Here is a 144,179-nt window from a genome sequence, read left to right on the forward strand (position 1 = left end):
ATCATGTCTTCGAAAGTATAAGCACCATGTTAAAATTTTGTAACTATACAGTAAAATAAAACTTGTTTTCACTTTTTTAGAAATGTCACTTGTACCTCTTTGCTTCTCATCCCCTCATATGGTAGATGAAGAAATTGAGAATATTGGTGGAATGACAGAGGGAACGGAAGTGTCCAGAGAAAAACATTCTCACGTCTGTTCTATCCACCACAAATTCCACCCAGACCAGACTGGGAATCGAACACGAGCCGCCTGGATGGAAGACCACTGTGTTAGCACTCAGCCACATATGCGGCATATACTATATTCATTTGATGTATCAATGCAGACGAACGTCGTTGGAACTACAGTACTCCACAGCTCTGCACGACAACATTGGCCGTCAATAAACACAATGCCCTCGTAAATCGAAATGATTAAAGCGCGATTCACATTATACGTCACATCAACGTCATGTCACGGACCAGCAGCGTTATATCATAATCTACTATATACAGTCACGAAGCTTGAGTTTTGAGGGTGCTAGAAACAATAGACTGTGACGTACTATTTTGCATTGCCTGTAATGAGGCGATATTAGCGATCCTAGTGGTGAGCAACTACCTAATGTTTGCATATTTACTACGTATTGAGCTTCGCGACTGTATATACAGACGTGGACAAATTATTAACAAAATTGATGATTTTTATGGCAATTCTGTTTACAAAATTGGCTTTTCAATTTAGACTACATTAGACAATTTTGCATATTTCCATCATTACAGTAGACAGAAATATGCAAAAATGTCAACTGTAGTTTAAATTGAAGAGTCAAGCTTTGTAAAAATATATAATAAAAGTCTTCAATTTTGCTAATAATTTGTAGATTAGCAAAAATGTCAACCGCATTGAAGAGACAAATTTTGTAAAAATATAAAACAAAAATCTTCAGTTTTGTTAATAATTTGGAAATATCCTAAATGTCAACTGTAGTCCAAATTGAAGTATCTAATTTTGTAAAAATATAGAATAAAAACCTTCAGTTTTGCTAATAATTTGTAAATATGCAAAAATATGAAATGTAGTCCAAGTTGAAGAGTTAAATTTTGAAAAATACACAATACAAATCTTAAATTTGGCTAATTATTTGGAAATACACAAAAATGTCAACTGTAGCCTAAATTGAAGAATCATATTTTGTAAAAATATATAATAAAAATCTTCAATTTTGCTAATAATTTGTCCACGTCTGTACTAGACTGTGGTTATATCAAAACATTGTACAACGCGTTTTGTATGGTAGCGTTCACATACACAACGTCACGGACCGTCAACGGCACGGACCATCTGGGATTCTCGAGGAGAATGTTTTGACGTGACGGAACCTGTACGTGGACGGTTTTTTCTACTAGACAGCTAGACTCTACCAGCACCGTTTAACATGTCGTAGCTCCTATGAGAGACAATCAATTGCACTGTAATTTTTAGGATTCATTTATAAATGTCTACGAAAACCATAGAAAAAATTTGTAATCAAAATATTTTTTGGACAATGAGAAAAAAAATTACAAACTTCGAAGTCATCCGTTCAAAATAAACATTGACACTCTAAAAAGTGATGCGGGGTCAAAGCGAGAGAAATGTTTAGAAAGAATGGAAATTACTTTTAAAAGTGGCTGATATTCAAAACCTGTACCGGTTTGCGAGTTACGGCGAGTTTAATGCGGGGGTTAGCGTGGCGGACTTTCTTATGCAGAGTGACAACTTTTATCTGTTAGAACTGCGGATTCTCATAGAAATCATCGCTCGGATTCGAAATTTGTGTTCCAAATATTTCCATTGCTTAAGGTTTCGAGTTAATTGTGAGTTTTGAAATGTAATTGAAATATTCCTAGTACAGTATATAAATAACAGCTATGTTGATTAAACACTAGTATGGCATAATTTGAAATTGAGAAAAAGGAAAAGAAAGAGATTATTATTGTATTACTCTCATTATTATTATTATTATTATTATTATTATTATTATTATTAGTGTAGGTCAGCCGTGGCGAAAATGTGGCTCACGAGCACATTGTGGCTCGCAATGATGTGCATTTCTCTTAATTCCTACCTTCCCCAACTCCCACTCTCTAACTCAAAAGGAATCAAACTCCGTTCCACTTGTATTTTTCTCTAACCTGCGAGTGGCGTATCGTCCAATGTCTCTCTCGAAACCATGTACCTCTACAAAACCGAAAGTTTCAAGTAGGATGGGAAAACGCATCTTTTTGCTGGCAATATGATGAGAATATTAAATGTATGATTTGTTCGCAAGTATTACGAGGAAAACGGTTGTACAACATAAAACGGCATTATACTACATGCCACTCATGAAACATTAAAAGGTGAAGTATTATTATTATTATTATTATTATTATTATTATTATCTCTGTACGTCGATCCTTTTTCAGCAGATGTACGAATAATGCAGTTAGATCTTCAATTTAAACTCACAGATTTACAATGTGATGTTAAATGAAAGCGAAATGTAAGGAATTGACAAATGTTGAACTTTTCAATCTTTGCCAAAAAATAAATATCCGAAGCTTCGTTATTTCGCTTGCTCCGTTGAAGCCATGTTCGCTACAACTTACGTTTGTGAACAATTATTTTCAACAATGAAAATAGTAAAAACCAAATTTAGATCACGACTGACAGACAAATACCTTCGTGATCAACTACGACTGGCAGTAAGTGACATAAGTCCTGATTTTGAAACTCTGTCGCAGAGACATTCTGAAGACAGTTAGTAGGTTGTGATAATGTCATATGTTTTCTTGTTCAATTCTTTCTTCGTTACACGTACTAAACATTGTAACCTTATACTACATAAAATTATATTTAAGTGCTTGACATAAGGAAAATGAAGTCCGTTAATACGTCAGACAGTTCCTTCACTTCCCCTTCGGGTGTCCGCCTTCCTCCATAGGTGCTATGCACGTTGCAGGTTACACAGTGGCTCGGCGCACAATGACGTTTTCGCCACGGCTGGTGTAGGTGGAAGAGAAGGCAAAAGCACCTAATTTATTTGAATTGATCTGGTATTATTATTATTATTATTATTATTATTATTATTAGCATATAGAGAGTTAGTTGGGAGACCGGAGGGAAAAAGACCTTTGGGGAGGCTGAGACGTAGATGGGAGGATAATATTAAATGGATTTGAGGCAGGTGGAATATGATAGAGACTGGATTAATCTTGCACAGGATAGGGACCGAAGGCAGGCTTATGTGAGGGAGGCAATGATCCTACGGGTTCCTTAAAAGCCATTTGTTGTTGTATTATTATTAGTGTTGTATTATTATTGTATTATTATCAGTATTTGAAAACAAATTTGAAATCAGAGCGATGATTTCTATGAGAAACCGCAGTTCTAACAGATAAAAGTTGTTGTTTTGCATTAGAAAGTCCGCCACGCAAACCCCCTCATTCAACTCGCCGTAACTCGCAAACCGGTACAGGTTTTGAATATCAACCACTTTTAAAAGTAATTTCCATTCTTTCTAAACATTCCTCTCGCTTTGACTCCCCATGTAACGTGAAAAATACAAAAGTTTGTTGCTTATTAACTTTTTATATGTCAATGTCTATTTTGAACGGGTGACTTCGAAGTTAGTAATTTTTTTCTCACTGTCCAAAAAAGATTTTGATTGCAAATTTTTTCTACGCTTTCCTTAGACATTTATATAATGAATCCTAAAAAAATTACAGTGCAATTGATTGTTTCAGATCATTTCAAACACGTTACAAAGAACACATCACAGCCATAACAAAATTACAAAACACCTCCACATTATGCAGAACACATCACAAGGTCGAAACATGTAAACAAGGTACGGTACGTTAGAATTTAACACAAGAAAGTCTTATCATACATATTCCGAAGTGATACAGTGTTAAAAGTTGTGTAATCAAGATGTATTATAAAATTTATATTGCTTCTTTAAATATGTAAGTACAACACTTCACATTAATATTAGCGATAATGTAAATATCATCATCATATCCTTCACGTATTAGACCCCATAGGCTCTGTTACGGTCTCATGCCAGCGCTTGCGTGGTCTTCCCTCTTGGTACATAAGTAAGAATCTGTTTAGGCCATCTAGTGCGATCCATCCTTTCGACATGTTTTTTCCACTGAAGTCGATATTGTTGAACAAAATTAACTATAGGATCCATTTTTAGTTCCTGCAATATGTCCACATTTTTACGGTGTTCCAGCAAAGAGCATCCCGCTGTTCGTCGCATGAACCTCATTTCAGCTGTCGTCAGCCTTTGCTCATCAGCTTTTCTGATTGTCCATGCCTCGCTACCGTAAGTGAGGACCGGTCGAGCTAGTGTTTTATATTATACCGTAATTTCCCATAACTATGGTCCAGGCACCCAACTATGGTCCAAAACGCGTTATGTACTATTTATTCCTCCAAGAGTTCGGTGTTTGCCATTTAAGACGCCACTGTGATGGAATTATGTTCCCCATAGATGCTTCTATCTACCATTACACGTGACAATGATATGGATACTTAACAAGGTCAGTGTGCATCATTCTATTGAATGTGTGAAGACACGAAATCATTCAGTTTGTGTTTGTCTGTTTTATTAAGTTCTCCTCTGTAGAACTGGTAAATTATAGATATGATTGTTTGTACAATTAAACCTGGCTATATAGTGTTTACTTCCACGTAATAATTAGACTGGCAGAGGTTAAGGACTCTGCGTGAAAAATGTTTAACCTCAAGGCTAGAAGTCAGTCCTCAACTATGTACCACAATTTTTCGTGGACCATAATTGTATTTCATTTTGAAATATTTGTTTTAATGAAATGTGAACAATTTGATTATTTACTTCTGCAAATACGGTATCTCAGTATATTCTAAAACACCATTTAACATTATAGTCCAGTAAATAAAGAAACAGGCTGTTCCAGCATCAATGGTACTAGCACGAATAATGGTCCGGTAAAACGAAAACTTCAGGGTAGAAGGATCACAACCGTCCCTGTAAGTGACTATGAGAGCGATGAAATTGAATTGGATACAGATTATGATGTTTCCGGTGTACTCTCCATATTTACAGACAGTGAGTCAGATGTGGAAAAAAAGACGAAATCTGTTAAAATAACGCTAAAGGCACATAGTTATACGGTAGTTACTTATGAGGAGGAATTCTGGCCAGGGAAAGTTTTGGAAGTGAAGAGCAATGGAGCTGTTGTTTCATGTATAGTCAGAAGCGGCAATTACTGAGGGGAGGCAATATCCGCTATTAGTAACATCTGGGTGGCCACAAAATCAGTTGAACAATTGGAAGAAAATTGAAACAATTTGTAAGTTTTTACACCTTTTAATTATATCCATTGTTTGGCGTTGAAAATAATAGCGCAAATGATAATGAATAAGTTTTTTTTCTGGGAAGCAATGTTTTCTTCATTTCATAATGGGTTTTCTGATTCTCACCTCATAAAAAAATTGAGAAACTTTAGGTAGTCCGGTATTTTTGCCGGTGAGTGTAGTTGTTCATTATTGCAGGAAAATGACTTTCAGATTTCACTTGTTTATTGTGTATTTATGCAATGTGTACTAATAAAAAGAATCCATGTACTTTTCATTTATTTTTAATATTTCTGTGCTAGATTATGTTTCTACCCTTAAATTAGAAACTCAATTTATTGATTTACGAATAATTACAGCTCCAGCTATAGTCCATTCATGCTTTCAAGCATGAATATATGAGTGGACCATAGTTGGGCAACTCAGAATACAACTATGTACCAATGCTTATTATTTTTTCAACACTTGTAATTAAATAATTTCAAACACACATGTCAATATTTATTTAATATACACTTACAAGAGTCCGAAGCCAAAATTTCACTTAATCTGGATAAATAGTATTGAATATACAAAGAAAAAGAAAAGTCCTACAGCTGAGACTGCAAGACAGGATAAGGAACACCGACATCCGAATAAGAAGCGGTATGCAGGATGCAGTGATGCTGGCGCTACGTCTCAAATGGAAATGGGGCGGACACGTGAGTAGGATGGACTGCAGCAGGTGGACGTATGCCTCGACCATGTGGGACCCACGCATTGGGAAAAGAAGCAGAAGACGTCCAAGGAGAAGGTGGTCGGACGCTTTCCGGAGAGAGACTGGAGCGCAGTGGACGAGAACAGCGAGGGACAGGCAGGCATGGAAAAGACTGGAAGAAATTATGAACACTATGTAAACTGTGTATAGTTGTGTATTGTTTATATAGTTATGTTTGTGTGTGTCAGTTGATTAGTTTGATTCCGTGTATAGTTGGTATAGTTCATGTATTTAGTTAGTATAATTTTTGTGTTCAGTAGTATGGTTTTGTGTGTTTTAGTTTGGATAGTTTGACTCCGTGTGTAGTTGGTATAGTTCATGTATTTAGTTAGTATAATCTTTTGTGCTCAGTTGTATGGTTTTGTGTGTTTTAGTTTGCATAGTTTGACTCTGTGTGTAGTTGGTATAGTCCAGGTATTTATTCAGTATAATTTTTGTGTTCAATTGTATGGTTTTGTGTGTTTTAGTTTGGATAGTTCGACTCCGCGTGTAGTTGGTATAGTTCATGTATTTAGTTAGTATAATTTTTGTGTTCAATTGTATGGTTTTGTGTGTTTTAGTTTGGATAGTTCGACTCCGTGGGTAGTTGGTATAGTTCATGTATTTAGTTAGTATAATTTTTGTGCTCAATTGTATAGTTTTGTGTGTTTTAGTTTGGATAGTTTGACTCCGTGTGTAGTTGATATAGTTTATGTATTTAGTTAGTAAAATTTTTGTGTTCAATTGTATGGTTTTGTGTGTTTTAGTTTGGATAGTTTGACCCGTGTGTAGTTGGTATAGTTCATGTATTTAGTTAGTATAATTTTTGTGTTCAATTGTATCGTTTTGTGCGTTTAGTTTAGATAGTATGGGTGTTTAGACTGTACAATTTATGTGTGCAATTGGTATAGGTTTTTGTGTATTTAGTTTGTGTGTGAGTTAAGACTATGTATGTGTTCAGTTTGTGCAAAATTTTTTCTTTTTCTTTTTGTTGTGTGTTCAGTGTGGACAGTTGTGTTCAGATTATAATTTATGTGTTCAGTCTGCATATTTTTGTGTGGATGTTTAGTTTGCATAATTTATGTGTTTAGTCTGTATTGTTTTTCGTGTTAAGTTAGTATAATTTGTTTATGTGTTTAGTTTGTAAGTGCATAGTGTAAGCTCTCTTGGACTGGCTCCCCAAGTGTAGTAGACCTTCAGCTCACCCTACACTCTCCTGTAGGAGGCCGTTGCCCTTATGGGATTTAAGGCTTTTCGTATTTCGTATTTCGTATACAAAGAAAAATGTGACATTTGTGGACCATAGTTAGGGGAAACTACGGTACCTTTAGCCTTGTATGTTTCTGAACATGGGATGATTTGAAGACGGTGTTAATTACGCCAGTGATTTTTATAAATTTAGATATTTTGTTAGACATATCTTCATCAGTGATGTAAGAGAGGTTATAACCTAAATAGTTAAATGAATTAACACGTTCAATTAAAGTATTATTTATCATGATCTTACTTGGAAGTGGGTTCTCTCCCGAAAATGCCATGACTTTCGTTTTCTCTTTTGAGATTTCCATATTGAAATCTGAGGCGATTATTTGCAAATTATAAATGGCTCTTTGTAAAGCTTCCTCTGTTTGAGCGATAATAACCTGATCGTCGGCAAACATTAGTGTATCGAGAACTGTGTTTCGATTAATTTGAATTCCAGCATGATGACTTTGCCTCCAAATGTATAAAATATGGTTCATATATATAATAAACAACAGAGGGGAAAGACCGCACCCTTGTCTAACACCTTGGTTAATGGAAGTCCAGCTAGTAGTTCCGCGTTCAGTTCCTATGGGAATTTCATTTTGTTGATATAAATTATAAATGGAGAGAATTATTTGGTTTGGCACATTATCATAGCGTAAAATCTCTAAAAGTTTATTTCTATCAACTCTATCAGAAGCTTTTATGAAATCAATAAAAGCTAGGTGGGTTGGAATATTAAATTCTCTGTGGTTTTCAATTAAAATCTTCATGGTGAAATAGCTGTCACAACATGACCTTCCTTTTCGGAATCCATTCTGTTCTTCAGTGATTTTGTCTTCGTAAAGATGTGATAGTTTATTTTTGATTATGGCTGTATAGATCTTATATCCAGAATTGAGAAGACTTATACCCCTGTAATTTTCACATAATTTTTTGTTTCCTTTCTTATAAATGGGTACTACAATGGCTTTTTGCCAACTTTCTGGGGGTTGTGATCCTGCCCATATATTGTTTAAGACATATAAAAATCTATAGGTAAATTCTTCTCCAGCGTATTTAAAAAGCTCGAAATTTAAATTATCTTCGCCTGGGGCTTTCCCGTTTTTTAAGCGTTTATATACTTCAATGAGTTCATCATAAGTAATGATATCTGTTGTGTTGTTGTTGGAAGTCTTTAATGTAAGAGAGATGTTTTTGTGAAACCATATATTTTTTAAGTAAACAAGTAGAGATTCGTTAGGAATAGGGTTTATAACAACATTTTCTTTTATCTCCGAATTTATTTTCTTTAAAATTTTGAAAGTTTTGGGTCTTGGTAATGTTAAATCTCTTTCTAATCTTGAGACGAAATCACACCATTTCTCTCTTTGTCGCTTTCTTGTTTCCCGTTTTGCAATTGCTCTCTTTCTTTTATAATCAATTTCATCTTCAAGTTTTTGTGTTTGTAAAAATCGGAGATATGCTTCTCGCTTATCATTTATCACCTTCTTGATATCCTCATCCCATTTCAGTATGCCTCTTTTTCTCTTCTGCTTAATACTTTTCACGCCAATACTTTCAAATGCAGCCTTTTTTAAAATATCTGTCAAGTTGTTCCATTCTTCCTCTATATTATCCGAGATTTTAATTTTTTGAAGATATTCCTTTATTCTACATTCATATAGCCATTTAATACTATCATCTCTCAATAAGTCTACTTTAAAAATAAGCCTATTACTTTCTTACTTGGAATTTTTAATATTTCTTTTATGCCATGGTGCTGGTATTCTAATAGGGGATACAATTAAATAATGATCTGTCTCTAATTCAGGACCTTTACAAGCTTTGACATCTAAAACGAAGCTAAACAATTTTTGATTACAAATGACATAGTCAATAATAGATTGTGATCCTCTTGCTTGCCATGTATATGTGTGTATATTTTTGTGTTTAAAGAAAGAATTCATTACTTTTAGATCATTGTAAATCACAAAATCTCGTAGTCGTTGTCCATTATTATTACAGGGTGTTTCGCCGTGTTTTCCAATGTGCCCTGTAACTTCATTATTACCAATTCTTGCATTGAAATCCCCTAATAAAAGTAACATGTCTGATTTATTAACTTTATTGATGATGATTTGTAATTGATTGTAAAACAACTTACTATTATCTTCATCTCCTTCCACAGGTGCATAGGTGCCTATTACTGTCATAAAACCTCTTCTAAATTTAATTCGAACTTCTATTAATCTTTCATTCCAAAATTTATAATAATCAATAGAGGAGCGTAGTGATTTATGAATCATTAAGATAATCCCAGCTCTTGCTCTTTCTTGTCTATTAACGCCACTGTATAATTGAATATAGTTATTTGTTTCTTTCGATCAGTTTTGTTTTCTTTTTGTTTCACTAATTGCTGCAATTTTGATACATTTTGTAAATAAATCCCAAGAAAAATATGAAAATGTCTGAAATAATTCAAATTACCCCCTTTACTCTATAAGAAAATGATTGCAACTTCCTTTAGTCATCATTCGAGTGATTCCCCTGAGCTTAATACTGTAAAAGTAAAAGAATCCTCCAATGTAAAAGTGACGTCGTGCTAGATTATGTAATGGGATACATACGTAGCGTGCATATTTTTTTACGGGTTAATAAGCACAAAAATATACGATAGTAAGAAGAAAACTTCACCACTGCAAACATGACAACGTGACAGAACCACAAGGTAACTGTTAATCTATCTTAATAAAGTGCTGTGGGTGGCTTAAAACAAAGATATGTATTATTTTCTACTTCCAACTTGATAATAAGATCTTCCAATACAAATTTGCATAATGCCAAGACAAGAACAGTATCGCATACCCGTTATGTTTGCCTGAATTATTCAACTTACTTTTGAGAGTACCCCCACAAACTGTTCACATAAAAGGCATAGAAGTAACTAAGTCTCTATTGTTAGTCTATTGAGACTGCTAGAGGACACAGGAAAGAAAATGGCTCTTAGGCATCTTCTCCTGTTTGCATTTGTGCTATTGTATACTTGTTCAGGTGAGTAGGTTCAAAGGAATCAAATATTCAGTTCTTCATTAACGTCGTAGGGTAAAGATTGGTAATATTGTGATACTAATAATATTATGATAGTTCTTTTTGAGAATTATTTTACAATTTTACTGAGCGAGAGGAAGATCGGTTTTTTGCGTCAACGTATTAAGGGGATGTTCGTGAGCAAGTTTCTGGACAAAACCGGTCCTTCTCTCGCTCAGTAAAATTGTAAAAAAATTCTCAGAAAGTATTATTAGTATCACAATATTACCAACGTTTAGCCTACATAAATATATTATTTAAGGACGATTTAATTCCAGATGTTATTTAGATAATAAAATTATGATTAATATTAAAGGAGAAAAATTCGCTCCGGTGCCGGGGATCGAACCCGGGTTCTTGGTTCTGCGTACCAAGCGCTCTGACCACTGAGCTACGCCGAATTCAATCCACAGCACCGGATCGAATTCCTCTCCAATGTTTCCCTTTGTGGCCTGACTCCAAGTTACGCATATATGTTGACGTTTATGTCCGATGTCAATTCCCATTATACTAGGAGCGCACTCAGCTGAGTGACTTGTTTGGCCGGGATTCCGCAGTTATATGCACTGCTAGCTGTAAGAATATTATGGATTTATTAATTTGTCCTACAGAATAATATCTGTAATATTGACAATTAATATTAGAGGAGAAAAATTCGCTCCGGCGCGGGGGATCGAACCCGGTTCCTTGGTCCTACGTACCAAGCGCTCTGACCACTGAGCTACGCCGAATTAAATCCACAGCACCGGATCGAATTCCTCTCCTTCAATGTTTCCCTTTGTGGCCTGACTCCAAGTTAGGCATATATGTTGACACTTATGTCCAATGTCAACTGCCGTTATACTAGGGGCGCACTCAGCTGAGTGACTTGTTTGGCCGGGATTCCGCAGTTATATGCGCCCCTAGTATAATGGTAGTTGACATCGGACATAAATGTCAACATATATTATAGATTTATTAATTTGTCCTACAGAATAATATCTGTAATATTGACAATTAATATTTGTGAATTCGGCGTAGCTCAGTGGTCAGAGCGCTTGGTACGTCGAACCAAGAACCCGGGTTCGATCCCCGGCGCCGGAGCGAATTTCTCTCCTCTAATATTAATTGTCAATATTATAGATATTATTCTGTAGGACAAATTAATAAATCCATCAAATTATTATGGTCCAGGGATTAAGAAGAGCAATCGTTCTGATAAATAACGTTTCACTGTTTGTAAATATCTCTTTAGAAAACGCATTTTGAGATCAGAAATTTTAAGAAAATGTTTTGGAACATATCTCCAAAGTTTCGAAACAATTTACTAGTTCTTTCATCAGGAATAATTAATCTTATTAGTTCGTATGGTAAGTCGCCATAGACCTGACAAAAATACTACATTTATATTCTGCCGAACACAAGTGGGCAAAATGTGTGTTACAACACAAAACAAATTCTGTAGGCGTCGTTAAGTAAGGCTGCTCCCCGAGCGAGAAACAAGACCAACCGTAGACATCAGTGCTGTATTTCTTATATTGGGTTATTTTACGACGCTGTATCAACATCTAGGTTATTTAGCGTCTGAATGAAATGAAGGTGATAATGTCGGTGAAATGAGTCCGGGGTCCAGCACCGAAAGTTACCCAGCATTTGCTCGTATTGGGTTGAGGGAAACCAGGTAACTTGCCCCGACCGGGATTCGAACCCGGGCCACCTGGTTTCGCGGCCAGACGCGCTGACCGTTACTCCACAGATGTGGACTTGTATTTCTTGTTCTCCCCACCTTGTCATTTTGTTGTCCTGCAGGCTGCATCAATTGTTCCTTACATTTTGCCCGCCACTGACTAAAAATAAATAATCAATTTCATGAAGATTATATACCATCTCATGAGTTTTATGCGTTCCGCAAAATTTAGTTTTTTTTTTATAATGTTGTGAATTATATTACTGTCTATAGTTCATTTTCATGGTCTATCATTTAACATGGGGAGGGAATTTTCTCATGGATGTTCGTCCAGTGTATCGAGATGGATTTGGGAAGCTATGATACGTAGCAAAATCTGGTTACGAAAACCAGCTATAGGGTAAAGATTTCGAATATGAGATCCGTTTGAAAAAATGGTAAAAAAACCTAGAGTTTAAAAAAATAAAATTGTATTCATTTATTATTCAATGACTATTTTAGTAAAAAAAAAAATCATACTTTCATAACCGTAATGTTGAAACATTTTTTAAACTAGAGATTATAAAAATATTAGCAAATCTTGTGTTTTGAAAATTGGTTCATCATGAGACCCTTCAATTATTTGTTCAAACAATATTTTCTGTGCTCCAAACGATACATTATGACGCAAAAACACATACGTATTTTTTAAAATGCGTTAAAAAATTATACAATTAATGACAAAAAGAGATATGCACAGAAATTCAACAGTCTTACATTAATGCACATAATACAAATTTCAATTATAACACTATTCAAATCTGTTGTGTAAACGAACTAATTTGTATTAAAATGGGACCTTGTCTCATATTAGAATACAGCTAGTGTCTCGTATTACATTACAAAAAAGTTATCTTCAGCGCCCAATAAATTTAGTACCAACTATTATGTACTTTGTATATTCTAGTAGTCACAAGTATAATGTAAAAATGCTTTTTCTTTACCTTTATAACTCTATATCCAAATGAAAAGATCAAATCAGAAAACTATAATAATGCAAATTTAATTAAACTGCCACAAAACATGTCGTGTAAGTTGTGCGAGACTTCGGTTTCTTAAAATGGCAGCTGTTTCATGTTACAGTTCAATAGATTTCAACACCCGCTTAAAAAAAATATACAGGGGTCTCAAATTAGGAAAGGACCTCATATTGAAACGGCGGGGGGAAATCATCGTGCTAAACACACGATACTTGCTTTCTGATTGGACGAACGTTCACTTCTGTTGAGACATCTGGACGTGAGAACAGCAGCCGGCTGGTCGGCCTCAGCCCTTCATGGGCTATCGCGCCATGGATTTAATTTAATTTAATTTAATTTAATCATTCAAAATATGTACATCCTTTGACACAGAAATTAGTCGCTGTTCAGAGACTAAGTCCCACCTCGAATTAGCTCGGGAATCATAGTGTGCGATGTTTACACGCGTGCATTTTACATAGAGAGATTCGAAGCCCGGTTTTTGTAACGACAACCAGTGTTCAGTACTTCTTACTCATCTTGCAATATAATAAGTTCTAATATTATTTACTATAACTGAATAAATAAATAAATAAATAAATAAATAAATAAATAAATAAATAAATAAATCTATATTAATAATAAATCTGTAGCCAAAATTTTTCTGGTAATTTTCGATTTTCCAAAAATAATTGGTGTTAACATGTATAATTAACCATCCTGAAACCGAAAATCGCTTTTTTGAAATTTTTGTTTGTAATGTCTGTCTGTCTGGATGTTTGTTACCTTTTCACGCGATAATGGCTGAACCGATTTATATGAACATTTGAATATAAATTAAGTTCGTTGTAACTTAGATTTTAGGCTATATGGCATTCAAAATACTACATTTAAAAGGGGGGTTATAAGGGGGCCTCAATTAAATAAATCGAAATATCTCGCTTATTATTGATTTTTGTGAAAAATGTTACATAACAAAAGTTTCTTTAAGAAAATTTCCGATAAGTTTTATTCTGTACAAAATTTTGATAGGACTGATATTTAATGAGATAAATGAGTTTTAAAATTACAATAAAAACGCCATCTAAGGCGCTGTACTGAAATAAAAACAAATGACTTCGTCTATAAGGGGCCTTGGACAACAACAATCGAAAGCTATTAAACATAGCCTAAGAGAATGTTTCTGTGTTTGTACGAAGTAATATCGGAAGCTGCTTAATTGTTTAATTATTATTTGACCATTGGAAAGTGTAGCTTCTCTAGATGGACATAATTCTACAATGTTATTACAGTAACTTCTGAAACATATAGCAAGTAATATAAAGTATACAAATTAAAACTAAATGATATGCCAATCTTCCTTAAACTATGGTTGCATGTAATAACAATTAAGAAACATGTTAAAGGAATTGTCATTGCACCAAATGAGTGCTCTCTGGACCAAAATGACCGCATTTTAATTATTTAAATACAATTTAAATTAAGTAACATATTAAACGATTTATCCTCCTATCAACACGAATGTTCCCTGGATCAAACGTCCTATTTTAATTATGTAATTACTTTATATTTATTTCTAACGGGTGCAGCGGAGCGCACGGGAACGGCTAGTAGATAAATAAATAAATAAACAAATAAATAAACAAATAAACTGCTTTCAAAATTGGTGTAGATCTTAATACTTTTTAGTGTTTTATAATACGGTTATAACAAGTTTTACAATATCTAAAAAGTCACATTCGAAACCAAACTATGTACCAATAAATATTAGGCACATGCAATCAAATTTTGAAACCCAATCAGATTGAAACCAGAGCAAGTCTTGAAGTATACAACACCTGAGTAGTTCTAACTTTAGTCTATGGTAGCGAAATTTCGATACTCCGAAAAGAAGATTAAATGAAGGGTTTTTTGAAAAAAAAAAACAACCGTAGTCCAAAAACATAAATTTTCAGGAAAAACAAAAAAAGACACTTCAAATATGAAACTCATCATGCCATTTCTTAAGGTATTGTAGAAACTTAGAAAAACTGAAGTACATTTATAATTTAAATTGCCTCATATAAATACATGTGTAAATGTAGGTAACTGTGGAGAATAGAATAGAATGTTTTATTTTCGCTGGCAGAGTTACGGTCATAAGTCCTTCTATTCCACTCAATCAAACTTAATCAATACAATAGCGACATAGGCCTACATTTTAAATTATGAATATTTAAAATACACTAAAGATTCTCCAGCAACATTCTTCAATAAATTTTAACAACTAGTATACATGTTTATTTAATTTGAAATAAAGCCTATACGAAAAAACAGTAACTTAATTTATGAGCTACTGTAATTCAATTCAATCTATACGCAATATGTAAAGAATTATAATTAATTTGAGATAGCTATAGTGGTTTTATGAACAAATACTCTGTTGTAGCTGAAGTGTGCCTCTCCTTCAAGATTATTTTTCTTTATTATATACTGTTTCTTCTACTGCCGTTGCCTACGTTTCTTCTATGTGGTTACTTCTGCACCTAAAGCTGACTCCATAACTAATACAACAGTTCGCGTGCAAATTATTTTTCTCAGAGTTGGTTTTTTGCCGCGTACGTAAGAAGCACTAGGCTACTACCAGTCTACTACAGTTCAAAATTATATGGATAAATGTTTGAAGATGATATGAATTGGATATTTGTAAATGCTACCATCGTCCTGGCTGGACATTAACTGTTTTCACAAAAGAAGTCTTTGGACTATGGTTGTTTTAAGAAAACCATTGAAAATTTCCACCCCTATAACATAATTATACGTATGGTGTTTTTTACAATAATCAATAATGTTTTTTTTTTTTTGGAAAGAATCAGACATTTACAAGCAAAACTTGTTACAATATATACTAAGAACGAATGCCGGAAAAAAATCTCTCTACAAATTTTGAATTACAGATCCGGAGGAAAGAGGACACTATGAAGACCTTTAAAACGTATTAAGTAACGATTTCTTTCATTTGTGTGCCGATACGGACCACCTGGTCGCAAACGTTCTGATGGGGGCAGATAAAGTTAAATTTTTTTCTTCCACCATGTTAATAATGTCAAAAGAAGTGCTTATACAAATTTTGGCCACTCGACCGCAATTACGAGGCCGTCCAGAAAGTGATTTTCCCTGGGGCTGTTTATAGAAAAAAAGCACAATTGATTAGAAATATTTATTGAAACAGATACAGCAATTGTTGCGCTATTTGTCAACATATCCCCCACTGAAATTGAGATATTTGTCATACCATGGGATCAATTTTTGTGTCGTAGAAGTCAACCGCCTCAGATCGCAACCAGCGTTTGACTGCGTCTGCACCTCTCTCTGTCGATCCAATGATATGGGAAATGCCTCAGTTCCGATGGAAAATATGTTGAAAAATAGCTCAACAATTGCTGTGTCCGTTCCAATAAATTTGTCCAATGAAATTGTGTTTTTTTTTCTGTTAGCGGCTCCTGGCGAACTTATTTTTTTACGGCTCTCGTAATTGCGGTCGAGTGGCCAAAATTTGTATAAGTACTTCTTTTGACATTATTAACATGGCGGAAGAAAAAAATTTAAGTTTTTTATCTGCCCCCATCAGAACGTTTGCTTGTATGATCTTGAATAATCACGATGATGATGATGATGATGACGATGATGATTACATGTAAATTCCTTTCTTGTCAACTAGTCAGCAATAGAGTAAAATCAGCCATCTGAAGAGATTGTAAATCTAGCTGCCTCTGTGAATATTCATCTAGACCTACGTATGACAAAGTTTATAACTGCAGAATGACCCATAATTTTATTACCTATCTCTTCCCTATCTAAAATCTTACACTGAAGTCGTAACGAAAGGCTAAAAGTAATTCTATTGATTATTAATTTTTCCGAGGAAATAATTTCTCCTTCCATACAAAATGTACAGTTCTTCTTCATGGACTATTTGAATCTTCATTGTATAGGGTAAATTAGGGTCTGTTGGACAGTCGGGCATGTTGGACACTTTGTACTTTAACGTGTTACCTCGCCACTTGTTGGCACAACTTTCTGCTGGAAGTCAATGACGGAAGTAGCCACGAGTGGGGCTACTTTCGTCATTGACTTCTAGCAGAATGTGGTGCCCACAAGTGGCGAGGTAACACGTTAAAGTACAAAGTGTCCAACATGCCCGACTGTCCAACAGACCCTAATTGCTTTTGTTTGTGTACCACTTCTAGAAATTTCTGAGAAATCTCTTTTTCGGCGAAGCACCTCTCGTCACCGGTCTGTAAATAAACAACCCGTCTCGTCCCCGGCTGAAATATGTTTCGTTAATCCAGGAACCCGTCTCGTCCCCGGCTTAAATATATTTCCAATTCTCGTGCATCGACTACTCGTATACACGACTGAGTGAAATGTTCACGGTGTAAACCAATTCGCATGTACCGACTATTGGCCACACTGCGAAAGATGGCGATGTGTGGGTGTTAGTGTTACAGGAAATACAGAAACACAGAATTGCCATATCAGTACCTACTCAACACAACATGTCGCAAATGAGTGAAATCTTGAGTCAGCGGAATAAAGAGTATTTGACGAACAATTGTTTCCGTTTTCTTTATTCCCACCGACAATATGGGCTGATTTTTCTGCACTGACCAAAACTACATACTTGTGAACCCTTTCACTCACACCTTGCCAATGCTTTCTACTTTCCATGCCCTTCTACAGACACTTTTATAAAAACTCTACTTGACTTTCAATCAGATACCCATGTTAAGTGTAAAAGCATAAATTATCCTTTTAAACATTCTCTTCATATCCGCAAAAAGTTGGATTTATCAGAAAAGTACATGGTCAAGTATGACGGATACTCACGCCTGTAATTTGTAAGGATAATGTCACACAGTTACAGTTAAAATGAGACCTTGTTTACTTTTAAGTATGTGACTTATTTATTTTTAAGTAATTTCATTATTTGATGGCATTTTTTATAAAACTGACACCATTTTACTCATGAAAGACAAACTTTTTAACCACACCAACCTGCAAAATGTTTGCGCAGTCCCAAGTCTGCACAAAGTGGAAGGAAATATTTTGTCTTTACCTGGTTTCACCTCTTCTTACACGGGCAGAGCATAGTTGCGCCCCACGGTCAGATAAAATGCAGCAGATAAAAAAAGGGTCCCTGTTTTGTGGGCACAGTTGCGCCCCGTTCCCATCAGGTAGAGAAAAGTGGATGGCATAGTTGCGCCCCGATGAAATAGGTAGAGAAAAAGACACTACGGAAACTCGAGCCTCGTAATCAACCAACCTTATTGATTTCTTATGCGATTTAATATTCATTATCGATACCGTTAAAATGAACTCCATGAAGTTGGCAGTATTTTATTAACTGTTTTTCTACTGTTTATGCAGTGATTATCGGTAGCCTACCGTTAAAATGAACACCATGAAGTTGGCAGTATTTTATTAACTGTTTTTCTACTGTTTATGCAGTGATTATCGGTAGCCTACCGTTAAAATGAACACCATGAAGTTGGCAGTATTTTATTAACTGTTTTTCTACTGTTTATGCAGTGATTATCGGTAGCCTACCGTTAAAATGAACACCATGAAGTTGGCAGTATTTTATTAACTGTTTTTCTACTGTTTATGCAGTGATTATCGATAGCCTACCGTTAAAATGAACACCATGAAGTTGGCAGTACTTTATTAACTGTTTTTCTACTGTTTATGCAGTGATTATCAATAGCCTACCGTTAAATGAACACCATGAAGTTGGCAGTACTTTATTAACTGTTTTTCTACTATTTATGCAGTGATTATCAATAGCCTACCGTTAAAATGAACACCATGAAGTTGGAGGTACTTTATTAACAGACATATTCAAATGAGTGAGCAGTTGGAATATGGGGCTTAGCAGTCTTTGACATTTTATTAATGATTTTCACACCGTCTGCGGCGTATAGTGAGGTTAATTTAAAATGAATGTTAAGTTTAGTGAAAAGGGTGAAGAGTTAATAATAATTCACAATGGTTCTAAGTTTCAATTTTCGAAATCCTGTACCGTAGGGTTAAGATATCAATGTACAAACAAAAAATGCAGTTCATTTATTGTGTGTGATCGATAAAAAAGTGTTATTTTAAATAGTAAAATTGATCATATGCTAGGCCTACCTGATTTCAATGCAGCTATCACTGTAATATTTGTAAGTAATTTGTTTATATTATGACAATCACTTTCGTGTGTACTATGCCCATCGAGGCGAAACTATGCCATGTCCCTTCTGCTACCTGATTTCTTCGGGGCGCAACTATGCCATGTCCCTTCTACTACCTGATTTCTTCGGGGCGCAATTATGCCATGCCTAGGCCTCCCAATTGACCGCGGGGCGCAACTATGCCATACCGTCTTACACACCCAATACGAGTTGGGCTATAGGATTAACGCGCCGAAAATTAGGTCGGGACGAGTTGGACTACTGCATTAACGCACCGAAAATTACGTCGGGACGAGTCGGTCAATTCTGGGGCGAGACGGGCTATGCCCTGTTTTTTTCCTCGCCTCCTAAATCCGGGCAGTGAAAATAGAGTTTTTTTTTTTTTTACTTTTGTAGAACTTAGTAATTACTGAAGGTGTGAAGGTATAAACACTATAGCCTATCAGTAGCGTAGGTGTTCTTATTATTCTGAAACATACATACGAAAATAAGTAGATAAGTGTATGTGACCTAGCTTGAATTATCACGTATGTAAATTAAATAGTCTAACCGTTATCGGTGCGCTTAAATAATAGGCTACATTTATTTATATTTGAATTAATACACTTTCTTTGAAAATGTAAATCACCCAAGTCCAAAGGAGAAAAATAACAAAAACTAACACGTAGGTCTACTATTATATTAGATAAACTAGCCGTACTCGTGCGCTCCGCTGCACCTGTTAGAAATAAATATAAAGTAATTACATAATTAAAATAGGACGTTTGATCCAGGGAACAACTTTTACAACAGCGCAAGATAATCTGCTTCGCTCATTACCCAATTTTTTTTGCATTGCATTTATTGCATATATATTTTATGTATTTTAACACGATTCAATTGAGCATAGTTAAAATATGAATTATAAAATAATGGATTGCCAAGCTAGCGTACTATTACTGCACAATAAATCAATACACTCTCGTTGTTCGTTAATTCTCTGAGATTAAAATGAGTGTACATAAATATTATTTTAATCAAATTTTCTGTGCATAAGAAGCTATTTTAATCTTACCTGTCCTCGATTTACTCAGACGTTACTGTAATAACATTATAACATTATGTCCATCTAGAGAAACTACACTTTCGAATGGTGAAATAATAATTAATTATGCAAATCGGTTAATTTAGCTTCTGATATTACTTCATACAAACACAGAAACATTCTCTGTAGGCTATGTTTAATAGCTTTCGATTGTTGATGTCCAAGGCCTCTTATAGACGAAGTCATTTGTTCTTAATTCATTGCACCGTCTTAGATGGCGTTATTTTAATTTTTAAAACTCATTTATCTCATTAAATATCAGTCCTATCAAAATTTTGTAAAGAATAAAACTTATCGGAAATCATTTTTAAAGAAACTTTTGTCATGTAACATTTTTCGCAAAAATCAATAATAAGCGAGATATTTCGATTTATTTAATTCAGGCACCCTTATAACCCCTCTTTTAAATAAAGTATTTTGAATGCCATATAGCCTAAAATCTAAGTTACAACGAATTTAATTTATATTCAAATTTTCATATAAATCGGTTCAGCCATTATCGCGTGAAAAGGTGACAAATATCCAGACAGACAGACAAAAATTTCAAAAAAGCGATTTTCGGTTTCAGGATGGTTAATTATACATGTTAACACCAATTATTTTTGGAAAATCGAAAATTACCAGAAAAATTTCGGCTACAGATTTATTATTAGTATAGATTAGGGCTTACTCCGTGGTTAAATATAATAAGGCGAATAATAACAGTTATGCCAGTTGGGGAAAATTCTTCAAAAGTATGGTAGATTTGGAGTAACTTCGGCATTTTTGGAGACTATCACACTTTTACTACGTCATACTACCTTTGACCAATAAAACGGTACGAAAGGACGTATTTCAACCAATCATGGCTGCTTATCGCACAATTTTATCGCGTTCCTAGCATTTGTTTAATTTTATCGCGTCCTTAGCATTTGTTTAATTTTTATCGCGTCCCTAGCATTTCTTTAATTTTATCGCGTCCCTAGCATTTCTTTAATTTTATCGCGTCCCTAACATTTGTTTAATTTTATCGCGTCCCTAGCATTTGTTTAATTTTATCGCGTCCCTAGCATTTGTTTAATTTTATCGCGTTCCTAGCATTTGTTTAATTTTATCGCGTCCCTAGCATTTGTTTAATTTTATCGCGTCCCTAGCATTTGTTTCTTTGTTTGCCAACATTTCAAACTGTGCTGGTCTGGACGTAAAAAAAAAAAAAAAAAAACAGAAAATTACAAACCACTCTAGTCGATGCACAGCAGTTTCAAATATGACTCGTATTGGCATTCAAGAACAAGAATTAATAAAGATCACTGGTCATACCTATGCATCTTCCCTGAAATCCTATTTACAAATAAATGAAGAGCACCATTCGTAAATCCTGAATAAGTTGAGGAATACACCATGTAGGCCTACATCAACGAGCTCCACTTCTTTTACGCACACGTCCAATATAACATCAACTGAACCACCAACCACTAAAACATTCAAACTTGAAAATTGTACATTCAATGATTATTCCTTTTAAAATTAATGTTCATTTTTTATGTCATCCTCGTTAATTAAAACTTTTCTAACACTCGTATATATTATTTAGGTTATGTTATAGCTTCTGCTATATGATATTATGGATAGTCACGTATCGGAGATTAATATTAAGATTTATTGAAAATCATCTGTCAAGTGACGTTGATTACTGGGATCCGGATAATTGAAGTGGAATGCAACTGTTTTAATAAAAATGAAACTGAATCAACAAAGCCTTCTTGACCAGTAACACTGCCATCGTGATCTAGATCGAGAAGGCATTGCTAGTAATCGTCTACAGAGTTCAATGAAGATTCCATAGTTGGCACAACTGATAGCAAGATAATAGCTAATCATAACACACTACTGCCATCTAGCATGCATCTAGCGTAATATTTGTAATGCTGAGATGGTACAATAATACATTTGAAGACAGTTGTATTTTCGTAAGTCAATTAATATTTTATGCTCGACCATGCCGAAATGTAGTAATTATACACCTGGTAGCAGTCCTTTAATGCATGTCATTAAAGTACACCTACTCATTAAAGTACAGGTGTTCAGCCAATGACAAGTCAGCTTTGTACCGTTATAAAACCTCAGCCAATGACAAGTCAGCTTTGTACAGTTATAAAACCGCAAGTATCGATTATTCTCGGATATGCAATCGAAAGAGAATTAGCGAAAAGTCACGGAGGCTGGAAATCCAATACTGTCGCAGAAGGTTATGTTCTGTTATTATAATAATTAGCGTTAATTGTAAATAATATTCAAATAAATTCAATTTGTCATCTCGTTTTTCAATGTCTAATTTAATTTCAATGTTATATCGAAGTTAATATTTAGTTTACTCTGTAGGTTCTTATAGGCTATCAAGGTCAATGTGGACATCTGTTCCTCGGAAAAAATCAATACTTTCGCGTCTGCGCACATCTCACAATTTACGAGGTATTGCTCAAGGTCAGTTAGATACAAATAAAATGAATAATTTCAAGTTAGAAATATGGTCGAGCATAAAAAGTCGTATGAAACTCGCCTATAATGGTAATTAAGAAGCTCGTATGAAAATTATGAAACTCGCTTGCGCTCGTTTCATAAACATCCATACTCGCTTCTTAATTGCTATCATTATAGGCTCGTTGCATAATATAATATTATTGTAGTGGAGTACTCCGTTACTTTTAATCTTTATATACTTCTTTCTAATCGTGTAATAGTCAATTAAATCCCACTCGAGTTTTGATTTTCTCTAGATAAATCAAAACCTCTAGTGAGATTACTGTTGACCATTTCGTTTATATGAACGTCATTCCATTTTCGACCAATGAAGTGTAATGAAATTTTGAATTCCAACCAATCACAGTCAGACTTTGCGATAATTTCTGCAGCTAAATTTATCGCTATCAATTTATCGCATGGTCGTTCTTTTGTTTAGTCGTTGTCGCCAACTGTTTCCCCGTAAATTGATGATCATGAATACATTGAGATGCAACTACACGGTTAAACTTTTCTTTCTACTTTAAAGCAATGAATGCAAGATTGATATTTAATATTAATTAATATATTTACGCAGTGAAGACCACGTTCAAAACGGCGCACCATGTAGACACAAAATATTTATACATCTTAATTGAACGTACCTTTTAAACTTGATTATATTCTTCCCAGATTGTACGCATACGCGATTGGAATACTGAACTGTGTAGATGCAGCTTTAGTTCCGTTACACACTACAGCGAGAATGCGTTTGTCTAGCTATAAAAAATGCTTTCGTGTAGCACTCATTGTAAGTAACGGTCGAAACAAGGCACAGCTGACATTGGTCCTGTTTCCACAGGTAGGCCTAACGTAACCTATAAAATTGTAGCCTATAACATTTGTATTGAAATTAAACAATTAATAGACGTTCAAATTTATGTAACATCATCGCATATCAAACTCAAAGACCTTGCATAGCAATAATGTCTTTGATCAAACTGCCTTTCGTATGGCGTAATAAAATTCGTGTTTTAATTAGGCCTATCTATACAGAGATGGCTTCACTGTGTAGCAACATGTCTCACTGTGAATACATAAGCATTGGTATATAGCTGTCCCCACTGTTACTGTTAAATTAAATTATGATTTCAGCAGATAATGAAAATGTATTTGTTATAATAGGCCTAATAAGAGAAATGTGCAGTACATGTAATTAACAATGTTAAACCTGTATTTCGCTTTTCGCAATTGGCATTACTGAATAATAACATCGAATTTCTTTATTGCAATAATCGATATTCATCTACGAGTATTTCAACTTCACAATGACTGAATAGGTCACGTATTCGTTAATATACAATTATTAACATTTTGTGATCGAATTTTAGGGATATATTATTTAAATTTTTATTTTATTCACGAAATAGTCCTAATAAATGTCACTCGAGGTCTGAGATTTCCCAGATAAATCCACTCGCTTCGCTCGTGGATTTATCGGTAGATCTCAGACCTCTCGTGATATTACTACAGATAATTTCATATTTTCACCTATAACCATGTCACAACGAAACAAGTTTGCCTACAGGCTTGAAGCTAGCACAGATTTTTCACCAGTCCTGGGACTCCTCGCAGAATTTCTAGATAAGGCAATATTCTCCTTTTCAAATTCCCTCTCTCGCCGGTGTTACTGTCAAAATATAATAGAATGGAATAAGTAGATACAATTTACAATCACGATTTTGAATTTATTTCCTTCACAGGTCCGGGCTATCTTGCGCCGCTTGGAGCAGAGCGGGAGGACGAGGTAAGTTCTGTTTACTAATAAATTGGAACATCTCCATTGAAAAGCTTTAAAATATAAAGTGAGATTCAGTAATGTCTTTTAGATAGAAATGGGCCAGGATGCTACGGTAGGCCTATTTAAACCTTTGGAACAGATGCATTATAGGACCCACCCTAAATATAAAAACATGTTAAGCCACAAAAAAAAAAAAGGTCAACGGAAGTTGCGTTCTATCAATTAAATGATCGATTTATATTGTTTTCATTATGTTGCTAACCAATCAATATTGTTGTAAGTTAGTTTGATCATAATCATGGCGGCAATATCGAATGCTATAGTTACCGGTAAATAAAAAAAAGAAGTGGATCAAATTCTCCCTCTTGATTTAAAATGTAGGCCTCGAAATGGAAATCATGCAATTATAAATAAGTTGTAAACTTTTGAGTTGCTTGTTCCATGAATAAAGACATGTAGGCTATGTTTATGGTTTTTTATGAGAATGTGGTTTACTTAGAAGTGAAATGTTTTGCGAAACATGCAATCCTGGGATGAGACTGAAGAAATTTAAAAGTAAACGAGATGAACTCCTGTGGAGATGTCATTGGAAATTACCTACAAGGTATTGAATGATAGACACAGGAACGCCGTATCATAGCACTTTGTGAAATCACTCGGATAACGGAGAAGATGAAACGGAACATCTCCAGTGAAGTCCATGGTAAAATGCTAATTTTACACCAATTTTGTTTTTAATTCTTTGGTTCAGGAAAAATACTAGTAAAAATGTGTTTTTGTAAAAGACTAGTATTTTCCCTGGACCAAAAATGCAGTATAAATGACTAGAATTAATATTTTATAATATATTATAAAGATGACTAATATGAACTTAATTTTATTGTTATATTAATATCAATGTTGTATTGTTTGAAAGTTTAATGTTACTGTGTTTAAAGTTTAGTTTTGGTTTGTTTCTTTAACTTTATTTTGAATAAAATTTAATATATTGTATAACAAAGGTGACTAATATGAGCTTAATATAATTATTGTTGGTTTTATTAAATTATACATGTTTATAGTACTATGTATTTAATATTGTTAAGATGGCATACTTGATATAATAATCGAAAATATACAATATATAATCGATACTATGGAATACTCGGGGTGGGTCCTATAATGCATCTGTTTCAAACCTTTTTGTAATTCACACCGATACCCTCAAGCACCTACTTACCCGAGTTAAGGCTGGTTCACAATAAACCGGGAAGGGAAACGACAACGAGAACGAGAACGGAAATAATGTTAAAATAAATGTATTTAAATGTGAGCATTCACAATAGTTAATTGTGAATGCTCATATATAAATACATTTATTTTAACAATATTTCCGTTCTCATTCTCGTTTCCGTTCCCGGTTTATTGTGAACCAGCCTTTACAACACATACAACAAAGAACAAAGTGACCAACATGTGACAAGAGATACCTTTACACCTGAGAGTGTTTACTATGTCGAGTCCAGACGGGCTTATCAACAAAACTGCAATTTTACAGTACAGCCACAAAAAGATGGAATGGTTTTTCCTTTTATTGTTTTCACAACAAGGTAGGCTATTTTGATTCTTTCTCATGTCCATTGTAATTCTCAAATGATTGTTTTCGAACATAAAAGATTTCCATTACAAATATCGCAAAATTTGTTGTTACGTCCTTATGATTATGATGGAAGTAGAAAGTGGAATGTGAAGAATCGATTTAGTGTTGCGTTATCTACACCAAAACCCAGTTGATTTAGCAATTTTTTCATTACACCTAGCAGGTGTACCCTCAATTCTAGGAGCTGTTAATTTCATTTCTACAACAATTAATATAAAACCAATTAATATAAAACCGGAACGATTCCCCTATTCGTGTGGTCATGGTATATCTAATATGCCTTTATTTTTGGGTTACAAATCATACAAGGTGTTTGACTCTGGTTGGAGAGAATACTTTGGTGGTCAGGGTATATATTTATTGTTTGTATATATGGGTAAAATTAATCAGTGGTGACTGGATACTCTTTTACTAGCCGAGTCCAGCATCAAGTCAAATTCCGGATCTAGTAATTCAAACTTCAGCTCTGAGGGTGCTATTCATAGACATTTCGCAGCACGCGCTACGAGCGTACTAAGCTAGCCCCGGCTATCCACGGGTTACTAGTACAGAATTCAAATCATATCCTATCGCTAACACTGGTTTATGAATACGAAAAACGCTGATAATCCACCGAAAGCCCGCGCTAAAAATGTCTATGAATACTGAAGTCCTATATCAAATATATCTGCATGGAAATATCATATGTACTTCGGTACATTAAAATAATATATATGATATGCGTAAATCACTTCGTGATTTAAGACGGCGCTTATTCTGTCGGATCCCGGCCAACTAGTCACTCATAACAAGTGCACCTCAGCACATGTGTGGACTTCAATCCTACGTTCATAGACATCTATGACGTAGTGCAGAGGGCGGCCACTAGAGGGAATCCAAGAGTTGGAACTTAAACCGACACGATTCTGTCCGACACCAAGATGGGTATCCGGTGTGGCTTAGTGGATAAAGCATCAGCACGTAGAGCTGAAAACCTGGGTTCAAATCCTGGCGCCGGAGAGAATTTTTCTCCGTTCTATTACTCTTTCATCGCTTATTATTAGCTCATTTAATATACAATATTTGATATAAAATTATTAAATTTACGGTTATGAACGATGAGAACCGGTTGTTAAAAAATTAGAACGCCACCACTGCATAAATCTTCATATTTGCGTTTTTCTTCGGTGGTGATTGCCTCTCCACTCTTACAGTCTTCCTGTTTTCTAAGGCTTTACTAAGCTGATTCCTGGATGAAATCCGCGTCGCTTTGCATTCAGGACCCTGGAAATAATTAAATATATAATCGGAATTTTTTTCTTTTAGTTTTCGTTGAGAGTTACTGAGATACTGTAATATATAAATTAATATCAAATTTTAAGCCACAGGCGTAGCTCAGTCAGCTAGGGCGCTTGTCTGCCGATCGGGAGTTGCGCTCAGGTGGGATTCAATTCCCGTTTGGGCTGGTTATCTGGTTGGGTTTATTTCCGAAGTTTTTCCCAACCGTAAGGCAAATGTCAGGCAATCTATGGTGAATCCTCGGTCTCATCTCGCCAAATATCATCTCGTTATCACCAACCCTATCGACGCTAAATAACCTTGTAATTAATATAGCATCATTAAATAACCAAGTAGAGAATATCAAATGTCAAACTTTTCCCTCCAAATAATACGTGTCATGACACATAAAGTAGTATGTGTGACTCATTGGAATATGCAGGTGCGCTGTTGTCTCTAGTAGAACAAACCGTCCAGTACAGGTTCCGTCACGCATACCTAGTCGTACGCATACGACTATTTTGACTAATTGTACGACCGAACTCTACTGTTCTCCAACCAGGAGATAAACCGTGAAAGGAATGTGCTTACTATTGCGTCATCTATTGGAGCGAAGTAGATAGATAATTTTAGAGTTATAACGTCAGTTTAAAAATCATGCGCTCTCCTCCATATGTTATTTCCTGTATGGAGGGATTAAAAGACCAAGAGGTTAACAGTGATCTAATTTTGTAACTAGGGTAGTATAAAAATGTGTTATGGTTTGTGCTTTGAGAGATAGCCAATAGAAATATGAGTACCCACGTGTGTGACCTTATGACATCTTATGACATCAACATTCATTCACAGCATCACCCCGCTTCCCTTCATTCCCTGGAGACTTTCTCGTGGTTGGGGTACGGTATGTCGTACGCTATTTTGTACGACTATTTTAATGAAGGAACAAAATTATTTTGGAACTTCTATACGTAAAATAAAATTAAAGGTTAATTCGTCTCTTTTCAGACAAGTTTCCTTCATTCAATATGTCGTTGAAAAAAAACATGCTTTAAGGGTATGAAAGATGTTTTTAAAATCGATATGGTGGCTACGCTAGCCATGCAAGTCATTATTGGTCATCTTCAGCTCTAGGTTTCATTGCACAGCGCGGTTATGTCAAAGCAATACGAGTTCAGAGATCTGCTATCTTCCTTATACAGGGACATTATTTTATTTTTACTTCAATTTTTATTGTACCTGAGTTTTTGAATGTACTTCACTCCCACCCCTTCCACTAGTAAACTCCAACACAACCAAGGCCGCGTACATGCAGTCAAGGAGTACTGAGTATAGTACGTTCCAGAAATATGTTCGCGTTTTCTAGTGACGAAACAGCTTTCAATATTGAATCATATTTTCGCACAGGTGCTGTCGTCCGTTTGCCTACGTCGCATCCCGATTTTCCCCACCTGCTTCTGCTCACGCCGCTGAAAAGGCTAGTGGCTGGGCTGTCTTAGTCTTTTCTGAAAACATTAATTTCTGTTAGGAATTGGACGTCTACGTAATATTATGCAACTGTTTAAAATAACTTAAATAAAAGGGCCTCGTTAAATAATTAACTGTCACGTGATTTCCCACCTTTCTACGATCCTCCGACATAACTACTTGGACGGGCAGTAGATAGCATGTCTGAGTAATTTTATTTCTTCGGATCGGACAGAAATGAAGATTGAATTTACAGTACGTAAGGTACGTTTTTACAGAGTAGGTACAGAATTATTTCAACATGAGTTATTAGTACGAAGGACGAAACTGGTAATTGGAATTAGGTACAATAGTCTATAGTGCGATAATATGCACAAAAGGACTGAACCCTGTATCGAAATGAACGGTAACCATTTTCAAAAATGTGTTTAAATATCCATATTATGATTATTTTACAATTTAACTTCATTCTCTATATTGTACGCTAATGTGCTGTAGACAGTATAATATACACTGCAGAATGAATACGTTCGCATGGATAACTCAGTTCGTGAGTAAAAACACTTATTGTTAATACTGCACTGTATTTTGATTACACAAAAACTTAATGAAAATTATCAAACTCGAGATTGCGATATTTCCTAGTTTACGTAAATGGATTAACTACTTTTCTTCCCTCCTATACCTAGTAAAGTGATTTGTTTTTATTTTACGCAGTATCATCGAACTCCAGTCGTGGGAAGGGGTAGCAAAAGGTATAGCCAGGTTAATATTAAAAATGTTAGTAAAAATAAAATGATGTCCCTGTATATTCGGCAATGGAAGTCTTTTATCAATGAAACAGTACCGCAGTAGGATTAAGAAGTCTAAACGCGTTGTCGGATTTGAGTGGACTGCAGGTGTATTAATTTGATGCAATTATCAGCTGAGCATTGATTAATTCTTCTTCTTAATTCAGCGGTTGCTTCTAATTCCTGTCCACCATAAGGATCTATCATTCGACTGTCCATCTTCTAAGTCGAATTTAGTCATAACTTTTTTCACACTACCACACCAACTTAAACGAGTCCTTCCTCTTTTCCTTCTTCCTGTGGGGGACCAATGAATTATCCGTCTGGGCCACCTATTCTCCTCCATTTTTGTACATGTCCGTACCACTGCAGTATCCGTTCCTCAACCCTGTTTACTACAGTTTCTTCTGCTTCCATCTCTGCTCTAATAAAATCATTTCTTACATGCTGCAACCGAGACACACTCATACTTCGACGTAACCCATCCTTCTCAGTGCTCTCCAACTTTTTATTCCATCTATCATTCAAAGTCCAACACTCCGACCCATACAAAAGGACACTCTCTACCATTGTTTTAATATATGTTTTTCTAGTTGCTTTTGTCATTTCTCTGTTCCAAAGGATAGCATTCAAGGATCTAGTTATTTTTCTCGCTTGGCTGATTCTATTATCTATGTCCTTTTCACAAGTACCAGAACTATCTATAATTGATCCTAAATATTTAAACTGGCTGACATTCTTAATTATTACACCATTTACAACCAAGTCCTCTCCCTTCCCTCCAACAACCATATATTCTGTCTTCATAAAATTTACTTTCAATCCGTGTAGACTATAGTCACTTACAAGCTTGCGGAACATATACTCAGTATCTCCCTGATCTTGTCCTACTATTACCTGGTCGTCTGCGAATAGCAAGATATGAAACATATGATCATTAATATTTATGCCCATACCTCTGCATGAGTCATTCCATTTTTTCAAGGCATTTTAAATAAATAATACAATATAATATTGTGTTGTTTATTAAGTCATATGACAAATCAAATTTACAAAAACTAATGACACTTATTCATATATGTAGTCATTATGTTCTATACAATGAAAATTACGAACGTTTTCGTCCTTCGGGCATCATCAGGCTCTTTGTATAATATCTCATATGTAGTCTCTGTAGTAAAATACAATGATACAATTAAGTTGAGTATGCTAGTATTTTGTTTATGAGAATATTAGTTTGTATTATTTTTTAGTAGCGATATTAATTCTATACTTTTTTATTTTAAGCTTTCTCTTATTTCTTTTATATTTATTTGGATTTGTTTAGTTTTACTTTGCAAACGTAAGAGAAAAAAATAAAGTTGTTGCTACTCAAATTTTTATTTACAGAACGCAAACAAACATTTTATTTTTATTCAAAAACTATTTCCTTTTTTTTAATGCGAACATAACTTTGTTAAGTATATTCTAAAGAACATTCAGTAAAAATTTCAGCGTCCTAGCATAAAATGTGTGGATTTCTTAGAAACATGAATGCAGAGAAATGGGCAAAAAAGTACGGGGATATGTGTTTTAAAATTTGTATGCATTTTAAACTTAATGACCGCTGTTTTTTTAAGATGATGTAATTAAGAACACAACCGCCGTAGGGTTCTAAAATTTCGTCACAGTGTAAAGTAGGCATCATAGCTTCATTTTCTATATAAAAAAACTAAAAATCTTATATTTTACCAAATATTATCAATTTTTCACCCGTCCCCTTCCTAGTGGTTATGAAGTTTAGGAGACAAAAAACGAAAAGGAAACTTCAAATCCTGGCCCTTCGTTTCAGAAGACAGCCACAAAGAAACAGGACCTTGTTTGGAAAAGATGCGAAATTGCTGACACAGACTGTGAAGATGGTGAAAAAATTACACAATTTCTGGGTTCAGTAGTTATGACGGGGGCATCTTAATAAATAAGGATTTAAATCAGTTAACAGCAGATGCGACAGACAGATGTAGGAATTACCACGGTAAAACAAATCATCCATCAAGCTCGACAACTATCAGACTCGCACTAAACAACACAAGAATCGAGTCGACTACTTTAGTCGTGAACTATTGCTCAGAGACCGCCTCATTGTCCAAGGATTACCATTCTTTGTAACACATGTTACGCGTGAATTAATTAATTACATTCCCATAATTTCTTCTTCTTCTTTCTCTTAGTTTAACCTCTCCCTTTTAGCCTTAATTATTCAATTTATTTATTTGTATTTTATTATAAAAATTTATATATTGTTAAAGGAGTCCGATCTATTATAATCAATCTATTCTTTAACAGACTCCATGCATCTTCTACCCTCAAAATTGTATAATATGTTTTGTACATTTTATTATCCTTGAGTCTTATTGCGTAAAATATTGTTCATATATCTCATTCATGTACAATTAATATCCAAAGGCAGTATTAATTAGCCTAGATCATATATGTAACAGATAACTCATCACTATGTTAAAATCGGCAGCACTTTGAAGAGAAGAACCGCCAGGATCGCCACCCGTCCGCCTAAACGAACACGAGATGGCAGTAGAGTCGCTAATGCAATTCAAATGGGAATTATGACGTGACTCCTTATGTAATAACTAGATGGCAGCGTAGTAAACCTGACAAAAGTTGTTACGTCAAAGCCTATAAGGGCGACCTATCTGTTACATATATGATCTAGGCTTTCAGGTGCAATTACACGACCCACGCCACCCGGGCCTTACAGGGCCGCGACCTGTCGGGAGAGGTATTAATGTATCGGATCACATACATACTTTTTTGACCACACAAGGACATGGAGGGCCTCCCCGGATGAGGGATCAGCTCAATGCCAGGGTCACCTCCGATACAACACAACATTTAAGACATTACACAGCATTCACTCACACATATGAAAGGATTAAGGGAAGGATCGCCGTCCATGGCCGGACTTTCAAGAGGTACAATCTCGGCATTTGCCTGGAAATAACTGAGGAAACCATGGAAAACCTCAGTTAGGATTGCCGGCCCCTGGGATCGAACCCCGGACCTCCCGAATGCAAGGCCAGCCCTCTACCACGCCGCTAGCCCGCTCGGTTTCCCATAAGTTGTTCATATATTTTCATTAATCCTTTTGGAACATGAGGTTTCTGGCCTGGTGTATCGAGTGATCTTATTTATGGGTCTTTTTCGGTTTAATATTCTTGAAATCAGACGTATCGAAGATTCCTGTTACTTCCGCAACTCGTTCTTGTACTTTCTGAGTGTTTGTTATGAATGTTTGGGCACACAATTCGACACAATTCATACCTATTTTTCGCACTCGCTGCATTAAGTCATTTAATATTAGCATAATTTTTTGGTTCCGGCTATGCAATGTCCTTAATATTTTATTTTAAAAATTGTAGGAGACGTACCGTAAAATCATTGCGAACGAAAGTTGCTTGCGGCACGCTACAAATTATCCACTCGGACTGTACTGTAGTCCATTTATTTTTCATAACAATGATACTAGCGGAGGAAAACGTTATCGCCAACTCATTCAGGAAATACAACAAATAGCTCGTGAACTGGCAATGTCAGCAATGTCATTCGCCAGAATAGGTGGTTCCAAATGTACCATACAAAACGCGTTTGTCAATATTTTGACGTAACGTTACCGGTCCGTAACGTAACGCTCACGTTCCGTATAATGCGAATCGATCTATTTCCTCGATACGGCCAAACGCTTAGTCGTACAGTAGAAAGCATTCGATTTCGGACAATCTCATCTATCATTACTGCGCTGCTGCCAAATTGCTAGAGGGAGAAAGAAAAAGACTAAGAGAATTCGCTACGTGTCGAGGGATGATTAATGCATATCCATTTCGCACTCTTGTCATACGCCACTAGGTCATTATAAGCTCCACCTCTTCCCGCCCGATGAACTTTCTAAAAGCGTATGAATATAAAAGACCACAATAAAATATAGGGGTGAACCATAAGTAATGACTAGTGACATTAATTTCAGGGGATTATTCTTTGAGATATTAAAAAAAAAGAGTTTAATACAATTTTTCTCGTATTTGCTTCCTTTTCGAGATAACAGTTTTATATGAAACATTTCATAGTCTGTGCAAATCTAGTCTTTCAGTTAGAGCTTCCTGTAGATTTGCATAATATATACGTCACTGTGTACGTTAACAGAAAACCACAATTCCAAGTCACACACAGATAGTGTGCACTCGATGTGGGTCTCTGGCGTTTCGTCAGCCCACGCGAGTTGTGTGGATATAAAGGGAAAAGTTGAGACGGTGTCGGGTGGAGTTCCCGGGTAGCTCAGTTGGCAGAGCGCTGGTACGTTCAACCAGAGGTCCCGGGATCGATACCCGGTCCCGGGACAATTTTTCCCTTGAAATTATTTCATAGTCTGTTTTAGGAAAGCTATTGATTGCATTCCCAATCAGATAAGTCAATTTAAGAAAGCAGTGTATTAGGATAATATAAGATTGAAAGAATTTTAGTATTATCCCTTAAAATATGCAGAAATTTGGTCTGGACAAATGTAACTTTCATTCTAAGAAAGAATTTTTCAAAGTTACACTTGCTAGGATAAAAATTTCTCTCCATTTAAAGGACAAAACTAAAATTCTTTCAATCATTTATTACCATAACACAATGCTCTCTTAAATTGACTGAGCATATCGGATATTCAATGGATAACCTAAAAGACGATATGAAATGTTTCATATATCACAACTTTTATATCGAAAACGAAGCAAAAACGAGCAAAATTACATTAAACACATTTTTACTTGATACATTTCAAAGAATAACCCCCAGAAATTAATGTCATTACTTACGGCTCACACTGTATATATGAAATTATTCTTGTCACACACTTGCAAATTCTGGTTATCTTGCTATAATTCGAAATATACAAAGTGATACAAATGTCATTGTAATCACATTTTATACAAATCGAAATTTGTAAGCATGCTCTAGAAATTTCCCTACCTATTACTGGCACATTACAACGCAATGCAATGTTAGGTTTAACAAGTATAGCCCTTTACCTAAAATCGACAGAAACACAAAACTCTTCTGTACCATACACACAACACGCACGCACAAAATTAACATTGGCAACATTAATATTCTTACAGATACCTGACACACCACAACAAAACGAAGAGTATCCTGAAAACGCAGACGACAAACAAGCAAGCCCGAATGACGACTACATTGATTCAGGCCAGGAAAAAGATTTAAAAGAGGATGAAGAGAAAGAAAAAGAAAGTACAAACAAAGAAAATGATGAAAAACAAGACAAAGAACAAAACACTGATCAACACGATATACTTAAAGAGCAATCCACCAATAAGAGAGAAGTCAATAAGGACAACGCAAAAGAAGAGGACAACGATGAAGAAGAACAAGAAGAACAAGAAGAAGAAGAAATAGAAGAAGAAGAAGAAACTGGAAGTCAAGGCCGAGAAGAAAAGGACGAAGACGACAAACACGGTGACAAAAGTAATGAAGACAAAGAGACACAACACCAGGACGAAAACGAAAAAAAAAGGACTGAACAAAACGAAGAACAAGAACGAAATCACGATAAGCATGCCGAAGAATTGGAAAAGAAAGAGAGGGAAAACGAGGGCAAAGAGGAAAGTGCTGCAGAAGAGGAAAGTGCTGCAGAAGAGGAAGGTGGAGAAGAAAAGGACGGTGAAGAACCGATAAACGATGAAGATGAGAAAGATGAGGGTGATGAAGACGAAAGTGCTGCAGATGGAGAACACGGAGAAGAAAAGGACGGCGAAGAACCGGTAAAAGATGAAGATGAGAAAGATGAAGGCGAAGAAGAAGAAAGTGCTGCAGATGAAGAAGACGGAGAAGAAAAGGACGGCGAAGAAAAGGACGGCGAAGAAAAGGACGGCGAAGAAAAGGTACGTGATGAAGATGAGAAAGATGAGGGCGAAGAAGACGAAAGTGCTGCATATGAAGAAGAAGGAGAAGAAAAGGACAGCGAACAACCGGTAAACGATGAAGATGAGAAAGATGAGGGCGAAGAAGACGAAAGTGCTGCAGATGGAGAAGACGAGGAAGAAAAGGACGGCGAAGAACCGGTAAACGAGGAAGATGAGAAAGATGAGGGCGAAGAAGACGAAGGTGCTGCAGATGAAGAAGACGGAGAAGAAAAGGACGGCGAAGAACCGGTAAACGATGAAGATGAGAAAGTTGAGGGCGAAGAAGACGAAAGTGCTGCAGATGGAGAAAACGCAGAAGAAAAGGAAGGCGAAGAACCGGTAAACGATGAAGATGAGAAACATGAAGGCGAAGAAGACGAAAGTGCTGCAGATGAAGACGACGGAGAAGAAAAGAACGGCGAAGAACCGGTAAACGATGAAGATGAGAAAGAAGAAGGCGAAGAAGACGAAAGTGCTGCAGATGGAGCAGACGGAGAAGAAAAGGAAGTTGAAGAACCGGTAAACGATGAAGATGAGAAAGACGAAGGCAAAGAAGACGAAAGTGCTGTAGATGGAGAAGGAGAAGAAAAGAAAGGTGAAGAACCAGAAAACAATGATGACGAGAAAGAAGAAGGCAAAGATGACGAAAGTGGTGCAGATGAAGACAGAGAAGAAAAGGAAGGTGAAGAACCGGTAAACGATGACGATGAGAAAGATGAGGGCGAAGAAGACGAAGGTGCTGCAGATGAAGAAGACGGAGAAGAAAAGGAAGTTGAAGAACCGGTGAACGATGAAGATGAGAAAGATGAGGGCGAAGAAGACGAAGGTGCTGCAGATGAAGACGACGGAGAGGAAAAAGAAGGTGAAGAACCGGTAAACGATGAAGATGACAACGATGAGGGCGAAGAAGACGAAAGTGCTGCAAATGGAGAAGACGGAGAAGAAAAGGACGGCGAGGAACCAGTAAACGATGAAGATGAGAAAGATGAGGGCGAAAAACACGAGAGTGCTGCAGATGGAGAAGACGGAGAAGAAAAGGACAGCGAAGAACCGGTAAACGATAAAGACGAGAAATATGAAGGCGAAGAAAGAGAAAATGCTGCAGATGGAGAAGACGGAGAAGAAAAGGACGTCGAAGAACCGGTAAACGATGACGATGAGAAAGATGAAGACGAAGAAGACGAAAGTGCTGCAGATGGAGAAGACGGAGAAGAAAAGGACGGCGAAGAACCGGTAAACGATGAAGATGAGACACATGAGGGCGAAGAATACGAAGGTGCTGCAGATGAAGAAGACGGAGAAGAAAAGGAAGGTGAAGAACCGGTAGACGATGAAGATGAGAAAGATGAGGGCGAAGAAGAAGAAAGTGGTGCAGCTGAAGAAGAAGAAAAGGAAGGCAAAGGACCAGCAAACGATGAAGATGAGAAAGATGAGGGCCAACAAGACGAAAGTGGTGCAGATGAAGAAGGAGAAGAAAAGGAAGGTGAAGAACCAGTAAACGATGCAGATGGGAAAGATCAATCCGAAGAAGACGAAAGTGGTGCAGATGAAGAAGACGGAGAAGAAAAGGAAGGTGAAGAACCAGTCAACTATGAAGATGAGAAAGACGAAGGCGAAGAAGACGAAAGTGCTGCAGATGAAGACGACGGAGAAGAAAAGGACGGCGAAGAACCAGTAAACGATGGAGATGAGAAAGATGAAGGCGAAGAAGACGAAAGTGGTGCAGATGAAGGAGAAGAAAAGGAAGGTGAAGAACCAGAAAAGGATGAAGATGAGAAAGATGAAGGCGAAGAAGACGACAGTGCTGCAGATGGAGAAGGAGAAGAAAAGGAAGGTGAAGAACCAGTAAACGATGAAGATGAGAAAGATGAAGGCGAAGAAGACGAAGTTGGTGCAGATGAAGAAGGAGAAGAAAAGGAAGGTGAAGAACCAGTAAAGGATAAAGATGAGAAAGATGAAGGCGAAGAAGACGAAAGTGCTGCAGATGAAGGAGAAGAAAAGGAAGGTGAAGAAGCAGTGAACGATGAAGATGAGAAAGATGAAGGCGAAGAAGACGAAAGTGGTGCAGATAAAGACGACGGAGAAGAAAGGAAAGGTGAAGAACCAGTAAACGATGAAGATGAGAAAGATGAAGGCGAAGAAGACGAAAGTGGTGCACATGAAGGAGAAGAAAAGGAAGGAGAAGAACCAGTAAACGATGGAGATGAGAAAGATGAAGGCGAAGAAGACGAAAGCGCTGCAGATGAAGAAGACGGAGACGAAAAGGAAGGAGAAGAACCAGTAAACGATGGAGATGAGAAAGATGAAGGCGAAGAAGACGAAAGCGCTGCAGATGAAGAAGGAGAAGAAAAGGAAGGTGAAGAACCAGTAAACGATGAAGATGAGAAAGATGAAGGTGAAGAAGATGAAAGTGTTGCAGATGAAGACGAAGCAGATAATGAAGGTGAAAAAACAGTAAACGATAAAGATGAGAAAAATGAAGGCGAGGAAGACGAAAGTGCTGCAGATGGAGAAGACGGAGAAGAAATGGGAGGTGAAGAACAAGTAAACAATGAAGATGAGAAAGATCAGGGCGAAGAAGACGAAAGTGGTGCAGATGAAGAAGGAGAAGAAATAGAACGTGAAGAACCAGTAAACGATGAAGCTGAGAAAGATGAGGGCGAAGAAGACGAAGGTGCTGCAGATGAAGAAGACGGAGAAGAAAAGGAAGGTGAAGAAGCTGTAAACGATGAAGATGAGAAAGATGAAGGCGAAGAAGACGAAAGTGGTGCAGATGAAGAAGACGGAGAAGAAAGGGAAGGTGAAGAATCGGTAAACAATGAAGATGAGAAAGATGAGGGCGTACAAGACGAAAGCCGTGCAGCTGAAGGAGAAGAAAAGAAAGGTGAAGAATCGGTAAACGATGAAGAAGAGAAAGATGAAGGCGAAGAAGACGAAATAGGTGCAGATGAAGAAGCAGGAAAGGAAAGTGAAGAACCAGTAAACGATGAGGATGAGAAAGATGAAGGCGTAGAAGATGAAGGTGCTGCAGATGAAGAAGACGGAGAAGAAAAGGGAGGTGAAGAAAGGGTAAACGATGAAAATGAGAAAGATGAAGGCGAAGAGGGCGAAAGTGCTGCAGATGGAGACGGAGAAGAAAAGGACGGCAATGAACTGGTAAACGATGAAGATGAGAAAGATGAAGACAAAGAAGACGAAAGAGCTGCAGATGAAGAAGACGGAGAAGAAAAGGGCGAAGAAGACGAAAGTGGTGCAGTTGAAGAGGGAGAAGAAAAGGATGGCGAAGAACCAGTAAACGATGAAGATGAGAAAGATGGGGGCGAAGAAGACGAAAGTGGTGCAGATGAAGTAGCAGAAGAAAAGGAAGGTGAAGGACCAGTAAACAATGCAGATGAGAAAGGTGAAGGCGAAGAAGACGACAGTGGTGCAGAAGAAGGAGAAGAAAAGGAAGGTGAAGAACCAGTCAACGATGAAGATAAGAAAGATGAAGGCGAAGAAGACGAAAGTGCTGGAGATGAAGACGACGGAGAAGAAAAGGAAGGCGAAGAACCGGTAAACGATGAAGATGAGAAAGATGAGGGCGCAGAAGTCGAAAGTGCTGCAAATGGAGAAGACGGAGAAGAAAAGAACGGCGAAGAACCGGTAAACGATGAAGATGAGAAAGATGAGGGCGAAGAAGACGAAAGTGCTGCAGATGGAGAAGACGGAGAACAAAAGGACGGCGAAGAACCGGTAAACGATGAAGATGAGAAAGATGAGGGCGAAAAAGACGATAGTGCTGCAGATGAATTAGACGGAGAAGAAAAGGAAGGTGAAGAACCGGTAAACGATGAAGATGAGAAAGATGAAGGCGAAGCAGACGGAAGTGCTGCAGATGAAGAAGACGGAGAAGAAAAGAATGGCGAAGAAACAGTAAACGATGAAGATGAGAAAGGTGATGGCGAAGAAGACGAAAGTGCTGCAGATGAAAAAGACGAAGGAGAAAAGGAAGGTGAAAAACCGGTAAACGATGAAGATGAGAAAGATGAAGGCGAAAGAGACATAAGTGGAGCATATGAAGGAGAAGAAAAGGAAGGTGAAGAACCAGTAAACGATGAAGATGAGAAAGACGAAGGCGAAGAAGACGAAAGTGGTGCAGATGATGAAGACGGAGAAGAAAAGGAAGGTGAAGAACTGGTAAACGATAAAGATGAGAAAGATGAGGGCGTAGAAGACGAAAGTGGTGCAGATGAAGAAGGAGAAGAGGAGGAAGGTGAAGAACCGGTAAACTATGAAGATGAGAAAGATGAAGGCGAAGAAGACGAAAATGGTGGAGATGAAGAAGGAGAAGAAAAGGAAGGTGAAGAACCAGTAAAAGATGAAGATGAGAGAGATGAAGGCGAAGAAGACGAAAGTGCTGCAGATGAAGAAGACGGAGAAGAAAAGGACGGCGCAGAACTGGTAAACGATAAAGACGAGAAAGATGAGGGCGAAGAAGACGAAAGTGCTGGAGATGGAGGAGACGGAGAAGAAAAGGACGGCGAAGAACCGGCAACCGATGAAGATGAGAAAGATGATGGCGAAGAAGACGAAAGTGGTGCAGTTGAAGAGGGAGAAGAAAAGGATGGCGAAGAACCAGTAAACGATGAAGATGAGAAAGATGAGGGCGAAGGAAACAAAAGTGGTGCAGATGAAGTAGGAGAAGAAAAGGAAGGTGAAGAACCAGTAAACAATGCAGATGAGAAAGCTGAAGGCGAAGAAGACGAAAGTGGTGCAGATGAAGAAGGAGAAGAAAAGGAAGGTGAAGAACCAGTAAACAATGCAGATGAGAAAGGTGAAGGCGAAGAAGACGAAAGTGGTGCAGATGAAGAAGGAGAAGAAAAGGAAGGTGAAGAAGCAGTCAACGATGAAGATGAGAAAGATGTAGGCGAAGAAGACGAAAGTGCTGGAGATGAAGACGACGGAGAAGAAAAGAACGGCGAAGAACCGGTAAACGATGAAGATGAGAAAGATGAGGGCGAAGAAGGCGAGAGTGCTGCAGATGAAGGAGACGGAGAAGAAAAGGAAGGTGAAGAACCGGTAAACGATGAAGATGAGAAAGATGAAGGCGAAGGAGAGGAAAGTGCTGCAGATGAAGAAGACGGAGAAGAAAAGGATGGCGAAGAAACGGTAAACGATGAAGATGAGAAAGGTGATGGCAAAGAAGATGAAAGTGCTGCAGATGAAGAAGACGGAGAAGAAAAGGAAGGTGAAGAACCGGTGAACGATGAAGATGAGAAAGATGAAGGCGAAAGAGACGAAAGTGATGCAGATGAAGGAGAAGAAAAGGAAGGTGAAGAACCAGTAAAAGATGAAGATGAGAAAGATGAAGGCGAAGAAGACGAAAGTGGTGCAGATGAAGAAGACGGAGAAGAAAAGGACGGCGAAGAACCGGTAAACGGTGAAGATGAGAAAGATGAGGGCGTAGACGACGAAAGTGGTGCAGATGAAGGAGAAGAAAAGGAAGGTGAAGAACCAGTAAACGATGAAGAAGAGAAAGATGAGGACGAAGAAGACGAAAGTGGTGCAGATGAAGAAGCAGAAAAGGAAGGTCAAGAAGCAGTAAACGATGACGATGAGAAAGATGAAGGCGAAGAAAGCGATAGTGGTGCAGGTAAAGAAGCAGAAAAGGAAGGTGAAGAAGCAGTAAACGATGACGATGAGAGAGATGAAGGCGAAGAAGGCGAAAGTGCTGCAGATGTAGAAGGAGATGAAAAGGAAGGTGAAGAACCAGTAAACCATGAAGAAGAGAAAGATGAGGGCGAAGAAGACGGAAGTGATGCAGATGAAGACGACGGAGAAGAAAAGGACGGCGAAGAACCGGAAAACGATGAAGATGAGAGAGATGAGGGCGAAGAAGACGAAGGTGCTGCAGATGGAGAAGACGGAGAAGAAAAGGACGGCGAAGATCCGGTAAACAATGAAGATGGGAAAGATGAGGGCGAAGAAGAAGAAAGTGCTGCAGATCAAGAAGACGGAGAAGAAAAGGACGGCGAAGAACCGGCAAACGATGAAGATGAGAAAGATGAGGGCGAAGAAGACGAAAGTGCTGCAGATGAAGAAGACGGAGAAGAAAAGGAAGGTGAAGAACCGGTAAACGATGAAGCTGAGAAAGATGAGGGCGAAGAAGAGGAAAATGTTGCCGATGAAGAAGACGGCAAAGAACCGGTAAACGATGAAGATGACAAAGCTGAGACCGAAGAAGACGAAAGAGCTGCAGATGGGGAAGACGGAGAAGAAAATAACGGCGAAGAACCGGTTAAAGATGAAGATGAGAAAAATGACAGCGAAGAAGACGAAGGTGCTGCAGATGAAGAAGGCGGAGAAGAAAAGGAAGGTGAAGAAGCGGTAAACGATGAAGAAGAGAAAGATGATGGCGAAGAAGACGAAAGTCCTGCAGATGAAGAAGACGGAGAAGAAAAGGACGGCGAAGAACCTGTGTACGATGAAGATGAGAAAGATGAGGGGGAAGAAGTCGAAAGTGGTGCAGATGAAGAAGACGGAGAAGAAAAGGATGGCGAAGAACCAGTAAACGATGAAGATGAGGGCGAAGAAAACAAAAGTGGTGCAGATGAAGTAGGAGAAGAAAAGGAAGGTGAAGAACCAGAAAACAATGCACATGAGAAAGGTGTAGGCGAAGAAGACGAAAGTGGTGCAGATGAAGAAGGAGAAGAAAAGGAAGGTGAAGACCCAGTAAACAATGCAGATGAGAATGGTGAAGGCGAAGAAGACGAAAGTGGTGCAGATGAAGAAGCAGAAGAAAAGGAAGGTGAAGAACCAGTCAACGATGAAGATGAGAAAGATGTAGGCGAAGAAGACGAAAGTGTTGGAGATGAAGACGACGGAGAAGAAAAGAACGGCGAAGAACCGGTAAACGATGAAGATAAGAAAGATGAGGGCGAAGAAGGCGAGAGTGCTGCAGATGAAGGAGACGGAGAAGAAAACGAAGGTGAAGAACCGGTAAACGATGAAAATGAGAAAGATGAAGGCGAAGGAGAGGAAAGTGCTGCAGATGAAGAAGACGGAGAAGAAAAGGATGGCGAAGAAACGGTAAACGATGAAGATGAGAAAGGCGATGGCGAAGAAGATGAAAGTGCTGCAGATGAAGAAGACGGAGAAGAAAAGGAAGGTGAAGAATCGGTGAACGATGAAGATGAGAAAGATGAAGGCGAAAGAGACGAAAGTGGTGCAGATAAAGGAGAAGAAAAGGAAGGTGAAGAACCAGTAAAAGATGAAGATGAGAAAGATGAAGGCGAAGAAGACGAAAGTGGTGCAGATGAAGAAGACGGAGAAGAAAAGGACGGCGAAGAACCGGCAAACGATGAAGATGAGAAAGATGAGGGCGAAGAAGACGAAAGTGCTGCAGATGAAGAAGACGGAGAAGAAAAGGAAGGTGAAGAACCGGTAAACGATGAAGCTGAGAAAGATGAGGGCGAAGAAGACGAAAATGTTGCCGATGAAGAAGACGGCAAAGAACCGGTAAACGATGAAGATGAGAAAGATGACACCGAAGAAGACGAAAGTGCTGCAGATGGGGAAGATGGAGGAGAAAATAACGGCGAAGAACCGGTTAAAGATGAAGATGAGAAAAATGATGGCGAAGAAGACGAAGGTGCTGCAGATGAAGAAGGCGGAGAAGAAAAGGAAGGTGAAGAAGCGGTAAACGATGAAGATGAGAAAGATGATGGCGAAGAAGACGAAAGTGCTGCAGATGAAGAAGACGGAGAAGGAAAGAACGGCGAAGATCCGGTAAAAGATGAAGATGAGAAAGATGAGGGCGAAGAAGACGAAGGTGCTGCAGATGGAGGAGACGGAGAAGAAAAGGACGGCGAAGAATCGGTAAACGATGAAGATGAGACACATGAAGGCGAAGACGAAAGTGCTGCAGATGAAGGAGACGGAGAAGAAAAGGAAGGTGAAGAACCGGTAAACGATGGAGATGAGAAAGATGAAGGCGAAGGAGTCGAAAGGGCTGAGGATGAAGAAGACGGGGAAGAAAAGAACGGCGAAGAACCGGTAAACGATGAAGATGAGGAAGGTGAGGGCGAAGAAGACGAAAGTGCATCAGATGAAGAAGACGGAGAAGAAAAGGAAGGTGAAGAACAGATAAACAATGAAGATGAGAAAGAAGAAGGCGAAGAAGACGAAAGTGCTGCAGATGAAGAAGACGGAGAAGAAAAGGAAGGTGAAGAACCGTTAAACGATGAAGATGGGAACGATGAAGGCGAAAAAGACGAAAGTGCAGCAGATGATGAAGACGGAGAAGAAAAAGACGCCGAAGATCCGGTAAACGATGAAGATGAGAAAGATGAGGGCGAAGAAGACGAAAGTCCTGCAGATGAAGAAGACGGAGAAGAAAAGGACGGCGCAGAACCGGTAAACGATGAAGATGAGAAAGATGAGGGCGAAGAAGACGAAAGTGCTGGAGATGGAGGACACGGAGAAGAAACGGACGGCGAAGAACCGACAAACGATGAAGATGAGAAAGATGAGGGCGAAGAAGACGAAAGTGGTGCAGTTGAAGAGGGAGAAGAAAAGGATGGCGAAGAACCCGTAAAGGATCAAGATGAGAACGATGAGGGCGAAGAAGACAAAAGTGGTGCAGATGAAGTAGGAGAAGAAAGGTTAGGTGAAGAACAAGTCAACGATGAAGATGAGAAAGATGTAGGCGAAGAAGACGAAAGTGCTGGAGATGAAGACGACGGAGAAGAAAAGAACGGCGAAGAACCGGTAAACGATGAAGATGAGAAAGATGAGGGCGAAGAAGACGAGAGTGCTGCAGATGAAGGAGACGGAGAAGAAAAGGAAGGTGAAGAACCGGTAAACGATAAAGATGAGAAAGAAGAAGGCGAAGGAGAGGAAAGTGCTGCAGATGAAGAAGACGGAGAAGAAAAGGAAGGTGAAGAACCGGTGAACGATGAAGATGAGAAAGATGAGGGCGAAGAAGTCGAAAGTGGTGCAGATGAAGAAGACGGAGAAGAAAAGGAAGGTGAAGAATCGGTGAACGATGAAGATGAGGGCGAAGAAAACAAAAGTGGTGCAGATGAAGTAGGAGAAGAAAAGGAAGGTGAAGAACCAGTAAACAATGCAGATGAGAAAGGTGTAGGCGAAGAAGACGAAAGTGGTGCAGATGAAGAAGGAGAAGAAAAGGAAGGTGAAGAACCAGTAAACAATGCAGATGAGAATGGTGAAGGCGAAGAAGACGAAAGTGGTACAGATGAAGAAGGAGAAGAAAAGGAAGGTGAAGAACCAGTTAACGATGAAGATGAGAAAGATGTAGGCGAAGAAGACGAAAGTGCTGGAGATGAAGACGACGGAGAAGAAAAGAACGGCGAAGAACCGGTAAACGATGAAGATAAGAAAGATGAGGGCGAAGAAGGCGAGAGTGTTGCAGATGAAGGAGACGGAGAAGAAGAGGAAGGTGAAGAACCGGTAAACGATGAAGATGAGAAAGATGAAGGCGAAGGAGATGAAAGTGCTGCAGATGAAGAAGACGGAGAAGAAAAGGATGGCGAAGAAACGGTAAACGATGAAGATGGGAAAGGTGATGGCGAAGAAGATGAAAGTGCTGCAGATGAAGAAGACGGAGAAGAAAAGGAAGGTGAAGAATCGGTGAACGATGAAGATGAGAAAGATGAAGGCGAAAGAGACGAAAGTGGTGCAGATGAAGGAGAAGAAAAGGAAGGTGAAGAACCAGTAAAAGATGAAGATGAGAAAGATGAAGGCGAAGAAGACGAAAGTGGTGCAGATGAAGAAGACGGAGAAGAAAAGGACGGCGAAGAACCGGTAAACGGTGAAGATGAGAAAGATGAGGGCGTATACGACGAAAGTGGTGCAGATGAAGGAGAAGAAAAGGAAGGTGAAGAACCAGTAAACGATGAAGAAGAGAAAGATGAGGACGAAGAAGACGAAAGTGGTGCAGATGAAGAAGCAGAAAAGGAAGGTCAAGAAGCAGTAAACGATGACGATAAGAAAGATGAAGGCGAAGAAAGCGATAGTGGTGCAGATAAAGAAGCAGAAAAGGAAGGTGAAGAAGCAGTAAACGATGACGATGAGAGAGATGAAGGCGAAGAAGGCGAAAGTGCTGCAGATGTAGAAGGAGAAGCAAAGGAAGGTGAAGAACCAGTAAACCATGAAGAAGAGAAAGATGAGGGCGAAGAAGACGGAAGTGCTGCAGATGAAGACGACGGAGAAGAAAAGGACGGCGAAGAACCGGAAAACGATGAAGATGAGAGAGATGAGGGCGAAGAAGACGAAGGAGCAGCAGATGAAGAAGACGGAGAAGAAAAGGAAGGTGAAGAACCGGTAAACGATGAATCTGAGAAAGATGAGGGCGAAGAAGACGAAAATGTTGCCGATGAAGAAGACGGCAAAGAACCGGTAAACGATGAAGATTACAAAGATGAGATCGAAGAAGACGTAAGTGCTGCAGATGGGGAAGACGGAGAAGAAAAGGACGGCGAAGAACCGGTTAACGATGAAGATGAAGACGAAGGTGCTGCAGATGAAGAAGGCGGAGAAGAAATGGAAGGTGAAGAAGTGGTAAACGATGAAGATGAGAAAGATGATGGCGAAGAAGACGAAAATGCTGCAGATGAAGGAGACGGAGAAGAAAAGGACGGCGAAGAACCGGTAAACGATGATGATGAGAGAGATGAGGGCGAAGAAGTCGAAAGTGCTGCAGATGGAGAAGACCGAGAAGAAAAGAACGGCGAAGATCCGGTAAAAGATGAAGATGAGAAAGATGAGGGCGAAGAAGACGAAAGTGCTGCAGATGGAGGAGACGGAGAAGAAAAGGACGGCGAAGAATCGGTAAATGATGAAGATGAGACAGATGAAGGCGAACACAAAAGTGCTGCAGATGAAGGAGACGGAGAAGAAAAGGAAGGTGAAGAACCGGTAAACGATGGAGATGAGAAAGATGAAGGCGAAGGAGTCGAAAGTGCTGAAGATGAAGAAGACGGGGAAGAAAAGAACGGCGAAGAACCGGTAACCGATGAAGATGAGGAAGGTGAGGGCGTAGAAGACGAAAGTGCTGCAGATGAAGAAGACGGAGAAGTAAAGGAAGGTGAAGAACAGATAAACGATGAAGATGAGAAAGATGAAGGCGAAGAAGAAGAAAGTGCTGCAGATGAGGAAGACGGAGAAGAAAAGGAAGGTGAAGAACCGATAAACGATGAACATGGGAACGATGAAGGCGAAAAAGACGAAAGTGCTGCAGATGATGAAGACGGAGAAGAAAAGGACGGCGAAGATCCGGTAAACGATGAAGATGAGAAAGATGTGGGCGAAGTAGACGAAAGTCCTGGAGATAAAGAAGACGGAGAAGAAAAGGACGGCGCAGAACCGGTAAACGATGAAGATGAGAAAGATGAGGGCGAAGAAGACGAAAGTGCTGGAGATGGAGGACACGGAGAAGAAACGGACGGCGAAGAACCTACAAACGATGAAGATGAGAAAGATGAGGGCGAAGAAGACGAAAGTGGTGCAATTGAAGAGGGAGAAGAAAAGGATGGCGAAGAACAAGTGAACGATGAAAATGAGAAAGATGAGGGCGAAGAAGACAAAAGTGGTGCAGATGAAGTAGGAGAAGAAAAGGAAGCTGAAGAACCAGTAAACAATGCAGATGAGAAAGGTGAAGGCGAAGAAGACGAAAGTGGTGCAGATGAAGGAGAAGAAAAGGAAGGTGAAGTACAAGTCAACGATGAAGATGAGAAAGATGGAGGCGAAGAAGACGAAAGTGCTGCAGATGAAGAAGACGGAGAAGAAAAGGACGGCGAAAAACCGGTAAACGATGATGATGAGAGAGATGAGGGCGAAGAAGTTGAAAGTGCTGCAGATGGAGAAGACCGAGAAGAAAAGAACGGCGAAGATCCGGTAAAAGATGAAGATGAGAAAGATGAGGGCGAAGAAGACGAAAGTGCTGCAGATAGAGGAGACGGAGAAGAAAAGGACGGCGAAGAATCGGTAAACGATGAAGATGAGACAGATGAAGGCGAAGAAGAAAGTGCTGCAGATGAAGGAGACGGAGAAGAAAAGGAAGGTGAAGAACCGGTAAACGATGGAGATGAGAAAGATGAAGGCGAAGGAGTCGAAAGTGCTGAGGATGAAGAAGATGGGGAAGAAAAGAACGGCGAAGAACCGGCAAACGATGAAGATGAGGAAGGTGAGGGCGAAGAAGACGAAAGTGCTGCAGATGAAGAAGACGGAGAAGAAAAGGAAGGTGAAAAACAGATAAACGATGAAGATAGGAAAGATGAAGGCGAAGGTGACGAAAGTGCTGCAGATGAAGAAGACGGAGAAGAAAAGGAAGGTGAAGAACCGTTAAACGATGAAGATGGGAACGATGAAGGCGAAAAAGACGAAAGTACTGCAGATGATGAAGACGGAGAAGAAAAGGACGGCGCAGAACCGGTAAACGAAGAAGATGAGAAAGATGAGGGCGAAGAAGACGAAAGTGCTGGAGATGGAGGACACGGAGAAGAAACGGACGGCGAAGAACCGACAAACGATGAAGATGAGAAAGATGAGGGCGAAGAAGACGAAAATGGTGCAGTTGAAGAGGGAGAAGAAAAGGATGGCAAAGAACCAGTAAACGATCAAGATGAGAACGATGAGGGCGAAGAAGACAAAAGTGGTGCAGATGAAGTAGGAGAAGAAAAGTTAGTTGAAGAACCAGTAAACATTGCAGATGAGAAAGGTGAAGGCGAAGAGGACGAAAGTGGTGCAGATGAAGAAGGAGAAGAAAAGTTAGGTGAAGAACAAGTCAACGATGAAGATGAGAAAGATGTAGGTGAAGAAGACGAAAGTGCTGGAGATGAAGACGACGGAGAGGAAAAGAACGGCGAAGAACCGGTAAACGATGAAGATGAGAAAGATGAGGGCGAAGGAGAGGAAAGTGCTGCAGATGAAGAAGACGGAGAAGAAAAGGAAGGTGAAGAACCGGTGAACGATGAAGATGAGAAAGATGAGGGCGAAGAAGTCGAAAGTGGTGCAGATGAAGAAGACGGAGAAGAAAAGGAAGGTGAAGAACCGGTAAACGATAAAGATGAGAAAGATGAAGGCGAAGGAGAGGAAAGTGCTGCAGATGAAGAAGACGGAGAAGAAAAGGAAGGTGAAGAACCGGTGAACGATGAAGATGAGAAAGATGAGGGCGAAGAAGTCGAAAGTGGTGCAGATGAAGAAGACGGAGAAGAAAAGGAAGGTGAAGAATCGGTGAACGATGAAGATGAGGGCGAAGAAAACAAAAGTGGTGCAGATGAAGTAGGAGAAGAAAAGGAAGGTGAAGAACCAGTAAACAATGCAGATGAGAAAGGTGTAGGCGAAGAAGACGAAAGTGGTACAGATGAAGAAGGAGAAGAAAAGGAAGGTGAAGAACCAGTTAACGATGAAGATGAGAAAGATGTAGGCGAAGAAGACGAAAGTGCTGGAGATGAAGACGACGGAGAAGAAAAGAACGGCGAAGAACCGGTAAACGATGAAGATAAGAAAGATGAGGGCGAAGAAGGCGAGAGTGTTGCAGATGAAGGAGACGGAGAAGAAGAGGAAGGTGAAGAACCGGTAAACGATGAAGATGAGAAAGATGAAGGCGAAGGAGATGAAAGTGCTGCAGATGAAGAAGACGGAGAAGAAAAGGAAGGTGAAGAATCGGTGAACGATGAAGATGAGAAAGATGAAGGCGAAAGAGACGAAAGTGGTGCAGATGAAGGAGAAGAAAAGGAAGGTGAAGAACCAGTAAAAGATGAAGATGAGAAAGATGAAGGCGAAGAAGACGAAAGTGGTGCAGATGAAGAAGACGGAGAAGAAAAGGACGGCGAAGAACCGGTAAACGGTGAAGATGAGAAAGATGAGGGCGTAGACGACGAAAGTGGTGCAGATGAAGGAGAAGAAAAGGAAGGTGAAGAACCAGTAAACGATGAAGAAGAGAAAGATGAGGACGAAGAAGACGAAAGTGGTGCAGATGAAGAAGCAGAAAAGGAAGGTCAAGAAGCAGTAAACGATGACGATAAGAAAGATGAAGGCGAAGAAAGCGATAGTGGTGCAGATAAAGAAGCAGAAAAGGATGGTGAAGAAGCAGTAAACGATGACGATGAGAGAGATGAAGGCGAAGAAGGCGAAAGTGCTGCAGATGTAGAAGGAGAAGCAAAGGAAGGTGAAGAACCAGTAAACCATGAAGAAGAGAAAGATGAGGGCGAAGAAGACGGAAGTGCTGCAGATGAAGACGACGGAGAAGAAAAGGACGGCGAAGAACCGGAAAACGATGAAGATGAGAGAGATGAGGGCGAAGAAGACGAAGGAGCAGCAGATGAAGAAGACGGAGAAGAAAAGGAAGGTGAAGAACCGGTAAACGATGAATCTGAGAAAGATGAGGGCGAAGAAGACGAAAATGTTGCCGATGAAGAAGACGGCAAAGAACCGGTAAACGATGAAGATTACAAAGATGAGATCGAAGAAGACGTAAGTGCTGCAGATGGGGAAGACGGAGAAGAAAAGGACGGCGAAGAACCGGTTAACGATGAAGATGAAGACGAAGGTGCTGCAGATGAAGAAGGCGGAGAAGAAATGGAAGGTGAAGAAGTGGTAAACGATGAAGATGAGAAAGATGATGGCGAAGAAGACGAAAATGCTGCAGATGAAGGAGACGGAGAAGAAAAGGACGGCGAAGAACCGGTAAACGATGATGATGAGAGAGATGAGGGCGAAGAAGTCGAAAGTGCTGCAGATGGAGAAGACCGAGAAGAAAAGAACGGCGAAGATCCGGTAAAAGATGAAGATGAGAAAGATGAGGGCGAAGAAGACGAAAGTGCTGCAGATGGAGGAGACGGAGAAGAAAAGGACGGCGAAGAATCGGTAAATGATGAAGATGAGACAGATGAAGGCGAACACAAAAGTGCTGAAGATGAAGAAGACGGGGAAGAAAAGAACGGCGAAGAACCGGTAACCGATGAAGATGAGGAAGGTGAGGGCGTAGAAGACGAAAGTGCTGCAGATGAAGAAGACGGAGAAGTAAAGGAAGGTGAAGAACAGATAAACGATGAAGATGAGAAAGATGAAGGCGAAGAAGAAGAAAGTGCTGCAGATGAGGAAGACGGAGAAGAAAAGGAAGGTGAAGAACCGATAAACGATGAACATGGGAACGATGAAGGCGAAAAAGACGAAAGTGCTGCAGATGATGAAGACGGAGAAGAAAAGGACGGCGAAGATCCGGTAAACGATGAAGATGAGAAAGATGTGGGCGAAGTAGACGAAAGTCCTGGAGATAAAGAAGACGGAGAAGAAAAGGACGGCGCAGAACCGGTAAACGATGAAGATGAGAAAGATGAGGGCGAAGAAGACGAAAGTGCTGGAGATGGAGGACACGGAGAAGAAACGGACGGCGAAGAACCTACAAACGATGAAGATGAGAAAGATGAGGGCGAAGAAGACGAAAGTGGTGCAATTGAAGAGGGAGAAGAAAAGGATATCGAAGAACCAGTGAACGATGAAAATGAGAAAGATGAGGGCGAAGAAGACAAAAGTGGTGCAGATGAAGTAGGAGAAGAAAAGGAAGCTGAAGAACCAGTAAACAATGCAGATGAGAAAGGTGAAGGCGAAGAAGACGAAAGTGGTGCAGATGAAGGAGAAGAAAAGGAAGGTGAAGTACAAGTCAACGATGAAGATGAGAAAGATGGAGGCGAAGAAGACGAAAGTGCTGCAGATGAAGAAGACGGAGAAGAAAAGGACGGCGAAAAACCGGTAAACGATGATGATGAGAGAGATGAGGGCGAAGAAGTTGAAAGTGCTGCAGATGGAGAAGACCGAGAAGAAAAGAACGGCGAAGATCCGGTAAAAGATGAAGATGAGAAAGATGAGGGCGAAGAAGACGAAAGTGCTGCAGATAGAGGAGACGGAGAAGAAAAGGACGGCGAAGAATCGGTAAACGATGAAGATGAGACAGATGAAGGCGAAGACGAAAGTGCTGCAGATGAAGGAGACGGAGAAGAAAAGGAAGGTGAAGAACCGGTAAACGATGGAGATGAGAAAGATGAAGGCGAAGGAGTCGAAAGTGCTGAGGATGAAGAAGATGGGGAAGAAAAGAACGGCGAAGAACCGGCAAACGATGAAGATGAGGAAGGTGAGGGCGAAGAAGACGAAGGTGGTGCAGATGAAGGAGAAGAAAAGGAAGGTGAAGAACCAGTAAACGATGAAGAAGAGAAAGATGAGGACGAAGAAGACGAAAGTGGTGCAGATGAAGAAGCAGAAAAGGAAGGTGAAGAAGCAGTAAACGATGACGATGAGGGAGATGAAGGCGAAGAAGGCGAAAGTGCTGCATATGGAGAAGGAGAAGAAAAGGAAGGTGCAGAACCAGTAAACCATGAAGAAGAGAAAGAAGAGGGCGAAGAAGACGAAAGTGGTGGGGATGAAGAAGACGGAGAAGAAAAGGACGGCGAAGAACCGGTAAACGATGAAGATCAAAAAGATGAGGGCGAAGAAGACGAAAATGGTGCAGACGAAGAACGAGAAGGAAAGGAAGGCGAAGAACCAGTAAACGATGAAGATGAGAAAGATGAAGGCGAAGAAGACGATGCAGATGAAGTAGGAGAAGAAAAGTTAGTTGAAGAACCAGTAAACATTGCAGATGAGAAAGGTGAAGGCGAAGAGGACGAAAGTGGTGCAGATGAAGAAGGAGAAGAAAAGTTAGGTGAAGAACAAGTCAACGATGAAGATGAGAAAGATGTAGGTGAAGAAGACGAAAGTGCTGGAGATGAAGACGACGGAGAGGAAAAGAACGGCGAAGAACCGGTAAACGATGAAGATGAGAAAGATGAGGGCGAAGAAGGCGAGAGTGCTGCAGATGAAGGGGACGGAGAAGAAAAGGAAGGTGAAGAACCGGTAAACGATGAAGATGAGAAAGATGAAGGCGAAGGAGAGGAAAGTGCTGCAGATGAAGAAGACGGAGAAGAAAAGGATGGCGAAGAAACAGTAAACGATGAAGATGAGAAAGATGATGGCGAAGAAGATGAAAGTGCTGCAGATGAAGAAGACGGAGAAGAAAAGGAAGGTGAAGAACCGGTGAACGATGATGATGAGAAAGATGAAGGCGAAGAAGACGAAGGTGGTGCAGATGAAGGAGAAGAAAAGGAAGGTGAAGAACCAGTAAACGATGAAGAAGAGAAAGATGAGGACGAAGAAGACGAAAGTGGTGCAGATGAAGAAGCAGAAAAGGAAGGTGAAGAAGCAGTAAACGATGACGATGAGGGAGATGAAGGCGAAGAAGGCGAAAGTGCTGCATATGGAGAAGGAGAAGAAAAGGAAGGTGCAGAACCAGTAAACCATGAAGAAGAGAAAGAAGAGGGCGAAGAAGACGAAAGTGGTGGGGATGAAGAAGACGGAGAAGAAAAGGACGGCGAAGAACCGGTAAACGATGAAGATCAAAAAGATGAGGGCGAAGAAGACGAAAATGGTGCAGACGAAGAACGAGAAGGAAAGGAAGGCGAAGAACCAGTAAACGATGAAGATGAGAAAGATGAAGGCGAAGAAGACGAAAGTGGTGGGGATGAAGCCGGAGAAGAAAAGGACGGCGAAGAACCGGGAAACGCTGAAGATGAGAGAGATGAGGGCGAAGAAGACGAAAGTGCTGCAGATGAAGAAGACGGAGAAGAAAAGGACGGCGAAGAACCGGTAAACGATGAAGATCAAAAAGATGAGGGTGAAGAAGACGAAAATGGTGCAGATGAAGAACGAGAAGGAAAGGAAGGCGAAGAACCAGTAAACGATAAAGATGAGAAAGATGAAGGTGAAGAAGACGAAAGTGGTGGGGATGAAGCCGGAGAAGAAAAGGACGGCGAAGAACCGGCAAACGCTGAAGATGAGAAAGATGAGGGCGAAGAAGATGAAAGTGCTGCAGATGAAGAAGACGGAGAAGAAAAGGACGGCGAAGAACCGGAAAACGATGAAGATGAGAGAGATGAGGGCGAAGAAGACGAAAGTGCTGCAGATGAAGAAGACGGAGAAGAAAAGGACGGCGACGAACCGGTAAACGATGAAGATGAAAAAGATGAGGGCGAAGAAGACGAAAATGGTGCAGATGAAGAACGAGAAGGAAAGGAAGGCGAAGAACCAGTAAACGATGAAGATGAGAAAGATGAAGGCGAAGAAGACGAAAGTGGTGGGGATGAAGCCGGAGAAGAAAAGGACGGCGAAGAACCGCCAAACGCTGAAGATGAGAAAGATGAGGGCGAAGAAGATGAAAGTGCTGCAGATGAAGAAGTCGCAGAAGAAAAGGAAGGTGAAGAACCGGTAATCGATGAAGATGAGAAAGATGAGGGCGAAGAAGACGAAAATGTTGCCGATGAAGAAGACGGCAAAGAACCGGTAAACGATGAAGATTACAAAGATGAGATCGAAGAAGACGAAAGTGCTGCAGATGGGGAAGACGGAGAAAAAAAGGACGGCGAAGAACCGGTTAACAATGAAGATGAGAAAAATGACGGCGAAGAAGACGAAGGTGCTGCAGATGAAGAAGGCGGAGAAGAAATGGAAGGTGAAGAAGTGGTAAACGATGAAGTTGAGAAAGATGATGGCGAAGAAGACGAAAATGCTGCAGATGAAGAAGACGGAGAAGAAAAGGACGGCGAAGGACCGGTAAGCGATGATGATGAGAGAGATGAGGGCGAAGAAGTCGAAAGTGCTGCAGATGGAGAAGACCGAGAAGAAAAGAACGGCGAAGATCCGGTAAAAGATGAAGATGAGAAAGATGAGGGCGAAGAAGACGAAAGTGCTGCAGATGGAGGACACGGAGAAGAAAAGGACGGCGAAGAATCGGTAAACGATGAAGATGAGACAGATGAAGGCGAACACAAAAGTGCTGCAGATGAAGGAGACGGAGAAGAAAAGGAAGGTGAAGAACCGGTAAACGATGGAGATGAGAAAGATGAAGGCGAAGGAGTAGAAAGTGCTGAAGATGAAGAAGACGGGGAAGAAAAGAACGGCGAAGAACCGGTAAACGATGAAGATGAGGAAGGTGAAAGCGAAGAAGACGAAAGTGCTGCAGATGAAGAAGACGGAGAAGTAAAGGAAGGTGAAGAACAGATAAACGATGAAGATGAGAAAGATGAAGGCGAAGAAGACGAAAGTGCTGCAGATGAAGAAGACGGAGAAGAAAAGGAAGGTGAAGAAGCGAAAAACGATGAACATGGGAACGATGAAGGCGAAAAAGACGAAAGAGCTGCAGATGATGAAGACGGAGAAGAAAAGGACGGCGAAGATCCGGTAAACGATGAAGATGAGAAAGATGAGGGCGAAGAAGACGAAAGTGCTGGAGATGGAGGACACGGAGAAGAAACGGACGGCGAAGAACCTACAAACGATGAAGATGAGAAAGATGAGGGCGAAGAAGACGAAAGTGGTGCAATTGAAGAGGGAGAAGAAAAGGATGTCGAAGAACCAGTGAACGATGAAAATGAGAAAGATGAGGGCGAAGAAGACAAAAGTGGTGCAGATGAAGTAGGAGAAGAAAAGGAAGCTGAAGAACCAGTAAACAATGCAGATGAGAAAGGTGAAGGCGAAGAAGACGAAAGTGGTGCAGATGAAGGAGAAGAAAAGGAAGGTGAAGAACAAGTCAACGATGAAGATGAGAAAGATGTAGGCGAAGAAGATGAAAGTGTTGGAGATGAAGACGACGGAGAAGAAAAGGACGGCGAAGAACCGGTAAAAGATGAAGATGAGAAAGATGAGGGCGAAGAAGGCGAAAGTGCTGCAGATGGAGAAGACGGAGAAGAAAAGAACGGCGAAGAACCGGTAAACGATGAAGATGAGACAGATGAAGGCGAAGAAGACGAGAGTGCTGCAGATGAAGGAGACGGAGAAGAAAAGGAAGGTGAAGAACCGGGAAACGATGAAGATGAGAAAGATGAAGGCGAAGGATACGAAAGTGCTGCAGATGAAGACGGAGAAGAAAAGGATGGCGAAGAAACGGTAAACGATGAAGATGAGAAAGGTGATGGCGAAGAAGAGGAAAGTGCTGCAGATGAAGAGGACGGAGAAGAAAAGCAAGGTGAAGGACCGGAAAACGATGAAGATGAGAAAGATCAGGGCGAAGAAGACAAAAGTGCTGCAGATGGAGAAGAAGCAGAAAAGGAAGGAGAAGGACCAGTAAAAGATGAAGAAGACAAAGAAGAGGGCGAAGAAGACGGAAGTGCTGCAGATGAAGACGACGGAGAAGAAAAGGAAGGTGAAGAACCGGTAAACGACGAACAAGAGAAAGATGGGGGCGTAGGAGACGAAAGTGGTGCTGATGAAGAAGACGGAGAAGAAGAGGAAGGTGAAGAACCAGTAAACGATGAAGAAGAGAAAGATGAGGACGAAGAAGACGAAAGTGGCGCAGATGAAGAAGAAGCAGAAAAGGAACGTGAAGAACAAATAAACGATGAAGATGGGAAAGATGAAGGCGAAGAAGACGAAAGTGGTGGAGATGAAGGAGAAGAAAAGGAAGATGAAGAACCAGTAAACGATGAAGATGAGAAAGATGAAGGCGAAGAAGACGAAAGTGCTTCGGATGAAGAGGACAGAGATGAAAAGGAAGGTGAAGAACCGGAAAACGATGAAGATGAGGAAGATCAGGGCGAAGAAGACGAAAGTGATGCAGATGAAGAAGAAGAAAAGGACGGTGAAGAACAAGTAAACGATGAAGATGAGAAAGATGAAGGTGAAGAAGATGAAAGTGGTGCAGATGAAGGAGCAGAAACTGAAGGTGAAAAACCAGTAAACGATGAAGATGAGAAATATGAAGGCGAAGAAGACGAAGGTGCTGCAGATGAAGAAGACGGAGAAGAAAATGATGGTGAAGAACCGGTAAACGATGAAGGTGAGAAAGATGAAGGCGAAGAAGACGAAAGTGGTGGAGATGTAGAAGGAGAAGTAAAGGAAGGTGAAGAACCAGTAAACGATGAAGATGAGAAAGATGAAGTCGAAAAAGACGAAAGTGCTGCAGATGAAGACGGAGAAGATAAGGAAGGGGAAGAACCGGAATACAATGAAGATGAAAAAGATGAGGGCGAAAAAGACGAAAGTAGTGCAGATGAAGAAGAAGCAGAAAAGGAAGGTGAAGAACCAGTAAAAGATGAAGATGAGAAAGATGAGGGCGAAGAAGACGGAAGTGCTGCAGATGAAGACGACGGAGAAGAAAAGGACGGCGAAGAACCGGTAAACTATGAAGATGAGGGCGAAGAAGAAGGAGGTGCTGCAGATGGAGAAGACGGAGAAGAAAAGGACGGCGATGAACCGGTAAATGATGAAGATGAGAAAAATGAGGACGAACAAGACGAAGGTGCTGTAGATGAAGAAGGCGGAGAAGAAAAGGAAGGTGAAGAGCCGGTAAACGATGAAGATGAGAAAGATGATGGCGAAGAAGACGAAAATGCTGCAGATGAAGAAGACGGAGAAGAAAAGGACGGCGAACAACCGGTAAAAGATGATGATGAGAGAGATGAGGGCGAAGAAGTCGAAAGTGCTGCAGATGGAGAAGACGGAGAAGAAAAGAACGGCGAAGAACCGGTAAACGATGAAGATCAGAAAGATGAGGGAGAAGAAGACGAAGGTGCTGCAGATGGAGAAGACGGAGAAGAAAAGGACGGCGAAGAATCGGTAAACGATGAAGATGAGACAGATGAAGGCGAAGACGAAAGTGCTGCAAATGAAGGAGGCGGAGAACAAAAGGAAGGTGAAGAACCGGTAAACGATGAAGATGAGAAAGATGAAGGCGAAGGAGTCGAAAGTGCTGAGGATGAAGAAGACGGAGAAGAAAAGGACGGCGAAGAACCGGTAAACAATGAAGATAAGGAAGGTGAAGGCGAAGAAGACGAAAGTGCTGCAGATGAAGAAGCCGGAGAAGAAAAGGAAGGTGAAGAAAAGGTAAACGATGGAGATGAGAAAGATGAAGGCGAAGAAGACGAAAGTGCTGCAGATGAAGACGACGGAGAAGAAAAGGAAGGTGAAGAACTGGTAAACGATGAAGATGAGAAAGATGAAGGCGAAGAAGACGAAAGTGCTGCAGATGAAGAAGACGGAGAAGGAAAGGACGGCGAAGAACCGGCAAACGCTGAAGATGAGAAAGATGAGGGCGAAGAAGGCGAAAGTCGTGCAGATGAAGAAGACGGAGAAGAAAAGGACGGCGCAGAACCGGTAAACTATGAAGATGAGAAAGATGAGGGCGAAGAAGACGAAGATGCTGGAGATGGAGGAGACGGAGATGAACAGGACGGCGAAGAACTGGCAAACGATGAAGATGAGAATGAAGAGGGGGAAGAAGACGAAAGTGGTGCAGTTGAAGAGGGAGAAGAAAAGGATGGCGAAGAACCAGTAAACGATGAAGATGAGAAAGATGAGGGCGAAGAAGACGAAAGTGGTGGAGATGAATTAGGAGAAGAAATGGAAGGTGAAGAACCAGTAAACAATGCAGATGAGAAAGGTGAAGGCGAAGAAGACGAAAGTGGTGCAGTTGTAGAAGGAGAAGAAACGGAAGGTGAAGAAACAGTCAACGTTGAAGATGAGAAAGATGAAGGCGAAGAAGACGAAAGTGCTGGATATGAAGACGACGGAGAAGAAAAGGACGGCGAAGAACCGGTAAACGATGAAGATGACAAAGATGAGGGCGATGAAGTCGAAAGTGCTGCAGATGCAGAAGACGGAGAAGTAAAGAACGGCGAAGAACCGGTAAACGATGAAGATGAGAAACATGAGGGCGAAGAAGACGAAAGTGCTGCAGATGGAGAAGACGGAGAACAAAAGGACGGCGAACAACCGGAAAACGATGAAGATGAGACAGATGAAGGCGAAGAAGACGAAGGTGCCTCAGATGAAGAAGGCGGAGAAGAAAAGGAAGGTGAAGAAGCGGTAAACAATGAAAATGAGAATGATGATGGCGAAGAAGACGAAAGTGCTGCAGATGAAGAAGCCGGAGAAGAAAAGGACGGCGAAGAACCGGTAAACGATGATGATGATGAGAGAGATGAGGGCGAAGAAGTCTAAAGTGCTGCAGATGGAGAAGACGGAGAAGAAAAGGACGGCGAAGAATCGGTAAACGATGAAGATGAGACAGATGAAGGCGAAGACGAAAGTGCTGCAGATGAAGGAGACGGAGAAGAAAAGGAAGGAGAAGAACCGGTAAACCATGAAGATGAGGAACATGAAGGCGAAGAAGACGAAAGTGCTAGAGATGAAGACGGCGGAGAAGAAAAGGACGGCGAAGAACCGGTAAACAATGAAGATGAGAAAGAAGAGGCCGAAAAAGACGAAAGTGGTGCAGATGAAGAAGGAGAAGAAAAGGAAAGTGAAGAACAAGTAAACGATGAAGATGAGAAAGATGAAGGCGAAGAAGAGGAAAGTGGTGCAGATGAAGAAGCAGAGAAGGAAGATGAAGAAGCAGTAAACGATGAAGATGAGAAAGATGAAGGCGAAGAAGACGAAAGTGCTAGAGATGAAGACGGCGGAGAAGAAAAGGACGGCGAAGAACCGGTAAACAATGAAGATGAGAAAGAAGAGGGCGAAAAAGACGAAAGTGGTGCAGATGAAGAAGGAGAAGAAAAGGAAAGTGAAGATCAAGTAAACGATGAAGATGAGAAAGATGAAGGCGAAGAAGAGGAAAGTGGTGCAGATGAAGAAGCAGAAAAGGAAGATGAAGAACCAGTAAGCGATGAAGATGAGAAAGATGAAGGCGAAAAAGACGGAAGTGTTGCAGATGAAGACGACGGAGAAGAAAAGGACGGCGAAGAACCGGTAAACGATGAAGATGAACCGGTAAACGATGAAGATCAGAAAGCTGAGGGCGCAGAAGACGAAAGTGGTGCAGATGAAGAACGAGAAGGAAAGGAAGGCGAAGAACCAGTAAACGATGAAGATGAGAAAGATGAAGGCGAAGAAGACGAGAGTGGTGTAGATGAAGACGGAGAAGATAAGGACGGCGAAGAGCCGGTAAACGATGAAGACGAGAAGGATGACGGCGAAGAAAACGAAAGTGCTGCAGATGAAGAAGACGGAGAAGAAAAGGAAGGTGAAGAACCGGTAAACGATGAAGATGAGAAAGATGAGGGCGAAAAATACGAAAATGTTGAAGATGGAGAAGACGCCAAAGATCCGGTAGGCAATGAAGATGAGGAAGATGAGATCGAAGAAAACGAAAGTGCTGCAGATGGGGAAGGCGGAGAAGAAAAGGAAGGTGAAGAACCGGTAAACGATGAAGATGAGAAAAATGAGGGCGAAGAAGACGAAGGTGCTGCAGATGAAGAAGGCGGAGAAGAAAAGGAAGGTGAAGAACCGGTAAACGATGAAGATGAGAAAGATGAAGGCGAAGAAGACGAAAGTGCTAGAGATGAAGACGGCGGAGAAGAAAAGGACGGCGAAGAACCGGTAAACGATGAAGATGAGAAAGACGACGGCGAAGAAGTCGAAAGTGCTGCAGATGGAGAAGACGGAGAAGAAAAGAACGGCGAAGAACCGGTAAACGATGAAGATGAGAATGATGAGGGCGAAGAAGACAAAAGTGGTGCAGATGGAGAAGACGGAGAAAAGGACGGCGAAGAACCGGTAAACGATGAAGATGAGACAGATGAAGGCGAAGAAGAGGAAAGTGCTGCAGATGAAGGAGACGGAGAAGAAAAGGAAGGTGAAGAACCGGTAAACGATGAAGATGAGATAGATGAAGGCGAAGGAGACGAAAGTGCTGCAGATGAAGAAGACGGAGAAGAAAAGGAAGATGAAGAACCAGTAAACGATGAAGATGAGAAAGATGAAGGCGAAGAAGACGAAAGTGGTGCAGATGAAGAAGACGGAGAAGAAAAGGAAGGTGAAGAACCGGTAAACGATGAAGATGAGAAAGATGAGGGCGTAGAAGACGAAAGTGGTGCAGATGAAGAAGGAGAAGAAAAGGAAGGTGAAGAACCAGTAAACGATGAAGAAGAGAAAGATGAGGACGAAGAAGACGAAAATGGTGCAGATGAAGAAGAAGCAGAAAAGGAAGGTGAAGGACCAGTAAACGATGAAGATGAGAAAGATGAAGGCGAAGAAGACGAAAGTGCTGCAGATGGAGAAGGAGCAGAAAAGGAAGGTGAAGAACCAGTAAACGATGAAGATGAGAATGATGAAGGCGAAGAAGACGAAAGTGGTGGAGATGAAGGAGAAGAAAAGGAAGATGAAGAACCAGTAAACGATGAAGATGAGAAACATGAAGGCGAAGAAGACGAAAGTGCTGCAGATGAAGAGGACGGAGAAGAAAAGGAAGGTGAAGAACCGGAAAACGATGAAGATGAGAAAGATCATGGCGAAGAAGACGAAAGTGTTGCAGATGAAGAAGAAGAAAAGGAAGGTGAAGAACCAGTAAACGATGAAGATAAGAAAGGTGAAGGTGAAGAAGATGAAAGTGGTGCAGATGAAGAAGGAGCAGAAAAGGAAGGTGAAGAACCTGTAAACGATGAAGATGAGAATGATGAAGGCGAAGAAGACGAAAGTGTTGGAGATGAAGAAGGAGAAGAAAAGGAAGGTGAAGAACCAGTAAACGGTGAAGATGAGAAAGATGAAGGCGAAGAAGACGAAAGTGGTGCAGATGAAGAAGATGGAGAAGAAAAGGAAGGGGAAGAACCGGTAAACAATGAAGATGAGAAAGATGAGGGCGAAAAAGACGAAAGTGGTGCAGATGAAGAAGAAGAAGAGGAAAGTGAAGAACAAGTAAACGATGAAGATGAGAAAGATGAAGGCGAAGAAGACGAAAGTGGTGCAGATGAAGAAGAAACAGAAAAGGAAGGTGAAGAACCAGTAAACGGTGAAGATGAGAAAGATGATGGTGTAGAGGACGGAAGCGCTGCAGATGAAGACGACGGTAAAGAAAAGGACGACGAAGAACCGGTAAAAGATGAAGATGAGAGAGATGAGGGCGAAGAAGACGAAAGTGCTGCAGATGAAGAAGACGGAGAAGAAAAGGACGGCGCAGAACCGGTAAACGATGAAGATGAGAAAGATGAGGGCGAAGAAGACGAAGGTGCTGCAGATGAAGAAGACGGAGAAGAAAAGGAAGGTGAAGAACCGGTAAACGATGAAGATAAGAAAGATAATGGCGAAGAAGACGAAAGTGCTGCAGATGAAAGAGACGGAGTAGAAAAGGACCGTGAAGAACCGGTAAACGATGAAGATGAGAAAGATGAGGGCGAAGATGACGAAATTGCTGCAGATGAAGAAGACGGAGAGGAAGAGAAAGGTGAAGAACCAGTAAACGATGAAGGTGAGAAAGATGAGGGCGAAGAAGACGAAAGTGCTGCAGATGAAGAAGGCGGAGAAGAAACGGACGGTGACGAACCGATAAAGAATGAAGAAGAGAAAGATGAGGGTGAGGAAGTCGAAAGTCCTGCAGTTGAGGAAGAAGGAGAAGAAAAGGAAGGTGAAGAACCGGTAAACGATGAAGATGAAGAAGAGGGCGAAGAAGACGAAAGTGCTGAAGATGAGGAAGGCGAGGAAGAAAAGGACGGTGAAGAACCGATAAACGATGAAGATGAGAAAGAAGAGGGCGAAGAAGACGGAAGTGCTGTAGATGAAGAGGGCGAGGAAGTAAAGAACGGTGAAGAACTAGTAAACGATGAAGATGAGAAAGAAGAGGTCGAAGAAGACGAAAGTGCTGCATATGAGGAAGGTGGAGAAGAAAAGGGCGGTGAGGATCTGGTAAACGATGAAGATGAGAAAGAAGAGGGCGAAGAAGACGAAAGTGCTGAAGATGAGGAAGGTGGTGAAGAGAAGGCCGGTGAGGATCCGGTAAACGATGAAGATGATAAAGAAGAGGGCGGAGAAGACGAAAGTGCTGTAGATGAGGAAGGCGGAGAACAGGAGAATGAACAAGAAGACGTTGATAAATTAGAAAAGAATAAGGATGAGGAAGGAGAGAGTGAAAACGAGACTGCAGATGAGGATGGTTATGGAGGAAATGACGATCAAAGGAGTGACGAATCGGCGAATTCTAAAGATAGAAGAGTACAGGAGGGAGGTGACGAAACTGGCGATGGGAATGAAGAAAGAAATGGCAATCAGGTGGATAATGAAAGTGAACGTGAAATTGAGGAGGGGATTGAGTCAGGTAAGAAAGAGGGCGATGAAGACCACAATGAAAGAGACGAGAAAGAAAAGAGCGGTGATAATGGTAATGAATCAGTAGAAGATGATGCGGATGTAGTCGATGACAGTAAAAGTAAAAACGGCAGAAGTTACAGAGAAACCATGCCCGAAAATGAAGATCACAATAACGGGCACTAAGGGAAGAGTTAGTAAGCAAAAGGAATGGGATTAAGGTGTCTTAATTGTATACAAAATGCATTGTCCCTCTTTCATATAGTGGAAGTTGATAATCGCAATTACAAAATGTATAATGAAGTGGTAATCTTATTTAGAAATTACTGTTATGTTCAGGTAGGCCTGCTTCCTTTTTGTGGGTTTCTGAGGAATTAGAGGTGACGGTGCTGCTAAAAAATTATATATTTTTGTTTGAGAGGGATAATAGTTTTCCATTTTGGTATTACTTATTTGACAGAGATGAAATATGGTTGTTATTAAAGTATAACAAAATTGATTCTCAATTCTAGTGATATTTGGTTAAAAGTACGAGGATCATTTCATAAATAATGCACAGGTTGGCAGAACTGTGACGTGGATGATGCAACACCTATGAAAATTACATCAGTTGCAGCTGAAGATTTGAGAAAGAAGTACGTGAGTTCGTTCCGTCATAGCATATTGTATATGTTTAGGCAACGAGAGCTAGAAATGGAATCTACTATGTTTCGGGTACTGTGACGATTGAACATCAAAAATCGAATCTTTATGCGGCAATATCTCACAGAAATCCACAGCGGAGCGGAGTTCGTGGTGAGCTTTCAACGGACCGTAGTACAGTTTCTCGTTGAACTACTCGTTTTCGTATCAGCTTTGACGATGATGCAAGATTAGGAAGGCCGAAAACATCAACAAAGTGTGAAACTTGTGGCGGAAGGTCTTCAAGAAGATCGTCGAGCGAAATATGAGGCATTTTGAGAAGCTACGGGGATTTCACAAACTTCATTATTCCGTATTTTGACAAATGATTTGAAGAAGAAAACAATTTCTGCACGATGGGTCCCTCACTGCTTGACAGCTGTTCAAGCAGCAGAAACGCCTGGACATTGCAAACTTGCTGACACTGCCATCACGAAAACGATTAGTCCAACGGGAAACTGTAGTAGGCCCACCACAAACTCCACCTAAAGCACTATGGGAAGTGTGGATTTCTGTGGGAGGTTTGCCACGCCAAGATTCAATTTTTGAACTTCAATTTTCACAGTACCCGAGACACTTTTAGCCTCCATTTCTAGCTCTGATTACATAAATACAGAGTCGGCTACGGACGAAACGAACACATGTGCTCCTTCCTCAAGCCTTCAACTGCAACTGACGTAATTTCTATTGGTGTTGTATAATCCACTTTACAGTTCTGCCAACCCGTGCATTATTTATGAAATGATCCTCGTAATTAAAAGTTTTTGTAACCATAGCGATAACATATTTTACCATTTGAAGAGAAACAATGAAAGACTTATCCTTTAGTAAAGAGAAAATTTTTTAATATTCGCTTTAATTGTTATTTAAATATTTTCTTCAATCGTAGCCTATATACATATATTATATAGATATAGATTATCCGTAAGCCGTCGTATGTGTCTGAGGCAGCTTACGTATCAATCATTTAGATATATGGTTACATTTAAACAGACCTTCGGACTGAAATACAGCAGAAAAATGTGATGTTCAGCACTATCACCTCTGTTATCACGTACCACAACTATATGCGACCCGATCCATGTGTAAATTCACATTCATACATTCTGCAATAATTGCAACTTTATTTTTTTTCTGATGAGCATCTTGTAACTGAAATACAGGCAGGATAGAATATCTCCCAAAGTATCTATGATTCCCTTGCTTTTAAAATCTGTTTGGTTGTAATATATTTTTTTAATTTTTTTCGTTTAAGTTACTAATATTCCCTAATACCTTGTTATCTGCACAGTGGAGAACGGCAGAGGAAGGTCAATTTTAAATTATCGTTATTACTTTAAGAATAGCTCTTTACAAAATTTTAAAACGTTGATCTTAAACTACATAGTATGCTATTCATTTCTTGAAAATTAAATCTTTCAAGCAATCACCATTCATATGTAGACACTCTACACACTTCCGTCGTACGTCGTGCACAGATCAAATACAACAATCATAACTAATCAAATAAAAACAATAAATAAACTAAAAATCTCTTTAAACGTAAATACTATTTATAGAAATTTTATACATAAACGGCCTTACTAATAAACCGTGTATAATTTTTATACGATACTCATGCAGAGTTGACATAGAAAACGATACTAATAAACCATGCATAAGCGGTGGATGTATAAACAATCTGTAACTATACATGGAAATTGCTTTGCAGTAATTATATACACGAAACCTTGTTTAAGCGTTGTATATAGAGACAAAAATGGCGCTCCTCTAACAGCTTTTCGTATCGATTGTTGACTTGTAACCATAGAAGAACAAACCAAAGAGCACAGAATAATTAGAATTATATTGCTGTAGCTGTACCCTCTGACCAAAATATGCGTGGTAATCGATCAGGCCCTTCTTTACTATCGATACTTAGCGCGGCACACTAGCGCGCACTATCGGATGCAATAAAGAACCTCGGATATCTTATTAGCTTTCGCAATGAAGTAATGACAAAAGTATTACGTAGCTGTGTAACAGTTGTACTGTTTTACACGACGCATGTAGTGATTATTAGTAAGGAATTTATACACGACTTAAAAACGAGCTATTCATTGTGTAAGTATAAGACAGTTAAACGTCTATATAAAACTTTTTATTAGTAAGACTGAAAGATTCTATATCAACTGCGATTTAGAGCTGCGCAACAAATCTACTGAAATATTTGTGATTTTATGACGTAGGTTTGCCTTCAATCTTTCATTATTTTGTGGTCGATCTTGAAACAGTGCCATTCAAGTATCCCCGCAGGGATCTTCCTGGCGAGGATGAGTGATCTGATTTGAAAAAAAAAAAAAGCCATTTTACTTTATTCTTGGAGGCCCCGGCGGTGTGGAAAGTTGCTCCAACGTATTGAAACCAGGTTGCACGACAAAATCATGTAATTTCATTAATAAAAATGTTTCATTAATATTCACATTCCTGGCTGATGTCACCATGTAGCATTTCTCGCATCATCCCAAAAAAGAAAGGACCAATTATCCCAGAAGACGATATTACACACCACATGGTTAATTTCCCACTGTGTGGTGACTACTCGTGTAAGTGAAGAGGATTGTTTCAAGACTAATACCTAAAATTCTGTTTATTCACAACACCACACAAATGTAAAAATATGCTTCGTCAGATATCCGCAATTTTTCTAAAAAAATCTTCCTTTTCATTCATGCGATTTAAAATCTCTTCATAAAATGTTCTTCGGGAGAGATCATTAGGCTTTAACTGGTCCACTGCCAGGATCTTGTAGGGATGGCAATGAAGATTATAATTCAATATTCTTCTTACACTCCGGTCGGATAAGTTCATTGCAACAGCATCCCTCATCACCGAGAGCAATTATTGCAAATAGCACGCTTCATGGCCCAGCGCATTTATTACAACAGCATGCTTCATCGCCATGGGTGGGCAACTCGTGCTCTCGAAGTGTGAACACAACCTCAGTGCAGGTAGAACGGACTCTGTACTAGCTATAGTGTCTGTATACAAGTTTGCTCGCGTCTGCAGTCAGTGACGGCTCGTTTTAAGTGAAAAATAATATAATCCCCAGATCGTTTCCCTTTAATGATGAGTCGAAAGAGAAATATTTTTTTATTAAAAAGGGAGGTAAATCTTGTATTATATTCTATTACACTTTCTTACGCATGACATTTTTGTAGTGCTCGGGAAAAGTGGCACAAGTCAAAAATGTTAATTTTACAGGAGAAGGAAAAAAACTGTCTTCACATTGGTTTATGTTGATTTGATTTTCTTCTGTATGAATTATTGTAATGGGAGAAATACTTATGTCTCTTTTTCCAAGCGAGCAGATGTTCCGTAAGTTGTTAATAAATTAATAAAAAATGTTTGTGAAAACTGACTTATGCCACTTTTCCCAAACACTGCAGAGTTTATGTTACAAATAAACACAGTGAAGGTTTTAGTAAAGATCGAACCGTTCGTTATGCTGCCTAAGTCAGAATTTCCAAACATACTCCTTGGTTCCATTTATAATGTATATGCTTGAGTCAGAGTTTAATACAGGAAAGAAGTGTAAAAGGTCTCAATGTACAGAAAGAGCTTTGAAGTAAGTTTATTTCATCTACCGTGACATATGAAAAATACTTCCTTGAATTTGTGATTATTTGCGAATACAACTATTACCTTTCTGAGAACAGAGGAATACTCTTGAAATTATGACTTGAAAATTTTCGCGTTCTATGTTTCAAATAAGACTTATAATAAGAAATATTAACAAATAGTGTAATAATAAATGTCGCAGTTACGTTTGTTGAATCTTGAAAAGGTTATAATATAATTTTCTTATTTGTGCTTAGGTACAGTCTGTCTAAAATTACTATAATTATTATGCCATGCGTCAATCTGAAATTCAAATCATGGAGAGTAGAATCACGACCACCTGCATGAGCCGCCGGAGCACACCGTGGCAATGAACTGCTTTTGCAGCGAAACTACGAACAACTTGTAACTGCTGCGGCTGGCTCCGTCTGTCTTTCTGTATTTCAAGGTTTTTAGCACTTTGTGAGCACGATTTGCGCATCCATGTTCATGGCCGAAAGGAATAATTGCAATAGCATGCTTCATGGCCGAGCGCATTGGACTCCAGTTGACAGTAACTCTCACTGCAGGAATAGTTTCTGGTGCACACTTGGTCTTCTCCTCCCTTGAGGCTTCTTCTTCTGTGCCGAAACAGTTTGCTTTTATGACATCAGCAGATGGAACGGAATCATGGGGCCCTAAATTATAATGGCGAAATTAGTGCCTCATAACTGTCGTTATTTTTATAAAAGCTTTTCACAGCAAAAGCACGCTGTTGACCTAACCACTGATCCATGTTCACTGAATAGCATTGTCATGGCAACAAATTGCGCACGCAGTTTGTTTCCTCTTCATTCGGTTCTTACAGAAACCCCTAAACTTAAAATCGTTAGTTCCTCTGCCGGACACTGTAGCCTATATTTTAAATTATATACAGTATACTCATTATTAAGTTATATTATTCCAGCATTATATTTTACGCGTATATCCAATTATACTGGGAAAGAAACTTGGAGTAACTAAACGTTTCTAATCTACAAGTACTCGTAGTTACTATTGAAAAATACTGAGACACTACAACCCCCAGGGACTTGCAAGGTGAAGAAGGATAATATTATAGCATCAAAATGAAAAATAAGTTACTAAATCCTTGCGAATTAGTGGCTATAATAAGTTACTTTCATAGACTTTCTTTTATACACGAAACTGCAAAGTGATGTATTAACTTCTACAAAACATTCTCAGTTTTACATTGACGTATATGTAGTCAAATTCTCAGAATACACGACAATACAAATTGATACATAATGGTAATTTGAGTTTTAGTATTTAACCTTTATTAGATCTAAAACTCAGCAATTGTAGTATTATGATCTCTAGTCGAGAACATCCAACCAAATAAATGGAAATACCTTATGTATAATATATAGTGAATTTTGAGGACCAAAATTCTTACTGCGTCACAAGTTTGCAACGAAGGATGCATATATCCATTCTGAGTTTTTTTACATAGCTCTTGAATACGCATGCGCGTGGAATTGTGTCTTTAAATTCAATTGTTGAGATATGTATCTCTCTTGCCTTATATATTAAACACATAAACTTTGTTTTGCTTATAAATCATAGAATCACAATTGTCACTGTGTAACTTTATTATGAGTGAAAAAGAACAAATACGAATGATTTTGTGTAACGATTTTGTCAACTGTACAATAGGCTATAGTACCTACTGTATGTGATATTTATAGCTCATATTAATAAGCAAGTCTCATTTATATAGGTATTAATCTACTCCATAGAGTAGATAAGTTACATCCGACCTGTTATTTCATGCATATAATATACTCATTAAAACGCATTGTATTTCATTCTATTTCATTTAATGTAAAATTTGTCGTTCCTACAACGGATTTATCCTAAATAAAGTACTAAATCCAATTTTCTATGTTATTATAGACCAATATATCCAATGGCGGCTCGTGATAAAATATTATCTGTGTTCACAATTTTGTGTTCCAAAATCGAAGAGAATTTCAAATCGTACGTTTTTAGCCTAATATGAAATGCCATGATTCCAATGTTTCACTGTCGAAAAAACCGTATATAAATTCAAAACAATATATAATAATAATAATAATAATAATAATAATAATAATAATAATAATAATAATGAAACCTAGTCTTTTTATTTCCAATTTTTCCTGGAAAGCCAGTTTACCCAGTTCTTTACTCTTCAAAATTAATTGAACAGAGTTCATTGTTTACGTTTGTTAAAAATTAATACATAAAACAATTTACAAAAGCGTGTGTTCAGTAATATACTGTATTTTGATTCACAACACACTGATACACTATAGCCTATACCAGTACTGTAATCCCATTCGCATAGATTGATTACTATAAATACATGCCAGTAAACATTATTCTTAAATAATATACACCACCATACAGATATTTAAATTCATACCACCATCACATTCAGCCAGCACGTCTTTGAAAGCCAAACTATGCTATATGCCGACACTGAAGTATAGTAATTCACAAACTACACTCTCGTAGCAGCACTGTACACACATCCACATTTGGAACAACAGTGAGGTGCTGACACCTGCAGGCTAAAATACAGACTTATTAAATTTTTTCTCGAGATATAGCACGTAAACGATAGGCATCGATGCATCTGACATCTGTAGGACAGATTCACTGTTCACTTAACGCTTTGTGCTCTTGACGAGTCATAAGCGGCCAGCGAAAGACAATTTTCTCCCGCGCATGCGTGAAATTCCTGTAACCTTCTTGAAAAGAGCACGGCTTGTACGTGAACGGATGTTGCCAAATTTACATAAGAAGTTTAAGCAAGATGCGGGAAGTTTAAATTACTCGATCCTGATATTATACATTCCCACTACGCCAATACGGTATTAAATAATAAAACTAGTCGTGTATTAATGGAAACAAGGTGTTCACGTGCTCTTGTGCTCTTATTAACGCACCGCCACTGAATATATCTATGCTTATGTGCAGAATATGTTTACCATACATGGCATGGAATAAGAGCAGTGTATAAGCCATTCGATAATATCTCGTGAAACCTACCTGCGCGTAAGAAGGAAAAAGTGGATCGAGAGGCTTCCCTCTCTCGCTATGCTTCGACTTGCAAACTAGCCAGCTCACTTACCCCCCCCCCCCACCATAAGGTTGTTACTACGCTATGAGCTACGGCGCACAAAGCATTCTGTTTCACGAGATAACGAATGACCTATACGTGTGTCCATCCGTCCTTTCCATAGCCCAGGGATGCAGAACTGAGAGAGAGAGAGAGAGAGAGCGAGGGAGAGGGAGAGAGGTAGAAAAATGGAGAAAGCATTGGTTCCCCTTCCACAGTACGCCGACGTTGAATGACGTCTCCGTGACTCGTCTGCAACCATGTAGCATAAAGGTACGGTTACACATCGCTACTTTTGCAGCGCAACTTTTGTACTGCAGCTGCAAAAGTTGCATGTCGTGTTCACACGTAACCAAAAGTAGCGCGCTGCACGCTACTTTTCGAGCTGAGCAACCCGAGTGCTGCAAAAGTTTCAATTGGAGGTTGCGAGTCTGTTCACACACAAGGCGCTACTTTTGCAGCCGCAGTCATGCTGCAGGTTTCCATCTCCGTGTTGACTTCTCAATATACATTTTGTGGTTATGTTCGCATTATTAAGAAACTCATGCGAAAGCTTCCTTATCTATTATTTGCTTTTCTGTCGTATCTAGTATTCAGAAATTGACATTATTTTTACTATAAAGCTTTTAAAAACGCCTATATACTTAAATGATAACCAATAGTATATTCACGTAATCAATGTTGGCAACCCTCCTGTTTGGAACTACGCTACGGAAAATTTAAAAAATGAATTATATCGTCAGCAATTATACTCAGACTGTGTTGTGTATGTAATAACTGTTACAAATAATTTATTTCCATAACATTTAACATTAAAATATATCCAAACAATAAAAGTATCATTGGCACATTTGGGTGGTGGCAGCAAAAGTTTCAACAAAACCGATATCAAAAATGCTGCGGCTGCAACCCTGAGAACCCTGTTCACACGTCGCTACTTTTAAGCTGCGCGCAGCATGGAAAAGTAGCGGGCAGCAGGTTCGGCAGCCGCTACTTTTCGGGTTGCACCGTTGTTCACACGTCGCAGTACAAGAGTTGCGCAGTTTTTTGTATTGCATCGCTGCAAACGTAGCGACGTGTGACCGTACCTTTAGACACTGAATACAAATCCTCTCTACCCTACCAAGTCAATGACGTGTGGGGTTAAAGGAAGGGATGAGTGACGTATTCCGGCTTGTGACGTCTGCCACAACTGTCGCCCAGTTCTTCATGCCTGCTATAGCTGATAAATTGGATTTAAGTCAAGCTCACGTAGTGGAGAATTTCTCCTATAAATGCATATACAATACCCAAAAGTCACTACCTATTAAAATAAAAAAAAAACACAGATCTAATGGTAAAATGATACTTTATTGATAGCTAATTAATTGAATGATTGATTTATTATATAGCAATGCACTCTAGTGTTTACATAAGTAATAGTAACTACAGTCTATACAAAACTAGAAAGGTATGGGCAGTTCTCTCTCTTGAGCGGGACGGGAGCGATGTTGCGAAGTTGTACGGTGCAAGGTCTCTAGATGTCGCTGTCGAACAGCTATTATCGAAGGACTTTGGTATGGTGCGGCTGATTGCGCCGCCTACCAGTCGTGTCGGAACCAGTGAGCTGAACAGCTGACGCGAACGCGTAAATTTATATCATACGGACTCTTTGAATAGACAAATATAATAATAATAATAATAATAATAATAATAATAATAATAATAATAATAATAATAATAATCTCCAGGTTCCTTAAAACCCATAAGTATTATTATTATTATTATTATTATTATTATTATTATTATAACGGTGACAAAAAGTAACTGGATGTGAATATGGTACAGTGTGCAAAAAAATAAGTAGTTTATACGTAATCAAGATTTCATAGTATAAATATGAAGTCATAAAGGAAAGATACAGTTTTTAGCTCCATAGCCTACCTTACATCAGCCAATAACGTCTCGTGGAGATGTATCTGGCCTTCATAAATCTGAGTGTCTTAATATGGCAAACAATACAGAAAATAGTGGGGCGTGTGGTTTATCTGTGCCAGGCATTTCAGATATTTGTATCAGTAATAATGACGCAGAATCAATTTTATCCCGATTACTTATATAGGGCGAAAGATGATACTAATCCTATTTCTGACAATCCTACAAGGTGGATAACAAATTAATCCTTTCGCAAATGAAATTACGGTACTCAAAATATGGACAGTGACTTTAAAAATTCACGCATGCAATATATTGACTTTCCAAGTATACTTAAGTAAAACTTTGTTCTACAAAACCATGAGGAATGATGAGAAACGATAAGGATAGTGTCAGTTCTCTCCATTAACATCTCGCAGCCATTGGTATTTTTATATTTAAAACCTAAATTATTTATGATAGCGTTTAGAGAAGAAACATTGCCTTGGAAGATTCCCTATCTCGTAGCAAAATTATATATATATTCCTCATTAAAGATGACAATATGATTAAAAGCGCAGTAAAGGAAATATTACAATTACCAGGTGACACCCCTAATAGCATGATATATACAAGTAACAAATACAAAGGACTGTCGGTGATGCACGCTACATGGGAAGCCTATCTGCAGCAACTCAACATCAATACCAAGCTAGAAAACCTAAATGACCAGCACGTTAATGCTTTACGAGACTACGAAACTATAAGAACCCGTTGCTTGTCGGAACTGCAAGTGAGCAGAGATGAGGCTACAGGATCCGTGAAGCAATTAAGGCAACATCTTCGGTACCGTGAATTTACAACCTGGTGTGCATACCCTCAGAAAGGAAAAGGAGTTGTATTGTTTGAAGAAGTACCTGCAGCCAACTCGTGGATCATCAAGCATGACGGATTATCAAGTTCTGAATGGAGAGAAATGCTAAAAATGACTGCGATGGTGGCACCAGTACGTTCTCTCCCTGGTCGCTCTACAGGCACAACCCACCGTAGGCACTGCAGTGAGTATGAAACTTTAACACATGTGCTTGGGAGTTGCCCACAGGGAGAAGTACTCAGAATAAAACGTCACAACACCATACGTTCTATGATCGCAGATGCACTTCGATCCAAAAATCTAAACGTTCACGAGGAAGTTCAATGTATTGCTGATGGTGGAAGCAATCGTAGGATCGATATCATAGCTATAAATAGGAATAAATAGTCAGCCGAAATAATTGATCCTACCATCAGATTTGAAATCTCAGCCACTCAACCATCTGAAGTGAATGAAGAGAAAAAGAAAATCTACGAGCCCACGATTCAGTACCTATCGGCGAAATACAACATAGAAAAAATCACAGTTACCGGTCTTTTCTTCGGAGCGAGAGGCACCATCCCGAAAGCCTTTGTAAAGTCGAGGGAAAAATACAAGCTGACGAGGGATCTTCAAGATGACATCGTCACCACCATTATAAAATTTTCTGTAGCGATATTTCGTCAGCATCTTTACATTCAATTTAAATTATATTTGGTTCTATTTTTTTTTTCTTTTGTCTTATTCACTTTTGTCTGAAACCTGTTTATATAATTTTTCATTTTAAATTTTATTGTGAGCTATTCTGTGTCGCAGGGCAAACTCAAAATATTAGTCAGACTACTAAATTAAATTAATATATATATATGTATATATATATATTATACGGTACAATATAAATACACAAGCCGCTGGAATAACTACGAAAACAATAGCCACGACAGAACACCAATATTTTCTGTAACACAGCAACGAAGATTAAACTCTTCCGAACAAAATAGCTGGCTACAACGTGCTCGCTGTGAAACAGGTGGCAACGCCGACATTATTTGTCTATGGCAGCGTTTCTCAAACTATCGTCCGCGGACCACATGTGGTCCTCGAGGTCTGACCTTCTGGTCCTTCAAAAAAGGCAGAAGAAAAAATAAAATTCAAACGAATTACGTGTCACTCTATAGCCCCTGTAAACCAACCAGGGACAACCCAAACCCATAACAGAGGACCGAACGTTTTTCATGTATTTAGGCCTATGACTTTCTTAATAGTTTTCCCGACACTCAGTCTGCACATTGAAATGGTCACGTACTGTACGTCGTACACCAATCAATAATATAACTCTTAGGTCACAATTTGAAATTTATTTTCCAAGTATATATGTCGAATTTTCTTGGGTTCGTGATCACTTTTATTGCGATATTGAAACTAACAAACTTTCATTGAAAGAGAACAGTTAATTGAACTCTCGAATGACACAGGACTTAAAATGAAATTCCAAGCGGAAGGTACGGTCAATTTCTGGCCCTCATCACAAGTGAAAAGAGAATATAGTGAATTGTACAATGGTGCTTTAAAGATTATAATTCATTTGCTTTTACGTATCTGTGTGAGAAAGGGTTTCATCACTAACTCTAATAAAAAACAAAGTACCGAAATCGACTTCATGTATGTAACGATCTCCAACTTAAGCTTACCAGTACATCCAAATGTAGAACTGTGCAAGAATCGTCAGGCTTATCCATCTCATTAACAATTATTTATTTTGTTTAGTTAATAAGTTAAAGATTATCCAAACTCTAATAGCCATGATTTATTAAAACACGAAAATGATTTTTTTCTTTTAACATTAACTTAATTAGTTAATAATATAAAATTAAATTAATTAAATTAATTTTTTGCTCGACCGTGCCGAAATGTAGTAATTATACACCTGGTAGCAGTCCTTTAATGCATGTCATTAAAGTACACCTACTCATTAAAGTGCATGTGTTCAGCCAATGACAAGTCAGCTTTGTACCGTTATAAAACCTCAGCCAATGACAAGTCAGCTTTGTACCGTTATAAAACCGCAAGTATAAATTATTATCCGATACGCAATCGAAAGAGAATTAGCGAAAAGTCACGGAGGCTGGAAATCCAATACTGTCGCAGAAGGTTATGTTCTGTTACTATAATAATTAGCGTTAATTGTAAATAATATTCAAATAAATTCAATTTGTCATCTCGTTTTTCAATGTCTAATTTAATTTCAATGTTATATCAAAGTTAATATTTAGTTTACTCTGTAGGTTCTTATAGGCTATCAAGGTCAATATGGACATCTGTTCCTCGGAAAAAATCAATACTTTCGCGTCTGCGCACATCTCACAATTTACGAGTATTGCTCAAGGTCAGTTAGATACAAATAAAATGAATAATTTAAAGTTAGAAATATGGTCGAGGATAAAAAGTCGTATGAAACTCGCCTATAATGGTAATTAAGAAGCTCGTATGAAAATTATGAAACTCGCTTGCGCTCGTTTCATAAACATCCATACTTGCTTCTTAATTGCTATCATTATAGGCTCGTTTCATAATGTACTATTAATTAATCAATTCTGTTTTAAAATATAAATAATTGCTACAAAAATGAAAAATTTGCTTTCGAAGGGAACAGGAGTAAGGTGGTCCGCGGAACTGTTCTGACTTAAAAAAGTGGTCCCCACTTCAAAAGAGTTTGAGAAATGCCGGTCTATGGTATATACTGTACCCAGAACGTCCTTCGCCCTTCCTCCACGCCATCTCTGACTACGCTTCTATTTATTTGTCTTTGGACCACATTCCACCTTCTCGACCAAATTGAATAGGGTAAGGGGCGTTTGGATTCTTCCACACCTACAGGTTAATCTGATGAAAAGAAAAAAAATAGAGTTGGATTAGTTCATAGAAGGCCAGAGAAAAATTACATTACAGAATTTTACACCGTTAAAGAAGACCCGGATCGGTATGACAAAGGAGCAGGTGAGCGGCTATTATTCATTATATATTATGTTTTATTTAACGACGCTCGCAACTGCAGAGGTTATATCAGCGTCGCCGGATGTGCCGGAATTTTGTCCCGCAGGAGTTCTTTTACATGCCAGTAAATTTACTGACATGAGCCTATCGCATTTAAGCACACTTAAATGCCATCGACCTAGCTCGGGATCGACCCCGCAACCTTGGGCATAGAAGGCCAGCGCTATACCAACTCGTCAACCAGGTCGACGACTCTTTATATGTGAAGCCCAAGATAAGATTAGGAAACAACCGGGTACTGTTGTTGTTAAGTCACTGTCCGAACACAGGACGTCTCAAACTCACAAGTGATACCAACAAAGCACAGCTTATGAGGCAACTAGGTCTACTAACTAATAACGTAAGTCTATAGTATTTCATAATTAGAATGGGATAGGGTGGCCAGTTCCTTTTCCCCTCCATTGCATACATTGCCGATTAGCTACATATTACACTAATCAGACTTCAGATGTATACAAACAATTGAAGTTTTTTTTTTTTTTTTTTTTTTTGTAAAAACAATCATAATCCAAAAAAACATAATATCAAGAGAGACAAAAAACTATCTTGCATGGGTATTGTTGACACTCTAAGTATGAAATTAATCATGCCGTTTCTTAAGGTATTTTAGAAGCTTGAGAAAACTGAAGTACGTTTATAACTTAAATTGTCTCATAGAAATACATGTGTGAATGTAGGTAACTGTGGACAATGCTTGTTTTAAGAAAAAAAAATACTCTGTTGTGGCTGAAGTGTGCCTCTCCTATAATCTTTTTTTTTTTTCTTTATTATATCCTGTTTTTTCTCCTTTCGTTGCTAACGTTTCTTCCATGGGGTTACTTCTGTACCTAAAGATGACTCCATTAACTATTATAACAATTCACGTGCTACAGTATTTTTCTCTGAAGTGGTTTTTGCCGCGTACATAAGAAGCTGTACTGCCAATCAACTACAGTTTAACATTGTATGGATAAATGTTTCAAGATGATGTGAATGGGTTATTTGTAAATGATACCATCGTTCTCGACCAGAGCTGCAGAACTGTAGCTCCTCAGAGCGACTGCTTTACTCCCTTTCTTACCCCACCCACCTTCTCTTGAAGTGCGGTCATGGCGTTCTAGTTACGCTCGGCTGCATCAGCATTCATTCTCGCCGCGGCAGGTATACAATACCCTATCAAGAATTACAAATGAACAGATAATAAAATCCTTAGGAACATACCTTTAGAAAGTAAGAGAAAAATGGATGAGGGAAATAAATAAATTAAAAGACATGTAAAATAAATTTTAAAATGTATGTGTGCATATAATGTAAGAAGGTCTACCTATGTATATATCTTTCTATTACTAGTAAAGCCGATTAAATTCACCTTTTGTGTCAAATAAGTTAAGTATAGTCCCCGACTTGTCTTTAAGTGCTCTGCATCTACTAAAATGGAATAAGTCCGAAATGTTGCATCTAGTCAACAAAGCTATTACTTTATTTGAAGAACTTATTATGATTTTTCGTGCATTAATAAACTTTTCATTCCTGTTTTTACAAAACTTGTATTACTGGTCTTGGGAACTGGTTTTACTAGTAATAAAAACGATAAATAAATTATACGTTGATAAGTGAGTGATAGCTGTATGACCTGATGTCAATACTGCCATTCAACATTGTAACGCACTCCAGCCAAATAAATAAGTAAATAAATAAATAAATAAATAAATAAATAAATAAATAAATAAATAAATAAATAAATAAATAAATAAATAAATACACAATATGCATACTGCAGTTTAAAGAGAACTGGAACATGGCAAAATCTAAATAGAAATACTACTTCCAAAGGAAATGGGAATATGATTATTTTGTTGTTCAAGACGTCAGAATTCCTTGTTTACTGTGTCCCATTCAATTTATTTCTACTCGTCAAACTCACAAACAAACAAACTTTCGGGTAAGTTCATTATTACGAACTGTATACTGATTATTTATTTATATAGACTACTGTTACATTAAGGACGTCACTCGTTGTGTTCATTTTGAATTGAAATTAATAGTGACTTTCACCGTTCATTACTTAAATGCTATAAATGTATATTTCCGTAGGTGATGATAGGAGGAAAGTTTTCGAAAAACTAAAGCAGGTTAGGTGTAAAGAAATCTCAAAGAAACTACCGACAGGAAATCTAGCATAATTGTAAACCTTGAAACGAGATAACGCATTATAAAAACAATGAATTTATTACAAACCTTTTTGAAAATTACATGCCACCACTGATGGACCTTTGACGGCCGGAGAATGTAAACAACTCTACGCGGAAGTTGATCATCTCCAATAGAAGTGGAGTGAGGCTGACGCCATATTTTCCCTACTTACGAGTTCTGCAGGCCTGTTCTAGACAATGCCTGTTTTCACAAAAAAAGTTTTTGGACTATGGTTGTTTTATGAAAACCGCTGAAAATTCCCAATCCTATAACATAGGGCTATAGTGTTTTTTTTTACTAGCAACTAATTCAGTAGATGGCCGATACAATACACTCACCACATGTTTAATATCTCAAATTTTCATTTTTTCGACTATGGTTCTTTCTTTTTAACCTTCAATTGTTCTCCCTCTGACACATATCGTCATGTGAGTTGTACTGCCTGATAATACGCAAATGTAGCTATATATTGGAGGTAATAGGCTATATTATAATATAATAATTAAATTCTCTTAGGATTGCAATAAACTTAATGGGATTCTGAAGAAACTGGCGTGGAATGGAAAGAGAGAATGTTATTAAGTAATCTTTATATGAAACGAGTCAGAATCAGGATAGTATGAGTCCACACCTGTGGAGTAACCGTCAGCGCGTTTGGCTGCGAAACCAAGGTGACCCGGGTTCGAATCCCGGTCGGGGCAAGTTACCTAGTTTTTCCTCAACCCAATACGAGCAAATGCTGGGTAACTTCCGGTGCTGGACCCCCGACTCATTTCACCGGCATTATCACCTTCATATCATTCAGACGCTAAATAACCTAGATGTTGATACAGCGTCGTAAAATAACCCAATAAAATAAAATAAAAGGATAGGATGTCAGAGGGAAGAGTATAGGGAGAGGAGTACGACAACACCTACTTGAAAGATTTAGTGAAGAAATGTCTTCAGAACATAGTAGGAGAAAGAAGAATAAAATGCATATGATTTGCTAATGATATGGAGCTGTTAGCAGAAGAGGATGAACACCACGGTTGTTAGAATAAAAATAAAGAAAGTAAACGTGCGATTTCGAAATGAGGCAGCAGAACAAGTGCAGTGCTTCAAACTGCCAGGAAGTCAAAAGAAGGACAGCAATGGCAAAGAAAGCTTTTAATAGAAAAAGGAGCATCTTCTGCGAACCTTTGGAAAATAACTAAGCAATAGATTAGTGAAGTACTTTGTGTGGAGTGTGGCACAGCATGATGCAGAAACATGGTTATTACGACAGAATGAACAGAAACGACTGAAAGAATGTGAAATATGGATATGGAGAAGAATGGAGCGAGCGAAATAGACAGACAAAATAAGAAATGAAGCTGTGCTAGAAGGAGTGGGAGAAGAGAGAATAATGTTGAAACTGATCAGGAAGAGAGAAAGAAATTGACTGGGTAAGCGGTTAAGAAGAAACTATTGTCATCCTGTCAGGAGTTTAGTGCTGAGAGGAATGCGGTTCCGACTAGTCTAGCGCGGTACTGGAGTGGGAAGGAACAGTGTCAGCGACAGTCTGGAAGGAAGTACAATCATACTGAAAACATTCGCCCAATTTACGAGAGCAGTATGCCTATTAGTTTTCAACGTATTTTTGGCCAGATAGAGATACAACCACTCGTACTTACGTGTTAAGAGAAGGAAAGTATTGTAGAACATTTTATTTATTTATTTAAGTTATTTTATTTGTTTATTTATTTATTTATTTATTCTGGAGAAGTTAAGGCCATCACACCACCAGAAATACAAATACAATGAAATAAATAAAGAGAAAATCATAATAAAACTACAATAATATAAATGAAAAGAAGAATCATACTATAAAATTTAGTGATTAGTAGAATTGAATTAAATGTGTAATCAATTTAAATATACTGTACTGCTGAACTCACTTGAGAAGTAAAACTACTTGATTTGTATTTTAAGATATCACCAATAAATGATTTTCGCATGACATTATAGGAATCTGTTTTTCACGATACTAATCACACATATTCTAAAATTCCAATAGAATAAAACCAAAAACTTTTCCACATCATGTTTCCTTAAAATTGACTTGTAACGGTGAAATATTTAATATGAATAATATTAACATAGCTAACATCAGGGAGATGTTTGAGCAAAAATTGCAACAATATATTTAATATATTAATAACAAAACCATATAGGCCTAGGTAAACAATATGTATATGAAATATTCACACACTACTACAAACTGAAGACCGCATATATTTGGACGATTAATACTTCCCACTCCGCTCGGCTCGGCTTGGCTGTAGCAACAAAAGAATCTACCTGCAACCCCCCCGCACCGATGGCAAGAATATCTCAGGTCCCAGCGCTAAACTCGTAGGAGGAAGACAATACCTACAGAAGGATGCGCTGGAAGGAATAGTGTACGGGAAAAAGTTCGAGGCGAAAGAAGATATCAGGTGAGAGACAACAGTAAGATAAAAATGTATCGTATGCGGAGATTAAAAAGGAATATGAAAGAACGCTGGGTTTGCTGTGATGGACTGTCCTCAGGCACAAAAGTGTGAATGAAGTGAATGAATTCTCTTAGGAAACGTTTTTTCCGTTAACTGCAGCTTCATGGCTTCAATTACCAGTATTTTTACGTAATTAAATAATAATCACAAATAAAATCGTCTACTAACTAATAACGTAAGTCTATTGTATTTAATAATTAGAATTAGAGTCTGGTTGGGCGGAAGAGAAGGCCTACTGGCCTTAGCTCTGCCACATTAAAGAAATAATAATTATTATTCCGTATAGGTCAGTTTCTGTCGGATGCTTTTTCCAATTCACTGCGAGCTAAAGCAAGGAGATGCACTAACAGAGAGCGTTTGAAATTGAACGGGTTACATCTTGTCTATGCGGATGACGTGAATATGTTAGGAGAAAACCCACAAACTATTAGGGAAAACACGGAAATTTTACTTGATGCAAGTAAAGAGATAGGTTTGGAAGTAAATCCCGAAAAGATAAAGTCTATGATTATATATCGCGACCAGAATATTGTACGAAATGGAAATATAAAAATTGGGAATTTATCGTTTGAAGAAGTGGAAAAATTCAAATATCTTGGATCAACAGTAACAAATATAAATAACACTCGGGAAGAAATTAAACACAGAATAAATATGGGAAATGCGTGTTATTATTCGGTGGAGAAGCTTTTGTCATCCAGTCTGCTCTCAAAAAAACTGAAAGTTAGGGTTTATAAAGCATGAAGGAAAGAAGACCATTTATGACCCTACAATTCAATACTTTAGGGATTATTATCATATACAACGACAGATTGAAGTATTTGGACTATTGTTCGGAGCAATGGGAACAATTACAAAATTCTCAGTTGAATGTTTTAAGTCTTTCGGAATTCCTTTAAATTTTTTTGAAAATTATTCCTGTAGACGTAATGAAATATTCTGTTCTGATTTTACGTAATCACCTGTACACCTAAATTTCTTCATATTCTATCTGATTACAAATAATTATTGAATAAAAGTACTTTCCCAAGGGTAGCTTCCATTTGAAAATAATAATCATAAATACTGATAACACAAATTTTTATTTTTCTTTTTATTTGTTTAGTATGCTGTGTCTTTTGGCAACCCTTACTGAAGGGCAGCTACCCTTGTGGTTTTTATTATTATTACTAGCTCTTCTGTACGATTGTGAAACTTGGATTCTCACTTTGAGAGAGGAACAGAGGTTAAGAGTGTTTGAGAATAAGGTGCTTAGGAAAATATTTGGGGCTAAGAGGGATGAAGTTACAGGAGAATGGAGAAAGTTGCACAACGCAGAATTGCACGCATTGTATTCTTCACCTGACATAATTAGGAACATTAAATCCAGACATTTGGCATGGGCAGGGATTTAGCAAGTATGGGCGAATCTAGAAATGCATATAGATTGTTAGTTGGAAGACCGGAAGGAAAAAGATCTTTGAGGAGGCCGAGACATAGATGGGAGGATAAAATTAAAATGGATTTGAGTGAGGTGAGCTATGATTGTAGAGACTGGATTAATCTTGCTCAGGATAGGGACCGATGGCGGGCTTACGTGAGGGCAGCAATGAACCTCCGGATTCCTTAAAAGCCGTAAGTAAGTAAATAAGTATTATTATTATTATTGTTACTATTATTATTATTATTATTATTATTATTACTATTATTATTATTACTATGAAAGCAAGGGAATTATGAGGCAACAAATAGTTATGGAGATACTCGTCTAATTCTTTCTTTTCTTTTCTTCCTTGTTGTGCTGTCTTACAAGCCACAGCGGGTAGGATAGATGATTTCGTTTGGTGAACACTATACTGGGTGTTCATTTCAAAGCGTATCATGACGTCACTGTTGTTGGGTCACCGATTTGAAGCGAGTTTCAGCTTATATGTTAGAGAAATTGCCTATTATTTAAGGCGTTCTTCAATCTGAACTTGAGAACGTGTACGGTATAATTTGAACGTCGTAGCAACAGATGGCGGTCTGTACGGTCTGTATGCTACCATAACGTCTTTCGAAAAGTGTTTTGCGCCGGCAAGTCGTACGCAGGGTATTTGTTATCATCGGTTGCGTACGGTAACATTCCACAACACAAATCAAATGCTCCGTGTCCATGTTGACCGTCGAAGTTAATGTCAACAAATACGTAAGTAATCGTCTTAACCTCTCCCCATATCCCGACAGTACGTATTTCCAAACAGTTCACATTCCTGCCACTACCGGCGTTACCGTACGTATCGGCACGTACTCTTCAGAATGAACGCCGTACTTGCTAGCCAACTTCTCTGCCTCTTAGATTATACACCTGAGCTGCGGAAGTGTAGGAAGATTGAATTCTCTAGGCTCATCAGCTAGCCACATGACGGCATACAGTGAGCCAAGACCAACGAGTTAGAAAGAGAAGACTATAGAGTGGCCATGTTGTCCTGTACAGCGCTCTTTGCGGTGCTACCGCGAAACACGGCAGATCTGAGCTAAGCGCTCACCTTTGTAAAAATTCGTCTGCTTACAATGTTGTATAACGGAGGTAAGAAGTACAAAAAAACGAAGAAAAAACATGCCTGTTGTGTGTGCTGCATATAACTGCAATGTCAAAAGGAAAAAGACAACTGATATATCATATTTCATGTAAATTTTATGAAGTTAAGTCCATAGTTTTGTTAATTAGCAGCATTTTTTTTTCATGCACAAATGTGTAACAACGCCCGGCATAAACAAAATAAATGGTTCACTGGTAATGTACTTAAACTAAATACGGATAAAACCAATACAATTCCGTTTCAGACCCAGTGAAAAACAAATAGCAATTCAATATTAAAACTGTATTTCGACACCGGCATCCTTTATTTCTGCTCCTTCTGTCCTTACTGCTTATACAAGAAGACGATGAGCTGTAGCTTATAAGAAGTAGGCCTATTTCGAAGACAAACGATTAATCAAATAAATGGTTCACTAGTAATAAAGTTAAACTAAATACGGATAAAACCGCTACAATTCCGTTTCAAACCTAGTAATAGCAATCAAATATTAAAATTGTATTTCGACACTCGCATCCAAAATAACGCAAAACTCTGGGGTAGGTCGTATTGTTGTTAGTATTTTGACTGGACGGACATGAAAGAACATAATTGAGCACCCACGTGCAATAATGGGGTAAGTATGAATATATTACGTAACTACTTACCCCATTATTGTACGTGGGTGCTCAATTATACACTAATAATTATCTGTGGTGCCACAGTCCTTGAAAGGCTCAGACAGACCAGCCGGTTGTTGGCCTCACGTTCACATTTCGATAATAATTATACTTTACTGTAACAAAAAAACTGAAAGCGTGTTTTATCATGTTTCACCCACGTTACAAGCTTAGAGGTAAAGGTTGTTTACTACAGATAGGGCCTACTTTCATTCTATATCTTATGGTTAAGTAAATAGTTTTGCAACGTGTAGAGACTGGGAAAACAATTTAATAAAATCATCCGAATCATACTCGTTCATTTTATAGGCAATCTTGCAGGTCGCATTTAAAAGAACCTAGGAATATTAACATTTTCTTCAGTATATTTGCTAGGACTTCTTGTCATACTACATGACAATTTTGCTTAGGTTATTCTTTTAAGCATTCCTTCTAGGAATAGCTCAAGTGTTTTAAATTTAGCGTACATAAGTTTAGATTAAGTTCCTAGCACGTATTTGACGAAATACTAGGTTTTTCCACTTCAGTTTAACTGATTTATGCAAACGAAATTAAGACAGCTGACGATTCTAATGTCAGTTATCACCACGCCCACTTTGTTTTGGGCGCATAAGTTCATTACCGACGGTCATTCAATTTTCTTCAAACATGGCGGCGCAATGACCACTCTATATCTTTCTCTTTCTAACTCGTTGGCCAAGACACATTTTGAACTGAACACCCAGTACTATACATATTCACATTGAAGGCAGACTCCGTGGATATACCAGAGTAGCGCAATCACCGAGTCGGCCGCCATTGTTATTCCTTTTCAACACGCTAGGGATAGGAATATTTAAATTAAAACTCAGATATTTTTAATTTTAAGGGCAAATACTACTAACGGATCTTCCCACATTTTAGAACATTATTGTCAGTCAACATACTAATGTATAAAAACTTTATTTAATAATTATTATAGAATAAATATACATTTAAGTGTTCAGTACACTCCTTCATAAACGTCACAGATATAGGTAATACAGCAGCATGAACTTAATCAATTACAAATAACAAATGAAAACAACAATGTTTCAAATAAAATAACAATAAATCTAAACATTTCCAACTGCATTCCTCGTGCAAACTCTCCGGCTTCCGCATATAAGGAGACACTGTACTGAAATTTCTCGAAGTTCATTAGTTTTAAGAGTTCACAAAAGTGAAATCAATAACTACCATACTTACGAAGCTAGATTCACCAAATTTTTATCACTGGTATATCTGCTTACTAGTGACAAGTGTACAACATTTCATCCGCCTATGATACGTGGTTTGCATTTTATTAATTATTTTATTAAAATATTGAACCGCTTTATATAAAAAGTCGCTTGCACTACAATTGACATTATTCTTAAGTGATTTTCACTTATATGGATCCTTACATACATGGAATCAAAGCTTACTATAGGGTTTTGCTGTAAAATTAATCAGTAAATTACTGGAATTTTTTTAATATAAAAAATAAAAAAATTAATAGTCATAAAAATTATTAGTAATTTACCCATTCGCTGTACAGAGAATTCCAATAGTAATGTTTGTTCCAATGTAACCTATATAAATATTCTCCTTTCTCTTAAATTTTCTAATGAGGACATTACCAAAATTTGTCTAATGGTATTGAGAGATTCATTATCCATTTTACACAATCACTTGTATAATAATACGTAATATATTTTTTTACTTCATTTCATTACTCTTCAATGTACTTTCTTATCATGTTTCTCCGAAATCAAATTGTACTTAATTTTTAAATTATACCACTGTTCCATATTCTCTCCGCAATCATATTGTATTTTTAATTTAACCTCTGCTTTGTATTCTGGATCCTAGTGGTCAGCCGTAGATGTCGGCCAGATATCCCAAATTGTGGAATTTGTGTGTGTATAAGTGAATATCAATTAAAAATAATGTAAATTATGACGCAAGGGGCTCTTTGTATGAAGCAATACAATATTATTTTATTAAGTTATTAATAAAATGCAAACCACTTATCACAGAGAGAGGCGAAATTTTGTACCAGATATACTAGTGATAAACATTTTGCGAGTTTAGCTTTAAAAATATGGAAGCTAGTAATTTCAGTATAATATCCCCAAGGATATAATGATGTGAGATTTTGTCATTTTTGGTGAAAAAAAACGTTTCTTTGTTCTTATCTTTAAAAATTCTTTTATGGTCTTAAGATGCCCTCTGCCAATTTTAATGACCATACGACCGGTCTATCAGCTGTGTAGGGTCACATTTTTAAAAGGCTGCGGACTCTGACTGTTAATTTAAATGCTCCGTCCACGCCCTCCATTTTGGAAATTACGTTATATTTCATACATTATTTCTGTAGTGCTCGGGAAAAGTGACACAAGTCAAAAACATTAATTTTACAGGAGAAGGAAAAAAACTGTCTTCACACTGGTTTATGTCGATTTGATTTTCTTCTGTATGAATTATTGTAATGGGAGAAATACTTATGTCTCTTTTCCCAAGCGAGCAGATGTTCCGTAAGTTGTCAATAAATTAATAAAAAAGGTTTGTGGAAACTGACTTATGCCACTTTTCCCAAGCATTGCAGATTTATTATATTAGATTTCCGATTGAGCCAGTGTAGCTTCTCGACTTCTCGAAATATTTTTTCATAGAATCCAACAGGTATAGGCCTACTTCAAAGGCTGCTTTCCTTTAAAAGATATTCAGTTACAAAGGAGAGCACAAATCTTGTCTAAAGGAAAATTCCACTTGTTGCTAGCAGCCATAACGTGTTTTCCATGCATGGTTTTTGTTTGTGATACAAGAAATAGTTGCAAGTTTCTAAAAAAATTATTGTTAGTGTTATAATAGTGTCTATAGTCCATAGTGATTTGTAAATAATATTGATCTATTATAGTGTTTTCATAAGTTTACATAGTTTTTTTAGTCACCTTTATTTACTAGTGTAGGTTAGGTGTGCACAACGTGGTAGTGTATATAAGGGTAAGTTCTGTATATAATATGCTAGGTCTATATGTTTCAAAATGCCTAGAAAATAAAAAAGACAGAAACCTGGTTCATTATTATTATCCCAAACTTTGAAGTCAATATTCTCCACTTCAATTTTCTGTAAATTTTGCATTGCTAAAAATGCTACTTTTTCTACAGATTCTGTACTACATGCATGATTTTTGTAGAGGTTTTTGAATATGTTCTTAACAAAACTTACTATCAGGATTATACCCAACACTCGTATATTTCTGTTGTTGTTGTTGTTGTTTAGTCAACTGTCCGAAGACAGTTTTGAACCTCATAAGTACCACCAATAAGGCATCACTCAAGAGACAACTAGGCCAGGAGATAATGGGGTAGGGTGGCCAGTTTCTTTCCCCCTCCAATGCATACTTCGCCGATTAGCTACATATTCCACTAATCAGACTTCAGATGCATACAAACAATTGTACTTCCTCTGACACTTATCGTCAAGTGAGATGTACTGCCTGATGATATAGATATATGCATATCAGCTAGAAGAGGTTTTTTTAATATTATTTTTTTTTTACGTTCGAGTTGAATTTTTTTTTCTCTTTTTACACTTTTAATGCATTCAATATTTTCAATTATTTTTTTAGCAAAATAAGGAGGAAAATTGTATAGTAAGTTTCGTTCCTGAATGTCTGGCACGTATGTGCCAAAATAGTAGCAATTTTTGAAAACCTAAATTTACACAATTTAAAATTACAAATTAAATTTCAGAGATCTACCTAGAATAGTTTAGAAAATTGAAATTTCACATCAGTCTAACCTTAATAGGGTTTCTAGTTTCTACAGTCTCTGTATTTTCCAATTGAGCAAACAATACAATCTTGTTTCAAGAATGAATTCAGAACTTTCACAAATATATTATGTCATTCTTGCAAATAACAATTAGGATTAAATTCAGAAATGCTTGGTTTGAAAAGAAGATGGTAAACATTGACACTGATGCTAATTGGTACGTGATTTTCATTTGTTTTATGTAGAAATATCATTGCTGACACAACTTAAATTCTAGATTAGTTTTAGAAAAATATTTTGGGGCCCAAATTTTGAAAAAATAAATATCAAAATACAGCCAGTCATTAATCTCACAACGTATGTTCGCTTAGGTAGCGGATCATTCCTTTTTATATTTATAGTCACTTCTTTCCTTTTTCCTTATTTCTTTCGCCTTGTCACAGAGAAAACAAATGTACTCTTTTTTCAGTTCTCTGTGAACAGTTCTGAACACAGCAGCACTGCATTTTTTCGCATTTAAATTCCATTCTTTCCCTATACAACTGTATACTGCATAGCGCGGTTTTGTCGGCATTTGCCGGCTCAAACGATTGCGGTACTCTGGATATCCACGGACTGTGATTGAAGGCCTGCCTGGCCGTGGGATCTGTAAGACGGACCGCTGCGGTGACATCACAGGACAACCATAATTTAAGAGACAGAACACCCAGCCTCATTAACTGAAAATAAATCTCCGCCCACGGCAGGGTTCGAACTACGGACAGGTCGGTTGGGGAGTACTAACGCTACCCACACAGCCAGTGTTAGACGTCAGGAATAATAATGAACTATAATCGACACCTAGATACATAACATTTATACAAGTAGCTGACGTAATTTTTTTCAACTTGAGATAACCACTTGACTTCAGCAAACGTGAGTCAGGCAATAAAGATAATAATAAGATATGTGCAAAGTAGGCGGAATATCGCCTCGACCACAAAACTTGCATTTAAAGACTATAGGGAGACCCACATTTATATCTAACTTTTCAACCGCTTATTATATATAATTACATTACATTGAGATGATAAAATTAGATTGAAACAGTAGTACAGTCATTAGGATAACTTAAAATTCACTTTTTTCCAGACGTGGTTGAACGTTCTCTACTGTCCTCAGAAACAAATGAAGAGTTCGCGGGAAAAACTATGAATGTCTCAGTTTTCTTAAGGTTGATGCCATTATCTAATTCAATGGATGACTGCGAAATTTAATGTTGTTCTTATGAAAAATGTTAAAAAGGAGAATTATCACCACGAATGCAGTAATCCTTTCCTTTATTTTCTATAGAAACAGCTCTACATCTTACAGTTATAGACTCAATTAGATCATTATCTAATCTTAACAGAAATGTGACATTCATCGTTTTTCCCGCGAACTCTTCACATCATTTGACACCCGACCACACTCCTCTCGAATTATCGCTTCTGAAATAATTATATCCCGAGGTTCTCTGGTGTACACCTTTTCTTTAAGGTATCCCAGCAGAAAAAAGTCCAATGGATGTTAAATCTGCTTCTTGCAGGCCACTTGACATTGCCACGGCGCCCAATGACCCGTCCAGCCACAGAAAAAGCATCTGATAAAGCATGGCATGAAGACTTACTCTTAAAGCTTAAAAATCCTGTTTCAGACACCTACAGTATTATTTAATAACCAAGTCACACTTTTCACAACGTATATTCCCTGTTAAATACGAATCTGGTCAGTCAAAATCAAATGTTGTTTAATCTGAAGTATCTCAGGGCAGTATTTTGGGACCGCTGTTTTATATTCTATATTCATCCGATTTTCCATCTCAAAATCACTTAACAATGGCCCATTTTGCTGATGATATTGCCATCCTTAGTAAAGGTACTTGTGAATCAGAAGCAGAACAACTGAACTTTTTTGTGAAAAATGTCCACATGGTGTAAGCAATGGCGAGTAATTATGAATCCTTAAAAATCACATTTAGTCAAATTTACTTGTAAGAGGAATACTGTAAATAATCCAGTAACATTATGTGGTTCAGTAGTACCAATCTGTAAAATATCTTGAATTAATCTTAGAGGGCAAACTTACTTGCCATAACCACATATCAGCTATTGTTAAAAGACTTTGACACAGAATCTACCTGGTAAAACACATTATTCAAGACAGGTCTCCATTGTCTCTACACTACAAGAGACTTATCTATATTTAAATTGTGCACCCTGTGTGGCAACATGGATGTTCAATTTGAGGATCTGCTTCTGCATGTCAAATAAGAAGAATACAAGTCATGCAAAATCGCTACTTGAGGTTGATGTCTGATGCACTTTGATATATTAGCAACAAGAACTTGAACTATGATCTCTGTATTTCTGACATGATGGAAGTCCTAAGACAGAGCTACATCAGACTATATAACTCCTTCCTAAAGCACATGAATCCGCTACTTCGAGTAATAATTGTCACTAATCCACCGCAAGATCCAGCACATAGAAGACTAAAAAGAAAACGGCGTAGTGATATGAGGCTGTACGAAACTTTTGGGATTGCCAGTGGGTAATACCCATAAACAAGTGTCAAGTTGTTCCTTCTTTTTTTCTGTTCCTGCTATTCCCAAATATAATGTATTTATATAGAATAAAGTTTACCTAATTAGAAGAAAAAAATGTTGTTTTTATTGTCTGATAGTCTTACAGCATCCTCTGACGAAGAGTTTCTTTATTATCCCCAGGAATTGAACACACCAACGACTTTAAGTTCCCACACAGAAAGAAGTGCAATGGGTTGAGATCTGGTGAGCGTGGAGGCCAAGAATGCTCGAATCTCGATGAGATGACGAGCTATGGTTTGTACTCAGACAGGAGGCCAAAATTTTGAACAGTTTATGAAAGAAATGTAAACAGAATGCATCATAATAATTCCAGCAAACAAACGTACTGGAGTGCACTGTGATCATACTCGCAAGCCCTACTCAAAAATCAAACTTGCGGAATCATGTTGATGAAACCATTTTTTCTCTTATACATATCAGAAATACACATCTGAAGTTTTGTCTACTTTTTCGTTACAGTCTGCATAAAATTTCTATCTTTATAATAGATTTCAATCTAAGAAAACTTTCAACATTATAGATGAAAGTATACGTTATATTTCACAATATTCTATCTCAGTTTTTAACATTTTACAGCTGTTATCAAATGAGATATCTTACTTCTTGATCTTATCTTGAATTTCATTTCATATGCAAATAATGCCTACAGTCCACATTTCACAAACCTGTCTCTATATAACTCGTTTTTGATAAATTGAAAAAAAAATCCATGCATTAAATTTTCGATTAGACTATCATATACCTTAAAATGATAGTAAACAAGAAGGAAATATTGTTGATAATAATTGTAGTATCAATATAACTAGAAAAATGTCTCTGCCGTTATCAAATAAGGGTTAGGTTATTCCAAAACATTGGAAAATCCAGTAGATATGAAAACTGTATATAAAATACAATGCCAATTACGGAGACCATTCCAGTTACATTTGTTTTTGAGGCTTCAGAAGACAGATTCACAAAGAATGGCATTCAAATATGCAATTCGAATTGCGCTGATACTCCTCTACTTTTTTGCAGGTAAGTCTTTGAATACTGTTATTACTGTCATATGTGACTCTGCCATTCCAGTTGTCACTTTTTTTATTTTAGTAGGTTATTTTACGACGCTTTATCAACATCTTAGGTTATTTAGCGTCTGAATGAGATGAAGGCGATAATGCCGGTGAAATGAGTCCGGGGTCCAACACCGAAACTTACCCAACATTTGCTTATATTGGGATCAGGGAAAACCCCGGAAGAAACCTCAACCAGGTAACTTGCCCCGACCGGAAATCGAACCCGGGCCACCTGGTTTCGCGGCTAGATGCGCTAACCGTTACTCCACAGGTGTGGACTTCCAGTTGTTCAAGGATGTTACATTTTTACTATATTAAAACTATATATATATATATATATATATATATATATATATATATATATATAATGAAATGACTTTTGTCAGATATTATTAGAATTAATTCAGAAGATCAGTGCACATCTCACTTGACGATGTGTCAGAGAAAGAACAACTCTCTGTATACATGGATAATTAGAATAATAGTAGGTGCCAAATCTAGGGAATCGTGTAGGACTATTTTCAAAAAACTACAAATAATGCCCATGGCTTGTCAGTATATATTTTCATTAATAACCTTCCTCGTATGTAGTCGTGAAAACTTTGTAACTAATTCAACAGTTCATAGCATAAATACACGTCAAAAAATGACTTTCATACTCCATCGGCAAGTCTATCGTGCTATCAAAAAGGAGTGCGTTATATGGCAGTAAAAATTTTTAATAGCCTCCCTATCGATATAAAAAAATGAAACTCAAAACATAAAATTATTTAGGGCCAAATTAAAGAAGTACCTAATTTCTCACGCCTTCTATTCTTTAGGTGAATTCATGACATTCAATAACACTTCATGAAATTGATACTAAAACTATGTGTTGTACTAGTAGACTATATTGCAAATCTCGACTGTATATATTTCATCTAGACTGTGACTATAAATTAAGTTTTTATAATAGTATTAAGTTTTTTGACTTGTTCCATATTCTAGCTGTAAGCATGTATGAATACCATGGAATGTTAATAAATACAATACAATACAATACATTTTAAGTCTAATTAACGTAATACGTAGCTAGTCAGCGATATATGAAATGCAGGGGGGAAAGGAACTCTACTCCATTATCTCCCGGCCTAGTTGCCTCATAAGTGCTGCTTTGTTGGTATCATTTGTGAGGTTCAGACCTGTCTTCGGACAGTTGACTAAACAATAACAGTATCATCATTTTACTGAAAAAAGTTGTTGAATAAAATTTATTATTATTGCAGAAAATAAAAAAATGTTTTCGTCACAGCTGTTACAAGATTTGTGGATTCACTTCACACCTTACTAACAAAAAGTGTAAAACTCAGGTCTCTGCCACAAGCAAAAAGAGATTCATTCTCATAGTGTCCATGTGAAAGCAATGCACATCTCATGGCATCCAATTAGTTCACAAAAACCTAATCGATAAATATTTTATAGCTGTTTCTTCCATGTCACGGTGTTACATTTTGTCAAGGATGTTACAGATGAGTTAATGTCCTTCATTTTTCCAGTTTCTAAACAACTGTAACATTAATGAGTTAATGTCCTTCATTTTTCCAGGTTCTAAACAACTGTAACATTAATGAGTTAATGTCCTTCATTTTTCCAGTTTCTAAACAACTGTAACATTAATGAGTTAATGTCCTTCATTTTTCCAGTTTCTAAACAGCTGTAACATTAATGAGTTAATGTCCTTCATTTTTCCGGTTTCTAAACAACTGTAACATTAATGAGTTAATGTCCTTCATTTTTCCGGTTTCTAAACAACTGTAACATTAATGAGTTAATGTCCTTCATTTTTCCGGTTTCTAAACAACTGTAACATTAATGAGTTAATGTCCTTCATTTTTCCGGTTTCTAAACAACTGTAACATTAATGAGTTAATGTCCTTCATTTTTCCAGTTTCTAAACAGCTGTAACATTAATGAGTTAATGTCCTTCATTTTTCCAGTTTCTAAACAGCTGTAACATTAATGAGTTAATGTCCTTCATTTTTCCAGTTTCTAAACAGCTGTAACATTAATGAGTTAATGTCCTTCATTTTTCCAGTTTCTAAACAGCTGTAACATTAATGAGTTAATGTCCTTCATTTTTCCAGTTTCTAAACAGCTGTAACATTAATGAGTTAATGTCCTTCATTTTTCCAGTTTCTAAACAGCTGTAACATTAATGAGTTAATGTCCTTCATTTTTCCAGTTTCTAAACAGCTGTAACATTAATGAGTTAATGTCCTTCATTTTTCCAGTTTCTAAACAGCTGTAACATTAATGAGTTAATGTCCTTCATTTTTCCAGTTTCTAAACAGCTGTAACATTAATGAGTTAATGTCCTTCATTTTTCCAGTTTCTAAACAGCTGTAACATTAATGAGTTAATGTCCTTCATTTTTCCAGTTTCTAAACAGCTGTAACATTAATGAGTTAATGTCCTTCATTTTTCCAGTTTCTAAACAGCTGTAACATTAATGAGTTAATGTCCTTCATTTTTCCAGTTTCTAAACAGCTGTAACATTAATGAGTTAATGTCCTTCATTTTTCCAGTTTCTAAACAACTGTAACATTAATGAGTTAATGTCCTTCATTTTTCCAGTTTCTAAACAGCTGTAACATTAATGAGTTAATGTCCTTCATTTTTCCAGTTTCTAAACAGCTGTAACATTAATGAGTTAATGTCCTTCATTTTTCCAGTTTCTAAACAACTGTAACATTAATGAGTTAATGTCCTTCATTTTTCCAGTTTCTAAACAGCTGTAACATTAATGAGTTAATGTCCTTCATTTTTCCAGTTTCTAAACAGCTGTAACATTAATGAGTTAATGTCCTTCATTTTTCCAGTTTCTAAACAGCTGTAACATTAATGAGTTAATGTCCTTCATTTTTCCAGTTTCTAAACAGCTGTAACATTAATGAGTTAATGTCCTTCATTTTTCCAGTTTCTAAACAGCTGTAACATTAATGAGTTAATGTCCTTCATTTTTCCAGTTTCTAAACAGCTGTAACATTAATGAGTTAATGTCCTTCATTTTTCCAGTTTCTAAACAGCTGTAACATTAATGAGTTAATGTCCTTCATTTTTCCAGTTTCTAAACAGCTGTAACATTAATGAGTTAATGTCCTTCATTTTTCCAGTTTCTAAACAGCTGTAACATTAATGAGTTAATGTCCTTCATTTTTCCAGTTTCTAAACAGCTGTAACATTAATGAGTTAATGTCCTTCATTTTTCCAGTTTCTAAACAGCTGTAACATTAATGAGTTAATGTCCTTCATTTTTCCGGTTTCTAAACAGCTGTAACATTAATGAGTTAATGTCCTTCATTTTTCCGGTTTCTAAACAGCTGTAACATTAATGAGTTAATGTCCTTCATTTTTCCGGTTTCTAAACAGCTGTAACATTAATGAGTTAATGTCCTTCATTTTTCCGGTTTCTAAACAGCTGTAACATTAATGAGTTAATGTCCTTCATTTTTCCGGTTTCTAAACAACTGTAACATTAATGAGTTAATGTCCTTCATTTTTCCAGTTTCTAAACAACTGTAACATTAATGAGTTAATGTCCTTCATTTTTCCAGTTTCTAAACAACTGTAACATTAATGAGTTAATGTCCTTCATTTTTCCAGTTTCTAAACAACTGTAACATTAATGAGTTAATGTCCTTCATTTTTCCAGTTTCTAAACAACTGTAACATTTCTAAGTCAAAATATTCACTTGAATTCTAGGATTAATTGTTATTAACCCAAACTGTTGAAGATAAGTGGCAGATATAATATAGTACAGAGTAAAAAGTTTCTTGATCCTGAAGCTCTGGAATTAACAGAGCAGACTTTCAAAATATTTCCTTGAAACACATACATTAACAGCTCATATCTCTATGAGTAACTGCTGCAAACTAATTTAGGGAAACAAAAAGTATCTATTGCCCAGTCAAGACCATTTAGATTCAATGCCCATAAAACTTGTAAAATATTTCTTTCGAAAATAAAACATTAGAATATTTAATTTTAGAGCCTTATCTATATATTACACTAATAATAAACAAATATTTCTGAAAAAAGACTTTTTCATTGAAATTCCCAGTTTGCCCGGAATGGTTGCACTTTAATTCCATTAATGCCTTCGCAGAACTCTGATATGCGGCTATTGGCTAATTTTAAATTAGTCCGTTATCCTGTTAAAATTCACAACTCCCGTTTTATGTTACCATTGTATTTCTATACTTGTTTTTTTGAAAGATGCGACATGACAGGAGCGTTGCGATCTGAAAAACAACTGAATGTCACATAGCGTGGTAGGCCATAGTAATAGCTCTCTTGGCGAAATTTATTGTGCACACATTGTTAGCATTGGTACATTTCGTATTTGATTCTCTGTCGATTTTTGTATTGTTTTCTTACCTTCGTGTCAATTGTCAATAAATGTTTTAACGTCAGCCATCTTAACTTCAATTGCTAGCTTCCATCAGCTGGCTGCATGGTAGTCCATAATGGCAACATAGCACTGTAGTTCCAAGCTCGGCCGCTTAAATGTCATGCCCCATCTTTAAAAAAAAACAAGTATAGGCAGTCACAACATTTGACTTAGCCTGTATTTCAAACAAATTTTCAAGCAACAATAAAGTAAAATATTTATAATTCATTTCAGAACCAGTCCTCAATGCATCCATCAGTGATATTTCAGGGGAGGTACGTAAGAAAATATTTTTAATGTTATTATCTTCTCTATTATTTTGGCTCTAGCAGTGAAACAGAACTGGTTCTTCGCTAAGTGCATGTGTCATTTCTCGAAAACATAATTATTGTTCTATAGGCAAATACAGTCTCTCTGCAGCACCTTCGTAATAGTTTTGAGCTTAAGAAACAGTATGTGGTTCTGTGGACGAATGGATTCGGGCTGGAGGCAGTGAAGGACGCGTCCGGACGGTGGCTTTGAAAGTTGAGGAGGCCAAGTCGTGAAAGATGAGAGGTTGCATTTTATGTATCTATTAAACAAATTTCGGGCCTGTCACGTACCTCATTACAATTAAGATACTCACTTGTACAGAAAATTCATTCGCAAACCGATCAATTAGGTCACAACATACTGCATTCATTTCTTTACTAGCAATGCTTAATATACTGTACAGTATAAATAAACATACTTCGTAACACAAAAAAAAAAATGACAGGAACAATCGCAAACAAGAAAAAAAATCTGTCGATATACAACAAAACTTTTACGCAGGAAGAAAAAACGAAAAATATTTTCTAAAGCCAAGAACAAAGGAAGAGAGAGAGAATGACGGAGAGAGAGCTTGAACAAGGCCCGAACTCACAACCTTCGAATCATTAAGCGAACACTCTACCGCTGCTCTACGAGACGCAGATACGGAATAATTCCATAGTTCCGGAACTGCTTCTACAGGGACATCATTTTATTTTTACTTCAATTTTTATTGTACCTGAGTTTCTGAATGTACTTCACTCCCACCCCCCTCTACTAGTAAACTTCCAACCGTTCTTCACACAGTCAAAGTCGCCTTACGGTCATAGTAAACACAAACAGTACTGAGTTAGTGAGTATAGTACGTTCCAGAAATATTTTCGCTTTCAATATTGAATCATATTCTCGCACAGGTACTGTCGTCCGTTTGCCTATGTCGCATCCCGGTTTCTTCCACCCACTTCTGCCCGTCCCTTTGTGGCTGGGCTGTCTTAGCTCTTTTCTCAAAACATTAATTTCTGTTAGGAATTGGACGTCTACGTAATATTATACAACTGTTTAAAATAACTTAAATAAAAGGACCTCGTTAAGTAATTAACTGTCACGTAATTTCCCCCCTTTCTACGACCCTGCGACAAAACCACTTGAACGGACAATAAATAGCATGTCTGAATAATTTTATCTTTTCCGATCGGGCAGAAGTGAAGATTGAATTTACAGTACGTAAGGTACTCTTTTATAGATTAGGTACACAATTATTTCAACATGAGTTACTAGTACGAAAGATGAAACTGGTAATTGGAATTAGGTATAATAGTCTATGTGCGATAATATGCACAAAAGAACTGAAACCTGTATATAAATGAACGGCCATCATTTTCAAATATGGGTTTAAATATCCATATTATGATTATTTTTCAATTTAACTTCATTCTCCATATTGTAAGCTAATATGCTGTAGACAGTATAATATGCACTGCATAATGAATACGTCCGAATGGACAGCTCAGTTCGAGAGTAAAAACACTTATTGTTAATACTTTACTGTTTTTTGGTTAAAGAAAAACATAATGAAAATTATCAAACTCAAAATCGCGATATTTCCTAATTTACGTATATTGAACTACTTTTCATCCCTCCTATACTTAGTAAATGTGATTTGTTTGTATCTTACGCCAGTATCATCGAACTCCAGATGTGGAAGAGGGTACCAAATGGTGTTTCCGGTTCACAACCTTTAAGCCAAAGGTACAGCCAGGTTAATATTAGAAATGTTAGTAAAAATAAAATAATGTCCCTTCACAAGCACATGCATCGTGTAACATCGCCGTGACCCGAAGTGAACTTACAAAATATTCGCTGTTCACGAGTGCGGCCACTTTTATTGTTGACAACTGTACAGCGGATCGAGTAGTTTCTCCTGGTACATCTATTACATCACGTGAATGCATAAGCAGGGTAGAATTGCGAGCAGGTACGCATAGATTATAAATCATAGTACAATACAGGCAATCTATAATCGAAGTTGTTTATTTAACACGACTACATTGCAATTTGATTCTAATGCAGAATAAGTTGCATTTTCATTCAGACTTTTGTGTTAACATTATTTTAATTTATCAATCAATGTTGTGTTGAATTTCATTTTGATCTGTATTTTTTTTTAATAATTTTCCAAGTGGGCTCGTTTCTGAACACAAGTTTGTCCCATTCCGATGTCGCTAGAGCTTAATTTAATTTAATTTGTAAAGTATAGACTTTCTGACTATATTTCTTTATTACTTCCTTTAGTTAAGTGTATCATGTTTACTATTATGTTCTATGATGTATTATGTAGTATATAGGTACTAGTCCAGTATTATTATCGATCTAATTATCACTGGCGTAGCATGAAATTTTGAGCAGGAGAAGCTAATTCAAGTTGTCTTTCATGCAATATGAGAAAATGTATTACAAAAATATAGTCTTAAAATAAATAGTAGTCAATGTGAAGTCAGCAGTCGAAGATTGGTTGAAACCTCGTAAGTAACACAAATAAGGCATGACCTCAAATGGTACGTAGTAAAATATGATTTCACGGTTTACACATATCTCTAACAAATAGACTCGTATACGTATAACATTAGCTCACTCCCTGTCATAGAGGAATCACAATATTAACGGTCAATAAATACAGTACGTAAGTATGCGTCTGTCTTGGTTGTGTCCTTCATTGACAGCAAGGGAGCCCGTCATTTGTTTTTTTAGATCACAATTTTGTTCGTAAGTCAGTCTTGATAATAGAATTGTCCTAAAAATTCAAGTAAATTGGTGTCAGGAACTGTTATTTCATTCATTATTTATTATATCAGCCACAATGCACACTAACACTTCAACTGAACACAACTAACGAAAAGGATAACTCGGAAACTACTTATTTTCAATGTCAGAGCTAGCTTCTTGCTAGCCTTGCGACCAGGATAGTTTAGTTAGAAAGGGATGGAAAATCTGCGGGGTGGGTTACACAGAAGAATGAGTGTAAGAAACCAGTCTGCTTGGAAGCTGGTGTGTGCAGGCATCTTGTTTACTGCTGCATCACAAATCATCCTGAGCTGCCACATCACAATATTTAATGCGTAAATATAAATTCTATTAAAATTAATACATAATTTTGTCCATAGACTGTAGGTTTATTATGAAATTATTATTAACTGGGGAAGCTGAGCTTTTTAGCTTACATTGACGCTACGCCACTGCTAATTAAAAATTGTGTCATATATAGCTAGCACTAATATTTTTAGAGCGCTAGTTTCAAAATGTTAGTGCGTTTATGTGATTAAAAAGTAGCTGGACAGACCATTTTAATTTAGTAGCAATCCCACTTGCAGTTGTCATGCTCCATTATTATTATTATTATTATTATTATTATTATTATTATTATTATTATTATTATTATTATTATTAGTATCTACCGAACTATGTTATACCTTTCGTAGCGTCCTGACGTAAGCATTTAGGGTCAGAGTTTGAACTCTAAGGGTGCTATTCATAGACATTTCGCTAGCCCGCACTACGAGAGTGCTAAACTAGCTCCGGCTATCGACTGGTTACCTGTACAGGATTCATATCATATCACATCGCTAACACTGGTTTATGAATACGAAAAACGTTAGTTCGCTGATCATCCACCGGAAGCCCACGCTAAGAATGTCTATGAATACGTCCCATAAACTCCAGAACATACTAATCGATAACTTTCCTAACTTGTTTGGGAACGAAAATGCGCTGCCTGTTTACCATAGACTCATACTCCCCAATAAAATATTCAGACCAACACAACTGTAGTTTCATTCCGAAATTGGGTGACGTATTCTATGTGCCTGTGTAACCCTGACACAGCGCACATTTTTTTTCGCATATCTTATAGAATATTGGGGCATGATCTTCAGGGTCACAATCATGAGCTGTAATAAAACAAGTGGCGATATATTCATTCTAGTTGACCGCATTCCATATCGTGGGCTTACTGGAATAAGTTGGTAACTACATAGGAAAACAATAAAACTTGCCAACTTTTTCCAGTAAGCCCAGCGATGGCGAAAATGCGACTCACGAGCACATTGTGGCTCGCAATGATAGCTGTGCTTTCTACCTCCCACAACCCCCACCCTCTCACTCACTGGAGTCAAACTCCGTTACATTTGTATTTGTCTCTGATCTGCGAGTGGCATATCGTCGCAATGTCTCTCTCGAATACTTGTACATCTACAAAAACGAAAGTTTCAAGTAGGATGGGAGGACGCATTTTTTTTACTGCAAACATGAATGAGAATATAAAATGTATGATTTGTTCACAAGTAGGCTATTACGAGGAAACAGTGGTATAACATAAAACGGCATTATACTACATGTTACTGATGAAGCATTAAAAGGTTGTGTTGTTGTTATTATTATTATTATTATTATCATCATTATCATTATCATTATTATTATTATTATTATTATTATTATTATTATTATTATTATTATTATCGCTGTACATCGAACCTTGTTCAGCAGATGCACGAATAATGCGGTTAGATCTTCAATTTAAACTCACAGATTTACAATGTGATGTTAAATGAAAGCTATGTAGATGTAAGACTTGGTAAATGTTGAACTTTTCAAATCTTTGCCAAAAATAAATATCCGAAGCTTCGTTCTTTCGCTTTCTCTTTTGAAGCCATGTTCGCTACAACTTAGGTTTTTGAAAAATTATTTTCGACAATGAAAATAGTAAAAAACGAAATAATTTAGATCACGACTGACAGACAAATACCTTCGTGATCAACTACGACTGCCACTAAGTGACATCATTCCTGATTTTGAAACTCTGTAGCAGAGACATCCTGAAGACAGTTAATTTTAGGTTGTGATAATGTGCCCTATGTTTCCTTCTTCATTTCTTTCTTCGTTACACGTACTAAACATTAGTGTGTAGCCTTGTACTGTATAAAATTGTATTTAAGTGCTAGACGTAAGGAAAATGAAAATCCCTTAATAAGTCAGACAGTTGCTTCACTTCCCCTTCGGGTGTCCGCCTCCCTCCATAGGTGCTATGCACGTTGCAGGTTACACAGTGGCTCGGCGCACGATGACGTTTTCGCCACGGCTGATGTAAGCCCATGATATGTTCTTTCACAGCTCACAGATCATTGTGTACATAACCTTTGTGCTTCACTTTATAGACAAACACAAATCCAGATGATCCCAATGACCTTCAAGTTGATATTAAAGTCGACGACCCAGAGATACCTGTTGGAGTAAACGTCATCGACCCAGAGACATTTCGGTCCGCTCAGTACAAGGTGCTTTACGGAGGAACCGGAAGTCCAGACAGCACATCTGATCCCTTTCCTCTGTCATTATATGTGGCTGACAGAGAAATGTCGATAACGCTGCACTTAATCGACAATAAAACATCAGAGGTCATAGATTCTGCACAACTCCCACCTAATGCAGACTTCATTCCTGAAGGAGCGACAAAAGTTCTTATTATGAATTCCTCTGTTGTCAATGGTATCGGACTTATACAGTTCGCGAATCTAGTGCCAGAGAGATCTATTATTCTGAATCTAATTAATCCTGTGAATGGAAAAATCCAAATTTCAGTCATTGTCTACAAAGGCACTGATGAAAAGGTACCGCCTATAACACTCCCCGTTAACAACTATCTTCCCGTTTCTTATATAGTAGTTACAACTAATGTCCCACCTTCTCAAGAGGTTAAAGGTCTTGAAATTATCTACTTTCAGTAGCTACTTAAAAATAGTAAAATTAAACTTTATATTCATATCTTGATAATTGCTGTGCCTTGTATTCCATGCACTGTCTGCACGTAATAAAAAAACAAAACTTGCAACATCAATAATAATTGAATAATTTCAAGGGAAAAATTGTTCCGGGGCCGGGTATCGATCAGTGCAGGCCGGAGTTCCTGGGTAACTCAGTTGGTAGAGCGCTGCTATGTTCAACCAGAGGTTCCGGGATCGATACTCGGCCCAGGAACAATTTTTACCTTGAAATTATTCAAGTTTGCTTCACATGGAGCTTTACCTGTAAAACTAGACTGCTCAATAATAATTGTTAGAATCATACACAGCAGTTCTCAATTGAAGCAAAAATATGAATATTTTACAAAGCTTAATTATTGCCTGTTATTTGGACATGCTCACCTTGTTTGGAGACAATGAAAGATAATTAAACAAAATTGTATAGATAAATGCAGTTAAGTGTTAAAAACAATTAAAACAAATAAAAAAGAACAAGCCATATGAATGCTAATAGCTACTAATGAGAAACTGTATAATAAAATAAGGTAATATATACACAAAAGGAGCGAGAAAATATGTTCTTCAAAATGGCTGCAAGCAATGTATATGGTATTTTAGAACCAAGGTTTGGATGTAACTCTTTGTTGGAAATATGTTGTAACTCACACACTGTAACTGTTTTTCTGAATAAAATATTATCAGAGGCTTAAATGAGAAAATTTACACTCTTTACTAGTCTATGTTTTATCTCATTCAACAATAAACCACTGTAAATATTCCTATATCCACACTTTTTCAGCTCTAACATGTCTCGGTTTCCTATATATTTTGAAGTGCTAACCGATATCTGAAAATCTCTGATTGCAAAATTACCACACGAAAGGTCGCTGCACGCACACGCACACACATATTATATCACTGGCGCAGCGTACGTACGTATGTATGTGAAGTATGTATGTAGCCTATATATATATATATATATATATATATATATATATATATGGACTATTCCATATGAAATCGATCAGTAAAAAACCTCGCATTTTTTTAATATTCTAATTTTTTCCCTATTTATACAAGGTGCTGAGGAGAGTGCATTTTCAAGAATATACTATCGAAAGTCAAACGATTTTCGTACTATTGAGCGACAAATTTAGCGTATTTTATAAAAACAAGCCTCTTTCAGCGCTCAGGGCTCTGGAACCATTTACTGCAGAACATTGAACGAAAGCTTATTTTGAAGCTGACATTTGGTAGGTTATGATAAGAAGTAATCCTTATTTTTATTGTATACAGAGAGACAGATAATCTGATTTTACTTACTTTTAGGCTTTTTGCCCATTTGTAAAAATGTAAAAAAATATGGAGAAAAAAACCTTGCATTATTAAGAGGGATTCGGCATTGTTTGCTTAGTGGCTCGGCAATAAGTTTCGAGGGTATTAAATAAATTATTTTCACACGCCTAGACTTGAACCGCACGCACTGGCCGAGAGCTGAATATAAGCGAGCACTGGGCGTCATTTTACTCCTGTGTTTATGAAAACTTGTGATAAAGCTAGCCCAGCTATGCGCTACTAGACGAAACTTCACGTGTTTATGTCTCCTGCCCTTGCTCGCCTCAGCTAGCTCCCGCCTCACAGTCAGCTGGTTAGTTCACGCGCGTACTATTTATTTTCTTTATTTGATATTTTCAATACTTTCTTATCAACGGTGCACCAGTAAAAAATGTGTTTATTTGTAGTTTCAATGCGGAATCTAACCATATATTTAAAAAATACCCATATTTTTTCGTGAGCAAAGACGTCTTACTGAAGAAAAATCTAAATTTCTCCATTTTCATAAAAAGTGAGAAAAACTGTTTACATGTCAATATAAACTTTAACTTCTCAGCATCAAAATAACCACGATTTTGATCATTGGGTGAAAGGGTTTCGGAGCCACAACAGTTTAAAGTTGCTAATTTTATGAAAATACGATAAATGTAAATATTTTTAATTTTAACACTATGAAGTTCTGATGCCTCAAACTTTGCACAAGCATTGTATTACAGTTGTCAACGGACAGAAAAAGTTTGATTGTATTTAAAAATTGCAAAGTTAATTTTCTCTATATTTCGGTCGATTTGAGATGGAACAGCCCGTACACATGTATGTATGTATGCATGTATGTACACTGCAAATAGGTAAATACCCAGTGGCAGTGGTAACTAATTACCCTCAATAATGACAATTAATAATAAATTACAATTAATAATAATAATAATAATAATAATAATAATAATAATAAGGAATATCCTAAATTAAATGAAGCACGATCACTTTAAATAATACTTAAAGTAAATCTAATTTGTATCTTTCCATAAATTCGAACTTAAACCCACGAGTATATATTATGATTTGTTCATACGTACACAAGTACGTAGGCCTACCTTTCAGCACTACACTCATTTCGCTCTCAACTCACTGCACTGAACCTATAACACATTCCTGATTTCACTAACAATTCAAAAACATTTCACTGTTAAAATAATTTGCACTACCACTATAAACTATAAAACTTCACTGACAGAAACACACTTCACTGACACAACACACTTCTTCAATGATACAACACTTCAAAACATCAATAATTACACACTTATTACTCCGTAATACTTGTATACTAGAATGTATTTTTCTGTTTGTGATTATGTATTCAGTCTCTTCTTTTTTTTTTATTACATATATATTTTTTTATTATTGTTATTTCAAAGTTAATACTGATTGTGTATATGTATTCAATCTCTCTTTTTTACTTAATTATGTTTATTATTATTTTTAAGTTCATATTTGTATACCGGTATGTATTTTTTCTGTATGTGATTTGATCCTGGTTGAGTGGAAGACAAGACCTGATGGCCTTAACTCTGCCAGGGAAAAGAAAACTATTATTATTAGAATCGTACTTACTATGTTAACCTCAAAATCGCTAGCTTAGACCCCAATACAAGCTATTTTAGCACGTTCACTACAACTCACACAGTAAATCCTTCTCTTTTCTCTGCCACTATAACTCTCAGAATTTACTTGAAGCTCACTGCACTTTCACTACAACACACTGCACACCCAATATAAATCACTGGAGATTCACTATGTTTCTCTGCTTACTGACTATACTTGTAAAACCACAAAATAGTGTGCATAATATACTATCTTCTATTAGTAAAGTCCTTAAGCCTATTTTTAAATACTTTTACAATATCAACGGTGTCCGCCGAGTTAGCTCTATGGTAGTGCGTCTGCCTCCAGGCTAGCCGGCTCGGGTTCGATTCCCGGTGGGGTAAAAAATTTTCATATAAAATTTCTACGTCGAGACTAGGAGAGATGGCGGTGCACAACTTCTAATCACTAGATTATGCACCAATATGCCTGTCTTAAATCCCAAATCTCTCCGCAGTGCATATGAAGAAAAGATATATGTCACTGTTGATAGTGATTCGTCCGTCGGATGGGGACGTTAAGCCTGGAGGCCCCCTTGATGCTATTCGACTGGAGTAGGCTACGTTCATCATCTTCATCATTCTCAGCCAGTCCCTAAGCCACCGGCGTGGCTCAGTCGGTTAAGGCGCTTGTCTGCCGGTCTGAAGTTGTGTTCGGGCGCGGGTTCCATCCCCGCTTGGGCTGATTACCTGATTTTTTTTTTCGAGGTTTTCCCCAACCGTAAGGTGAATGCCAGGTAATCTGTGGCGAATCCTCGGTCTCATCTCGCCAAATACCACTTCGCTATCACCAATCACATCGACGCTAAATAACCTCGTAGTTGATACAGCGTCGTTAAATAACCAACTAAAATAAAAAAAAATCCATTCCCTAGAATACACTTACACTTACTACACATACGTTCACCTAGTACACGACATAACTCTTCTCAGATGCACATCATGCACAACGTGGTGTGCAACTTGAAAATGGGTCACAGTCCTGCCATCTATCCGCAGTGTGTGAAACCTGAATCACTCTAAGTGAAGTGGGTAGGCATTAGACACACAATACCAACAGTTGTACGACAGCTGAAATTATCTTTAATTTTAGTCTGCTGACATCTATTTGATAAATAAGAGAGGAAAAGGTTCAAGACACCACTCCTAATCCCGATATTGTAAAGTTATTCTAAAAGTATCTTGTGATTAACGGTATTGAAAGCCTTCTGCAAGTCTAAGAAAACGCTTAGGCACTTCTTGTTAATTTAGTCTAATGTTTTTATGATCTTTTCAGTGACAGACATAATTGCATATTGCGTGCTTATGACTGTGACGAAATCCACACTGCAAATGTGATAAAATATTAGTTTCCTCTAGATATTTCGACAGTCAATTTTTTAAACAGGTTTCAAAGAATTTACTAAAGATGGCAATAATGGTAGCGGCTCATAATTATTTATAGATTTTTTTACCAGATTTGTGAATAGGGACAATTACAGCGCTTCGGGCAACATTCACTAACAACTGCATCGGGATCGAACCTGAACCTCCTGGATTGAAGACCAAGCTAAAACTACTAAAAGAAAAAACATTACGAGGACAGCTTTCTGTAGCTTGTGAAACTTCTGTCATACTCTAAATTAAATAACTTATAGACTCTAAATCGCCCCATTTGTTTTGAACATGTTTTTTCTGCATCCATTTTTGTTCTGGCTTTGAGAATGAATCTTTTCCCAAGAAAAAATTTTAAGCATCCGTTACCGATAGCTCTCTCGATAGAGAATTTAAAGTACAATTAATGGGTAGAGCACAATTTCATAGGTAATACATATATATACCGGTGTAACAACAGAGATAATATTTTATTTCTGAAAAAAATTAATTAATTAAAGATATTCCGTTGAATGTGAACGAGAATTTTTACACGTAAGAGATAATGAATTTCTCATGATGAGAAAGAAAGCTATTCGGAACGATAATTGGTGTTATACCGTTAAATGAAATTATAGTTCTCTTTTATAGATTACGTGCTTTCATTAAGGAAGAATAGCATGCCATTTAATATTCTTTATGTATTTTAAATTTTGTTACTTTGTATTCTGCCAACATTTCAAACTGCAAATACTTTACGGGACTACAAAACAAGCTACCGGTTTAGCTCAGTCGGCTAAGGCGCTCCCGCTTGGGCAGATTATCCGAGGTTTTCCCCATCCGTAAGGCAATTGTCAGGTACTTTATGGCGAATCCTCGGCCTCATCTCGCCAAATATCATCTCGCTATCACCAATTTCACCGATGCTAAATAATCTCGCAGTTGGTAAAGCGTGGTTAAATAACTAAGTAAAAAAACTATAAAACTTGCTTTGCGAACGTCATTTGTTTCCCGCATACATAGTCGACTGAAAATGGCGGCTCCATTCAAACGTTCTGGCGAAGCTAACATAGAACAGAATCTTAGTAAGTCAATTAATATCTATTTTATTTTATCAGAGTACTTTATTTCTTCTAGTCTTTATATACTTTCTTCTGTTTTTATCACCTCCCGACCATTTGTTTCTTTGTTTGCCAACATTTGAAACTGCAAATTCTTTACGGTACTATAAAACATGCTTTGTGACTATCATTTGTTTACCGCATAGATAGTAAACTTAAAATTGCGGCACCGTTCAAACGGTTTGGTGAAGCTAACATTAATGAAATAGAATTTTAGTACGACAATTAATATTTTATTGTATTGGAGTAGTTTATTTCGTCTAATCGTGAAACAATCAATTAAATCTCACTCGAGTTTTGATTTTCTCTAGATAAATCAAAATCTCTAGTGAGATTACTGTTGATAAAAGTTTTTACACTTGAGAAATACCATATTACCACAGTCTAGTATATATACAGTCACGAAGCTTGAGTTGTGATGGTGGTAGGAACAACAGACTGTGCCGGTACTATTTCCCATTGTCTGTAATGAGGCGATATTAGCGATCCTAGTGGTTAGCAACTATCTATGGATGGATATTTACTACGTATTGAACTTCGTGACTGTCTGGCCGCGAAACCAGGTAGCCCAGGTTCGATTTCCGGTCGGGGCAAGTTACCTGGTTCAAGTTTTTTCCGGGGTTTTCCCTTAACCCAATAGGAGCAAATGCTGGGTAACTTCCGGGTTTGGACTCCGGACTCATTTCACCGACATTAGTCCACACCTGTGGAGTAACGGTCAGCGGTCTGGCCGCGAAACCAGGTGGCCCGGGTTCGAATCCCGGTCGGGGCAAGTTACTTGGTTGAGGTTTTTTCCGGGGTTTTCCCTCAACCCAATACGAGCAAATGCTAGGTAACTTTCGATGCTGGACCCCGGACTCATTTCACCGGCATTATCACCTTCATTCCATTCAGACGCTAAACAACCTAGATGTTGACACAGCGTCGTAAAATAACCCAATAAAATAAAATAAATTCACCGGCATTATCACCTTCACCTCATTCAGACGCTAAATTATCTTAGCAGTTTATAAAGCGTCGTAAAATAACCTACATGAATATGAATAACAAAGGACCTTGCGTTCAGTTTTTTTTCAATGAGTTTTACCATGCGCCTGATATTGCCCTATAGAAATTTCTAGCTATAAGCAACCTTCTTCATATCCATTTGTTTTACATATTATCAAATATGATAAGATTTTGAAAACAAATTCTAAGTGTAACTATGTAAAATAACTGTATAAAGAACAGTGACACATCCAGAAAACATTCTACATAGAGTGGCATCATATTTTCTTGGGAAAACAAGAGACCTTACACAGAGAAATGGAGTTCAAATCTGTACTCCTATTTGCACTGGCATTTCTTTACTTTTCTGCAGGTAAATATGTTCATATTTTTATTATCATTATAGCCTTAGACTTCGTCACCTTTAACGTCATAACTGTACAATTTGAAGTCCATAAGATCACCTGCCTACGCATAGGTTTTTATTTTTAGCATGCAGTTGAGGCGAATAGAGATAATTTATTATTTCAATTAAAGACGGGAAGTAAGTCATACAGTTAGGAACAAAAAGAGAGATTATTTGAAGGAAAAACTGAATGAGGTAGAAACAAATAGCACGAATAAAAACATTGGAGATTTACATAAGGGTGTATAGGAATTTAAGAACGGATATCAGGCAAGGTTAAACGTGATCACGGATGAGAATGGTGACTTGCTTGCAGAATCTCATTCAATCCTGAACAGATGGGAAAACTATTTTGGGCAACTACTAATGTGCATAGGCCAAATATAAATGATCGGGACGAAATACAAACTGCTGGGCCATTTATACCCGAACTCACACTTTAAGTCGAAATTGCGATAGAAAATCTGAAAAAGTACAAGTCTCCAGGTATCGATAAAAATTCCAAAAGAATTAATACAAGAAGGTAGAAGCGCATTATCTAGCGAAATTTATAAGCTTGTACTTGCTATTTGGGAAAAGGAAATTGTACCAGAGCAATGAAAGGAGTCCATAATTGCACCTATTTTTAAGAAGGGGGGCAAGACTAACTGTAGTAACTTTCGAAGAATATCATTTTTGTTGACGTCGTTCAAAATGTTGTCCAATATTCTTTTGAGAAGATAACTCCTTATGTAGATGAAATTATTGGGGAACATCAACATGGTTTTAGACATAACAGATGGAATATTGATAAGATTTTTTGTATTCGACAGATACTGGAGAAAAAATGGGCGTATAAGGGTGTAATACCATACATCAGTTATTCATAGATTTCAAAAAGACATACGACTCTGTTAAGACGGAAGTTTTATGAAATATTCTTATTGAATTTGGTATTCCCAAGAAACTAGTTCGATTGATTAAAATGTATTTCAGTGAAACATACAGCAGAGTCCGTATAGGCCAGTTCCTCTCTGATGCTTTTCCAATTCGCTAAAGCAAGTAGATGCACCATCACCTTTACTTTTTAACTTCGCTCTAGAATATGCCATTAGGAAAGTTCAGGATAACACAGAGGGTTTGGAATTGAACGGGATACATCAGCTTCTTGTCTAAGCGGATGGTGTGAATATGTTAGAAGAAAATCCACGAACTATACTATTAGGGAAAACACGAACATTTTACTTGACGCAAGTAAAGAGAGACAGTTGTGTTAATCTCTCGGCTTATAGTCCACCGTCCATGTTTCTGTCCCATATAATACATCTATTTTCCTCGCTGTACTGAACTGAAATCTATTGATTCAGTATGAACTTCCTACCTATGGTACTTACTAGTTGACTTATATGCCAAAAAGGAGTTCAATTAACTTAATCATTTCATGATACCTTTCAGAACCAGTTCTCAATTTGCCCGTCAGTGAAGGAGAAATTTCAGTGAAGGTACGTAATAAAATCAATTTTAGACTATTATTATTATTATTATTATTATTATTATTATTATTATTACTGTGGTTTGCAGTAATGTACAGAAGCAAAACAGAAACAATCTCTATCAAAATGGTCTTTTCTTGGCAACAACCTTCCACCTCTGCGGCAGATACAGTAAAGTTCCTTCACAGTTGAAACTAAAATCCTAAATCGGCTATACAAAAAGAAAGGTTTTGTAACTTCAATAATAATAATAATAATAATAATAATAATAATAATAATAATAATAATAATAATAATAATAAAAATATTAACCAGAGGGGAGAGGGGAAACGGTAGTGACGGACAATATGGGCCAATGATTGTGGGGGTTACTGTTACCACAGTGTTACCTTCTACTAACGACGTCCGTCGAGAACTATACTGTTTTCGCTGTAAGAAAAATCCTAATGTAAATATAAGCACGTTGCTGCCATACCCGTGATTGGCTCCTGGTCGAAACGCTCACATGACGCAGGAAAATATAGTTCGTATTTGGAAACCATAATCTTGTATTATTTGAAAATAAAAAATTGAATTCTAGTTGTTAAATACGATGAAACATATAACTTCGCTCATATGTAAAATGCTACGTAAAAGAAAAACTATGTTTATATATTGTTATGTACAATGAACGCGGATGAATACGAACAGTAACACCGCGGTAGTCTGTTCTTGTAACAAGCTGGCGTCACTTGAGCTCGTAGTTGTTCACGTAAGCACGTGGTACTGAAATATGGCTTCTGTATGCTCGGTGTGTGTGGTTATTAATCATAAGAGTGGAAACCCTCTCAAAAGCGGAAAAACAAATAGTCTTAAAGGTATATAATAAATTGAGTTTTAATTACAATAATTATAAAGTAAATGTTTCCTAAACAAACGGATGCACAATAGTGAGGTTAGGTCTACTTGACGATTAACGGGAAATGTTTAACATGAAACAGAATGTACAACCACAGTCTACTATATACAGTCGCGAAGCTTGAGGTGATTTTTTGCAAATCTCGTGATAAAGCGCTCCAAGCGGTTAGCAACTAGAAACAATAGAGTGTCCACGGTCGACTTTGGACTGTGTCGTATTTCCATCGAGTGTTAGCTCGTTGCGTATTTCACATTGATGCTTGTGAAATGTTCGTTATTGGTTGTAATGAAAATGTTAATGGCTAAAATAAAATAATTGGAATAATAATATTTTACTAGAGACGTAGAAAAATTAAGTTTGTTTTAATGAAATTTATTGATCACGTTTTATTTTCAATTCTGGTGGGATAATTATTGCTTAGGCCTACTTTTTTTTTCAAAGGATATGTTTTTAATTATAGCTGTTAATTTTGTTGTTATTTTTATTTGTTACTTTACTAGAGACGTAGAAAAAGTCTGTTACAATAAAATTTATTGATCACGTTTTATTTCCAATTCTGGTGTGATTATTATTGCTTAACCTAACCCCACTTTGTTAACTACGTAAGCCTACACTACAAGTACCGGTACACGTAAGTTACTCCATTAATTCATATTTCCATTATTATTGTTGTAAAGGGAAATGCAAATTAACATTTATTGGTTTCATGGTTAATTATCGCTATAATCTTGAATGGGTGAAGCGATTATAGTAAATTTCAGTTCGTTTTGCACAAACAAAAATAATATTAACCTATTTCTTGCAGGTATCTTCCAGTTTATGATGAAATTTAATATACTTCATTAAAATAATAAATTAACTTTATGCATTTAATATTTCAATAATGGAAGGAAGGTGTTAATTTTTCCAAAAGAACACGACAACGAAAGTGTAACATATTTTATCGTCTGCTAGGAGAGAGATCTGCGATGATAAGGCGATAGTAGCGATCCTAGTGGTGGGCAACTACCCATGTTTGCATTTTTACTACATATTGAGCTTCGCGACTGTATATAGTAGACTGTGGTACAACAGTAGGAGGGAACACGTACTGGGAATCTATGGCGCCAAACAGCGGCCAATGAAGCCTCACTTCAGCCACGTGCTATTGTTTACATTAGGATTTTTCTTACAGCGAAAAGATTATAGGTACCTTCACTGATCGAGCTCGCAGATTTAGGCCGCGACTCCGACCACTGAAAAGGGGTTTGAAGGAAGGACTAGTGTTGAAGATGAGTGTGAAAAGTTGAAGTTAGGAGTGCTGCAGATGTGAAGAGTCGAGGCGAATAAGAGAAGGTGATATGTGAATAATTTGGAAATTGGGGTATTCCTCCCCAAGTCTCTACTTAGTAAGGCCAGTCGCGGTTCCGCTCCTCACATAATTAGTGACGTCACGGGCCCGGGGAGAAAGTAGCCGGCCATGACAGTACCACGTGTTCCGTCTAGGGGTGTAGAACATTTTCCTTTTGCTCAAACAAGTGTCGCGAGGTTGGAAGGTAGGGGGATGACCGTCTTCCATCTGTAAGATTTACCAATGTGGTTGGCGACCAGAGAATATAGTGAGGATCAGGTAAATGTAGTTCCTAAAAATCTAATTTGGCCGTTTCTTCAGTGTTGCCAACTAATACCAGATATCACCAAAGAGGGTAAAATCACAATGCTACGTACTGAAATAATAATAAAAGGTAAAAGGTATCCCCGTAACATGCCATGAAGGCACTTGGGGGGGGGGCATGGAGGTAGAGCCCCATGCTTTTCATGATCTCGGCACTAGAATGAGGTGGTGTGGTCGGCACCACGCTCTGACCACCTTTTACCCCCAGGAAAGACCCGGTACTCAATTTTACAGGAGGGTGAGTGAACCTCGGGGCCGTTCTGAAAGTTTAGCAACGAGAAAAAATTCTGTCACCACCTGGGATCGAACCCCGGACCTTCCATTGAAACAATAATAATACTAATAATAATAATAATAATAATAATAATAATAATAATAATAATAATAATAATAATACGGTATTAATAATAACAATGTCTTGCTTATTTACCACAACTCATCTTTATGTTGCGAGGTGTTTCCTAATTAATGTTTCAATAATTTATAAAATAGTATATTTTCCTCCTGGACTTCTCGCATAATTTGTTGATACTTAAAATGAATTTTGTCTCGCAACATGAAATTCATTGCTTTGACTATACAGTTTACGATTAATGAGAACTAACCTAAAAATATATTTAATTGCTTGCATTTTCATCAGTTCCTTCACTGCAAAACGAAATTGTTGCTGCCAACATAACAGTTAGAAAATAACTGCCAGTTGTCAGTACCCGAAATTCGAAACGAAGTTGGTAAAAGAAAATTCAACCTGAGAGCTAGAAAATCACTATAATCCACTAGCACATGTAGTAATAGGGGAAGAATGGTTAGGTTTCACCCTTAGGGTATTCAGTAAGCTGATCCGGACTATAAGTGAGGTAGCCTCGCAAGGAGAATAAATGAAAGAAATACAGTAATTTAAAAATTCATATTTATGCTAAATAAGCTTCTCGGTATGATTGCCATCAAACCAAAGACGAAAAATCTCATTGAAAGTGATATTACCGTGTGTGTATCGAATACAGGGTCCAGATTTAAGAGCTACGTTCTGAAAAACAGGCACATTTGTTGGATTAATAAAATTATATTTTATTGTATAATAGCGTGGATTGCATTTTTTAAATGAAGGTGGCTAGTGCGGAAAAGTTGCGACTTGTGGCAGAAAGACTGCAGATGAGAGAAAAATAAATTTAGCCACTATCTTGTGTCTCCGCATCAAGTTTGAAAATGGCGACAAATCACGTCTAAACTTGTTATTAAGCTTCATAAGTTAAAGCATTGAAAAATAAAACTTCTTAATTTAATAAGTTTTAATTATAATTAGTGCGAAACGAAAGTGTGGCATCAGCATTCATAAAGTAAAATAACTAACAGAAGTACAGTCGAGAATGTAAGAAACTACCGATGTCCCCGATGAATTATAAGTGAAACGAAGAAATACGGAAGCAGCTGCCTTGCCGAAAACCATTCACAACATATTTTGCGTTCACATTAACGGACTTTGTGTTTAATATTCAAACATAACAGGATCTCCAACATCTAATCAATGAGCAGCTAAGTGGCTAATATGACTAATATGACTACTTTGTCGTCAATATCACCATTACCACCACCATCATAATCATCATCATCATGAACAGCACGGTGGACAAATCCTTTCCCGTCATTCAAGTTTATCATCTTCGGGACCATCTCGTAGTTCAGTGGGTTGTAAGCAAGGGTTTGTATCGTCAGACGTCTAGATTCATTTTTAAAATATGACTGCACCAATTCTTTTTATTTTTTTTATTTCACCTTTTAAATCATATATTCCCAATTAATTTATAATAGTATGGCTAGACTACTAATTTCATCTCGGAGCGTATAGTCTGCAATTCACGTTATAAATCTCATTTCGCCTGTCTCAGTTTTTCTCTCGTCCGATCTATTGAGTGGACAGCTTTCAGATCCGTACTTTACATAGGTACTGCCATGGTTTTAGACTATTTAAAGTGTGTCTTTCTTGTTTTCTTACCAGATATCGTTTTATTGTACCACACATATATTTAAATTTATTCAACTTATTTTATACACCTTAAACTTTATCATAAATTCTGCTGCAGCTCAAATAATTAAAATGGTTGACTTGTTCTATAATTGTATTGTTAATTATTATCTTCTTATCGCATTACAAACTTTATTAAAAATTACACAATTTTGTCTGACATTTCTAAACTAATATTCTGCAGCAACCTCGCATAACTGCTGAGCGAATATCTGTAACTCATTCTCTAAATTGGCAAATATCACTTTATCATTTGCAAACATTATACATTTTAAAATCTGTGAACTTAATTTGAAATGTTTTGATATTGTTTTGTCATTTAGTCAACGCTGCATCAATATAGGCCTAGAGGGTTAGTTAGTTATCCCCACACGCCAAGTTTCATGTCACTGAAGCACATGCTTCAAAAGTTATTTAAGGTAGTGCGGGACTTTTGACTAACCCTGTAGATCAGGCCTGCACAAACAGCGCTCTTCGGAGCGGGAGAGCCGAGTTTACCGCTCGCCGAAACGGAGAGGAAGATACGTCAGAATGACATAGACTTGCTATAGGTAGACGAGAGGGAAACGACCACTCAGTGGAGTGCAGTGTGTATTCTCGGTAACTGTTTCACGTTGCTTACCTACTGATACAGTACAGTATGGAGGAATGGAGGAATCTAAAAGACGGAACATAACATTTAACATTTAACTATTTACAGCTCGAACTTATTGCTCTTCAATGTTACCTAAGGGCTAAAGATCGTTTGAATAATACTACCAGCCTGGTTGAGTTTTACAAGACTGAACATTAGCAATAATATCCACGACCACACAGGCTGGCTGTGAAAATGATTGCTATGTTTGGCGCAACATTTATATTTGTGAGCAATTGTTTTCTTATAATCAACTTTAATAAAGGCAGGCATCGAACATCTGCAACTGATGTTTCATTACGATCAATAGGCTACTGTTCCTTTCAGCTGCCAAAAGCATAAAACCTCGTTTTGATGTACTGATAAATAAAAATATAACAAAATGATATTGTACATTTAAGTAGCTATAGAATTTCTATTATTTCTGTAAAATAAATATTTCTTTATTAATTAATAATAGTCCAAGATAGTTTTGCAAACACTGAACGGGAATTCATTTCATAAGCACTCGTAATAATACTTCCTTATGTGTACATTTTGTACGAGATCAACCCTTCTTCCAGTCTACCCTTATACAGAACGCTGCTAATATCTGCATTCCGCTCATGAGCTGTAAGCCGGCACGGAGAGCGAAAACCTTGTGCAGACGTGCTGTAGATGTTTCGAATCAGGTAACCTCATTCCAGTTTATAGGTAGCTGAATTACTTAGCCCAGTGATAATTATAGGGGAATTAGTCTTTAACGTCGGCCTACAAAATCTATGCAAATATTATTTGTAGACGGCTCAACATCACCAGTGAAGTTCTACTGAAAGAGGAGCAACATGGCTTCAAAAGGGCGATCGTGTATGGACTGTGTTTTCATAATGAAGCAAGTTATACAAAAGAAAAAAATGAGAATATAACCTTGAAACCTATATTTTATTTATTAATTATTTATTGTAAGCCATTTGATGGGATTTTAAGGAACAAGCTATGGGTATCATCGAGTAATGAAGGATATCCAAAATATTCCTATTTCATTCTAGCCACACAGAGCCTGCACGAAAAAAATATATATTACTCTTGATGATTGAAAGATATAAAAATTCTAATCTAGGAACTAGACAAAGGTGTCCGGATCGGCAGGCAAACGCTCCAGCTGAATGATCTACGACAGCCGTGGCGAGAACGCGACTCGCGAGACATTGTGGCTCGTAGTGATAGCTGTGCATTTCGCTTGCTTCTGACCTCCGCCAATCCCCACCCTCTCACTCACTGGAGTCAAACTCCGCTCCATTTGTATTTGTCTCTGACCTGCGAGTGGCATATGTCTCTCTCGAAACCATGTACGAAAGTTCCAAGTAGGATGGGAGGACGCATTTTTTGCTGTCAATATGATGAGAATATTAAATGTATGATTTGTTCACAAGTATTACGAGGAAAACAGTTGTATAACATAAAACGGCATTATACTACATGTCACTGATGAAACATTAAAAGGTTAAGTGTTATTGTTATCTTCATCATCATCATCATCATCATCATCATCATCATCTCTGTACGTCGACCCTTTTTCAACAGATGTACGAATAATGCGGTTAGCTCTTCAATTTGAACTCACTGATTTACTACAGTATGTGATGTCCAATGAAAGCTAGATGTAAGGACTTGACAAATGTTGAACTTTCAAATCTTTGCCAAAAAATAAATATCCGAAACTTCGTTCTTTCGCTTGCTCTGTTGAAGTCATGTTCGCTACAACTTACGTTTGTGAAAAATTATTTTCATCAATTAAAATAGTAAAAACCAAATGTAGATCACGACCGACAGACAAATACCTTCGTGATCAACTACGACTGGCAGTAAGTGACATAATTCCTGATTTTGAAACTTTGTCGCAGAGGCATTCTGAAGACAGTTAATTTTAGGTTGTGATATTGTTCATTTATTATTCATTTCTTTCTTCGTTACACGTACTAAACATTAGTTTGTAGCCTTGTACTGTATAAAATTATATTTAAGTGCTTGACGTAAGGAAAATGAAGATCCGTTAATAAGTCAGACAGTTGCTTCACTTCCCCTTCGGGTGTCCGCCACCCTCCATAGGTGCTATGCACGTTGCAGGTTATACAGTGGCTCGGCGCACGATTACATTTTCGCTACCGCTGATCTACGACGGTGGGCTTATTGGCTTATTGTCCACACGGTGGTTCTGTCTATCGTATTTACGCTATGGCATTACAAAACATGAAGAGTCAACGACAGACCCTTACATTCTATTCGAAGAATTATTCACAGCACGTACAGTACGATGTTAATTCAGGTTTGTAAGTAATATTAAAATAGGCCTAATTTGGAAATGTAAATAAATGTAAAGAATGGTTTAAATAATTGTAAATAAGTGTAAGTAAATGTAAATACTAAATGTAGTATATCTGTAAAACAGTAAGCGATAGCGATAGGAAATTAAGATTTTATAATAGTATTAAGTTTTTTGACTTGTTCCATATTCTAGCTGTAAGCAAGTATGAATACCATGGAATGTTAATAAATACAATACAATACACGTTTAAGTTGACTTCGCACACCCCACGTTCCCCATCTCCATCTCAAATGTTCTGCAGAGCATCCCTTATTTCCTGATTAATTTTTGCGAGCTTTTACTGAATCATTCTGTAGTATCTGGGTCTTAATTTTTGGCCTTACCTCCGGAAAGCTTTTTTCTGTTATGTGACGACTCTCACATTACAGTATGTATATATTTATCCTGTTTTACTTCACAGGAAGATACAGATGAGAAAGCTGAGGTTGATAACGTCCTAGATCCCGCAGAAAATCCTGTCGGAGATAAAAGAGGAATTGCACCAAGAAACACGGATATTCCGATTTCCCATTCACGACAATGGCAACTCCAGTTTTTAGAGTATGATTATGACGACGGCATTCGACCAGGCTTTACTTGGTTTAGACCACATGATACTCTACTGGGATAAAAGCACTACTATCTTTTTAAAATTAATTATCATATTGCAGCAAAACCTTTTGAAATTGTCCACCTGTGTAACATGATTAAATTTTTATGAAACCGGCAAATTTTCTTAATTTTTGGCCATTATATCCGGAAAGCTTTTTTCTGTTATTTTACAACTCACACATTTTCTATATACATAATTTGAACTGGTAATGGAAATTACGGGAAAACGGCTGAACGGATTTTTATAAATGACCCCTCTTTTTGAAGCTTAGAGCTCAAAGTTTTTCGGAAAAATAGTAGTTTTCAGTGAAATGTCAATTTTTCAACATAATTTTCCTATTTTCCAAAATCCATCTGTCGTCAGTTTTGAGAACTAGCAAAACTAGCTAATTGCATTTCAGAATAAACACAAAACACACACTACAGTAAACAATATTACACGAAGGCCATGATCTGCAAGAATGCTGACATATTTAGAGCTCAAATTAAATTGGTATTAAAAACTTAACTTACTGAAAATAATTTATAGGTTGGATTCTGTGGTATGTAATTTTCTGGGTACAGCTGTGTATTGGATATTAAAAACTACAAAACTTGAGGTGGTTTGATGACATTATTACCATTAGAAATGAAATATTATTGTAGTGAATGCCATGATGTTACTATTTTTTATTAATTATACATATTAATGCTATATTGATGATATGAAAGTGAAACGTTTTGGGGTTTTATAAGTAGATGTAGAGAATAACTTAAATTAGATTTTGATTTCTATATTTTACGGAGTAGCGGCTATATAGTATATATAGGCTAGTATATGTTACTGAAAGATATAAAACTTACGTAAGATAATAATATTATTAACAATCAAATATTTTTATAGTTATTAATTAAGTTGGGTTGGGTCTTTTTCATATATTTAATGGCGGTGTGGTGTAGATATTTATATGCGTGGTTCTCTTCAGTATTGGCTCGAGAGAGAGAGTATCTTTCATTATTATGGAAGCAAATAACTTTCAGAATGTCTGGTATTCTTCACTGAAAATAAATCTGAAAAAATGTTTATTTGAACGTCTAATGAACTTAGTCTGCAGCATTTGCTGCACAAGCCACTAGTTATGTATATATTTGTCCTGTTTTACTTCACAGGAAGATACAGATGAGAAAGCTGAGGTTGATAACGTCCTAGATCTCGCAGAAACTCCTTCGAAAATAACAGAGGAACTACGCCAAGAAACACAGATATTCCGATTTCCCAGTCACAAGAATGGCTTAGCCAGATTTTAAAGTTTCGGATTGCACCAGGCTTCACTTGGTCTAGGCCACTTGATTTCTTTTAGGATAGAACTTCCAGTTTTTTTAAGTCATCATATTACAGTAAAACCTTTTCAAGTTGTCCTCCTCTGTAATAGTACTAAATTTTTATGAAACCGGCAAATATCCATTTGCTTATATATAACCAGTTTCATAATATTTTACCCACTTTTCACCTTAACTTCACCAATGTAACGGTAGTTGTTCAAAATGTTCTGTAGTATTGTACTACATAAATTCCACATAAATTTACCAACGTTAACTTTCAAGCATCTTTAAAACTTTCGCCCAAGGCTTACTTTTCAGTTTTTCTGCCCTGGGTCCACCTCAACAATGAATTGTGTTGAAATTAGGAATACCATATCGACAAAGGAAGAAGAAAAGTATTCTTTGTTGTTTAGTCAACTGTTTAATGATAGTTGGAACCTTATAAATGACACCAATAAGGCAACATTCCTTAGTAAAGTACTGCGTTTTGTTACCGAGTCTCCAAAAAACTCGTAACAATATACGAGGCGCATCCAGAAAGTAAGTTTCCCTATTTAAAAAAAAAAAGAACACGCATTTTCAGGAAAACATTTATTGGCAACAGGTACAGCAATGTTTCAGATATTTTTCAACATAGCCACCATCAGAATTGAGACACTTGTCGTATCGTGGGATCAACTTTTGTATCCCTCTATCGTAGAACTCTGCCGCCTGTGAATGGAACCAGCGTGTGACAGGCGTCTTCAGCTCTTCGTCGTTGCCAAAACGCTCACTGGAGGACAGGAATTTCTTGAGGTGCAAGAAAACGTCAAAATCGCTGGGAGCATGATCAGGACTGTAGGGTGCGTGATCAAACAACTCCCAGGCAAATTCCGTCAAAACAGCTGCTGTGCGCCGAGCCGTATGTGGATGGGCATTGTCATGGAGGAGCACAACACCTGCAGTAAGCATTCCACGCCTCTTGTTTCGAATGGCACGTCGCAATTTTCGCAGTGTTTCACAGTAACGGTCAGCGTTCACTGTTTCACCTCTTGGAAGGAAGTCAATGAGCAGAATGCCCTTCCTGTCCCAGAACACCGTGCACATCACTTTCCGTATCGACAGCGTCTGTTTGAATTTCGTCCTGACCGGAGATCCACTATGCCGCCAATGCATTGACTGCTGCTTGGTTTCCGGGGTGAAGTGCGAAATCCAAGTCTCATCGCCCGTGACGATCCTGTCGAGGAACTCGTCGCCGTCATCGTGATACCGTTGCAGAAATGTCAGTGCTGCTACTAAACGTTGCATTTTGTGTTCGGGTATCTGGTTTTTCGGCACCCACCTGGCACACACTTTTTTGAACAGCAGGTGCTTAGTGACAATCTCGTGCAACAAGGATCGCGATATCTGCGGAAAATGGCTGCTCAGCTCCGTAATCGTAAAGCGACGGTTCTCCATGATGCACTGCCGCACCATCTCAACACGATCATCATTGATGAGGGACGGTCGCCCACTGCGCTCTTCATCATGGACACTTTGACGACCTTCGGAAAACTGCCTACACCAGCGACGCACCATCTGCTTACTCATGATGTTCGGCCCATAGACCTGACAGAGCTGCCGATGAATTTAAATTGGCGCAATGCTTTGTGCATTAAAGAACTTTATCACCGACCGAACCTCGCAGGCGGCGGGAGAAGGAATAAGAGCTTCCATTTTGGACCACTGCTGCCACGCTACTGGCACCAGGCGGGACTTGTCTGGCTGGCATATGATTGATACGTCATAGATCTGTTACGCATTCGCAATTGACACGGCTAATTACGTTTACTTTCAAGGGGGAAAAATTGGGAAACTTACTTTCTGGATGCGCCTCGTTGGTAGAGCCCGATCGCAAACTCGTGTCACTAACATGCGCGAGCTTCTTTCTGAGTCTTAGGAGTTGGGGGTTCTGTGTGTGCGGGTGACTGCTTACTCATAGAGCGTACTGTTCAACCCCCCCTCCCCCCAACAAGACTATTGGGCGAGTCCACGTAAGTGGCTGTCAATAGGAATATCCTGAACTAACACCAACAGATAGCGCATGTGTACTTTGAGGGATGCGCTTTGCTTGTGCATTTGTTTTTCGATATATAAACATTGAGAACTTACGTACCGGTAGTGTATTAGTACTTAAATACACTTAAAAACAACTCAAAATGTCAAATTTTTGTTGTGTTCCTATATGTAAAAACCAGGGGAAAGCCTTTTGTCTTCATTCAGATCCCAAAATATTTTGAATATATGCTTTAAACTTTAAAAATCCAACTAATTAAATTGCGCCTCGAAAGTAACTAAGTGTTCGCATAGGCTTCCGCGGCTGGTGTACATGGTGTGTGAATAAGCTTCAGGGCTTCTGCCGCGTTGTCTTGGTGTTATTGGCTGACGTTTCGACCGCTGTGTTGTGGCCATCTTCAGAGCAAGTGTTGGAACATCCAACAACTGCTCTGAAGATGGCCACAACACAGCGGTCGAAACGTCAGCCAATAACACCAAGACAACGCGGTAGAAGCCCTGAAGCTTATCCACACACCAACTAAGTAACTACTTCAAATAAGGAATTGCTGGCTACAGTTTCAGTTTGGAAGAGGAAAAAGAAAAATTCATGAAAACATACGCAACCTCGACAGCAAGCTATGTTAGCTTTGATTATATTCAGTACTTCTTGGAGTCTCCGAAGTTTACGCCAGCATTTTACGCCTAAATCAATTATATCACTCAAAAATACGTTATCTTTTTAAGAATTCTTGGTTGCTTCGTGTTTCTAAGCGCTGTGTAGTGTATCCGTGATCCATTTTTGTAATAGTATCACCACAGTCTAATACATGTATTAGACTGTGGTATCACCTCAAGTTCTGAGAATTGCTAGGCATATCAGTGTTATTATCAGAGAGAATAAATTAACATGGACAAGAAGGAGAGATCTTGCAACACATAATTAGGAATGTTTATTGTTGTTGAAGATGATTTCATTCCACGCTTTGTTTGTGAAACACAACAGATAAGAGCTCGGGTATGAAAATTATTTAATTTAAACAAATCTCTCGACTCTCGCTCATGTCTATCAAGTAAGGCAATATATCTTGTTGTGACTTCCTGTTATCGGGCTTCGTCAATCGATATCATTAAAGATATACTGAAAGATGGTGGTTAAAAAACGATTTGGCTTTCCTATTAGCAAATCTAAGCTTTTTGTGTGACACTATAAAAAACTCGAAACATCCAAAAACCTGTTGTTCTGAAACAGGGAGGTGCGTGCCGTGGAAATTAAACTAGACTCGCTACCAGGTTCAGAAGTACAAGTACTAAGGGACAAATTCCAGAATGTGTTTGGAAAAAACAGTGAATATAAAAAATGTGTAAAGTTGTTCAAGTATTGGAGGGTGTGCCTGTAGGTGAAATTGACGGTGTTTGTGTTTGTGACATTCCTCTCTTTAAATATGCACGTCTGACGTCCTGTGTTGTGGAAAGATCGTTTTCACAGTATAAGTTGTTGTACAGAGATAATCGGCATACATTTGTGATGGAGAATTTGGAGATGATCTTTATTGTTCACTGCAATTCTCGGCCAACTACTAGCATTCAAGTGTTGATGAGTACCTAGTAACATTTTTTTTCTAGCTAAGTAAGGTATTTTTGTCATATTTAAAAAAATATATATTTTTTATTTTTAGCAAATATTGTCGTACATTTTAGCACATAAAAATAAATATATTTAAATTTTTAGAGCATAAAAATCCGCTCCCTAACCATATCATACTTTTCCTCCTTCATCCAAGAATGGATAGAGACTTCTTACGTCCTTTTCCTTGAAGGGGTTAATAGGTAGTGGTTTCATTTGTGGTGGATTCAAACTCTTCATCTCTAACAATTCCAATGGAGTCTTTCAGACGTTAATGTGAATGAAAGATGATAAGTATGAGGCTGACTTTGAAACTATGCCAGATAACTATACAGAAGCTGTTGGTATTTAAGCAACAGGAAAGTCACTCCTTTGCAGAGAAGAAGCAAGAAGGGAATCTTGTTTAATTTTAGCACCCATATCCCAAAATAATCGAAGAATGGATTGTTGATCACCTTCGAACATGATGCGATGACACGTTTTAAGAAAACACTTTCTTATCGAAACAAATGGTTTTCCTGCCATTTGAGTTCCTTTAGAAGTCGGGTATGATTTAACACTCTTTCTATTAGTTTTCCGTTCTTCTGTCTTCCACTTGATTTTGTCCACAGCTTTCTTTTCTCCTTTGTTGTCAGACATAATTCGATTTAAATCCTGTCCAAATTCAACCTCGCAAATTTCTAGCGCAATAATTAATAATAGATCCCTATTAGAAACAACAACAACCAAATTTCTTGGCTTAAAAATCGATAATGTGTTAAATTGGAAAAATCATATTAAAGAAATTACCCCCAAACTAAATTCAGCTTGTTTTGCTATTAGGTCTATGCAAAATATAGTAAATATCAATACTTTAAAAACAATATACATTGCATACTTCCACTCGGTAATGAGTTTTGGAATAATATTCTGGGGAAATTCCACAGATAGTAACAATATATTTCTATTACAAAAAAGAGTGATTAGAATAATAGTAGGTGCCAAATCTACGAAATCTTGCAGGACTATTTAAAAAAAACTACAAATAATTTCCATGGCTTGTCAGTATATCTTTTCATTAATAATCTTCCTCGTATGTAACTAATTCAACAGTTCATAGCATAAATAGGCCTACACGTAAAAAAAATGACTTTCATACTCCATCGGAAAGTCTATCGTGCTATGAAAAAGGAGTGCGTTATATGGCAGTAAAAATTTTTAACAGCCTCCTTATCGATATAACAAATGAAACTCAAAACATAAAATTATTTAGAGCCAAATTGAAGAAGTACCTAATTTCTCACGCCTTCTATTCTGTAGGTGAATTCATGACATTCAATAACACTTCATGAAATTGATACTAAAACTATGTGTTGTACTATAGTATAGAATTCTTTAGTTGGCAGAGAAATTTAGACAGAGAAAGATATAGTTCTTACCTCACACTCACTCCGTGGCTAACCGGTCTTCTGTGGGGGGGATGGTGGCAAGAGACAGAAACCCTCCATGAAATTATTTGTATATGCAGTGGCGGATTCTTCTACTTTCATGTTGTCACTATCAGAGTCCAAACTTATTACGAAACGATCCACCGCCTTGTCAATCGTTCCATCCCTTTCCCAATAAAAATCCTCTTCCCTTTTAACATGTTCACACGCATTTTTCCAATTCTCTGGCGTGATCTTGGACAACGCTTCTTAACTAATTTTATAGCTTCACTGGATTTGAAAGATAAACTGTGTTTAGCGACATCATTTTTCACTTGTGCCCAGATGAACTCATTGACACTAAAATTGCAGTGGTGTGGTGGCAGTCGCACTAAGGTATGCCGGTGTGGTTCACTTTGAGCTGAGGTATCCAGTTCGTACCTTACCATTTAATTTTATTATTATGTCGTACAGTACGATTTTTGTCGCCTTTGGGTCGTACTCTATGTTGTTCTGACGTAACCAAGACTGCATGTCTGATTTAGAAGATTCAGAAGTGGGAGCTTCATATAACTGCACAGAATGGTAAGAGGCATTGTCCATTACTATGATGCTGTTTTGTGGAATGTTAGGAAGGAGTCTGTTTTCGAACCAATGTTTGGAATTAACGGCGTTCATTTCCTCATGGGGATCGTTGGTAGATTTGGACTTAAAACTGTGATAGGCTCCTGGTATAAATCCAGAGGAAGATCCACATGCACAATAATAAATCGTCCTCCTTTTCCTAAGGGCACGTTCAGAGGAATGTCACCATCGTCACAAATCCAAATGTTGCTCTTCGTGTGATTAATGTTTATCCATGTTTGGTCTAGGTAAACGATAGGTCGGCCGTTATTCTTAAGTCGCGCATTCTCCTTAAGAAATGGAATCGCTTAGCAATTATGTCGGGTTTCTCTAGCAGAAGCTTCCGTCCGAAGTTATTCTTAGCGTAACGGAAATTAAGTTTTTTTTTTTTTTTGTAATTCCCATACCGATCATTTGCTGCCAGAAAATAACCCAGACTTATCGAGAGCATCACGAATATCTTCCACACTCGGAATGAAATCAGCCTTATACGAGGAGTAAATCTGTCTCTTGATGGCGGCCGCAGTGAACGAGTCTGTATTGGTTTTCGTGGGAGTTCTTTGCGGCCGCTTTTTGCCCGGAGTTGACACTTTTCTTCTTGATTCATCTGCTTCTCTCTTTTCATTTAGGATACCGTAAACAGTGCGTTCAGATACTCCTCACGCAGCAGGAGTTCGCTACGCTTATTGTATGATTTCCGACTTTCAAGGCATCATACTCCTCTACGAAAAACTTATGTACATTGCACACTATTTCCCTGGCGTCAGACTGCAGTTTCTTTCCTCTTTTTCCTAGACCAAGAATCACAAACACTAGGACAAGTAGACCTAATATAAAGCACAACACTTCTAACATTTTAATTATAAAATGATTATAGGCACCTTCTCAAACTACACTGAAAAATGTCGCTAACACATAGTTGTAATAACATCCGCCACTGACAACCTTTCCAGATGTGCTGGCGAGGAAGAGGGAGGAAAGAAAGAGGAAGTGCTGTTATACGTGGTGGGAATATAATGGTGAAGCAGTGCGCAGCCTCGCCCATTCTCCTACTACGTGATGACGTCACCCGGGAAGCATTGCAGACTCTCTCGCAGCTTGCTAGCTTAGCTCAGCTCAGCTCCGCTCCGTAAGGTTTTGGAAGTGGGGCAGGTTAATTGATTATAAATACCAAGAAGCTGTTTTAACTAATCCTTTCCCTACTAACGTCTTGTCAGGAACGTGATGCTCTCCCAAAGCATAGCCGTCTAGACATGACGTCTTTGTGACCCTGCTACTTTTATTGACAGTTTTCATTCAAGATGTCAAATGCAGTTTTTTCAAGCTGTCTATTTAGAGGGTTGTTGTATGTTGTAAAACGATCTATCATGAAGAAGAGGAGTTATTTTCCTCTAAATATACGCGAAATGTTCTCCAGAATTCTCTTTGAATAAAAGTGCATTGAAGTTCTGCCCTGCATTCCAAGTAGAATGAACAAAGTTTAAGAAAGGGAGTCAGAATCGAGGTCTTGTAAGAGTTATTGGCAGTAAAGTGACATGACAGAAAAGGTCTGTCTACGAAGCACAACATTCACATGGTCAACAAAAGAAAAAGGGTAACAATGAAGGGGAATAAACAGTGGTGAAACTGAAGGGCGTAATAGAGTACAATAACGTTATGTTGTGAGTTGACTGTCAGGTCAGCGTCAGAATGAAGTCTTATATCCCTTCTCCATTATGGGAAAATACGTTAAAAAAACTACAGAAATGTTTCTTCAATATAATGTTTATGGTACTTTTGAGCTTTTCAATGTCTGCGTAATTGCATGTAAGACTGTGAAGGGAACAAACCCAGGAAGGAAAGGATCTGTACAAATCTTCGACTTGACCTGGATTTATTTTATTGGGTTATTTTACGACGCTGTATCAACATCTAGGTTATTTAGCGTCTCAATGATATGAAGGTGATAATGCCGGTGAAATGAGTCCGGGGTCCAGCACCGAAAGTTACCCAGCATTTGCTCCTATTGGGTTGAGGGAAAACCCCGGAAAAAACCTCAACCAGGAACTTGCCCCAACCGGGATTCGAACCCGGGCCACCTGGTTTCGCAGCCAGACGCGCTGACCGTTACTCCACAGGTGTGGACACTTGACCTGGAAGCAGGCATTTTATAAAGGGTTAACCTTGACTAACTGAAGTGTTAGTGAAAGGGAAGGGGATGCTGGAGTTACGACGACAATATTACAAACAAGCTGTTGGGCTTATCCCCCCCCGTCATGTACCTACCACCCACAGAAAAAGAAGTCAGGGAGAACCTGCTAAGTTTGTAAATCTCACAAGAAAGAAGCGAAACAACGTGGGAGTGCAAACAATGTTTTGTACTGGAGTTTTTCGAAACTTAACATACTGTTCAAACTGTTACCAAATTATGAGTATAATATCACAATTTGTAGTAAAAGACCCATGTTTATTGCAAACGACCTCCACCTGCCTTTAAATGCCACTTACCGCACACCACCAATTCACTGTCTGCGCGTGGAGATTTAAATAGAGATTCCAAGCAATAAACCCGTCCTTTTAAATCTTACTGCATGAACTTAAAGGTAGCAACAAGCAAACTTTAGAAAAGAGTCAATAATGAACATTTGTTAAAGGCAGGTATCGAATTAATTACGTTTATTCTGGTGTACTGCTTTCGTTAGAAGATATCTTAAGTTCATGGACTCAACTCGGTTTGATCCATTCAGGGTGATGGACAGAATACGTTTTGAATCAGACCTTCGATTTCACGCTGGCTTTAAAGAGGCTGAAAAATGTGAATTGCAACAAATGTCAAGTGTAGCATGATGAAGTGTCCCTAAAAGAAGGCAAATTCGAAAAAAAAAACGCATTCTCGATAAAAATGTGGACTTAACGCGTTTTGATTCCGAGCTCCTCAAATACGTTCAATAAAGTTTCATCGTCAACAGTTTTACATTACTTAAAAAAACACACATCAGTTTTTCATTCCAGTGATTCTGCATATTTCTTTTAGTAAAATGCTCCTGCACACAATTTTAATATCTGAATATTTTTTACACAAATTAAGTTCACAATTTCCACATCTGACATTAATTTTCGTAATGTGAACGGCTTTCCTGTTAGCAGCTAGTACTTGAAATAGACCTTGATTCACCCTCACCAACCACTTCTGTATTATCTTCCTCACTACCACTTTCTTTCTTCAACCCCGCCGGTAAATCAATTTCCAATAGCACTATAAGTCTACTAGTCGTTAAAACTGAAGAATATTGCTGGAGAAGATTTTTAAATGTAGTGTAAATATTTGTAATTAAATATGTATTGTATTGATTAAGGCTGGTTGAGTGGAAGAGAAGGCCTTATGGCCTTAACTCTGCCAGCGAAAATAAAACATTATTATTATTACCTACTATTATTATTATTATTATTATTATTATTATTATTATTATTATTATTATTATTATTATATCACTTTCACCCAAAATATTAAGACTGCTATTATCCACAAAACAACTCATGTCTATGTTCTGTATCCCTGAATACAACTAGATTTGAATAAACACCAATAAAGAAAGAACAAATTTACCAACTCAAGTTTCTACACTGCAAGTAAATGGTAAAGTGGAGAATTGAAACAGTAAACGACTTTAACGGCATTACAAACAGTTACAACAATGGACAAAAATCACATAATTCAAACTAGAAAATGTTTATAAAAGTGTAAGTCATATGAAATGCCAAGGGTGGGTAAAATCTGTCCACTAACAAATACTTCAAATTATTAGTCTGCTATATTTTAAATCTAAAACAGTACACATGTGTGCATACTTATCATGTTAGAGACAAATAGAGTAAAGGTGAAAGCTGTCAGATTTCATTAATTAAAAAAAAAAATTAGAAAATAAAAAGGGTGGGCAATTTTTTCCCAACCGTGATAATGCTAGGGTTAAGCGAGAAAATAATTAGTTAATGCCCATTGATTGACGCCTTTTTTGCTTCTCTATTGACATTCGAGACAACTCAATCCTTCCATTTAATTAAGCCTTTTCTGTCTGGAAGTTGTTAAAAGATACTAAAGCTTTAACATTTTATGAGACATGTAATTAAGTCCTTTTAGCTTAGAAAGTTTTGAAGAACTATGAGAAAATTATTCCCTTCTGCGGAGCGACTCGTATGTGAAAAATGTTAACAATATGATACACAGGAACATACCAGTTAATAGTTATTATAATGCTGTAATTACTCACGTTTCGTTATTTAGGTCTAATGCACTATCCTCTGATACATGTTCGTCTGAATTGGTTTTGAAGTGGCCTGAAGAGTACATGAACTATTGGCAATGATGTCATGAATTTCTTTTCTCCTTTTCGGTTTTTCACATCTGTCCAATCTCAGATTATTTGTTGATTTTCGTTTCAAGCAAGACTGCGCCAGAGCTTTTCTGGGTACAGCGTCTACTTTCAGAATACGACTGCTTTTTGGTCCATAATTTAGGAGTTTCTGACTCCTCAAAATGAAGTGAACATATTCGAGCTGAAACAACATTAAGTCTTAAGATTTTTACCCCCTTTCTTTTCCCTCAAAGCAATCTATGGAATAAGTCAAACAATAAGTTTAACATGAAAATATATTTTGCAAATGAGTTGCGAAGCAAATAAAATTTAGTAACATGAGAGAAAACTCATCGTGCTGTAAATTGACTTCATCCTCCCTTCTACAGGGATGCAACCATTGTCTTGCCAAGTCTTCATTCTTCGGAAACCTATAATATTTTACGTCAGTTTCTTTTGTTTTTCGATTGTAACTCAAAACAACCAGATACTGCAATCCAGGCATACTAATAGCATGTGTCACATTAATAGCATTACTGATACAAGAATAACATTAAATATAATATATTATATACATATATATATATATATATAAAAACAAAGAATTAACACCGTGCACGTACACACAACAGCTGTTTGTTTTGTTCCTCGAGCACTGCGGCGCGAATTAGCGAGCCGCTGCTGCTTCCCAAGTGACGACATGCGCAGTAGAAAACGAGTTTGAGTCAACCGTCTGCTACACCATTATATTCCCACCACGCTGTTATACAAGTGTCTGTGTCATAGGATTAGTTTAACTCACCCTCCCTGACCCTTCCCAAGACATCAGGTAGCTCTGCCAACATAGACCTTCCCAAGTATAGTAGACTATATTGTAAGTCTCATCTGTATATATTTCATCTAAACTGTGACTATAAAATAAGATTTTATAATAGTATTAAGTTTTATGACTTGTTCCATATTCTAGCTGTAAGCAATGTATGAATACCATGGAATGTTAATAAATACAATACAATACAATACAATACAAGACATGGTTTACGTGTAGCACAAGACTAACTCCCTAAACAAACTGAGCTAGCCAGATACACTACGCACGCGCAGCACTATGACAAAACAGTCTCCTGTCGCGTGTAATGAACCTAGAGATACAAAACTTTACTACAATGTACTGCTCACATTTACTTACAAATTCAGCAATAATCGGAAAAGGGGCGAATAGCGGTAGGCGCCCTTATTCGGGCCATGTCCTCAATTATCTTACACTACACATAAGCCGTCTTTAAATAAACACTTCTTTTTACAGTTATTCAATTCAAGTGGTATTTTATACATGACTACTACTTCTGTTGATCACTGACTTGTACATACATGTATATATTTGTCCTCTTTTACTTCACAGGAAGATACAGATGAGAAAGCTGAGGTTGATAACGTCCTAGATCTCGCAGCAATTCCTGTCGGAGATAACAGAGGAACTACGCCAAGAAACACGGATAATCAGATTGCTGAGATACAAAAATGGCTCCGCGCGATTTTAAGGCTTTCGATTTTACCAGGCTTCACTTGGTCTAGGCCACATGATTTCTTTTAGGATAAAAATCCTAGTTTTTTTAAAGTCATCATATTACAGTAAAAGCGTTTTAAGTTGTCCACCTCTGCAATAGTACTAAATTTTTTTATGAAACCGGCAAATATCCATTTGCTTATATATAATCAGTTTCGTAATATTTTACGCACTTTTCACCTTAACTTCACCAATGTAACGGTAGTTGTTCAATATGTTCTGTAGTATTGCACTGCATAAATTCTATATAAATGTACCAACATTAACTTCCAAGAATCTTTAAAACTTTCACCCAGGGCTTACTCTTCAGTTTTGCTCCCTGAATCCACCTCAACAATGAATTGTGTTGAAATTAGGAACACAATATCAACAAAGGAAGAAGAAAAGTATTCCTTATTGTTTAGTGAACTGTCCGGAGATAAGTTGGAACCAGGCTTCGAGACTTGGGACCGAGACAATAACATTACTGTGCATGTACTATAAGTTGCCGACTCGCTGCAGGTAGTGAAAGGTAGAGATGTGTTGCGGTAACAACGTTGCTATTTAGGCTGGTATTCATAGTCGACACTTTCGATTAAAGTGTCCTTTGGAAGACGCAAAGTATCACTTTTCCGTTGCACAGTCGACACTTTGGTGCAAAGGAACACTTTGGATGAAAGTGTAATTGCGACCACGCTTTGAGCCGAAAGTGGCACTTTGTATAAAAATGGCGGACGTCTTGGAAGTTGTCGAATTATTAGAACGTGCGGAAGAGATGGCACAATTAGTGGACAATGTACAAATTAGAGATAGGCCTAAAGACAATCCCGTGGAATTTTATAATGTTATAGACTAAAAAAAAACGGTTCCGATTTCATAAAGAAACTTATTGAGATTGCTCATATTTTCGATGACTGGTTGACAAAAACGAATAATAGACGTTTGCCAGTGCCTCCAATAATACAGTTATTGACTGCATTAAAATTCTATGCTACAGATATGTACCATACATTAATATATATATATATATATATATATATATGCAGTCATAACCTCACCATGAAAAGAGATCTCATACTATTAGGCCTATTTTGTTTTGCATTGTAGAAACATTTTGCATTCAAAATATTCCTGAAGAGCAGGCAATAATGGAAACGAGAGAGAAAATAGTAGTAGTAATAATAATAATAATAATAATAATAATAATAATAATAATAATAATAATAATAATAATAATAATAATAATAGCAGTAGTAATTTGTTTAACTCATTATTTGTTTACTTCTATTCACTATTCACGAAAAAGACAAAAATGAAAATAACGGAAATAACACGATATATCAATGAAGCAGATACGTATAAAACCTAACCTAACGATATAAATTTAATGATTATATATATATATATATATATATATCTACACACAAAACTTAACCTACTCAGTCCAACTTAACCTAACTATATAAACTAATAGAAGATATGTAGGTTACAAAATCTAACCCAACTGTATAAATCAGTGGAATGGATACATACAAAATCTAACTTAGCGACATAAATCAATGAAAAAGATATGTAGAGGACCTAATCTAACTATATAAATTAATGGATCAGTTATGTACTGTACAAAACGTAACCTAATTTCACCAGCGGTATTACTGACTATTTAATAAAATGTTATATATCTGAACTGACTGAAATAATCTAAACTATCGGCAACAAAAACTAGAAACTGAAATAAAATTACTTTAAATACATATTTTCTTCCTCGCGCAATCAACAGGCTCCCAATTCAAATCACAAGCATTGTAATTTGTAGGTTATACGTCATTAATTTGTTATTGTTTGTTCACTTGTTTTGAAAGGCATTGTGGGATTTCTATTACCAACCAAATTGTAACTCTACACTTTGCTGGCGTAAAGTGACACTTTGTGAAGTGCACTTATTCAATCGTCTATGAATAGCACTAATATGAAAAAGCCACTTTCGTCAAAAGTGTCACTTTGCAAAGTGGTGATATAAAGTGTCGACTATGAATACCAGCCTTAGAAGAGAGTACGGTAGTATGGGAAATAGGCTACACACATATGTACAGTACCTTCAGAAATAAATATACATTGCACAAAAAGTATTTATTCTCCTGTCTTTTATAAGCATTTGTGTTAAATTATACACAGTGTTAATGGTGGAAATAAACATGTAGCAATCTTAATTTCTTCATTGATCCTATTGGTCGTCTTTAGGAAATACAGTTACAATACTGAATTGCAATGTACTACAAGATACATTTTCAGTGTCTCAAACGTAAATATTTTTCGCTTATCTGCCAAATACAGTTTATATTGTGAAAAGCTGCACTCTACGTCGCATGACGTGATACAGTGTCTATCGTCCTTATTCGTACATATCTAATTTAAACTAATAAGACAACATTATGTACAAAATAATTATACTCATATACTAATAGTAGTGTACCATGCTTTAAAACCATTTCTTAGAACGTTAATTTACAACCAGTTTTTATTTTAAGCTCTAATTAACAAAAGATTAATAAATACATTACTTTGAAAGTAAAACTGTATGTCATTTATATTCGTACACTTGAGAAATTTTGACTTATTCAGGGGTGCCGTGCCTTAATGGTAACAGCGAGTGTGCATTACCGCGTGCTCTAGGGTTTGTTTTGCTTCAGCAGTCAGTTCTGTTCAAAATGGGCAAGTCGAAGGAACTCAGTGCCTAGCTGAAGAATACGATAGTTAGACTGGCTCTTAAAGGTTATTCTTTACGGAAAATAGGCGATATAGTAAACAAAAGTCATTCCACGATACAATACGTGGTTAATAAATTCAAATACCGTGGATTAACTGCAAATCAGAAGAGAGAGAAAAAAAAAACTAAATGAGAGGGAAAAAGGGTTCAAAATAAGACAGATAATATCAAATCCATGGTTAAATGTGCCGCAACCACGTTATCTCATGACAAAAACCACAAGGAAGACTGTTAGTGTAACAACGGTGCGACGTGTCCTACATAAATATGGATTTCATGGTAGAAGGATAGAAAAAGACCCTTTGTAAGTAGAAAAAATCGAGCTTTAAGAATTAAATTTCCTAAAGTTCATGTAAATTAGGAGCAAGAATTTTGGGATAGTGATGAGACCAAGATTAATCTCTTCGGATCCGATGGTGCCCATAGAGTGTGGAAAAAGAAGAATGAGGCCGATAAAGTGGATAACAATCTTCCCACTGTGAAACATGGAGGTGGCGTCATAATGATTTGGTGCTATAAGTCTTCGAAAGGCGTGAGTAACATTGACTTAACTGATGCAATTATGGACAATGTAGTCTATAACAACATCTTGAAAAATAATGTCAAGGAAAGTGCAATAAAATGGATTTGCCGTCTGTCTACATTTTCCAACATGACAACGACAGCAAACATACGGCCGAAATGAACAAACACTGGTTGATATGGAACGTCCCGAAACAACTCCATACTCCTCCTCAATCACCCGATCTGAATCCCATCAAGCATTTGTGGTCCAAACTTAAGGAAAATATACATAAAAATACAATTTCGTCCAAAGAACACCTCAAAACTGTTGTGCTGGAAGAATGGCGAAATTTCACTCGGCAGCAATGTAGAACGTTGGTAAATTCCATGCAGAGAAGGTGTCAGGCAGTGATCAAAGCCAGAGGATATGCAACTAGGTATTAGAACGTAATTGTTTATGTTATTTATGAGTTATTTAATTTTGTTACTAACTGTACGAATAGATATGACAGGTAGAGAAATTATATATTTTGTTAAATTTCGTTTAATTACGTGTTTATGGTATATATGGAATTTACTTTTTGTTTTATTTGTATTCATAATGCTACTGAACAGAATTTTCAAAGACAAATGTAATACCTTCATTTCATGTGTCTTTTATCACCAAAGTTGTTACATATTTTCACCTGCACGAATAAGACTGAGAGATACTGTAAGAGTAAAACGAAGAAACCTAACATCATTGCAGTCTCTAAGAGACAGTCCTTTATTCTCGGGTGACTCCATGCCGATTAATTTCCTGCTTATATTCATATCCGTTATTTTTACATAAAATTTATTTCCACTTCTGTTTCATACGTTCAGTAACCGGTATACTTTGTGTCTCATCAAATCTCTGTGTCATTTTCTCAACTGATTTGAGGGCTTCCGGCATCTCTTGCTCTGACTTTTCTAACAGCGTAATAGTTTGAGACACAGTTTGAAAATAGGTTTGTATTAAAATCAAATTATTCATCAGAACCTTTATATCCAGAGCGGTTTTCCTTTGCGTATTTGTTGTCATTCATTCTACAGTACCCCCACCCACTGTACGGTTTACCACTATACTCAGTACGCCGATATGCCCATTTCCCACTGAACTCCTCTATTGGGTCCGAAGTCACGAAGCCTGGTTGGAATCTTATAAATGGCACCAATAAGGCAACATTCTTGAGTAAAGTTCTGCGTTTGGTTACCCAGAGTCTCCAAGAAACTGGCAACAATATAGGTAGAGCCCGGTCGCAAACTCGTGTCACTAACATGCGCGAGCCTCTTTCTGAGGCTTCGGCGTGGGAGGTTCTGTGTGTACGGGTGACTGCTCAATCATAGAAGCGTACTGTTCAAACACCCCCCAGCAAGACTCTTGGGCGAGTCCATGTAAGTGGATGCCAATTTGTCTTTCGCGCAGATCCCACGAGTTTGCGATCGCTCTCTATGTACGGAGTATAGATCGGCGGCACCTACACGGTTCAAGACTGCCGTTCAGTGCACATACGAAAACAAAACAAAACAAAGCTAGGGCTTGGAGAGTAGTACAATAATGAAAGAATTTTGTAGACAACACTTCATTAAGAAAGGAGAAAATTTATTTTACCAGAAATATGGAGAAATTTTCAGTTGAAACACTTAAAAGTGTTTACAGTAATTTATTGTAAAATGTAGAGACTCGTAAATCACGCCCTCATGATTTGTTTTATTCAAAGTTTGTGCTGATTTTAATGCTTTTCCATTTCTCGGCGACTAAAAAGGTTCATGTGGCGCCTGAGTTTATTCAGTTAAAGATTTTTTAACACTTAGATTCTTTTATGTCACTACGACTAACATACAATGTTAACAAAAACGTTTGTAGCCATAAATTCGAATGTGCTTTCTGAATTAATATTGTTACATTTGTTGCGCATCTTAAGTTATTGTCACTACACAGCTCCAATGAAGAGCACAGAGCGTCTCACAGAGCGTGTATTTGCATTGCACAGAGGTTTAATAAATTTCAATAATGTACCATTATCTTAGCTCGAATGGTTTTCTCATTGCGTTTGTGGGCAAAGTATGCTGACTCCTGAAAATGAAAGGCCTGGCACCTTTACAATGACTTTTGATTCCTGTAAAAAAAATCTTATAAGCTAATCCATCTGCAGAATTTCTTCTGGTTGTCATGGTTTTGAAGCATCGTGTGGCTCTTCTCCCACCATTACCGCGTCATGTGACTACGGTTTAAAATTTGACGCGGGCAGAATCTATCAACTGGCCAAACGGACTATAATCAACTGTACCGGAATTTTCATATGTACATTTATTTTTTAACCAATTGAAAATTTTATTCGGACTAGCTAACTGTGAGAATTCAACATAAAATCTACACAGCCAATCATTCCAAACAACAATATAAAGTTCACATATTTTGTGGAATTCCACATAGTCTGGCAACTGATGTAAGTGACAATCCATCCCTTCCTTCTGTAAAGGAACATGAAACCTAATTGTAAGGCTCTTTAGACGACGAACTAATAATTAATGAAAAAGTGCCCTGAACGACGAAAGAAGTGCAAAAAAAATTGAATGCAAATGAGGAGAAAGAAGAACGTAGTGATGTCGACCGTGAAATCCCTGCGACAGAAGAAGGAATAGATGATCCTGTTTTCAACACACACTGAAGCACTAAGATATGTCCACCAGTTGTTAATTATTTCAATGCCGTCAGTGGCGAATCCAAGATTTCCTAAATGGGGAGGGGCTATTCTTTTCTTTCTATTGTCTCCAGTCCCAGCTACTGCTAGGACGAATCCACTACTATCCAAAGGGTGTACACTCACCCCTAACGAACGATTTGTTTAATTTCATCAAAGTAAAATAATTCCGTATACTTAACTGTTGTCATATCGGCTATCCCAGTGATTCCCAAAATGTTTTAAGGTACGACCCACTTTAGGGTGAGATATTTGAAGACATGTAGAACTTAAACTGAAAAGGAGTCAATCCGGCATCTGAACTGGGATACGGTGTGGCTTAGTGCATAAAGCGTCACACGACGTAGAGCTGAAAACCCGGTTTCGAGTCCCTGTGCCGGAGAGAATTTTTCTCCGTTCTACCCATTCTTAGCCATATGTCATGCAGGATTTCTGCATAGAGCGCGCACGCACGCACGCACGCACGCACGCACGCACGCACGCACGCACGCACGCACACACACACACACACACACACACACACAAGAACTACAGTAAATTTTGTTTACATTACGTAGAAACTGACTGTGTCTGCTTTAGCCAATTATGTTCTTAGGACTTTGGTATGGTGCGGCTGATTGCGCCGCCTACCTGTCGTGTCGGAACCAGTGAGCTGAACAGCTGACGCGAACGCGTACATTTATATCATACGGACTCTTTGAATAGACAAATATAATAATAATAATAATAATAATAATAATAATAATAATAATAATAATAATAATAATAATAATAACAGTGACAAAAAAGTGACTGAATGTGAATATGGTAAAGGTAAAGGTAAAGGTATCCCCGTAACATACCATGAAGGCACTTGGGGGGCATGGAGGTAGAGCCCCACGCTTTCCATGACCTCGGCACCAGAATGAGGTGGTGTGGTCAGCACCACGCTCTGACCTCCTTTTACCCCCGGGAAAAACCCGGTACTCAATTTTATAGGAGGGTGAGTGAACCTCAGGGCCATTCTGAAAGTTCGGCAACGAGAAAAAAATCCTGTTACCACCAGGGGTCCAACCCCGGACCTTTCAGTCCATAGCCAGCTGCTCTACCAACTGAGCTACCCGGCCGCCGTGAATATGGTACATTGTGCAAAAAAATATGTAGTTTATACGTAATCAAGATTTCACAGTATAAATATGAAGTCATAAAGGAAAGATACAGTTTTTAGCTCCATGGCCTACCTTCCATCAGCCAATAACGACTCGTGGAGATGTATCTGGCCTTCATAAATCTGAGTGTCTTAATATGGAAAGCAATACAGGAAATAGTTGGGCGTGTGGTTTATCTGTGCCTGTTGTGCCAGGCATTTCAGATATTAGTAGCAGTAATAATGACGTATAATCAATTTTATCCCGATTACTTATATAGGGCGAAGATGATAGTAATCCTATTTCTGACAATCCTACAAGGTGAATAACAAATTAATTCTTTCGCAAATGAAGTTACGGTACTCAAAATATGGACAGTGATTTTAAAAATTCACGCATGCAATATATTGATTTTCCAAGTATACTTAAATAAAACTTTGTTCTACAGAACCATGAGGAATTATGAGAAACGACAAGGATAGTGTCAGTTCTCTCCATTAACATCTTGCAGCCATTGGTATTATTATATTTAAAACCAGGGGCGGCTCGTCCATAAGAGCTGCGGAGCTGCAGCACTCCCTACTTTGACAGGAAAATAAAAATAATATTTATTTTAAGTTTTAGAAGAATTGTTACAGCTTTTATTGGTAAATTGCTTTATATTTCATCTGGCCGGGAATATGTGTTATTATCTTATTCATAATCTTTTAGCGCGTCGACTGTTCTGGAATTGACACTGCATTCAAAGTCGTCCTGCGATCTGCAGGGTGGGACAGCTCACAGAGAGTGTGTCTTGCATGGTCAGGGGGTAGAGAGGTGAAGGGAAGCAGAGGGAAACAGCCGCTGTTTAAAACCCATATTTCGCTGCAGTGGCTTGCAGAGCCAGGCGACAAGGGAAGATCTTTCCTCCCCTCCCACACCGCTATTGTAATGCTGCGTCACATGGATTCTCTATCCCCTTGAAACCAAATTGCAAAATTTTTATTTTCTCTTCACATACTTATTGTTGTAGAATCTCATCGAGTTAATATAACGAAATTAATATTCTCTTTTGCCTTATTATTACGTATATATATCCAGTCTCCAGGGAACCTAATATTGCCCTAACTCAAGATGATTGCACGGGTATAATCCTTTTGATATAGCACGTAAAATAGGAAAGAGACTTTTTTCCAGTTTTAGAAAATTGTTGACCATCACTATATCTGAGTGTTGCTTTGGTGTGACGTTTTAGTACAGTAATTTAATCAGTGCAAATATGCAAGCATGAGTGTGTGTGAATTACAGAATAATAATAAAAAATTGCAACAATATATTTAATAAATTAATAACAAAACCACATAGGCCTAGGTAAACAATATGTATATCAAATATTCACACACTACTACAAACTGAAGACTGCATATTTTTGGACGATTAATACTTCCCACTCGGCTTGGCTGTAACAAAAGAATCTACCTGCAACCCCCCCGCACCGATGGCAAGAATACCTCAGTTCCCAGCGCTAAACTCGTTGGAGGAAGACAATACCTACAGAAGGATGCACTGGAAGGAATAGTGCACGGGAAAAAGTTCGAGGCGAAAGAAGATATCAGGTGAGAGACAACAGTAAGATGAAAATGTATCGTATGCGGAGATTAAAAAGGAATATGAAAGAACATTGGGTTTGCTGTGATGGACTGTCCTCAGGCACAAAAGTGTGAATGAAGTGAATGAATTCTCTTAGGAAACGTTTTTCCGTAAATTGCAGCTTCATGGCTTCAATTACCAGTATTTTTGCGTAATTAAATAATAATCACAAATAAAATCGTCTACTAACTAATAACGTAACTCTTTTGTATTTAATAATTAGAATTAGAGTCTGGCTGGGCGGAAGAGAAGGCTTACTGGCCTTAGCTCTGCCAGATTAAAGAAATGATAATTATTATTCCGTATAGGTCAGTTTCTGTCGGATGCTTTTTCCAATTCACTGCGAGCTAAAGCAAGGAGATGCACTAACAGAGAGCGTTTGAAATTGAACGGGTTACATCTTGTCTATGCGGATGACGTGAATATGTTAGGAGAAAACCCACAAACTATTAGGGAAAACACGGAAATTTTACTTGATGCAAGTAAAGCGATCGGTTTGGAAGTAAATCCCGAAAAGACGAAGGCTACGATTATATATCGTGACCAGAATATTGTACGAAATGGAAATATAAAAATTGGGAATTTATTCTTTGAAGATTCCACACCTGTGGAGTAACGGTCAGAGCGTCTGGCTGCGAATCCAGATGGCCCGGGTACGAATCCCGGTCGGGGCAAGTTACCTGGTTGAGGTTTTTTCCGGGGTTTTCCCTCAACCCAAACCGAGCAATTGCTGGGTAACTTTCGGTGCTGGACCCCGGACTCATTTCACCGGCATTATCACCTTCATATCATTCAGACGTTAAATAACCTAGATGTTGATACAGCGTCGTAAAATAACCCAATAAAATAAAAATAAATCCTTTGAAGAAGTGGAAAAATTCAAATATCTTGGAGCAACAGTAACAAATATAAATAATACTCGGAACGAAATTAAACGCAGAATAAATATGGGAAATGCCTGTTATTATTCGGTTGAGAAGCTTTTGTCATCCAGTCTGCTCTCAAAAAAGCTGAAAGTTAGAGTTTATAAAACAGTTGCATTACCCGTTGTGAAACTTGGATTCTCACTTTGAGAGAAGAAAAGAGGTTAATAGTGTTTGAGAATAAGGTGCTTAGGAAAATATTTGGGACTAAGAGGGATGACGTTACAGGAAAGTGGAAAAAGTTACAAAACGCAGAACTGCACGCATTGTATTCTTCACCTGACGTAATTAGGAACATTAAATCCAGACGTTTGAGATAGGCAGGGATGTAGCACGTACGGGCGAATCCAAAATGCATATAGAGTATTAGTTGGGAGGCCAGAGGGAAAAAGACCTTTGGGGAGGATGCAACGTAGATAAGAGGATAATATTAAAATGGATTTGAGGGAGGTGAGATATGATGGTAAAGCTGCTGAGAAGGCCAAAACTTTCATCTGAGAGTTGTAGAGCCTGAAGAAGAAGAAGAAGAAGAAGAAGAAGAAGCAGAAGAAGAAGAGATATGAAGACTGGATTAATCTTGCTCAGGATAGGGACCGATGGCGGGCTTATGTGAGGAAGGCAATGAACCTCCAGGCTCTTTAAAAGCCATAAGTAAGTACAGTAAGTAAATAAATATTATTATTATTATTATTATTATTATTATTATTTCTATTATTATCATTATTATTATTATTATTATTATTATTATTATTATTATTATTATTATTATTATTTCTACTACTATGAAAGCAAGGGAATTATGAGGCAACAAATAGTTATGGAGATACTGGTCTAATTCTTTCTTTTCTTTTCTTCCTTGTTATGCTGTTTTACAAGCCACAGCAGCGTAGGTTAGATGATTTCATTGGTGAACACTATACTATACATATTCACATTGAAGGCCTCCCTGGCCGTGGGATCTGTAAGACGGACCGCTGCGGTGACATCACAGGACAACCATAAATTAAGAGACAGAACACCCAGCCTCATTAAATGAATATAAATCTCCGCCCACGGCAGGGTTCGAACTACGGACCGGTCGGTTGGGGAGTACAAACGCTACCCACAGAGCCACAATGTTAGACGTCAGGAATAATAATGAAGTATAATCGACACCTAGATACATAACATTTATACAAGTAGCTGAAGTAATTTTTTCAACTTGAGATAACCACTTGACTTCAGCAAACGTGAGTCAGGCAATAAAGATAATAATAAGATATGTACAAACTAGGCGGAATATCGCCTTGGCCACAAAACTTGCATTTAAAGACTATAGGGCGACTCACATTTATACCTACTTTTCAACTGCTTATTACAAATAATTACATTACTTTGAGAGGCTCAAATTAGATTGAAACAGTAGTACAGTCATTAGGATTACTTAAAATTCACATTTTTCCAGACGTGGTTGAACGTTCTCTACTGTCCTCAGAAACATATCATTTGGCACCCGACAACACTCCTCTCGAATTATCGCTTCTAAAATAATTATATCCCGAGGTTTTCTGGTGTACACCTTTTCTTTAAGGTATGCCAGCAGAAAAAAGTCCAACAGATGTTAAATCTGGGTTCTTGCAGGCCACTTGACATTGCCACGGCGCCCAATGACCCGTCCAGCCACAGAAAAGGCATCTGATAAAATGTGGCATGAAGGCTTATTCTTAAAGCTTAAAAATCACGTATCAGACACCTACAATATTATTTAATAATCAAGTCATACTTTTCACAACTCATATTCCCTGTTAAATACGAATCTGGTCAGTCAAAATCAAATGTTGTTTAATCTGGAGTATCTCAGGGCAGTATTTTGGGACCGCTGTTTTATATTCTATATTCATCCGATTTTCCATCTCAAAATCACTTAACAATGGCCCATTTTGCTGATGATATTGCCATCCTTAGTAAATGTACTTGTGAATCAGTGAACTTTTTTGTGAAAAAATGTTCACATTGTGTAAGCAATGGCGATTACCCTAATTATGAATCCTCAAAAATCACATTTAGTCAAATTCACTTATAAGAGGAATACTGTAAATAATCCAGTAACATTATATGGTTCAGTAGTACCAATTGTAAATTATCTTGGATTAATCTTAGACAGCAAATTACTTGGCATAACCACATATCAGCTATTGTTAAAAGACTTTGACACAGAATCTACCTGGTAAAACACATTATTCAAGACTGGTCTCCATTGTCTCTACACTACAAGAGACTTATCTATATTTCAATCGTGCGCCCTGTGTGGCAATATGGATGTTCAATTTGGGGGTCTGCTTCTGCATGTCAAATAAGAAGAATACAGGTCATGCAAAATCGCTATTTGAGGTTGATGTCTGGTGCACTTTGGTATATTAGCAACAAGAACTTGCACTATGATCTCTGTATTCCTGACGTGATGGAGGTCCTAAGACAGAGCTACATCAGACTGTATAACTCCTTCCTAAAGCACATGAATCCGCTACTTCGAGTAATAATTGTCACTAATCCACCGCAAGATCCAGCACATAGAAGACTAAAAAGCAAACAGCGTAGTGAAATGAGGCTATGGTACTTTTGGGATTGCCAGTGGGCAATACCCATAAACAAGTCTCAAATTACTTCTTTTTTCTGTTTGTGCTATTCCCAACTATAATGTATTTATATACAATAATGTTTACTTAATTAAAATAAAAAAAATGTTGTTTTTATTGTCTGATAGTCTTGCAGCATCCCCTGACGAAGAGTTTCTTTATTATCCCCAGGAACTGAACACACCAACGACTTTAAGTGCCCCCAAAGAAAGAAGTGCAATGGGTTGAGATCTGGTGAGCGTGGAGGCCAAGAATGCTCGAATCTCGATGAGATGACGAGCTACGGTTTGTACTCAGGTAGGACGCCGACATTTTGAACAGTTTATGAAGGAAATGTAAACAGAATGCATCGTAATAATGCCAGCAAACAAACGTACTGGAGTGCACTGTGATCATACTCGCAAGCCCTACTCAGAAATCAAACTTGCGGAATCATGTTGATGAAACCATTTTTTCTCTTATACATATCAGAAATATACATCTGAAATTTTATCCACTTATTAGTTACACCCTGTATAAAATTTCTATCTTAATAACAGATTTCAATCTAAGAGAACTTGCAACATTATAGATGAAAGTATACGTTATATTTCACAATATT

At 37.7% G+C, this 144,179-nt stretch overlaps 2 protein-coding genes and 1 non-coding gene across 3 annotated transcripts; all 3 read left to right on the forward strand.

Annotated features, from left to right (window-relative positions):
* Positions 1–10,252: 10,252 nt before the first annotated feature.
* Positions 10,253–58,910, forward strand: LOC138695216 (titin homolog). Its single transcript, XM_069819676.1, has 3 exons — positions 10,253–10,366; positions 24,607–24,650; positions 34,949–58,910. The coding sequence occupies exons 1-3, from the start codon at positions 10,312–10,314 to the stop codon at positions 58,775–58,777; spliced, it is 23,928 nt and encodes a 7,975-aa protein (XP_069675777.1). The 5' UTR covers positions 10,253–10,311; the 3' UTR covers positions 58,778–58,910.
* On the forward strand, positions 11,413–11,485 carry TRNAD-GUC (transfer RNA aspartic acid (anticodon GUC)). The gene has a single exon. It is a non-coding gene; the product is annotated as a tRNA-Asp (tRNA).
* Positions 58,911–91,305: 32,395 nt separating the features above from the next.
* On the forward strand, positions 91,306–102,679 carry LOC138694919 (uncharacterized). Its single transcript, XM_069819107.1, has 3 exons — positions 91,306–91,405; positions 96,108–96,148; positions 101,372–102,679. Exons 1-3 carry the CDS (start codon positions 91,351–91,353, stop codon positions 101,939–101,941), a joined length of 666 nt encoding a protein of 221 aa, XP_069675208.1. The 5' UTR covers positions 91,306–91,350; the 3' UTR covers positions 101,942–102,679.
* The last annotated feature ends 41,500 nt before the right edge of the window (positions 102,680–144,179 follow it).

This window comes from Periplaneta americana, chromosome 2, assembly GCF_040183065.1.
Source record: "Periplaneta americana isolate PAMFEO1 chromosome 2, P.americana_PAMFEO1_priV1, whole genome shotgun sequence".
Classification (NCBI taxonomy): Eukaryota; Metazoa; Arthropoda; class Insecta; order Blattodea; family Blattidae; genus Periplaneta; species Periplaneta americana.

What these genes read in the sequence shown, in the direction of transcription:
- LOC138695216 (XM_069819676.1), top strand. Translation starts at nt 10,312, where the DNA reads ATGGCTCTTAGGCATCTTCTCCTGTTTGCATTTGTGCTATTGTATACT. An exon ending in GCTATTGTATACTTGTTCAG is followed by an intron (nt 10,367 to 24,606) that starts GTGAGTAGGTTC and finishes TTTCCTTCACAG; the next exon opens with GTCCGGGCTATCTTGCGCCG. An exon ending in GAGCAGAGCGGGAGGACGAG is followed by an intron (nt 24,651 to 34,948) that starts GTAAGTTCTGTT and finishes ATATTCTTACAG; the next exon opens with ATACCTGACACACCACAACA.
- LOC138694919 (XM_069819107.1), top strand. Translation starts at nt 91,351, where the DNA reads ATGGCATTCAAATATGCAATTCGAATTGCGCTGATACTCCTCTACTTT. An exon ending in ACTCCTCTACTTTTTTGCAG is followed by an intron (nt 91,406 to 96,107) that starts GTAAGTCTTTGA and finishes AATTCATTTCAG; the next exon opens with AACCAGTCCTCAATGCATCC. An exon ending in TCAGTGATATTTCAGGGGAG is followed by an intron (nt 96,149 to 101,371) that starts GTACGTAAGAAA and finishes TTCACTTTATAG; the next exon opens with ACAAACACAAATCCAGATGA.